Here is a 144,179-nt window from a genome sequence, read left to right on the forward strand (position 1 = left end):
GATAGGAACCTCCTGGTTACACCAGCCCACAGGGTATTATGGTGTCCGTCCGTCGTGTAGGGAGGGGCTGGGAGGGGAGGGGAGGGGCTGGGTGGGGGTGGGAGGGGTGGGGATGGAGGGGCTGGGTGGGGTGGGGAGGGGCTGGGTGGGGAGGGAGGGGAGGGGCTGGCTGGCTGGGGAGGGTGGGGCTGGGTGGGGAGGGGCTGGGTGGGGAGGGGCTGGTCACCCCGTGGTGCCCTTATAAAACTCAACGTGTAACCTACTCACGCCGGCTTGTGCCCGCCCTCACAGTCGGGCATATTTGCGGAATACACCACGCCGCCGTTGACCCTGCAGGCCATTGACCGAGCAACCCAACGTTGCTACCAGCTCCCTCCGCAGGAATGTGTTGAAGCGAGCCCACGCGGTACATCACCAATGTCGTGGATGAGGACCTGGAAAGGAAAACATCGAATGTCTATCATGAAACCCCGACAAAGTCGATGTACAACTAAAATATGGGGGGACAAAACGCCGTGTTTGGTCAGTGTTCAACATTTAATTAGAGTGAAGATGTTACAGGAAAGAGCAATGGACATAATTCAAAAAGCGACGTTGATTGGGGAACTAAATAATGAACACTTAATAAAATAAAGTCAAATCGCAGGGTCAGCACCCGGCACGTTACTTTCCAGGATTCATCGTAAAAAGAGAATGCTTTGTTCTTTCATAGGAAACAATACAATGACACGTGGCCATACCTGTCAACCTTTTCTCAGTGCCCTGCCTTATTACAGACCAATTGAGATCTTATTGGTCACCCCGTGCCCTTATAAATCTCAACGTTCACCCTACAAAGTTCCATCACAAGACCGAAACACAAACAAATAGACACCACGAGTACACTCAGCACGACATACCTGTCAACCCCTTATCAGTGCCTACCTTATTACAGAGTAATTCAGATCTTATTGGTCACCCCGTGCCCTATAAATCTCAACGTTCACCCAACAAAGTCCCATCACAAGAGAGAAACACAAACAAATAGACACATTTTTCTGTTGTTGCCCCTGTTGAAACGGATGTACGCCGTATGGACCTGAAAACTCAATTTCCCTGTACAAGAATAGGTGGTAAATCTCATGGGTTAACACGGTGTGCGTGGCTGCTGTTGGCGAAGAGTCAACACTCAATCGCAATATTAAGCCCATTTTCCAATACTGTACTGTATATATGTCGAGAAATGTAATGATTCATACTATTGTACACCAACATACAGAGGCACAAGACTACTGCTGTTACAGGAGTCAACACTCAACAAACTTCAGCAAACTTACAGCTATTATTTCGAACATGCAGGTTAAACGTAAGAGTATTTAGAATACGTTATAATGGTAATAAACATACACTCGGTTAATGAGTCTGTCTCACTTATTGTCTTCCTATTTCTGTCTTTCGATGTCACCATGCCTCTGTGTCTCCACCTGTCAGTATAACTGTGTCTGTTTTTGTTTATTTCAGTCTCTCTGTACGATAGTTGTGTTCATTTATGGGTCTGTTTCTGTTCGTGTATCGATGTCTGTGTGTGTCTCTCCTGCATCTTTCTGTATCTGCCTCTAAGCCCCCTCTTTCGTCTGATCTCGCCCAATTTTTGTACAGGCATGGTAAGCCGTGATATAATAAAATCCAATTTTCATTTATATCGTGTCTAAATGTGATCACATCTCCAGAAGCTGTACCCAGGCAGAGGTAAAAATAAAGTTCTAGAGGCTGGACTCGAACAGAAGCAGGCAGTCGACAGCACGGATGGCTGAATCCCATTTATTTGTAAAAAATACACCTTATCATCTCAAAATCCATTAAAGTTTGACCTTAAAAAGGTACACTGGCAAACCTGTTATGTTAAGTGTGGGTATTTATTTGACTTCACGGTAATGTAAAATCAGCTCGTGTGCAAGTGGCACCAGGTGGAATTATTGCATTGTAGGATGGTGAGAGGTGGTGGCAGCTTGGGGAGGCTTTAATACAGCAGTGGATTCACCATGGCTGATGATGAATGTGAAGTATTTGAATTGACGGCGGAACTTCTTGACGGGTAACACACTTTTATTAAATCTTGACGTATCACAATACAACGGGTGGTCTCTATCTTTTGGACTATACACTCCACTTAACTCGTGTAGACTCTATGCCTCTAGCTACACACAACACACTTGACTCGTGTAGACCCTATGCCTCTGGCTACGCACAACACACTTGACTCGTGTAGACCCTATGCCTCTGGCTACACACAACGCACTTGACTCGTGTAGACCCTATGCCTCTGGCTACACACAATGCATTCGGCTCGTGTAGACTCTATGCCTATGGCTACACACAATACACTCGCCTCTGGGTTACACAGAGTCCCGGTCCCGTTAGGACAGCGGGACTAGGTACCGCAGGGCCCTAGGTCTTCATCCCCGTCTTCATTCTTCGCTGGTTACATACTGCCCTTACGCCTGTGTGCATCCCCTTTTATAGCCCCTGCTCACGAGAGACGGAGCTGATGCGGACGTCGATGTGAGCATCGCTCCTTAGTGAACCAATCACGACGCACTCTCTCTACGATCCGTTTTCCCCAGCGCGTGTTAACACTACTCCACCAATCACACCGCGCTGCCACCCGGTCACTCCCTCTCAGCGCGTCACCGGCCCACAGCCAATCATTACCCCGTAACCCACGACCCCGCGCTGACCCCTGATCCTCCACCGTCAGCGCGTGTCACCACATACACAGCCAATCATTACGCGCTGGCATACGATCCCTAATCCCAGCGCGTATCACCACTACATCACCCCCTCCCACATAGCTTGCAGCCGGCCCGGCTGTTAACCAACAACACAACCTAACGTCAACGCAGTAATAACGAAACTCCACCCCCCAGTGTGCCCCGTAACGCAACAACAACAACACAACACTTAAATAAGAAGCAATATACAGCCCGACGAACAACACAATAAAAGCGAACACCCGAAAACGAACGCGCCAAGTGTCTCTGTGACTAAACGCAGTGACGAGGCGCTCCGGCTGCCTCGACTCCTCACGTGGTAGGTCATAAAAAGTAGCGCGACCTAGCGCGAGTCCGTCTGGCCGGTCCGTCGTATGGGACGGGACGCTGGCGACCGTCCGGCGGCTCCGGCTGCTCTAGACGGCGCGGATCGGGCCCGGAAGGACCGGCCCCGCCGCGAAGATCCGGCCGCCGGTGGTCGGCAGTTGTCAGTTCCGAGACACCTGGGAGCGGATCAGGCGGAGACATGTGAGGATCAGGCAAAGACATTTCCCCCTTAGGGTCGTCGGTCACGTCACATGCTCGGCCCTCACGACACAAGGGGAGGCCATATGGAGGCGAGAACGGTTTCAGTCGGGAGGGGTGGACGTACCAACGGCGTTTTCCCCATTTTATCTGAACGCACTGGGGGCGTGCAACCCGCACGACCTCCACGGGTCCCCGCCATGGCTTCAACAATTTAGGCGTCGTAGCCAAAGGTGCCTGAGGGCAATGCAGCCAGGCCCTGTCACCTGGTTCCCAGTTGTGCACGGACACCTTCCGTGCACGCAACCGCTCGTTTGCAATTTGGCGAGCCCGCGAATTAAGCCGTGCGGCCTCCCTTGCCTCTGTCAGCTTATGAATATTAAATTTAATATGCTCTGCCAATTTCGAATTAGTTTGCGATGCGGGCAGGCCCAGCTGCGTTTCCATGGGCGGGTCGGCTTCCCGACCGTACATCAGATAAAACGGGGAAAACCCCGTAGCTGCATGGGGGGCCATTCTATACGCGGCGAGGACCCCAGGGACCTGCAGGTCCCAATCAACATGTGCCTCACACACCTGCTGGCACAGCATAGAAGTCAATGTCCTGTGGAGCCTTTCCACCATCCCGTCCGTCTGCGGGTGGTACGGGGAGGTACGCACCTTCTTAGTACCCAACAGGTCGCACACCTCTTGCAGTAATTTACTCGAAAAATGTTTCCCTTGGTCAGTCAGCAAGCGTTCGGGAGCCCCCTTGTCCAGGACGTAGCCCTGGACAAAGGCGTCCGTCACAGCCGCCGCCGACTGGTTGGCGAGTGGCCACGCCATAGGCCACCGGGTAAAATATTCGACCCCCACCAAAAGGCCCCAGAATATCGAGTGCAACGAGCTCGTTAGTGCGCGAGACCTGAATAGATTGCAGCGGTGGATTAGCTGCCACGGGCGGTGGTTTTCGTCTGGCGCACTCAACACAACCCTTCAGAATATTCACCACGTCACTCCCCATTCCCGGCCAATAATAGTCACGCTGAAACAGGGCAAGCGTTTTGTTAACTCCAAAATGCAAGAGGCGTTTCGTGTGCGGCCAAGACAACCTTCCCCCTCACAGCAGAAGGCACCACAATCGCGTGCCGCCGGGACAAACTGTCCCATCTCATTAATAGGCCTTGCTTAAGTACGTAGGAGCCAGTTCGTTCATGGTCACCTTCGGAACCCCCCGTCCTGCGGCGCAATGCTAGCAGGGAGCTGTCCGCCATTTGGAGACGGCCCCACTCACTCAGCGACAGTGAGAGCAGCGAGTCCTGACCCCCTGGGGTAGCGGGAACATCCCCAATTGGTGTGCCCGCGGTCGCAACCAACGCCTCCATACCTTCCGTAACTGGCGGTTTACAGCGCGCCGATCCCGATAAGCACGCACATTTGTGACAAGGCAACAACCGCGACAGGGCATCGGCATTTGTGTGTCGCAACCCCTTACGGTATGTAGTCGTGAACTGATAGTCCTGGAGGACTTCCAACCACCGCGACAATTGGCCCGAGGGCTGGGCGACCCGCAATGAATACTGGAGCGCCGCGTGGTCCGTCCGGACCGTAAAGTGACGACCATAGAGATATGGTCTGAACTGTTGTACGAAAAAAACAATGGCAAGCAGCTCGCGACGGGTGACGCAGTAGCGCTGCTCTGCCGGCGACAACACCCTGCTACCATAGGCGACCACCCGTTCGACCCCTCCAACGACTTGGGACAGCACCCCCCCAATGCCCGTGTTGCTAGCATCCGTGTCAAGCAGGAAGGGACTCGCAAAGTCAGGATAGCGCAAGGGTGGGGCCCCTACCAAGGCGTCCCGGAGGGAGCTGAATGCAGCCTCCTCCTCCGGTCCCCATCGGAACTTCACTCCTTTCGCCGTTAGAGCGTGCAAGGGTTTAGCAATGGTGGCGAAGTGCTCAACGAATCGGCGATAATAAGAAGCAAAACCAATGAAACTGCGCACGTCCGAAACTGACGTGGGCGTCGGCCACGAACTGACACAGTCCGTCTTCGCAGGATCGGTAGAAATCCCTGAAGAGTCGACAATGTGACCCAAGTATCTAACAGATTTACGAAAAAGGTGGCATTTGGCCGGTTTAAACTTTAATTTAGCCGATCGCATTCGCAAGAACACCCCTCTCAATCGCTGTAGGTGTTCTTCAAACGTTTTACTGAAAACAATGACATCGTCAAGGTAAATCAGGCACGTATCCCATTGCAAGCCCGACAAAACCAACTCCATTAGGCGCTGAAACGTCGCAGGAGAGGAGTGAAGTCCCATGGGTAACCGGTTAAACTGAAACAGGCCCCCTGGAGTCCGAAATGCAGTCTTAGGCTTAGACTCTTCGTCGAGTGGCAACTGCCAGAATCCGGATAATAAATCAAGAGTCGAAAAGTATCGCGCACCAGACAATGCGTCGAGGGACTCGTCCATCCTGGGGAGCGGATACGCGTCGGCCACAGAGATCTTATTCAGGCGACGGAAATCGACGCAAAATCGCAAGGACCCGTCCTGCTTTTTAACGAGCACAATAGGTGCTCCCCAAGGACTGAAAGAAGGCGAAATAATGTTGGCTTCTAGCATATCGTTAACGGCCGACTGAACATGTTCCTTCTCAGCAGGACTCAGTCGGAAGGGATTTAGCCTGACCGGTGCCGCATCGCCCGTTTCAATGTGGTGGCGTAGCAGGTCCGTGCACCCAATGTCATACTTATGTTTACTGAAGACATCCGAAAATTCAATCAGCAACCCGCGCAGCGCACCCAACTGTACCGCTGACAAATCGTCAGAGCCCGCGCACAGCGAATCGACCCATTCGAGGTCCTCCTTCGGTTTTACGTTTTGCGTGGGGCTCGGATCAGCCTGCGCAACCAGCCGCTCTTCCGCAGGGACCCGCGCCGCGTGAGCTAGCACGGTGCCCTGCTGAATGACGGCCGGCCGCGACCCAGCGTTTAAAACCATCACAAACGGATCCCTGTCAGCCCCAACCAAAGTGTGAGCCACCGACAAATCGAGACCTCCAACAGCCCTATTAGAAGGACCCAAAAGCATGCCTTGTTCCGAGGCCTCCCTCACCCATGGTTTCCGCAACCGGAGGGGAATTAACATTTGTGAACCCGGGGGCACGTGCACGGTCTGTGTCGCTAACGCTTGTATCGTAGCGCACGTCGTCCGAATTTCAGTAGGGCTCGTCAAAAATGAAATACGGCGACCCGATGGTAGTTCAATGCAACGCTGATCAATGAGAATTTTGATGGGCATTTTTGCCAAAAAATCAGTGCCCAATAGACAAGGAACCGCCAGGGAGGACGAAACGAAAACGGGTCCCGACAATTTGATATCTCCAATGCAAATGGACGCCCTAATCTGACCGATAATGCCCAACGATCCCCCGTTAGCGGCGTAAAATGGCACATCCACCGGAAGCAGCGGACGACATTGTACAGGGAGAATGTTATAAATGAGGTCCGATATAATAGTCGCCGATGCCCCCGTGTCCACTAACACCCTGACCTCGACCCCATCAATAGATCCCGTAACGACGGATGAACCCGCTGAGGCAGCCACTATTCTGTGCCCCAACTCCGACCATTTAATGTCTCCCCGGTCCCGGCCGAACCCCCCTCGCCGAACCGAATCCCCGAACCCTACTCGGCTCTCCTCCGCCGCAACGCGACGGCCCATGCGTGTCGAGTATGCGGGCCGAGCATGTGAGGTGCCGCGACTTGCCGGGGTTTGCAGGGATGACTTGGGGCCTTGGTCGTCGTCCAGCCGAGGTCCCATGGCGCGCTGACGTGGGGCGCGGCAACCGGAGGCCACATGGCCCCGGAGGCCGCAGTTATAACACGTGATGACAGTCGTCGGAGATCTCGGTTGCTCCAGCTTGCGGGCCGATCGCAGAGGCGAACGACCCCCCGACCTCCAGTCCCCCGGTCGTCCCGCGATGAACGCCTCCTCTCGTGGGCTGACGACCTGGGGCACGGTGACTACCGGGCCCGGAGCTGAGGCCACGGCAGCGTTGCAGACGACCCCCTGTTTACGTTGAAGGACCTCGTGCGCTTGTATGCTCGTAGCGACCCGTAATGAAGAAATATCGGTCTCGTCGGCCGTGTTGATGGGGACCCCCAGGTCCTGCGCCAACTTGAGCAGTTGCTCCAAAACCATCGCATCTTGGCCCTCCTCGTCCATACGAGGGAACGCGGCGTCGGCGAGAGCCAGCAACGCCGTGCGATAGGCGAGCACGGTCTCCGTGTCCGCCTTCCGTCTTGCATAAAAATGATGGCGACACGCCGAGGGAGGACCATAGACCCTGGCCATGAGAGCCAGCGCATCCTTGAGCGTGGAGCGGTCCGACCTGCGTGCGGACGTGAAGGCCGCGAGCGCGTTGTCGTCCAGCATGGCAGGCAGTGCCCGCAGTGCCGTAGCGTCGGACCAGGCGGACATCTCCTGATGCGCCAAAAACCTGCGCTGAAATTGGCCCCAGTCCCCGCCTTCCGCCTTGAAGGCTGACAACGTGGGAAGGCGCTGTTGAAAGATGAAGTCGTCCTCCTCCTCGTGCTTCCTCTCCGCCGCCCCGTCGGTGTGTAAGATGGCGGCCCCAGTGGCGGGTGTTTGATGGCGGCCCGCAGCGCGCGTTGGTGACGTAAGCGGGCGCGCTTGGAGAACCGCCGCCACGTGGTGATGGCCGTTCCCGCCAAAAGTCGGCGCAGATGAAATGGCGGGAATCGCCAAGTCATTTTGGCGGGAATCTGCGGGGCGACCCTGTAGAACGTCCGCCGCCGTCCCCGCTCCTCCCGACGAGCTGATCTCCGCCAGGATGGACGCGGCGGCGAGCAGCAGCTCCGCCAGACGGGAGTGCGCCTCGCGGAGCACGGCGTCGGTCCCCCGTCGCTCGTCCGGCGCCGTCGGCGGATCCTGCAGCGTGGGCAATTCCTCGTCCTCACCCCCCGATGCCAGCTGGCCCGAGTCGTCGAGGTTGTCCCCGCGGTCAATCCCGTGGGTCCGACGGGTCTTCCTTGTATCCATGCTTGGAAGACCGTTTCACTTCTGACGCCAGTTGAAGTATTTGAATTGACGGCGGAACTTCTTGACGGGTAACACACTTTTATTAAATCTTGACGTATCACAATACAACGGGTGGTCTCTATCTTTTGGACTATACACTCCACTTAACTCGTGTAGACTCTATGCCTCTAGCTACACACAACACACTTGACTCGTGTAGACCCTATGCCTCTGGCTACGCACAACACACTTGACTCGTGTAGACCCTATGCCTCTGGCTACACACAACGCACTTGACTCGTGTAGACCCTATGCCTCTGGCTACACACAATGCATTCGGCTCGTGTAGACTCTATGCCTATGGCTACACACAATACACTCGCCTCTGGGTTACACAGAGTCCCGGTCCCGTTAGGACAGCGGGACTAGGTACCGCAGGGCCCTAGGTCTTCATCCCCGTCTTCATTCTTCGCTGGTTACATACTGCCCTTACGCCTGTGTGCATCCCCTTTTATAGCCCCTGCTCACGAGAGACGGAGCTGATGCGGACGTCGATGTGAGCATCGCTCCTTAGTGAACCAATCACGACGCACTCTCTCTACGATCCGTTTTCCCCAGCGCGTGTTAACACTACTCCACCAATCACACCGCGCTGCCACCCGGTCACTCCCTCTCAGCGCGTCACCGGCCCACAGCCAATCATTACCCCGTAACCCACGACCCCGCGCTGACCCCTGATCCTCCACCGTCAGCGCGTGTCACCACATACACAGCCAATCATTACGCGCTGGCATACGATCCCTAATCCCAGCGCATATCACCACTACAAATGGATACCTATGTCCTACATCCTCCAACTACAAGCTATGGCTGCAGGGTTTTGGTAGTACATGTTGTTTATGCCATTTATGATGAAAATTCCGTCACAGTTCCTATGATCACTGTTTCATTGCTTTCATGGCTTTTTTTTGGTGATTTCGAAAAGTGTATTGGTTTGGCCATGTTTGTTTGTTGTAGTACAGAGTTAGACTGATGGCCTTAATCTAAGTTGTCTTGTGGTTGTTGTTGGTTGTTTGACTTGCATCCCACTGGGATTTTTGCACACAGCGTTGGTGTACGGTGATTTTTTTCTGCAATATTTTGCTGTCTTTTCTTGGATTTTCTGTTTGCACTTAGTCACATATTCACTTTAAGATGTTTTTTGTTCATGTTTTTGTTTTATTGTTTGTTGCGGTTGCACCCGATTCAAGAGCCGAATGGCTCACAGGGCTATACCTAATAAATGAACTTGAAACTTGAACCAAATTTGAGTGAATTATTGCCATTCCTATGGGTTCAACTAAGGTCGAGTAAGCTGTGGCCACATGTGGGACCACTGGACTGTTGAATTGGGTGGCATGGGGCAGCTGTACACGGACCCATTAATGAGGCACGAGCCAACGAGGGGTGAACGGTTTATTGAAAGCAGATATCGTTCCAGAAACGTAATCGTATAATGCATATGATTGCGACGAGCACGGCACATTTTGTACCAATATTGGCTTGAAATGTAACGACAATAATAATTGCACGTAAATCTCTGCGGTGAAATATAATCTTCAATGACTGCATCTGATTTAGTTGGGAATACTTACCGGTGCTTTCTAGTGTTTTTTTTTCAATGATATTGCTGCTGGCTGTTGATTTTTAGTGTCCTTTTTGGTGGCCAATTTCCATGTAATCCTAAACAGTGCTTGCAAAAGAAATTGCACAACATTGCACTTTGTCCCGCAATTGAATTCGTGGATGCTTTCTTTGTTTTGAGTTGAAGCAGATTTCTCAATGTTCCAAAGTGTTTCTTTTTTGTAGCAACCGTGGTACGTACGGGGTTGTCGCCTATTACGATATAGGCTGAGTTTGTACTTTTCTCCTGGTTTCCAATTATACATTTTTGTTCGAATGAGCAATGTTTATTTGATTAATATTTAGGAAAATTGATAGGGCAGATGACAAAACGTGCTTACAAAAAAGTATGCTATTTACAACCAGGATAAAAATGCAGATGTACCTAATTTGTGTAATACAGCACGACTCCAATTATCCACGTTGATATTTGGGGGCCATATCGCAGATCCCATAATCTGCGGCACACCAATCTTGATTTGAAGCTTTCGTGACTGCAGGAATCCATACTCCTTGGTTTATTCGGTAAAGTCATAAAAAGAAAACAAATCACGACGTTTCGATCGCAACACAAGCGAACTTCATCAGGTGGGACAACCACAGCAAGACAATTCTGCGGCACACCGTGGTGGTTGGTCCCATAATCTGCGAAAAGTGTCTGGTACCGACGCGGTGTGACGCGGATTCCCGGATAAATACTGGAAGCAATCCAGATATTCGATATTTTTATGGATTTCAGGATCAACGGTCCCACCCCCAAGATTACAAAAGCCGAAAACGGCGAGTTATTCGTGAATTACATGACTTTGTGGATTATTGGAGGGTGCATTTTTGGAGATCTGCCGTACACTACAGTAATGTGATTCTGATTTAGGATGCAGGAAGTTTACAATCTACTTAGGATTCAAAATAGATCGGCAATGCATGAGAATAGAACTTCTCGTTTAATCCCCAAGAGTGTAATCATCTCGCACACATTGCTGCTAATTGGAAGCGGGATATGTATTTTTTAAGCATCCTCATTTTTATATCACCATGGACAATTTTCACGGCGAGACACTCGTTCCTGGGCCAAACTGCCGCAGGGCAACGCGTGGCATGCGGATCAGATCACAGAGTGAGCAAGGACGCGTGCACTACTAGCTCGTGTATAAATATATACTATTAGGTTTTTCGGTAAAAATAATAGAAATAATGTCAAATTAGTGTTATTTAGTTATTTAATTAATTACAATTTTCTTTGCCTACGTGACTTTACCGAAAGAACCAAGAAGATGAATCCCTGCAGTCACGAAAGCTTTAAATCGAAATATAAATATATATTTTTAATTTTGGTGAGTGACGGGACATCAATCAGCCGCACGGGGAAATGTTTAAAGGCGAATCGCATCAGCGAATTGCCTCAGTGCAGAATTGCGCATGACGTCAGTGGGTTCGCCCGTATCCATGGCAACTCGACCCCCCGCCCACCAACCGCTCCTTCTCTGCCCCCACCCACCCACCAACCCGCGCGCGCGCGCCCCGCCCATGGCTTGCCGCGCTGACGTCACCGGAACGTGCCCCCGCCCCCCGCCGCCCCCCTCGCCCCACCGATGACGCAAACGCGTCGCCTAGCAACCGCCTCCCCGCTCCCGGCGCGCGCGCGACCGCCGCCGTTGGATTTCGCAGAGCGGATCGGACGTCTTCGACGAACGCCATTGCCCGGCGCGCGTCACGTGACCGACCCCCCCCCCCCCACCACCATTGGCCGTGATTGGATGAGGGCTCTCGCCAGCCAATCCAATGGGAAGGGGGTCGCGCTCGGCCGTGTCGATGCGATGTAGGGATTTGAAACTCGGGGGGCGGGGCGCGGGGGTTGAGGGGTGGGGCTTGGGTGGAAGTTCCCCCCCCCCCCCGCAGCCGGCCCCCACCCCCCAGCCACCACCGCGGCTCCGGCGCTACTTTCGGCCATCTTGATCGTCGGGCGAGAGCGAAGCGGAGAAAATAAACAAATTAAAGCGACGGAGAATCCGATTGGAATCCACCGTCAGAACGCGCCATCCGTCATGGAGGACAAGGAGGATCAAGTGTACAAGGCCAAATTGGCCGAACAGGCCGAGCGCTACGACGGTACGTGGTTGTTTTAAGTGATTACAAATTCGAGTGAAAATGAGAGGGCGAAGCGCCGTCTCTTTCGCGGCCGGGGGGGCGACTCGCCGAGCGAGCGAGAGAGTCGCCCCCCCGGCTGCGAGACAAATCGCGTCTCCTTCCACGGGACGCAAATAGGTCGCACGTACATGGCTACCTCTTTGTGCCGTCCAGAGACGGCCCCCCACCCCATCTGCGTTGATTATCGTTTCGTTAAACGCGTGTCGGGATGTTGGTGATGACATGTTTTTGATGGGTTCGCGTGGCTTTCGTGGGCCTCGCGTTCATTAGAAAAGGCGTTGGGGTGGCAGGGATCGTGGAGCACTTTGGCCGCATCACCGCCTCATTGCTGCTCGAGTCTTTCTAACCGCATGGAGGGGAGTGGTGGTGGCGGTTGTGGTGGCGGTGGTGTGGTGGAGTGGTGTGGTGGAGTGGTGTGGTGTGGTGGAGTGGGGTGGTGGTGGTGGAGTGGTGTGGTGGTGGTGGAGTGGTGGTGGTGTGTGGTGGGGGGGCCCCTTTAGGGAAGCGTTGAAGATGAAATGAAATAAATAACGATCGGTCAATGGTGTCCGTAAAAAAACCGCACTAAATATATATTTTTTACACTGAATAAGTCGTCGTACGTGTCCCCAATAGGGGGGGGGGTTGGGGGGGTGTGGGATTCCGTGGATTGTGCGTTGACAGGCGTTGATGGAGATGCGTGCGATCTGGAAGTTGGGGACGGTGTTTGTGTGTCCGGTGGAGGCGACTCTTATTAAAACTAACATATCGCCAATGCCGTTATTGTTTTAATGAAATGGTTGTCACTTAATCTTATATTACATATTGAGGGGGGTTCCCCACCCCCCGTTTCCCTCGCCTGTGTCGGTAGCCGCATGCCCTTCCCCGTGCGTGCTGATATGAGAAACGTGCAGAATGCCACCCACAAAAGACGGCCATACAATACAGTACCTTAATTTAACTTCCATTATAATTACACTTAACATTGAACGTACTTTTGTCACTCTTTTGGAGAGAGAGAGAGGTGGGGGGGGGGGGTTATTTGACCACGCTGGTGAAGGCATTGGGAGCATAGAAGCACAGCACAACGATGGATTGTGCTGCACTTTCCAGCTGCTGATGGCCAGCAGGGAGCCACACCGCAGCCAATAGCACCGATTATACACGGTGGTCAACAGATCCGGGCGATTTCCGTGTGATTTGGCCACAGGCATATCATTTTACACACACAATAGATACTGTATAGTGACATTAATTGGAGCCATGTGTGAGCCCTTTGAGACAGAGGTCTCTTTTTTGTGCAATACCTGGAATGCAAAGAAAAGTAGGGTGCAAAGACCGCCCAAGATTCATTTCCAGAAGCCGGTTCAATTAAACGGCGTAAGAGAATTGTTCTTGTATGAACAAATAATAATGGGTTTTACCCTTTCTGGCAATAAAACAGGATGTGTTAAGACGTTCAAACACCAAATAGAAACCTTTTGCAAGGAATCAATTAGTGCATTAACCACGCACGAAACTTGTGAACATGCAAACAAAAATGCATTGTATTTGAAACTGATTGGCCTACACCAGAGACAGTCTTCTTTAGGGCCTAGTCCCAAAAAGAGAAGAATGTCCCATTTCGAATTGTCCTTATTTTACACTTGATACTCGCGTGAAACTAGGTATTTTTTACACTGATCTTACGCAATCGGCTACAACCCTCCCTCCAACCCAACCGGACCACCTGAAACAATAGGTCAACGGTTGTTACATGAGGTGCCGTTCCCATTTGTCCACGTCATGAATTCACAAAGTAAGAAGAACAATCATGTTTGCAAAGAACTAAATCTCTGCCTATGAGAAATAACCCAGAATTCGCCTGATATAGACAGATCTCAGAAGCTAAGCAAGTTTGAACATGGATGATAGTGCTTAAAGGGGTGACCCAACAATACCTTAACAGGTGTTATTGGAAGAAAAAAAATCCTTTTATCCGAAGATTCTATTTTTCCGATTTGGGGAGGTCTTAATCCAGAATCGTATTGACAAAAGGGTCATACATGTGCATATACTAAAGCACCGCTTGCCATGCTGCGTTTTTACTCTGTCATGCATTGTCTGATACTTTAACAATGGCTCATACTCGGGCCATAACGGATCTTGGAGAGGGAAATTGCCGGACTTTTTTGACAGCTGCTTGACCTGGAAGAAGGAAGGAGGAGAGGGGGATGGCGAGGTGTGATGGCATCAGCAGAAATGGCAGACACCTGGATACAACGGTTGTGCTTAGGACTGTGTAACGCCGCGTGTTATCTTAAGCAGTGCATTGTACTCGTGTGCTCATAACAGCTTTACTTAGAGTAGCGTGGCACAATACTAATGTAATAGTTGATAGTCCTTCGTCAATTCACCACTGCTGGGTGAAGGCCTCCCCCACGCCGAGTTGGTCATGTGGGTTATTTGACCAGGGCAGATTGGTGATGATTGGGCCCATGACCGTTTCTGATATCACTCGCCACTGATGTCAGCGGTGGTCGGGAATCAAACTAATTTTCCGGGGTTCATAGCACGCACCACTGCTGCCTCTTCATTACCGTGCACTGTAGTGTGTAATATCGTGCTAGTAGAGGTGAGCATTGCCTGGAGACACAGCCTTTTTGAATATAAAATAGGAGTCCTCAATAATACAATAGCTGTAATGGAATGTGAAGTCACGCTTTCTGTAATCACGTATTACACAGAGCATGCATGCGTATACTCTGTGTAATTATACCACAAGTATCTGTATAATACTGTACAGTACATAGTGTTTCATTACTTAATAAGACACGTGTGCATGCAATATTATTCCCAGCAAGAGTAGAAATTAGCTTGCAGAATGTGTTGTGCCTGTATTTACTGCCGATGAATTGTCATTTGTGTGCATGTCACCGTGTGAGCAACACTGTATTGCAGTTCATTTAAAAAATATATTACTGTGTTTGTAATCAATGACCCTGCGGCGATTTAGCTGGGCACCGTAGGAATGGGCATCAATTGGCTGCATGGTTCTGGCTCTCAAGCCTTCTCTGGTTTTTGCTTTACCGCATCCACTGTGCACACTGCTGGTGTGCATGGCAACCGTGATGCCGAAGCGTTGTTGCCCCTCACTACCCTGATGCCCTCCCTGCCAGCCTCGCGCCCACCTCGCCTCCTTAGGTTCTGATTTGCGGTGCTTCATGACGTGCTCTCTTTATTTGCCAGGACAGTCTCGCCGAGTCTCGGGACCATTTTATTTAGGAGAATTCTGAATTGGGACGTTTGATCAATAGAATTGATCAAACATCAAACATCATGGAGTACCTGGAGAAAAATCTTTGTATCAGAAAGAGTAACAACTCAAAGCGCAATATAGAGATATATATTAGAATCCATTTATGTACTGCCATCTCCATGCCACCTCGCAGACCTGCCATATACTTATCTTGAACTTGCATCTGCAACCTTCTAAGTCTGCTTAATCTTTTTTCGACTGCCCTGGCCATCTACATGTCTACTTTCAAAACGTGATTCCTACCAATCTGTTCAATATATCTGCTCAAAAACCTTTCTTCCATTGCATTTTACCTCCTTGCCTTATCGCGTCCCCCCCCCCCACCTTCCAAGGCCGGTGCCTCTGTTTTGCTGTGCATCTCCCGTGCCATTTCCTTAAATTTAGTATTTTGAATGCAATTGCTTGACAAGTTCTAGGAAGCAGAGTGACTGGGCCCCCAGGGTCAAGGGGGGAAACTCATTAGAGTAATTGGTCGTGCCTCCCAAGATGTGCAAGGACGCGTCGACGACCATGCTCAACGCGGCGGTGGGGGGGGGGCATGCACGCGTGCGCCATGCTGGTTGGTACGAGTGTGTGGCACAACCAAGTGACCAAGCCAGCACCATGTGCCTCAGTCATTGTGGTGTGGAGAATAATACTTTAACCATTGTTATTTGTCAGGTATCTAATATTGTTGGTGTGTAATCACTTGATAAAAGCAAGGTAATAAATAGGTTACAATTTGTGCTATTGATGCAGTTTTGAAGAGCGGGTCAATTTAAACATTTTCATTGCTCACTTTTGGTAAATATATGCTGATGAATTCAAATATGGCATTCTTTAATAGTGTTTACTCTGGCTATGCATTGCTGCCAAGCTGTGACACTTATTTGTCAATGTTAGATTTTATGAGTGTACTTGACCCACACAATACGAATGTGTGATTGGCAGATACGTGACATATTATTCTTTGAGAATATTAGGTACATTAAAGTGTCTGAGCAATTGAGAGGAAGAGAGACAGCATTGCTAAAGCCACATGATAAACAATTCATTTGGTTCAGGCTCCCAAAAAAAAATCTCAGTCATATCGGAGCGAGTTAAAATCCCAAGCAAAAGGAAATATATACCCACTGTTTCCTGTGTACTGCAGTATCAAATGGCATCTTGTGTACACTGCATGTTTACATGGAAGGAAGATTGCTTTTTGTCAGAAAGAAAAATAAGGTAGCTGCAGGGGCGTCGTGCCGATTGGAGGCGGGGGTTGGGTTGTGGGAATTCCCAAAGGGGACTCCATTTGCAATGCTACCTATGTGATGTGTAAAATGCAATGTGTCGCGTACAGAATTGTGGACTCGTGTAGGCCACTGCAGAAAATGGAGGCATTTGTAGATGTTGCCGTGCGTTCACTCGTGGCCATTTTCCCCGTCTGCCTTTCAAGAGCTTGGAGGCGCTTTTAGTCCGGCACACGTAAGGAGACGTCTCGCTGCAAACGAGCGCTGACAGCGCAAACGTCCCTTGAGAAACGACGTATGGCGGTGTAGTCAACTGGCCTGGTGTCGGTTCCCACAGAGATGGTGGAGAGCATGAAGAAGGTTGCGGCGCTGGACGTGGAGTTGTCGGTGGAGGAGCGGAACCTGCTGTCGGTGGCCTACAAGAACGTGATCGGGGCGCGGCGTGCGTCCTGGCGCATCATCTCGTCCATCGAGCAGAAGGAGGAGAGCAAGGGTGGCGAGGAGAAGCTCAAGCTCATCCGCGAGTACCGGCAGATGGTGAGCTGAACCATGCGTAGTGGATTGGGGGTGTTGGCTTCGGCCAGGATGTGGGACCACGCTCATTGGTGGCAGTCAAATTTTGTTCGACAGTCATAGTAAAAATAGATGCCGCTTGAAGCTATTTGAAAAAACAATAAAAAGGTCGTGTACATGTGCAAAGATAATTATACGTGATGAGATAAAAATGTAAATGTATGGCAATTAAGTAAACATTTTGAATGTTAGCACGATATTTTTCTGTAAACCTGTCTCTTTTTTTGGCCGCTTGCAGCTTTAGAAATTTAATGCACTTTCAAGGTCATTTTTGCCATTTGCCATCCCGAGGATCATGACGACATGTGGCTTGTGCGATTTTGGTCTCTTTTTCGCATCGGTGCAGCACTACACAAATGTCTAAATTACAGGTCTTTTGTGCCCACGCAGGTGGAGAAAGAGTTGAAGTCAATTTGCGGGGACATCCTGGACGTTCTAGATAAGCACCTTATCCCCACCGCCTCCACTGGCGAGTCCAAAGTCTTCTACTACAAAATGTGAGCCTCGCCCAGTTTTTACCTCGAGCGCAGTGAAGGACTGTAAAGTGTTAAATTCCTTTGTAGAAGTTCATTTCATCTACGAAGTGCCACACAGCTATGGAGAAATTGCTTAATTTAGCTAAATGTGTACATCATTTTGTTCCTACCCCTCCTCATGAACATTGCCTTACAACAGAAGTGTACAATAGGTTGACCCACTTCGAGCAATGGTCCATCTTTTAAACAGAGATTGAGAGTAGGGAGAGGTTAACTGGATGAGACTGTTGGTGCGCTGAGAAAAACTGGGGTATCGTAGGCGAGTTGCCAAGCTTTATCAGACGTATTAACAGTTTTCCATTGGTGGATAAAGGAGAGCAGACCGTTTCCAGCCTTCATGGGTGCGTGACAGTGTAAAGAGCCATCTACAACGACACAGCAGTCGATGTCTTTGCCATCGCTTTGTTCCAAAGAAACACCATTGTTTAAATTGTCAGCGTGTTATATTTTGTAATTAATTATAAGGGCAATGTTGATGAAGACTACAGTATTTTTTTTGGTTTATCTGGGGTTGTGCCTCTGTCCAAGCGATCCCTTAATTTTCTTGTTTAATTTTTTTTACACCTTGCTGTTTATGTAGGAAGGGCGACTATCACCGGTATCTGGCAGAGTTCACCACGGCCAACGACCGGAAGGAGGCGGCGGAAAACAGCCTGGTGGCGTACAAGGCGGCGAGTGACATCGCCACCACCGAGCTGCCGCCCACGCATCCCATCCGCCTTGGCCTCGCGCTCAACTTCTCGGTCTTCTACTACGAGATCCTCAACTCGCCCGACCGCGCCTGCAGGTTACCTGGCCACGCGCCCACCTAAGTTGTGCGGCGTTATTTCCCGTTGATGCTTTTAGGCAAGGCTCACTGGAGCGGAGCAAGCGCATGTGTGAGTGCAACAGTCGAAGCCGGCAGATAAAAATGTTGTCCCGTGGATATTTCAAACCATTTACATTGTACAGCTAGGCGGAATAAAAGAGGGGGGGCAGTGGCGGGCACAGTGGTTACCACGCCGCACTATGAACCTGGTCCCGAGTTTGATTGTTGGCCTTGGTGGACATTGTTGGCAAGTGATATCTGTACCGATCCTGGGCACCCGATGTGATCAATCTGCACTGACCAGTAGGGTAAAGTTTGGTTAAACAATCACTATGACCAACACAGTGTGGGGAGACCTTCATTTTGCATTGGATTGACAATAAGATTAAAGATGTTTTATTTTAAGTAAAGGAAATGTACCATTATTGGGGATCATCAGTATAATCTAGCTCTATAACTCTACTATCATTGGTGCCTCGTGGTATGAAATGTCCTACTTTTACACATTGATGTAGGCACCAACTGTCACCTGTTCTTTTTTTTACATTGTTGGGTCTATTTTTAAATTGGTCGAGCTCATGTATAGCCTGGTGAGACTGAGCTTAGAAATACTCCGCATTATAATAAAACATTCTTTGTCCAGCTAGAGAAAAAAAAAAGACCTATACGTGTACAAAAGTTCACCGTAACGATTTTGTGTGACAATAGAAGCTGAGGCCCCATGAAGGTCAGGTCAAGGGGTCAGATTGCATGTGCGCCTGCGTGCTGAGCTCGTTTGTTAAGACGTGGCGTGGCCCTGCGCTCGTGTGCAGACTGGCCAAGGCGGCGTTTGACGATGCCATCGCTGAGTTGGACACGTTGAGCGAGGAGAGCTACAAGGACTCGACGCTCATCATGCAGCTGCTGAGGGACAACCTGACACTGTGGACGTCCGACATGCAGGGCGATGGTAAGTGGCAAGCCCAATGTCGGTCTCCGTCTGTCCTTTCCAGTTACTCCGCGTCGACGGCCACGTCACTACCTCTGAAGTGTCCGCTTTGATTTTGTAGTGCAATGTCGCACGTCCGACTCGCTGGGTACTGAGGTATAGGTATTCGAAAACGTCAAGACGTTAACTTCTACAGGAAATGACACGTTACACCACGCACAAAAAGGTTACTGGACAAAAATAGAGCACAAACTGCTTTAAACGAGGGAGAATTATTTAATGTACTTTAGTAGAAGTAGCAAATAGCCACACGGTGTAAGACTATATTAATGTAACAAAGTCAGATTTGTGAAGAGCCATATAAAATGATCGCCACACGTTGTATGAATGCGGGTGGTTAATCGCTCACGTGCGGCTATGTAATGTGCTGTTTTGTTGTCGTGTTTTTCTAATGTTTAAAATTGCAACAAATAACCTAAGGCGAGAGGGGGGACGTTTCCATGAATGTTTCGCACAATGTGGAGCGCGCTCCATTGCACTCGCGCACCATCAAGTTGCTGAAGACGAATGGATATCGATGCGTGCACACTGGTTGGCGCTCTGAATTGTGACACTGATGTGCGTTTGCCGTTAGACGGCTCAGGACGGTGTACATTTCGGCATACAAGAGGCTAACGCCCCTCGCATGTGCCTGCCATTCTCTTCCGTCGTAAACCACTGCCCAAAAAGAGGTTGTTGATCGGCAGCAGTGGAGGTGCCGCACACCGCCTTCACAAACGCCATCAATTAGATGAAATAAACTGGACGTAAAATATATTTTTTTGCTTTTATTTTTGTTACATTCACACGTACACGAGAAGCAGATTCCTCTTTGTTTTTGCGCTTATGTGCGTACATTCTTCACATGCACGCACTCAATTTGATGCTTTGGTCTCCAACCACCAGACCTGCGTTTGGTGCAGCGTGACCTTCGGAGAATGAGGATTCTAAGCGGGTTTCACTGTACCTGCATGCTCAGATGTTCAAGTATGCATACCCAGGAACAGCTAGTGCTGCATAGAGTTGATTATAGTCAACAGTTAATGGTGGTGCCAGTGTTTTGTTATGAGATCACAATAAATATGTCTTAGAACAGATTGCATCCTTTGCTTAGATTGCTGTAATAGAAATAATGAGCAAACTTACACTGCCAATTTGGTTCCTTTTAAAAAACATTACTTTTTCTAAGGATTCCATCCATTAATTTTAATTGAAGTGTATGCCGCTGATCATGATTTAACAGGTAGTCTCTACAATGGCATGCATTGGCAAAATGAGCCTATTTCAGTAAAACATGCTCCCTCAACATTGCAAAGTGAGGCACTTTTTTTGTCGACAAGTTGAGTGATCCAACACACCAGTTGTGTACTGTGTGCTCTCTAATTCCTCTTCCCTAATTGAAAATTTCCAGCCACTGCAAGCTTAGAGAGGCTCAGACTCACAATTTGCCCTCAATGCTTCCCAGATTCCTAAACTGGATCTTATCTTTTAACGGAGCCTTTTTGGTGTAAAATTTTCAAACCACTGGATCTAGGTCAGCCTGCATCTAATCTCCACCGTCGCCACCTTCGCTACAAATGTAATGCTCCTCCACCCGACTGTCGCCAGAACACCTTGTGGCCTCCACGATTTACGCATCGCCGCACGTGCACCCTGTTGCTCGCGTTTTTTTCGGAGTTTAGTCATTTGACGTTACTTGGCCATCAGGCCAGGCGTTGGTGGCACATTCCTGTATTCCAGCATTGTGGAAGCTAGGGCTGATTGGTCACAAATGATGAGAAACTCTTTTCCCGTGGGCATCCTGGTTTGCCAGGAGAAGGCAGTACAGGAAAGTGCAGACTAATATTATCTGTCCCTTGCTGTATGGGACAGTTATGATGTTCTCTGAAGAAGGGCCATTACCCAACATGTCATCTATCATAATATTGCTTTGAATTCAGTGTTTATAAATGTGTTTTTGTTAACAGCTGTAAACACACTGCCACCAATTAATATGTATGGGATAGCATGTTACCTCTCACGTGGGGGTTTTCTCCAGGTGCTCCAGTTTCCTCCGACATGTATAAACACTCATTATTTGCCTAAAAACATTTAAAGGACAGCATAGCTTGGACATAGTTGGTGCAGGCTCACCACCCGACTGCCTTTCCAGCTTGTCTGGTTCCTCAGCGTTTGTGAAATGCAATTAGCATGCATGATGCTATATGAAATAAGCAATTAATGACATGCGTACTTGCGTATTACAGCATCGCGAGTCGCCGACTCTGGGTTTTACCATTCAAGGGTGTTGTGACGTGTTCAGGCACGAGTAATACACGTGACTGATGCGAACTTGTGGCTGGTCCTTGTGTGCCCTTCCCTGCACTTTCTCCCACAGCGGAGGAGGATTCGAAGGAGGAGACCTTGCAAGATGTGGAAAATGAAGCCAACTGAGCCCCAGATTTACCCACAGCCCACACAGCTCTCGCTCTCTCTCGAGCCAGCAGACACCGTGCTGCCTCCCACTCACAGCCGCCTCCACCCGCGAGGGAGGTGGGGGTTCAATGGTGGGCACGCTGTGAATCAAAACACAAAACAAAGTGGAAGGAAATCCCTGGCTCTTCTCTGTTCATGAAGGGCTCATTGCATTCATTTCTCACTTTCTAAGCCCCCCCCCCGACCCTCACCCCTAAAACCCTCAACCCAAAACGTTCACCCCCTCAATTGCGCATATTGCTCGAAGCTGTGCGCTAGCGACTGGCGGTTGCCGCAGTTTTAAAAAACGGCGTGCACTTTTTAGTTTGCCGAAGGGTGGCGGCGTAGCGAGCCCGAGCATCTCGGCGGTTTTCGTGCCATACCACCGCTCGATGGCCGCACGAACCGTAATGTTGCGAAAAAGCAGTAGGATTTTTAGTAGGTTCTGATCGCTAAAGCACATCGGCAAAGTAACATGAATTGTCAATGGCTGATCACTTAGATGCGAGTCGGTAAGCAGTTGAGGGAATACCCAAACCCCACACTGTTTGCTTACTGTTGTTTGCCAAATTTTGAAGAGTGTAGTGTGAAGAGATGTTTTGGCTAACTGGAATTGCTCACGCAAAGCTTTCTCTGATTCTCTTTTGCTCAGTTTTTTTTCTCTCTTTTTTGCATTTAGTCGCTATCGTAGCTTGTTAGGGCTCTTAGTGCTGCAGGGTTTCGTGGAAAACCAGGCGTAATTGATCTTTGTGGCACCTGACCGCATCAGACGCAAGATGTTTTACAACTTTTGGCTGGCTGAGACAACGGAGCAAGGGGGCAGATATATACCGGCTTAAAACAATTGGGGGGGGGGGGGGGGGGGGTGGGGGAACAAATTGGTTCAAAAGTAAGGTTTAATTCCAAAATTGGGTAAATTCAGTGGTTTGGGTTGCAACGGCTCCAGCATGATTGAACATGTCGCTATGCCTGCACAAATACGCAGTGTGTGCAACATTTTTAACCCGTCCCGTGACACAAGTACGTGGGTACAGTTGCTAAGCTTTAGGCTGTGCAGTGCTGTCGCCAGCGATCCGTATATGTCTGCGCAGTGGAAATAACTTGTACTTGAATCTTGGGTGTGATGTTTTAGGCGCTAGCTGTTTAATCACATTTTTACGAAGATTCTGTGAACTTGCTGATATTAAATATTAATCCTGTGGTCTTTGTGTTTGTGTTGCTGTCGTAGCATGTAAGTTCACTGGCGAATGAGCTTTCGTTCTGGTTATTATTGTAATCTGTTTGTGTTCATTTAATGCTCTTGTGTAACCTGAATGTCATATTAAACCTTTGGATGACTGAAATAATTGTGGATTTACTATTACTGTGGTGTTACTGGTGTCTGATTGTAAAGGTAAAGTGTTGGCATTTCCAGCAACTAATTGAAACATTTTATTTAACACATTTGTTTGTCTTACTGCAAGTTATTCTATCATGCGTAAGATTGATAATCCATTTGCAAATATTGCAGACAAGTTTAGACCATGTGCAGTCAAATATATACAGTATTTCACATGACCTCTCCATAAGTCCTTTAAACTTTTTTTAAAAATCATTTACATACCATGCAGTACACTGCTGTGATTTTGTATCATGATAGTCAAACTGACAATGTATTTTCAATTTTCAGATGGAATTTCTCCAAACTGCAAATTAAAACAATGTCTTTTTGTTAAGTTGTTAGCGATGAGGCTGAGATACATCAACCCTTCTGCACTTGAGAACTTGGGTTTAATATTAAGTGGCCAAAAACTGGATTTGAACCCAGATTAACAGCGGTGAGCTTCGACAGCTGAGCCAGAAGATGTATTTGAATGGAATTTTAGATTACTTGACGTGTTTATTATTCCCATTTCCCCGTATTTTTTATGTCCGTATTCTTCCACCAGGTGGCGGTAGCTGACCAATATTGCAACTTGCCTTATTTTATAACTGTAAAAAAGCGGCACATTCTTACAGTTGATAGAGTTAGTGTAATCGCCAGGCAAGCGTAGTTTCTCTGCGGCTGTAGAAAACTCAACCACATTTTTAATTAGCAACCTTTCAAACGTGTGTTCTTTTTAGAATTAACGTTATTAGCTTTCTTAACTGCCTGCGTCTGACGCCCGGTTGGCTTGCTGACAACAGCTCTGAATGGCAGTGCCGCAGAAGCCACACATTACGTAACTGCTATCGTCATTCCTGAACCCTGCTACATATGGTAAGGACAAGCTAACATCGAAGACGACTGACCAAAGCATAGGAAAGTAAAACCAGACAAACGTGATAGGGGTTTGAAACGGACAAATTTGGTCGAAGAAAACGTGTTTCTGTAGCTGTCTCTCCGAAGCAGATGTCTCGGAATGCGATAATCACTTCCAAGTGGCTATGCTCACCTTGTTAATAGCCGCTGGGTGGACAACATTGCCGCTTCAACTCCCAGCAAGTAGAAGCACACTCGTAGCTTCTGGCAGAGCGATGTCACGTCAAGACAAAATGACACCACGGGCTTTAGTGTAAAACAATTGCGTCGAAAAAAAATTTTTGTTGCTCCGATAATCTCGTACGTTGGTAATTATTGCAAAAAAATCGTGTTGTAATAATGACTGTAATGATAGCAAAACAATTGCAGGCGGGGCGTCAACTCGTCTCCACCAGCTCCGTTTAAAGTTGTAGCTAATTCTTGTTTTGCCACTGCCAAAAGGTGGCGGTACAGAAATTTCTTCTTGAAATCTCCCTCTGTGGGATATCCCAAGTGGAATTTTTATTTTACCGGTTACTCCAGTTTCCTCCCACATGAAGGCAAAACACCCCTTCATGGAATGGGACTAAACATTCCAGAGGAAGTAGCAGCACCACTCTCCTGAAAAAAAGGTCTCTAGACGCATTGAGGCTATCCCGGATAGATATACGATATATTTAGATAAGTGCGTTTATTGACAACCTGATAAGAGTCCATTGAAACCGGGACCTACACGAATGCAATATCGCCTGAACACACCACAATATGTAACGCCAATTTTGCTAAAGCATTAAGAACATTAATGCCATGGGTGGGGGAGTGTTGGCCATTATATATGTTTTCGAACAACAACAAAAACTAAAAGACCCCCACGCATATTCGCTTCGACTTTTTGTGTTCTTCTAACTAAAAGAATATCACAACTACGCACACAACTCGTGCCATTTGTTGTTGTTGGATGTCCACACAATCTGCGAGGAGGAATTTTTTGGCCAAGCCACCACCGTTTGACCTCAGGCCGCTCAATTAATCATTCGCGCCACGGCTTCATTTCAAACCAGGGCTGGTCCTGGGCTGAATAACAACAACAACAGCTTAACACTGCGGCCTTAAAAGGAAAATATATAATTGTCGACGTTTCGGGCAATTAACCTTCTGCAGTGACCGTTCAAAAACTTGGCAGGGCCCTACCTGAACAAAAAAAAAAGTCTTTGGACTCTCAACAATGAAATCTGACTGTTGATGAGACTCAGTGAGGTCGAAACGAGTCCCAGGTTTGCTTGCTTAAAAACAATACAAATGCCGTCTGATAACAGTGGTCCAGAACAGCAGGTGACTGATGGACTGGAGACATAACGGAGTGATCTGATCGTGTTGCCGGTTTACACCGTGACACGGTGATTTTCCAACATTAAAACCCCCCAAATAAAACACATTAATATCCCGTCTGGCCCCGTGTCCCCTGGAGTGAGTGGAAACCACATTGCGAGCACAGAGATAATTCATAATACAAAGGGAATTTGGGGGGGGATTAGATCACGTCAATATAAATGTGTCGTTAAACCCGCCACCACCCGACACAGCCATTGAGTAAGGTTTGTCACGTAAACAAAACGTGCCAATTCGTTACACGTACAGCAACATCCATAACATTTACAATCTGATCCACAACATTTACAATCTGATTATAAATGTTGTGGGTTTGCTCTCCAACACCACGGTGTTGTATATATTTATATATTTACGCGATCTAACCCAACAACAACAACCTGTATTATGGATGATATTGGTCGCGAAAGCCTGACTCACTATTCATGTGAGTTAAACTGTTGTGTGTCTCTCTCTGTGTCTCTGTGTGTGTCTCTCTCTGTGTGTCTCTGTGTTGTCTTTCTCCGCTTGTGTGTCTGTGTCTCTGTGTGTGTCTCTCTCTGTGTATCTCTGTGTGTGTCTCTCTCTGCTTGCGTGTCTCTCTGTGTGTCTATGTTGTCTCTCTTTGTGTGTCTGTGTGTCTATGTTGTGTCTCTCTCTGTGTCTCTGTGTGTGTCTCTCTGCTTGTGTCTGTCTGTGTGTCTCTGTTGTGTGTCTGTCTGTGTGTCTCTGTTGTGTGTCTCTGTCTGTGTGTCTCTGTGTGTGTCTCTCTCTCTGTGTCTCTGTGTTGTCTCTCTCTGCTTGTGTCTGTGTGTCTCTGTTGTGTCTCTCTCTGCTTGTGTGTTTCTCTCTCTGTGTCTCTGTGTGTGTCTCTCTCTGTGTCTGTGTTGTCTTTCTCTGCTTGTGTGTCTGTGTGTGTGTCTCCGTGCCTGTGTTTTGTCTCTCTCTCAAATTTAGTTCGACCTGATGACGGTTGCTTGTGTTGCAATCGAAACGTCGTACGCTATTATTTAATTCATTTTCTTTCTACGTGACTTCACCGAAAGCACCGCAAGGTAAGTCCTGCAGTCACGAAAGCTTCAAACCAAGAGAGAGAATTGTGATAATTGTTTTTTTCTACCCTTTCATCTGGCAACAAATCCGACACCTTTTTTGTTTACAAGGAGTCATGTTTACATTGACCACAATACCTGCGGTCAGAATGCAAACAAAAAACATAACTCTGATAATGATATGCACTGTCCTTGAAATTGATTGATCCACACCGAGACAGCTTTCCTTAGAGCCTAGTCTCACATGGTGTTGGACCAGATGATGCCAAAAGGCGCACGAATTGAGAATTGTCCCAAGAGGTCTTGGGCTCCACGCTCCGCGAATCTTCCACTCCGACCCGCGTTTATCCGCCAGCTCCCGAGGTCCGTTCGCGCAAGTCGGAGCGAACGGATATCATCATCAGCATCATCAGCATCGCCACCACCACCATCATAATCAGCAGAACAGTGATCGATCATCATCGGGAGATAACCAAGCAACATTGGCGGCTCGTCCTCGGATAAGAAAGAAAGGGGAGGAAAGAAAGGGGGGCTCCTGACAATGCCTGGCTGAGACGGAGAGCTGCGTCTCTGTGTCGGCTGTTGCTGCTGCTGCTGTGCAGGACACGTACACAGACACACACACACGTACACACCACCACCACCATCACACAGACACACCACACACCACCACCACCACACGTACATAGACACACACGTACACACACCACCACCACACACGTACACAGACACACCACCACCACACGTACACAGACACACACGTACACACACCACCACCACACACGTACACAGACACACCACCACCACACACGTACACAGACACACACACACCACCACCACCACACGTACACAGACACACACGTACACACAGACACACACCACCACCACACACACACCACCACCACACGCACACCACCACACGTACACAGACACACACACCACCACCACCACACGTCCACGGACACACACACACCACCACCACCACACGCACACCACCACACGTACACAGACACACACACCACCACCACACACGTACACAGACACACACACACCACCACCACCACACGTACACAGACACACACGTACACACAGACACACACCACCACCACACACACACCACCACCACACGCACACCACCACACGTACACAGACACACACACCACCACCACCACACGTCCACGGACACACACACACCACCACCACCACACGCACACCACCACACGTACACAGACACACACACCACCACCACACACGTACACAGACACACACACACACCACCACCACCACACGTACACAGACACACACGTACACACAGACACACACCACCACCACACACACACCACCACCACACGCACACCACCACACGTACACAGACACACACACCACCACCACCACACGTCCACGGACACACACCGCCACACACACACACCACCACACACACCACCACCACACGTACATAGACACACACACACCACACACACCACCACACGTACACAGACACACACACCACCACCACACGTACACAGACACACACCACCATACGTACACAGACACACACACACCACACGTCCACAGACACACACACACCACCACCACCACACACACCACCACCACACGTACACACGTACACACACCACCACACACACCACCACATACACACCACCACACACACACCACCACCACACACACCACCACACACAGACCACCACACACATACACACACCACCACACACCACCACCACACGTACACACACGTACACACAACCACCACACACTATACGAACACGCACACACACACAGACATTCGAACGCACGTCTTCATTTTTGCTTTCGTTTCGCCTGCCGGGCGAGCAGAGGAGAGGGCTGCTGATTGTGGCTGGGAGCGAGCGAGAGGTTCGTGGGGGGTGGTGGTCACGCCGAGGATTGCTCCATCGAGTGTGGGGGTGCCGAGGAGCTGAGTGGACAGCCTCCTTCGATCTTGCCCGTGAGGACGGGAGGACAGGAGAGGGCTTCATAATCTTCGTCATCATCATCAGCAGCAGCAGCATCAGCAGCAGCATCGTCATCATCATCAGCCCCGTCTGTACGCAAGGCGCACCGAAGCCCTGGAGGTGATTCTTTGGATGCTGCTCCGCTGGTCCGGATAGATGGAGTCTGTTCACTGACCGGTAGGTGTGTCCGCCACACACACACCACACACACACCACACGCACATACAGCACACACACAGAACACACAGCACACACCACACCCACAACACACACACCCACACACATACCACACACACACACTACACACACACAGCACACACACACGCCACACACACCCAACACACACCCCACACACACAGCACACACCACACACACACATACACCACACATACACCACACAGCACACACACAGCACACCACACACAAATGCACACATACCACACACACAGCACAAACACAGCACACACACACACATACCACACACACATACCACACACGCACACCACACACACCACACACACATACACCACACACACACCACACACACATACACAGCACGCACACACACACCACACACACATACACCACACACACACCACAGCACACACACACACCACACACACAGCACACACACACATACCACACACACATAACACACTAACACACACTACACACATACACCACACACACACACAGCACACACATACCACACACACATACACACACACATACACACACATACCACACACACATATCACACTCACATACACACACACCACACACACAACACACACACATACACCACACACACCACACACATACACAGCACACCACACACACACACCACACACACACACCACACACACAGCACACCACACACCACACACACATACAGCACACACACATACACCACGCACACATACACCACAACACACATACATACAACACATACACATACCACACAGCACACACACCACATACAGCACACACACCACATACAGCACACACCACACACACAGCACACACACACCACACACACACCACACACACACAGCACGCACACCAACACAAAACACACCACACACACACAACACACACACACATACCACACACACCGCACACACACAGCACACACACAACACACACACACACACCACACACACATACCACACACACATACCACACACACCGCACACACACAGCACACCACAAACACACATACCACACCACACACACACACACCACACGGCACACCACACACATACACACCACACACATACCACACACACAGCACACACACCACACACAGCATACACACACCACACACACACACCACACATAGACACCACACACACTTAGATGATGGTGTATCTTGCGTTGAACAGGATCCCAATTGTTCAGATGCAGTGCTCTGGTCAATAACATCTGGTAGCCCGGCAGCATTTACTACAACAAAGCCTGACTCTGCTGATAACCAGACCCAGACGGTCGCACACCGGTCCGGAGTTTTGATTACTTAAAGCAAATGCTACTGGATGACACCTGAGATGAGCAAGGTTGGCTACGTACGGCGCGAAAGAAGTTCAACGTGCATACATGGCATTGGTCCCGAGGGTCAAGGGGCCGATGAACTAAAACACGTGTTGTGTTTGCATGTGCAGAGACATGCCATGCGCTCTGTGCATGTGTGCCTTTACAGTAACACGTGTGTGTCACTTCTTCCGAGCTATAAGCCGTCATTCTGATGATGTTGACCGAATCGCATAAACGTTGTATTCATAATAGAGTTTTTTTTAGGTTAGATCGCGTAAATTTCTAAATGTGTCGTTAAACCCGCCACCACCCGACACCACCCGACACAGCCAACTAGTAAGGGTTGTCACGAAAACAGAACGTGGCCAATTCGTCACTCGTACAGCACTACACCGGTTGTGTTGGAGAACCAAGCCACAACATTTACAATCTGAGTACGACATTTCGCCAGTAATTACAACTAGCTTCATCAGGCGACAGCCAGACATTGCATTGTTGGGACCCTCCTTGCGAAGGAGTCTCGTATGGAACGTCGAACTTCTTTCGCACCGTACGTGGCCAACCGTGGGGTGGGGGTGCGGGGGAAGGACAATGAACGGAACGCACAAAAAAACAACAACAACAAACCCCGAGTTTTGAGACTTGGCGAGGCTTTTCTGGTGTAAATAGATCGCTTTGCATTGTACGTTTATTTTGATTCCGTTGCACGGATTATTTTTTTGTTTATAGAGAACGAGTACACAGGGTTCTCCTTAAGGAAAGCTGCGGGGCTATTTAACGGCCGTTGGCTACGTACGGTGCGAAAGAAGTTCCACATACGTATACTGTACATAAAATGCAAATGTAAAAAATTGAAAAAAATTTAGGCATAGGTGCACGTAAGCTCTCGAGGTACTGGATGGCGTGTTAGTCGTAACAGTGACAGAAACACACGCACATCGAAATACAGCAACGTCTCTACTTACAAACACTCGACTTACGATAATGCAGAGATACGAACAAACCTGTCCGTATGTCCAGTTGCTTGTTCGAAACCGAGAGTCGTAAGTTCAACCGCCGCGCAACAGATGCCGGTGGTGGCATCTACATCTGCAGAACGTGAAAACCCAGTGACATCTACATCTACCGGAGATTATACAACTTTGAAAGCCATTCCCCGTGTTTAGTGTACACGCCGTACAAGACATTTCGACTCGACGGGAGGGAAGTTGGGACTTACGAACAAATCGACTTACGAACAGATCCTCTGGAACCTAACTGGTTCGTGAGTATCAGAGTCCCCGTAAAGGAGGGGAGTGGAGGCGCTGCGGTGTCGCATTCTGCCCTCTGAACGAACCTGGTCAATTCAAGTCCTCGGCCACAGCTTATAGCAGTGGACGAGTGACAGATATCTGAACCGGTCCTGACCCGCTCACCTTTAGCAGGCCACACTGACCAGCATGGCGAACTATGATCGGCCTCGAACACGCAAGCTGTGGGGTATAGCCACAAGTTAAACGTTATTTGTGTTTTGAGTTGATCTTCTTTGAATGCAAAACATACCGTGACATCTTGTACAACGTAAGCATGTTGTGCTGAAGGCTAAAAGTTGTAGATTTTGGGGAGAAATTATTGATGTAATGTGGTCTACATGCAGGTGCTAGGTAGATTGTTACATCGCATGATCACGAGTGATGGCAATGGCTTGGGAAGGCTATCATCCAGCAGTGGATTTACCATGGGCGAAGGTGATTTATGATATTCAGGATTAAGTGGTGTTAATCGATCTTCCACAAAAAGTTTGCAAACTATGAAGAAAACACAATGTTTTTGAACGTTAACAGAATATTACTGGCCCCCTGGCTGAAGACTATGGTTTACATAAAAAAAACTAAGAATTCCTTTATACAGTACAGTGTATCCAGGAAAGCTTCACTAAGTTGGTGCTATTTTTGCATGCAGGCAGGTCCTGCATTGGAATGTTTCGCCAATTCCATTGAGTCAGGGGGGCATGTGGGAGGACATCTGAGTGCCCGGAGAGAACCGCACACCTATGAGACGGCTTGGCACCCTGAGCTCCACGGAGATTGATGCAACGCAAACTCATGAATTACTCTCCGAATGGAAACCGTCGTTGTATTGCCGCCATCGACTGACCACTGCTGCACAGCATAGCCCAAACCTGTAGCACCTGGCATTCCCAGGGAGTCTCGCATTCAAATACAAACCAGGGTCTTCAAAGTGATTTTTGTGTTTAGTTTGTTGTCCTTCCCCCGCACCTCCAATTAGCACGGTTGGCTACGTACGAAAGAAGTTCAACATGCATATATGCGTCTCTGTTGAGCTTTTGAGACCACATGAGACGGGGTGCGTTTAAATTAAAATTAGAAAAAGATTGGAAGCGCACCGCACAAAATTAATTCGCCCTGGAAGAGAGAGAGAGAGAGAGAACGACTCTGAGGCATGAGGAACCACGGACAATGTGCGTATATTGAACTTCTTTCGCACCGTACGTAGCCAAACGTGCTAATTGGAGGTGCGGGAAGGCAGCAGCTCGGTGGCGACCTAACGCCAACCCCCCCCCTCCAAGCTCTGCAGTCCCCATTATATAGTAAAGTGTTTTCAGGCCAATTAATGAGTATACTCTTTGGTTCTCTCGGTAAAGTCACGTAGTTAGAAATAAAATAAACTACGTGACTTTACCGAAAGAACCAAAGAGTATGGATTCCTGCAGTCACGAAAGCTTCGAATCAAGATCAATTAATGAGTGCTTGCATGTGGGAGGTAACTGGAGCACCCAGAGAAAACCCACTTGTGCGAGGGGGCAACACTCTATCCTCGGATGTGCCATCTCGACGGCACCCAGAGAGTTGCGCAGCATTTGTGTGATTCACCAACCCTCGCTGCGTCCACCGTGCTGGATTAGTACGGGCGTGCGCCACGCGAAATGAGGCAGTGTGGGCTCGACAAAACCTACCCGCGTTATCTCGTGTCACAGGATCAATGCGCCCCTGTAATGGCTTGCCTCGTTTCGGCGCTGTACAAGTTGTCATTGTTATTACCGACATCAATTTGGAACCCAGTTACAACTGCACAGTCATAGCGTTGGCGTCACAACCCTTTTATAAACGGACTGCACTTCCAATGCGCGTTATCGCTGTCGTTTTATGTTCGCACAAAATATTGAGTTTTCAAAAATCCGATTGTAGATTTACATTCGGCAAACCTTGAGAACCTCCCAATGTAAACGCTCGTAGGCCCAGGTTCAACAACAAAAAGCTTGACAATATTTATTCCTGAAATGTAAGTAACGTTACAATTTAGAAGCAAAAATAAAGTTGGATTTCAAATTAAGAGAGTTATTTGCATAGAAATGCCCCTTCCCCTTCTTTGTTTCCGATATTCCAAAGCGCCATAGCGAGTCAAACCCAGAATTAACTGTAAACGAAACACGTGGACATTGTTCATTGCCCAGCAGCGATCTCCTTCAACATTTCAAGGTCTTTGCACGGCCTCGAGAAGCGCTGCCACACCACACCGGACCCCGTGCTGCCAGCCAGCCAGGCACACAGGTAGCCAAACCACGCTTGCCACCTCGGGCACCCACGGCACCTGGCACCAGGCACCAGTTTACCTGGCACAAGTTTACCTGGCACAAGTCCCGGCTGAACTTCACTCGCGCGCCTAGATTTCTCTACTGGCGGCGACCCATATATCGTAAACTCGAGTTTCTCATATCGACACGACGATTGGGTATCGCTCCTGTTGAGTTTCAGATTTTGGGTCGGAATGCCTCCTCGTTGATGTGAAGTTCAAGCGCGACTTGCTCCGCCAGGCGAGGACGCAAGCGATCAAGGATCGTCTCGTTTTTGCAAGAGCGATCTGGGTCGTTGGTCGTGTGCGGAATATACGGACGTGCAGCGGTCTCCTGCGGTGTTTCAATTTGAAAGCAAAAATAAAGCTTCGTGACCCATTCCCCCCGTCATAACCACCGCCAAATCGACCGATTTGTAGCAATAGGCTGCTGACCTTAAGGCCCCTTTAGAGCATACTGATATTCAAAGCGGCTAATATCGCTGTATAACAAAAAACAATTACAAGAACAAAAACAAAAAACCACTCCAAATTTTTTTTACTGACCCAATTTTGACTTCAAAAATTGTTGCGAGGCAAAGGGGGTTTTGGTAATGTCGGCAGCCAACCTCTTAATTCGGTACGGCTTGGCGAGCGCGTGTAGCGAGATGCTGGCAGACAAGAGACGGCTGTGGTGTCATTTTAACCTCCGCGGCAATGAATGCGTTCGCATCCTACAAATGCGACCGCGCGTCGCCAGAGCAGCAGTCGCGAGTCCCGAGGAGTCCGGCAGAAAACCTCCGAGCGATGGCGAGAGCCTCCCACGGAGTCAAACTACGCACGGCGTTGGACGTGGCCCTCGCACCCACAATGACCGCTCAGATTTGTGTCGGTCCTTTAACCAGGCACGGACATCACAATTGTCTCTGTCGTTTCGATTTAAAGCTTTCGTGACTGCAGGGATTCATCTTCTTGGTTCTTTCGGTAAAGTCACGTAGAATGGAAATAATAAAATAATAATAATAAAATATAATATAATAATTCTCACGACGTTTCGGCCACAACGCAAGCAGCCGTCCTCAAGTGGAGAACAGGTCTGTCGAGAAGACAGTCACAGCATTCAGACTCTGTCTTCTCGACAGACCTGTTCTCCACCTGAGTACGGCTGCTTGCGTTGTGGCCGAAACGTCGTGAGAATTATTTTATTATGTTTTATTTTTATTATTTTATTATTTCCATTCTACGTGACTTTACCGAAAGAACCAAGAAAATGTCTCTGTCGTGTTTCGCGACATCCACCGCTGACATTTCCAGCCATTTGTGTGCGCCTTTCCCTTCGACAAGTCAATGCCCTCGGCTTAAACACAGACGACTAATGTTTGGCTCGCCGACGGATAGACACGCTGCTGTAGGCTCTGTCGGTGACTCTTGGTTAGATTTCTTGAGGGTTGGCTATCGAAGCGGCTCGATGAGTGAAGTAGCTATCGAGTGTGCTGGCAGAGCAAGTGCACAGAGTGAGCGGCTGAGAGGACAGGGGGGTCACCATGCGTCGTAGATGCCGAGGTGCCAGGCTATGAAGATGGGAGAATTTGGACAGGGGTTGGGGAGGGAGGAGTTGGAACCCCATTTAATTCCTTGCTGTAGGGCCCATGTGAATCACGTTACACCAGCGGGGTATGCGAGAGCACGCACAGCTGCCTGATGCTTGTTCTCGAATAAAGTCGACTGTAGATTTGAAGCTTTCGTGACTGCAAGGATTCATATTCTTAGGTTTTTTTTCTTTCGGTAAAGTCACGTAGGTAAAAAAAAAATTTATTAATAAAAAGTAAAATAAAAAAATATATTTTATTTTACTTTTATTAATTTTAATTTTTTTACCTACGTGACTTTACCGAAAAAAAAAACCTAAGAATATAAAGTCGACTGCTCTAATCGTACACCCGACCTACACCCGGAGCCGTCGCACGTACAGATTTCACATCACGTGTTATTACAGTTCCACCAGCTCCGATGTTAATCTCACAGAATCGCTGCCAGGCTTTGCATGCCAATTGTTAGCGGTGCTTCTTTATCTCCCGGGCACACCAGACACGGCGTTTCCCAGATTATTTGAGCTACGTTTCAGTTTTCTGGCCTTTCTAGCTACAACATTATTGCAATTGACATCACTCACTCCTTAAACAATCATGACCAACTGTATATACGATTGTGAATGCTGGTACATTAAAACATGTACGTGATCAAGTTAACTCTATCTCTTGTAATGACAATAGTAAGTATAGCGCGGTGTGTCATTGCGAAATTAAATATTTGAGGAGGAACTGGTGATAATCGTGAGTGATAGGGATTTGATGCGAATGTAAACTCTCACTTTGGCCAAAGGCCCATGGCACTGTGGCTTCAGCAGTTACTGTAGAGAAGAAAATCAGAGCTTAATTTTTGTTTGCCGGGTCTGTCTGGGTCAATGTCTGGGAAAATATATTCAGACCCAACACACCCAACACACAGTACCTCTCACTGTGGCTGTGGCTACTATTCATGTGCCTATTCCAGTCTACCAGGAACCCACAATGTCCAATGTGAAAGTAAAGCCTCTGACGAGGTTCGTAATGATGTCACCAACCCGTAATTGGCATCAGATTTAAGGTAGCTTTCAGCTGATGATGAGACTTGTGTTTGTGCATTGTTCGCTGAGAACCCGGGTTTAAATCCGGATCTCAGCCACCCGCGATTAAAATCTGAGTCTCAAGTGTAAGCGAGTTGATGGTATCAGACCGGTTATCAGTGACTGCATCAAAACACACATTACCTTAAATTTGGTTTGTCACGTAAAATTTTGCTACGTTTCCAGCTCCGAGAATTGAAAAAAATTATGTAATTTTTGCTATGCGACAATCTCATAGCAGAGCGTGTTAGAAGGTGCGCCCCCTACTGTGTAAAGGATAAAAAGGCGAGTTGAAGGCAATTTTCAGATGTCCGATGTATTTATGTCAGTGTTCACTAATTTACAGGAGGGGGCCACTTTTTGCCGATAAGACATCAATGTTGCGGGGTCGCCGCACATTTGAAACCATTGGGGTTCGACAGCACGACGACGATGATGGTGGTGGGGTGTTTTCACATTTGTGTGTTGTCAGTGCGGCATGTCAGGGGCCGCACGAAAGGCCACCAGGGACCGCCAGTGGCCCCCGGCCTTGCAATGAAGAACACTGATGTATGTTGAACTTCTTTGGTACCGTACGTAGCCGACCGCGCTAACCAGAGGTACGGGGGAAGGACAACAAACTAAACACAAAAAGCAGTCATAACGAAATTCGTTTTCAATTTGAAATCTATATGAAAAATGGGCACACCGTTCTGTCAGATCTCCAAACGGTTCCTTTACCTCACCCCGTGGTGCTTCTATGGTACAATCGTCATATATTGTAGCGGGTGGCGGGGGGGAAGAGAGCCGTGTTTAATATTGTTTTTTCACAAGGTCACATCTTGCGAACTTTGATTTAGCGGCGTGATAGATTTCACGCTCGGCTTGTCGGGAATGCATTTGTGTGTCAAAGACCTCCTTGTGCTTGTCATTGCCGTGTGTGTGTGTATTTACATGACTCGCCCATTAACGGCCGCCTTTCAACAGGGACAATGAATAACGTTTTTGGTCGCGGCCCTTCAGGCTGGAGAAAAAGATTGGCCTCTTTTTTAAAATTTTAATCTTGCAATTGTAAGGCATTGAAAAAGGTGAAATGCTTGGAATTTGTTTTTGTTAACTTGTGCACCACTGGCAAGGAAATTCCACGATTTGTGTACCTCATGTATGTATGTACTGTACCTTGTCATGTAACGTAATAATAGTATGTATACTGGGTGGCCCAAAAGTCAGAACACATAGGGTAATTACATCTATTTTAATACTGGCAATAAAACACTTTAATTGTGTATTCTTTAAATTAACATTGTATCTATTATTATTAATGTATATGTATCTTCTTCCTGTGGGGTCTCCTCAAATCCATATTACGTGTGTGTTTATGTAATGATGTAAATATATGTAACAGTGTACATCCAGTTGTATAGTAGTGCAGCGGTTAGCGCGCCTTTTTACGAACTTGGTGACCCGAGTTCTATTCCCACTCACAAGCCAACACCAGTGACGATTATTTGAACCATTCATGGACCTCCCTAGGTCGACTCAACCTCAAATAAGTACCTGGTGTGGTATGCAATACATTGCCACTGGGGAGACAAAGGCGGCCAGGAGTTTGGCCACCCACCTCCTCGTGTACCGTGCCGGCCTTCATAGGTGCTCGCAAACAGCACTTGTCCCAACAGTCTGTTTAGGCCATACAGCAGCTCCACTTTACGAAACAAAGCCACTGCAATCTGGGACGAAAGCTGAGAGAGAGAGGGAGAGACACCGAGAGGGCTGGTGTCCAAACTATGCCCTCATGCTCCTCTCCATTTGAGATGAGAGGTATACATGTCTTATTGCATGCATTAGTCACTGAATAAAACGGTGGAAACATGGACACTGACAAATGAGATAGACATTTATTTTTAACAGTACACAGACCATGATAAAATACAATTCTCACGACGTTTTAATTATTATTTTATTATTTCCCTTCTACGTGACCTTACCGAAAGAACCAAGAAGATGAATCGGCTACCTGTACCCGGCCGGGTACGGGTACCCGTTTGCGACCCTGGTGCGGCCGGGTACGGGTACGTGTAGGCCGTGAGTCACTGGTGAGTAACTGCTTGTCACTCATTTCCCAACGTCTTGTCTCTTCTCACAATTCAAGTTCCTAGAATCAACCCACCCGCGCCTGCAACATGGCTTCATCCCAGAGGTCGCAATCAGGTACCCGATACCCGTACCCAGCCGGGTACCCAGCCGGGTACGGGTAGGGTACGGGTATGGTCGGGTATGGGTACGGGTACCCATTTGCGACCTTGGTGCGGCCGGGTACGGGTACGGGTAAGGAATCAAAACCCGTTTGCGACCTCTGACGGGAGCTTGGTTTGACCATAGTTCACGCTGGGCATTGCGGGGGTTGGAGTGGAGGGTCTCGTTTATTTAAACTGAGAAAGTCGTCGCTGCTCATTACCAGTCAATTGGCAGGTGTTAAGAATTATTCGTCGCTTGATATACAAAAAATGGAAAATTGTCATTTCGTTTTTCACCCTGTCGTTGTACAAATTACTTAAATGCAGTACTTTGACATGTCAGACCGAGCCGAGGGAGTTCATTCAAAGGAACCGTCAATTTAACTATTTTAATACGTGTGGCGTTACCGTCAAAGCACGCTGCAGTCAGCGCGTGACTTTTTTGAATAATGAACCAAAAGCCTCGAACTTTGGTCTGTGTTTGTTTTAACGTTTTTGTATTGAGCCCAAAATATAGTTTTTTTTTGCCTTTCAGCCCAATGTTTTATGATAATCATTAACGTATCTGGGCTCGCTGGTCGAGTCCTCGGATGGGTTTTGAATTCGGCAGGACGTTTGTTTCAAAACGAGTCGGAAAAATTCCAACGCTCGTGGGAGATGGAGCGATGAATTCCGGCTCGCACGTGGACGTTCGTCAGATCGTTGCGTCCCGGATGCCACGGCAGAGGGCTTTTGGGAGGGCCTTCACCCAACCGTGGATTGATCAAGGCTGATGATGATGACCAACATGGTGAAGTATAGTCAAATAACCCCCACGGCCTCCACGGCGTAGTGTAGGTCCTCAGCCAGCGGTGGAGTTTGCAGACGGGCCGTGTACATGTGCATGCACTAGATATATTTACAAATGCAATATTCGAACGTTTTAGGCAATCGCCCTAATCCAGAGAAGAGAGACAGCGGGCAGCCAGACTGACTGGCTCGGTGGCACTTTCATGAATGCTCAAAGTGGTGCTCTAATTTGAAATGGGGGAGGGGGGAGGCCGTCATCCTTGCAAATTTACATCTCAAGCAAATGACCGTCGCAAACCACGCACGCGAACGTTTAAAAAACAACAACAACAAAAATGGTGCGAAACGCAGCGCGGAGACGCGAGGGGACAAAGGCGACCGACGGAAAAAACGCAGCACGACCCACGCAGGGAGCGCCTGGACATGAGCCGAAAGTCTCGGGGATAATGATGATGACAATAATACCACTACGTTGATTATGAATAATACTAATGGTGGCACGAATAATGGTTACAATTTATACAGCGGGATAGCATTTTTTTGCGAGATGAATAGCAGCGGTGGTGTTGTCGGAGTGAGCAACACTTTTGTAAAGCTGCTGCCGCCGCTGCAGTCGTTACAGTCGATCGATGATTGATGCTTTGGAGCACAAACGCAAAGAGAGCGTTTTGTGCTTTAGCGAAGAGACATTTCCTCGTACAGTGAGTTACGCCTGGAGCCGCACGGGGAGGATGGAGACGGTGGTGCTGGTTGCTGGTTGTACGTTAGTTGCGATTGTAGCAGTTATGTCTCGTGGTGAGATGGATGGTGGTGGTGATGATGAGTGGGATCGTGGTGGTGGTGACAGTGATGACGGTGGGTGCCTTGTCGCGTGATGATGGTGGTAGTGGTGGTGGCGTTGATGGTATTGGTGATGGGTGGTGGTAGTGATTATGATGGTGGCGGTAGCAATGATGGTGATGTTGAAATGTTGATATTGGCGATGGTGGTGCTGATGGTGATTGTGGCAATGTTGGTGGCAGAGATAATGGTAGTGGGAATTTATATCGTGGCAATGGTGGTAGTGCTCATGATGGCAAGTTGATTTGTGATGGTTATTTTGCATATAGTGGTCGTGATTGTATAGTTGTGATGGGATTCGTGTTTATGGTGGTTGTAGTTATGGTGGTAGTAGTAGTGATGATGGCGGTGTTAGTGATGGTGGTAGTAGTCGTGTGTATAGTGGAGATGGTGGTATTCTACATAGAGGCTATGATAGGAAACCTGGGATTAAAGATATCTCTTTCTTGGAAATGACTTTTGCAGAACAGACATTTGTCCACCCCAGTGTTGACGCTCGTTACGCCCTCCCCTATTAAAGTTCCGCTCTTTACAACACAAAATAAACCAATCAAAGCGCATGCCTCTCGCTTCGCGATGGGAAGGCAATTTTCCCAAAGAACAAATTGGGCCACTTTTTTGTGTTCGCTACAGATTTCACCCGGCCGAACAAATACCGCCCGCCACCCAGCCACCGTGGCGTTTGTCAACGGCGGGATTCAAGGACAAATCATTTTCCGTGGTCCATGGACGGATGGGTTTTTTTTTCAGAGTCTGTCTTTGTGCGATAACGGCGTGGAGATTTCCGCCCCTCCTACGAGTAATGCACACACACACATTTATAGATACGGTCGACAAATGAACGAGATCGAAAACTTTTAGGGGCTGCGATCGGGTTCGCTATGCGGTTAAGTTGCAACAGTTTTGGTTTTAGCGAGGGGGCAGGAGGGCAACGGGGAAGAGAATGGATACGAAAGAAGGGTCAGCAGACGCATTTCTAATCCTTTTTTTTTCAATCTTGAGGATTGTTTTACCTAAAACGCTCGCTCACGTTAAATTAGTATTGTTTTGTAAACATATTTACGATAACGTTGTGCATCCCTTTTCATTGAATGGAAGGCTGACGTTGCAGGAAATGTCTCTGATTATTCAGCATAGACGGATGGCAGACAACTCCAACACGCTCGTCAACAACCCAGTGGCCCTTCAAAGAAAAACAAATATCATATCTGACGTTTCGGGAAATGGTCCTTCTGCATATCACAGGTGGCAGATGGCAGAAAATTGGACTTATTCGAAGATACATTGCTGAAAAGTTTAAATGATGAAATCATTTAGGGTTTCGATGTCATTTAACTGCTTATATGTTGACCTTTCGCACACCGTACGTGGCCAACCGTGCTAATTGGAGGTGCTTGATGAATCCCCCCCCCCTCACCTGCTATCCCAGAAATCGTGGCTGTTTGACCTTTGACTTATTCCCAGCCTCTGCAACGTTCTTACCCACCCCTACGGGACATCTGTGAAAGATATTTTTGTAGCTCATCGGATTCCTCCAGTGTAAATACATATTCTGATTCGCTCTCTTTCCTCACTCCTGTCTCATCTGCGTGTCCTCTCTACCCCAAGAGCTTTATAGCTTATCGGATTCCTCCAGTATAAATATTCTGATTCTCTCTCGCTCCTCACTCTCGTCTGCTTGTCCTCTCTGCCCCCCCCCCCCCCCCCACAGCAAAAACCCTTTGTCGCTATCGCCTCATTTTCTCTTCTCCTTTGAAGAAAATTATAATAAGTAAAGGAGTCCATATCTGTGTGTGTGTAAGTCGATGTGTTTGTGTGTGTGGGTCGATGTTTGTGTGTGTGTGTCTAAGTCGATGTGTCTGTGTCTTTTTCTCCCGGGCAACGCCGGGTACTTCCCGCTAGTAAGTAAATAATATAAAAAGGCCCCGAGACTTGCACGGCGTCGTGAGACGTGGCCACGTTGAACTTCGCTCTAAATGAGAAACACAGCCGCGCATCAAACCTCCTTCATCATGGTAACATCTGGTAAAAAAAAGAAAGCCAAGTTTTTTTGTGTTTTTTTTAAAACAACAATCCCCGTAAGTTGTAAAGTAAAAGTGCATACGTTTAAAGACGCACAGGGTGGGGAACTTTTCTATTTTATTTCAAATTTTTACCAGGTAAGGCCCACTGAGCTAAATTGTTTTTTCGTCAGAAGCGACCTGGCTCTCACAAATTATAGCTCAACGAGGTGGGTTATCACACGGAAATGTATAGCAGCCAAATACTCTATAAACACACGTTGATTTTAAATGTGGAGGGAAACACCAGGGGACCCGGAGAAAAATCCACGCGTCCACGAGGAGAACGTACAAACTCCAAATATACAGCAGCAGGCGTCGGGGTCGTGATGGAACCCACGACCTCACGACCTCCTGTATACCTGCCGAGGTAGTCAACATCTCCTAGCCACCGTAGCGTGCATTTCGTCGCAACAGGAATTTACAGCCACATTAATAAAAAAAAGTGTCCCTGAAATGAAATTGTCGTGAATGACGAGTGATGAGACAATTACGATCGTGATGAATTTGATGATGATGATGATTGGCAAACGATGCTGATGACGAATTGGCGTGGTGATGTTGATTGATGGGGCGATGGTAATGATGCAGATGACGATGATCTCATCGTAATCGATTGGGTGATGATTATCTTAATGATGGTGATGACGATGATGAGCTTAATTAACTCTGGCCAGGATTTGAACTTATCACACGTGCAATCTTGAGGGATCCCATCTCAGCCACTCGTGCACAGCAACACAAAGAGGGCTCTAATCACAGAGAGAGATGAGGCAGGGGAACGGACATCGGGGACTCGAACTTGAAATTCCAGACTCACGTCTATCCCAGGGCAGCTCCACTGTACGAGACAAAGCCACTGCTATCTCGGACGAAAGCTTGAGAGAGAGAGAGGGAGACACCGAGAGGGCTGGTGTCTAAACTATGCCCTCATGCTCCTCTCCATTACAGATGAGGTGTAGATGTCTCATAGCAGGCCATTAGCCACTGCATAAAACGACGGAATCATGGACACTGACAAATAATATGGACATTTTTGTTTTTAAGGTATACAGCAGCAACACAGGGAGATGCACGCTGGGAGTGACACTGAGAGCACGTGGGTCACAGAACAAACGCAAACCCGAGACATTTTTGCTGTAATTGAAAGATGGAATTCGGCTTTGGGCGGGATAGAAATCGCTAAAAGGGATGATGGCTGATGGAGAAGGCCGGTGATGGAATAGGAATCACAAATAATTCCAGCTTCGTCTGTCCCATCCGCCTGTCCATCCCTCTGGGTGTCATTTCGTTCATCCGTTTATCTTTCCTGTTAGGTTCACCGATTTATCATTGTGTCTCTCCTATCCCTCTTGTATGGCAATTCATCCACCCATCGGTCCCGCTGTTCATTTTCCCGTTTGTCCATCCATCATTTAATCTGGCCATGGCTCCCGTGATGATGGTGAAGTGGGGGGGGGGGGCTTCAGACAGACACATCCCCCACCCCCGTCCCTGCAGGGAGCACGTGCGTGTCTGGGAGATCTGGAGGGAGAGAGAGAGAACCACGGCATCTGCTGCGGGTTTAACTCATGCGCACACGCAGACCACCATCATCATCGCCACCATCATCATCATTATCATCATCATTATCGCCATCATCATCATCGTCATCGCCACCATCATCATCATCGCCACCATCATCATCATCACTACCATCATCATCATTATCGCCATCATCATCATCATTATCGCCATCATCATCATCGCCACCATCATCATTATCGCCATCATCATCGCCACCATTATCACCATCATCATCTTCATCATTGTCGCCATCATCATCATCACCACCACCATTATTACTGCCATTCTCACCACCATCACCACAATCATCATCATCGCCACCATTATCACCACAATCATCACCACCCCGCGCCTCCGATTAGCACGGTTGGCTACGTACGGTGCGAAAGAAGTTCAACTTACATGCATCATTATACCCCCTTTCTGTTGATCGAAGAACAATTAACCAGCGCCTATGAAGGCCAGCATTGCACATGAGGATGAGATGTCGTGGACTCTACTCGTGATGCTGCTGGTTTACTTGGGGGGGGGGGCAATTTACTTCAATTGATAATCACATTAATAAACAATGAGAACCTCAGTACATAAATAAAAACATCCATTGAGGATGATTCTAAGGGTGATGATGGATAGCGCTGATCACGATAATGACGACGATGAGGGTGGTAACGCTGATGAGTGATGATTATGACGACGACGACGATGGCTGATACGGAGTGATAATGATGAAAACAGACTCTGACGCTGGTGTCGATTTGGCCGATTTGACCTTGACCTGGATTTGAACCCGTGGGGGTTCACGGCTACCCCCCCTCCCCCCGAGGGCTGTCCGCCACTCCGTGCTGCGTGGATGTTTTCGCTTTGAATATTTAATTTGGTCGGAGAGCATATCTCTCATGGGGCCGTAATCACTTTCAATTATTAATCCGCTCGGCTACATCGATGACGGCCGCCTCCCTCTGCGGGTCCAACAAACAACAACAACATTCACCGCACAACAACAACAACCAACACCCAGCAGCCGACAAATAACAACAACAACCACCACACATCAACAACCAACCCACAGCAACCGATAAATAACAACAACATTCACCACACAACAACAGCCAACACGCAGCAACCGACAAATAACAACAACATTCACCACACAACAACAGCCAACACGCAGCAGCCGACAAATAACAACAACATCCACCACACATCAACAACCAACACGCAGCAACCGACAAACAACAACAACAAACACCACACATCAACAACCAACACGCAGCAGCCGACAAATAATAACAACCAACACACATCAACAACCAACACGCAGCAACCGACAAACAACAACAACCACTACACGTCAACAACCAACACGCAGCAACCGACAAACAACAACAACCACCACACAACAACCAACACGCAACAACCGACAAATAACAACAACATCCACCACACAACAACAAACAACCAACACGCAGCAACCGACAACTCACAATAGCAACAACAAAAACAACCAACACATCAGCAACAACAGCAACACACAACAACACACAACAACAGCACATAGCAGTTACCACCATCAACAACAACAACATCAATTCATAAATAACATCACACAACAACGATAACAACATACCACCACCACCACCACACGAAAACACCACAAGACAGCGTTACCAACAACAATTCATAAACAACAACAACAACCGCCATTCGCCACTAAGTGGCGGTGACGTCACCACGACGCTTGTGCCAGGCCATGTGCACCTTGAGGCCACATCACACACCAACACCACCATCACCACCAAACAGCATCATGGCACACGGAGACATTTCCCTTTTTGATGTCTCGAAACAGCGATCATCTCACGGATTCGCCCCTCTCCCCTGCGATTCTCCCCCACCCACCCCACCACTCCCCTACCACCTCCATTTGATACAAATTGGCATTGACGAGGGGGGGGGGGGGAGGTTGTTTGTGATTCGATTTTTGGCAAACGACGATCACTTTGCGGTCTGGAATCTCGTCTCCTCCGCGTGTGGCCACGCTCTGCGTCCTTGATTTTCGTCCATTGCCCGTCTCGCGCGTTCTTCACGTTTGAGGCTCGCGTGGCACAGTGTCCTCCAGCAGGTCGTCGTCCGCTTCGCTGGCAACACGTCGCACAAAGAACGTCGCACGAGGAACTCGGTGGAGCATCAACTCAGCCTTTGTGCAATTTGCAACAACAACAACAAGTGCTTATTACAGAAGCCGTTTTCTCGTGATCGTGCTCTCTTTGATTATTATTTGCCTACGATGCCAAATTCTGTTTCTATTAGCCCGCCAGGGCTCCAAAGCCGGCGTCGAGTAGAAATGCGGTCCAGTGCACGCTCACAACTACAAACATCTCGAAAAGCCACGAATAATCACGAACGATTCCTGCTCTCACGGATTGTCGTGAGCGTCGGAATAAATTTGTAATCGATTTTATCAACGCATGCTCAGCCATGCCACTAACACAGTTGTGGGGCGACATGGAACCACCCCCCCCCCCCCCCCCATGGATGAAGAACCACAGTGAGGAAAGTTCCACGCTTCTAAAACTTGCATTTTCAGACGAACTTTCACGCACGGCTAATAACGTATTACTCTGTATTCCTTGTCAAAGCGGCTGGGCGGCTCGGCTGGTGGGAGTGAGCGGCTCGTAATTGTCGGAAGGCTGAGAGTTCGATCCCCGGTCGGGGGTCGATTCTGCTCCATGACAACTCCGGGGTCAAACAAAAAACAACCCCGACGAGTTTGGAGATTGCGCGTCTCTCTCTCTCTCCCCGTGGTTGCGTGGATTTTTTTTTATCCGTGTCTTCCGGGTTTTCCCCTCCACGTTTAGAATCAACGTGAATAATAATTCACGCTGATAAAGCGCGCTTCACCCAGACGTCGCACGGCTCTGCACAGATCCTAAAGCAAGCACCTCCATAACTAACGCAATTCCAAAACCTAATATAAGCACGCAGGCTCATAATTTAACCACGGATACGATTACCCCCCATCCCACGCTCCCAAAACACATCACAAAATTAATAGTGCGAAAAGGCCTTCAAGGAAAAACATTTTGTTAATGCGGAATTTAAATAAACCAAGGGACTCAGTGCAGATGGAATATCGGATGGGGAGTGAATTCCACAGCTTGGGGATGGGGGGGGGCAACACGGGAAACGGCCCCCCGAGGTGACCCATTGACCTCGGCACACACAACAACAGTAGCCCACACTCAGACGACCCAGCAACTCGCGTCGGGACATGTGGGTGGGTGGAGGGTGTAAGATTAGTTGGCCGCTTTAAATTTCCACGCGATAATGCCACTTCGTTGAGCTATCATTTGTGGCCTGGTCGCTCCTGACAAGGAGCTGTATCGCTCAGTGCGCCTTACTTGTTAAAATAAAAATAGTTTATAGTTTAGTTTAGAGGATTACTTTGTGTGGTTGTCTTATCGATAGACTCACCCCCACCGTAGGAACGTGGAATCTTCACAACTGGCTCAGGGCTGTATTGGATGAGCAAGAAATGGCAATTTGATTTGTAACAGTAAGTCAACCAATGAGGACTGCAATGCAGATATAACCTATTTGTCCACCTTTGCTGATAGGGGAGAAATTTCGATTTAAAGCTTTTGTGACTGCAGGGATTCATCTTCTTGGTTCTTTCAGTAAAGTCACGTAGAAGGGAAATAATAAAAAAATATAAATAAAACATTATTATTTTACTATGTTTAATTGTTATTATTTTATTATTTCCCTTCTACGTGACTTTACCGAAAGAACCAAGAAGAGGGGAGAAATTCTCATGAAATGCCACGGCTGCCGTAGGACGTACTGAGGCGAACTCTGAACCGCGCCGGGATGGTGACGATGCATTCACTGTCGTGTCCTTGTCACGCCAACGACTTGCTCCATACGAATTCCTCTTTTTCTAGAGCTACGGATCATCAGCCGTGGATTGCTGCGATGTGGCAGTACTACGAAACCCGCAGGGTAGAGGATTCGCCGTAACCGAATCGCCCGTTTAGCAAGATATCGACGAACCGGGATTTTCGTAGATAATAATTTTATTTTATATATATTTTTTATCTATATTTAACTTCCTGATAAATGTGAAAAAGAACTGCAATGAGCAAAGTTGTAAGTAATGACTGTGAGGTTCCCCAATTTGTGGAACTTTCCCAGTGTATAAAACTTGCGTACATGAGTGGCCCCACGTACTTTGTTTGATGCTCTAGAAGGGCTCGAAAGCTGCAATGAGGCACACATACAGTGGAGTCTGTGCTGATGACGAAGACAAAATCAGAAAAAGTTAATTCCTTTTAATCGTCGGCCCCCAAAATATGATGGCCTGGAGGTTGATTGATTTCACTCATACAGTAGAGCCAGCCAAAAGTTACAAATTGTCTTTAGTCTCGTGCCAAACACTTACAAATTCACACGATCCCCATCATCTGTAAACCGAGTAATTTGCCCCAAACGGAGTGTGACTCTAACGCCGATATAAAGCGGAGCGGAGTTTTGCTACTGCGTATTTTCGAGCCCGTGCTGTTGTTGCGCTGGGACGGAGCGATAGCGCAGCGGGTTACCACACCGCTGCACCGTTATCCCAGCCACCTGAGTTCAATTCCCAGCCACGGCTAACATCGGTGGCGAGCGATACGTGAACCGGTTCCTGAGTGCCGTCCCTCACCAGGCCACGCTGACCGGTGATAATGGCTTAAAATTTGACTGCGAGCAACTTCTCATTTCCCAACACGGAAACTGTTGCCCCTATTACGCTACCGTTGTCGTTGTGGGAAATGTTTAAAAGAAAAGCCGCAGGAGAACGGCTGTGGCCATGCAACCCAAAGTTCATGGACAGGAGCGTAAACCACGTAGTCTATAACACGTTTTATTTTTTGGGGTTAGATCGCATAAATATAGTGTGTCGTTAAAGCCACCGCCGCCACCCGACACAGCCAATCAGTGAGGGTTGTCACGTTAACGAAACGTGCAATTTAGTTACTAGTTCTGCACACCAAGTGTGTATGACAGTAAACCCACAATTCGAGGATTGTAGTTGTCTGCGTTCCTTCAACGGAAGAGGAGGAGGAACAGAGCAACTCCACGACTTCTCTCCTAAAGCCCTCTCGTCGTGGACGTCATGATCTCGACGTTGGTGGCATTGAGCTCCTGGGCTTTTTGTTGCCGTACGCAAGAACAAAATAGAGCGAGGGTCGTGTGCTGCGATTCACGCAATTTGGTGAAGTGTGGCCAAACAAAGCCCGTGAGCGACGTGGCACTGGAAAGCCCTTTGTCCAGCAGCGGATTGACACAGGAGTGACGGAAGCAGTTATTTGTAGCTTATTCAAGGTTTGCGGTTTTCGTGACTGCAAGGAACCATACTCTTTGGTTCTTTCGGTAAAGTGACTTAGGTGAAAAATAAAATGAAAATAGATTAATTAAATCACGACGGTTTCGATTGCAACACAAGCAATCATCATCAACCAAGAAAAGCAAGAACATTTTCTTGCTGTGGTTGTCACACCTGATGACGATTGCTTGTGTTGACATCGAAACGTCGTGATTTAATTTATTCATTTTTATTTCAGTTTTTCCACCTACGTGACTTTACCGAAAGAACCAAAGAGTATGTTTTTTGTAGCTATTATCGCACGCTTGAGTCTGGGGGGGGGGGGGGGTCAAACGGGGCACGCGCACCCCGGCTAATTGGCGGTTAAGATCAGGCATCCGTCTCATTTGTAGACGGTCTTTTTTTTTGTTACCATAAAAAAAAATCCCCGCCGATGCGGTCGCCGATGTGGGGATGCGGTTGCGTAGCGCGTGGCGCGTTCGATTGCTCACACCTCGCCCGCCGACAGTGGAAATGTTTGTGGGGTTTTTTTTTTACAAAGAAATTTTTTTGGAATGAAACCCAACCCCCTCCCCCAAAATATTGAATGCGCCACAGACGGAGTTTATCGTCTTATCAATGGCCACGTGTCAGTGTGGGTCAGCATGGTCATTTTTTTTTATTTGTTGGGACCACTTCGAACTGAGGACGGAGTCACCAAGATCACCGTACGTGTGGCGCTAATGCCTAGGACGCGTAAAAAGCCTCTGGAATTGGCAAAAACAAAACGCGCCACGTTCTTTTTAGGACTGCATGAGGACAGAAAATATAATGGCGGCCTAAATATTTCAACGGCCCTCTTTTTTTGCTCCAGTGTAAATAAACATATTAATATTGACTCCGAATTGGCATTCACCAAAACCTTAAAGTAGAAAAAATAAATACTTCAATTATGTGTCCATCAACTGCCGGGGTGAAGTCATCCCCAACGCCGTGTCAATCACGTGGTTTCTTTTGACCATACTTCGCCACGCTTGCTTGGCAGTGGTGGTGTTGGGGGTGGCGGTGCTGGGCAGTGCCGGGCAGTGTTGGACTCGTACAAATGCCACTCGCCACTGATGTTAGCCATCCTCTCCACTTAGAATTCGAGTCGCTAGCTCATTCATTCTAGGACGGTGGAGGGGTGGCAGAGAGAGAGAGAGATTGACTTGCTTTGAGCGCAATGGGGGGGATTTCCTTAATTGTTAACCCACTGTATTTCCTGTAAGCCATGGGGCAATAACCAAAGCTGTTGAGGGTTTCATTAAGAGGTTCGCGATTGGTTTATGGTTTCAGAGATCATATGCTTCGCTTGTGCTTGCGCAGAGTGTTGCCCACGCAGTTCCTTATTTTTCACACACACACACACACATGTATATATTTTAAAGCAATCTACGTAAAATATATTGAAATGCGAAGCCCAAAAATGATTGTTATCTTTTTTAAATAGGTGACGTTTGAACACGTGACGCTGCTCGTCTGTTCACGGAGAACGGCTGCATCGCGATTTGCGGCCACGGAACGACGCTGTGAATTTATCGATTTTAAAAAAGTTAGTTTTTTTACTCCCACGTCAGAAGCGTCGAATTGCGCGTGAAAAAATGATACACTTCCGTTTATACAATGTTTTTATCGTTATTTTCCTTCTGTGCATCGCACGTTTACGTAACATATTAAATCCTGTCAATAATGATTGTATGTTACTTGATTTCGAGGTGCTGCAATGCACCACCATGTGTAACAAAAAATATAAACAAAGGAATCGGGCAGTTCCGTGATTTTGAATGTACATTTATGACACTTTATAAGATATGACCGATTGCTCGTATCATCACGCAGTAGCTTTCTTAAATGAGCGTTCTAGCAGGTGCCACGGTGACGAGATGTTAACTACCTCGCCTGATATACAGTAGGTCATAGGTTCGATCCCGACCCTGACGCCTGTATACTTTGGAGTTTGCATGTTCTCCCCGTGGTCGCATGGATTTGTCTCCGGGTTCTCTGGTTCTTCTCTCCACTTTTAGAATCAACGTCACGCGTTTAGAGTATTTGGCTGCTGTACATTTCCACGTGAAAAGCCACTTTGTTGAGCTATCATTTGTGGCCAGGTTGCTTCTGAAAACAAGATATATAGCTCAGTGGGCCTTACCTGGTGAAATAAAAAATAATTCATGGTTTTTCGTATGTCGACCAATTAGCACTGCAATTCATATACAAATAATACAATTTGTCCACCTTTCTTGTCGAGGGAGAGACGCTCAATAAAATACCACGGTCGTCGGACGGATGCTGGGATGGTGACGGTAAATTCATTTTTGTGGACATTAAACCCTGGAGATATTTTATGAAGGGCAATCTGTTACCCGTGGCTCTCCACAGGAAGGGGGCATAGAGTCAAGGATGCACTGTAGGGGGAAAAAAAATAAAAGAACAACAGGAAAGGGAACAGAGAAAGAGAAATAATGTGAAAGTAGCGGAAAAGGATGGAAAAGGGATGGAGAAACAGGAACTCTGGGTCAGGAAAGATGAGGATAGGGAGGAAGAGGCTCCACTAGGGCCTCCACGCTGCATGGAACGATGTCTGTTATCACAGCGGGTGGCGTTGAGAGGGCAGGGATTTAGAGTGGGGTGGTCACACAGAAGTCAGGCGATTTGCGGGAGGCTTGAGCTGATTTACTGATATAGATAACATATATTTCCTTAAACCGTTGACGATTGCCCTCGAAATGACACCCCAGGCGGAGCGTGCCGTTCGGATGATTGTGAAATGTTGACCGTGGAGTTCTCGTTTTGTGGAACTGCCCAGTTCTTGAATGGACTCGTGACCCCAAAGTGACAATTCATCTACTCACGATGAGAGTGAATCATCCACATGCCTCATCTTAAACTTCTATAGTGTATGCCTGTTGAATTTCTTTCGCACCGTACGTAGCCAACCGTGCTCATCGGAGGTGCGGGAGAAGGACAACAAAAGCAGTTCTAAAGAAATGAGTTTTCAATCGAGATTGAGAAAGTGCATAGCTCCAGTGGCTTCCTGACATCGGAAGGCAGAGCGAGCCATGACAATCACATAAAGCCACACTGCAGAACGAATACTACTACTAATTATAGTGGGCAGCCTGTTTGTCAACCCATTACTGGATTGACGTTTCTCGCCACAAGATGTCAGTCGTGGAGGCTGCCCGCCTGTACTTCAGCATGCTTGGTCAGCGCGTGTTGGTGAATGGGGAGTCCCAGCACTTGATTTGGATGTTGAAATCTACTCATGGGGCTAGTCGTGGCTGGGATTGAAACTCGGGTTGTCGTGGTTCATAGCGTAGCGTGTGTAAACCACTGGCTCTATATCCCCGCAGACAACATGCCACTCGAAGGCGCAGTCTGCCTGTGTACTGATAATAACCGGCTGTGAATGATCACGAATAGACTGTGAATTCTAAAGTGGTTACACACGCGCAGTGTTTACTTGGTTGTGAGTTTCTTTTTAATTGATGATTATGTAGGGGTGTCAGGGGAAGGATTCCCACCAATAGGAGGGTTAGTGGGAGGGGTGATCGAGGAGATATAAGGGGAGAACGGGCGGGAAGAAGGGGCCTTTGGCGGGAACGAGATTGGGACGGCTGGGGACAGGTGTGGATGGGAGAAAATTATTAAAAGACGAAACCCCTGCAATCTTGTGTCGGCTCTCCTTTATAATTATATAAAAAAAACGGCGCCTTTTAACAGAAAAACACATTAATCGGGAATCCCAGCACAACCTTGCGATGGCCGTCAGCTCCCAAGAACCGACGCTCTATGGATTTATTTCGCCTTCGCAATGAGTGACCGGAGTGCGAGTTATGCAGCAATACTTGTATAAGGGGGTGGGGGGATGGGGGGCAGCTTTTTCTGAAGGCTAGTGCTGTCAAAAAAACAGAACAACAGAAAACTGTGGAGGTTAGTATAAAAAAAATTAGCTTTGCTGCTGAACAATTGATATTTAAAGGAGGCTCTCTTGCAGAACTGGCTTGGCCCAGCTTGTTTGCGTTTTTTTGCAGTTCCCCCCCCCTTCTTATCGTTATCTGCAACGCCCCCCCCCTTCTCGGTATCTGCCACGCGCTGGGCCCAGAGCCAACGCCGCCCCACGCTTTCACCCTCGCGCCGCCCTGCAGATCTCTGACCGCATGGCCTTCCTGACGAACGAGGTTGTGGCTTGGTCTGACCCCCAACTCACCCTCGGAGCTGGCGGATTGAATGACGCACGCACGCACGCAGTGATCGACGCATATTGGTCATCAATACTGAGTCGGGTTGTATATTGGAAGGTCATTGTTGGGTTTTCCTCCCTTCCAATTGCGGTATTTTTCCACTTATGCCGGGTAGGCCTCATGCTGTCAAAGAGTCGGAGAAATTTCTATTTGGACTTCTCGCCTAGCTGTGTAACATTGCCCCGTGCTAGAGAATGCCCTCCAGAAGTCGACTTCACAGAACTACTTCTGAGGTCCTTGCAATTGCCCCTAATCCTAATGACTAGCAGTTGTGCCGTCGGTGTTGTGTATCGAGACTTCGTGCCTATTCAGAACTCTCACAGAGTAGTCCATCGCGCCAGTGTCAACTCTGCCTTGTCGATTATCATGACCACCATCATCACTGCCAACCATCACACCACCATCATTCGCACAATGATTGATAGCGCGATGAAGTTGACGGGAATAATAATTTTCACAGCGGCAATACTGATGATGGTATATTATGCGAATACAGGGTGCTTCAAAAAGATGTTTACACTTCCGAGAATTTGCAACAACAAAACAAGGAATGTGGCTCTGGGCTCTGGAGACCACCTGGAGAAGATTCCAGGCTTGTGTTGACAATGATGGCGAACAAGTGGAGACTCTTTGAAGCTACTAACATACATTTGCTATCATCTTCTTAGTTCTTTCGGTAAAGTCACGTAGAAGGGAAGTAATAAAATAATAAAAATAAAACATAATAAAATAATTATTTATTAATGTTTTATTATTTATTAAATAATTATTTTTCCATGTTTTCTTTTTATTATTTTATTACTTCCCTTCTACGTGACTTTACCGAAAGAACCAAGAAGATGATTCCCTGCAGTCACGAAAGCTTTAAATCGAAATTTGCTATCTTATTACAGTGTTATCCGTTGTTTTCCATTAAAAACGATAGTCCCATATAAGTGTTAAAAAAAATTTTAAGCACCCTGTAATAATATTGTAGCATAAATTAGTACACAGCCTATATTCTTGGTTCTTTCGGTAAAGTCACGTAGAAGGGAAATAATACGTGACTTTACCGAAAGAACCAAGAATATGAATCCCTGCAGTCACGAAAGCTTTAAATCGAAATTTGGTACACAGCCTCTTTCAACGTCTGGCCACCATGGAATAGTAGGCCAAAAGCACAATCTAGAAGGGGGGTTCTCTGGAGCCCCCTCCTAGGACACCAGTGCCATGAGCGAGCAACATCAGAGCTGCGCCTTGACCATTGCAATGATTGACAAAGCAGTTTGCGAGTTGATGGTGATGATTGTGGATTGCAGTGCGTGCGGTGACAACCTTGCGATGGAAACCAGAGCCATCATTTGCTGCATTGCCTGCAGACATAGGCTCGGGTTCACTGAAATTGATCAAACGTCGCCCGTCGCAGCTTCCCCGCGGCCGTGTTAGCCAACGCGTGACGGGGGCGATGGGTTATTGGCGGCTCTGCCATCATTCAAACTCTGTCTTCTCGACAGACCTGAGGACGGCTGCTTGCGTTGTGGCCGAAACGTCGTGAGAATTATTTTATTATGTTTTATTTGTATTATTTTATTATTTACATTCTACGTGACTTTACCGAAAGAACCAACAAGAGGCTCTGCCATCGTCGTGATGCGTCCGTCCGCGGCGTTGCCGTTCGCAGACGCGTCGCCTGCGTCTCGCAGTGGTCTCACCTGGCGCGAGTCAATGTTGATCTACTCCTGTGTCATTGCCACCTGCGTCGGTGAGTGTCACCTGGGTAGCAGTGAAGGAAGTGGGTGGTGGGGGGGGGATGTGGTCGGGGTCATACAGTGAAATGAAGAAAGCTCGGACAAAATCAAATGTGACCTTTTTGCCTGTATCACTGTGATGAAATTATGAGAATAGGCTTCAGCCTTTCTGGTAATACAACAGGAGGTGTAAAAATGTTCTAACACCAAATAGGCACCTACTGCAAGGCATCAAGCCTGCATTTACCATACATACTTGTGGCCAAAACATGCAAAAGCAAATGTGCTCGGATAATATACGCATTGTATTTTAAACCGATTGGCCTATACCAGGGGTCGGCAACCAAAATAACAAGAAGAGCCATTTCTTTCCAATTCGGTACAAAATTCAGTATTTCAAGAGCCGCAATGCATCTGAGTACATACGTACTCATCGTCAAGAAGCAGCCCGTAAAGAGCCGCATGCGGCTCCGGAGCCGTAGGTTGCCGACCCCTGGCCTATACCATGGCCTAGTCTCACCGGTGTTAGACCAGAGAACGCCAAAAGGCGAACATCAAAAATAAAAAAAGAGAGTTTGAGTCGCAGACCTGGCAGAGGCCGAACATTAACGTTGGTGGAGGAGGTGGAAGCGATGGAGATGATAAGGTTCGGTGGAGATGCAGCTGCAAGCATTGGTCAAATTCATCTCGCGTTTTGGATCGTATTCGAATTTCACCACGCTTATTTCTGGTTAAATGGACAGTTACGATTACAGAGTAAATGTTGACTCCGCGTGTGTGCGTGCCCGCCCGTATGCGTGCAATTTAACTGCACAGACGCGTGCATTTGCGAACCACTGACGCACAGCTGAGTCGCTGTGACACAGGTGAGGCTCGCTGACACACAGGTGACTCTCACCGATGCACGGGTGACACTGCAACGCAGGTCACACCAACACACAGTTCCACACACTGACACCACGCAGGTGACACTGACACAACTGTCACCTTGACACCCCCCCCCCATCCCGCAGGTGACACTGACACAACTGTCACCTTGACACACCTGTGTACCCCCCCATCCCGCAGGTGTGCCGGCTGCGCCATGCGGGGCTCGTCGCGCCACAAGCTGCTCGTGGCGTGTGGCCTTGCGGCCGCCTCGGCGCTGCTCGTGCTCTACCTGGGCCAGCAGGCCCTCGAGTGCCAGGCCCGGGGGGGGCCCGGCGAGGCCAGGGGGCCTGAGGACCCCCGCTGGCTCGGCTGGGACGAGCTAGCGGGCAAGGAGAACACGAGGAGCAGTGATGCAATGGGGGTGCACAGGTACATACGTACGTGGTGGCGGTGATGGGGGGGGGGGGCGGCGTTGGTGAGGGGCGCCGTGGTGGCGAGATGTTAACTACCTCGCCTGGTATGCAGGAGGTCGTGGGTTCTATCCCGACACCAGAGGTCGCAAACGGGTTTTGATTCCTTACCCGTACCCGTACCCGGCCGGGTACGGGTAGGGTACGGGTATCGGGTACCTGATTGCGACCTCTGGGATGAAGCCATGTTGCAGGCGCGGGTGGGTTGATTCTCGGAACTTGAATTGTGAGAAGAGACAAGACGTTGGGAAATGAGTGACAAACAGTTACTCACCAGTGACTCACGGCCTGCCCGTACCCGGCCGCACCAGGGTCGCAAACGGGTACCCGTACCCGTACCCGGCCGGGTACGGGTAGCCGGGTATCGGGTAGGGTACGGGTATCCGGTACCCGGTTGCGACCTCTGCCCGACACTGACGCCTGCTGTATATTTGGAGTTTGCGTGTCTCTTTTACCATCATCATCACGGTGGCTTGGAGATGTTAACTACCTCGCTTGGTATACAGGAGTTTGTGGGTTCTATCCCGACCCTGACGCCTGCTGTATATTTGGAGTTTGCGTGTCTCTTTTACCATCATCATCACGGTGGCTTGGAGATGTTAACTACCTCGCCTGGTGTACAGGAGGTCGTGGGTTCTATCCCGACACTGACGGCTGCTTTATATTTGGAGTTTGCGTGTCTCTTTCACCATCATCACGGTGGCTTGGAGATGTTAACTACCTCGCTTGGTATACAGGAGGTCGTGGGTTCTATCCCGACCCTGGCGCCTGCTGTATATTTGGAGTCCACGTGTTTCTCTTCGATTCTCCCCGTGGTCGTGTGGATTTTTCTCCGGGTCGTCCGGTTTTTCCCACCACATTTAGAGTCAACATGCTTTTAAATTTCCACGCGATGACCCACTTCGTTGGGCTATCGTTTGTGGCCAGGTCGCTTCTGACAAAATAAGCTAATAGCTCAGCGGGCCTTACCTGGTAAAAAAAAATAGTTTAAAATAGTTTAGAGTATGACGGTGAGGGTGGTGGTGAGAGCGAGGGTGCTGGTGGTGCTGGTGAGGGTGGTGGTGCTGGTGAGGGTGGTGGTGCTGATCAGGGTGAGAGTGGAAGTGTCGTGGTTTGCGCACTGCGCTACAAATCCGGCGACCCGAGTTCAATTCCAGCAAATGGTCAATATCAGTGATGAATGTCTGAACCGTTGCTGGGCCTCCCCTAAGTCGACTCAACCTTAAATGTGAACCCGGTGCAGTGTAAGCATCAGCACTGGGGAGACAAAGGCGGCCGGGTATGGTGTTGGCCACTCACCTCCTCATGTGTGGTGTCAGCCTTGATTGGTGCTCCTTAACTGCACTTGCCCCCAGAGCATGTTAAAGGCTATACGGGGGATCTTTGTTTTTGGCGGTAACGGTGGTGGTGACATTGATAGTGATTCTGATGATGCTGTCCGTGAGTAGTTGAATTGATGGTGGTCATAGCGCTGGTGGCCATAGTGGTGGTCATTTTCGTGATAGTCACGATGGTGGTCATGGTGGTCCTGTTGTGGTCATTGTGGTTGTAGTAGTGAGGGTGGTGCTGGTGAGCATGGGAGCGCTGGTGGTCGTGGTGATGGTTTTGGTCACCATGGTGGTGGTTGTAAGGGTGGCAGCGGTGGTGCTGACTGATAATGATGGCTGTGAGTAAATTCAATGATGTCTGCGCTGGTGGTTATTTCGGTGAAGATCACGGTGGCGGTGGAGGCAGTGGTGATGGTGGTGAGTTGGAACTTGTATAGGAGACTCCCTGGGAATAGGCGGTGTTCTCGGTTGGCAGCTGGTCAGTCGATGGCGGTACGGCATTGTTCTCTGCTCTGACACTGGTGAGACGAGGCCCTATAGAAGGCCGTCTCTGGCTAGACCAATCAGTTTCAAAGACAATGCAAATATCATCAGACAATGTTTGTTTGCACGTTTGCCACAAGTACCGTGTGTGGTTAATGCAGACGTGATTCCTTGCCGAAGGTTTCCGTTTGGTGTTTGAACATCTTAACATCTCCTGTTTTATTGCCAGAAAGTGTTAAACCTATTCTTATTGTTGATAATTTGATACCGGCAAAAAAAGGTGTCCCACGTTGTATCCACAGCATGTAAACGCGTGTCGAACTTCCTTCGCACCGTACGTGAAATAGCCCCAACAGACAGTGAAGTTCTCCTGAGCGAATGATCCCCGCTCGGCATGCGCCGAGATTCGGGACGCGGTGGGGGCGCGACCGACGTTGCGGCCCCGTTCCTTGTGGGTGCAGGCGGCAGGGCCTCGTGGTGTTTGACCCGGTGAGGAGGGAGTTCCGCTACAACGAGTCCATCCCCATCATCTTCATCGGGGGCTTCCCACGCAGTGGCACCACGCTCATGCGGGTCATGCTGGACGCACACTCACAGGTGAGGAGGCGGTGGTGGTGGTGGCGATGATGGCGCGCTAACCCACACGGCGACGCACGGTACACTCAGCATCGTGTGCACCCGGCAGGGTGCCCCTGGCACGATGCACCCTGCCCAGAGGTCGCAAACGGGTTTTGATTCCTTACCCGAACCCGTACCCGGCCGCACCAGGGTCGCAAACGGGTACCCGTACCGAACCGGGTAGGGGACGGGTACCCGTACCCGTACCCGTACCCGATACCCGGCCGGGTACGGGTTGCCGGGTATCGGGTAGGGTACGGGTATCGGGTACCCGATTACGACATCTGGGATGAAGCCATGTTGCAGGCGTCGTGAGAATTGTTTTATTATGTTTTATTTTTATTATTTTATTACTTCCCTTCTACGTGACTTTACCGAAAGAAACAAGAAGATGAATCCCTGCAGTCACGAAAGCTTTAAATCGAAAAAAAAAAGAGACAAGACGTTGGGAAATGAGTGACAAACAGTTACTCACCAGTGACTCACGGCCTACCCGTACCCGTACCCGGCCGGACCAGGGTCGCAAACGGGTACTCGTACCCGTACCCGGCCGGGTATGGGTAGCCGGGTATCGGGTAGGGTACGGGTATCGGGTACCCGATTGCGACCTCTAACCCTGCCCCTGGCAAGATGCACCCTGCCCCTGGCAAGATGCACCCAGCACCACGTATTTGGCACACTGCACCAAGCAGCATGCACCATTTATCGAGTATCCAGCACCAGCGCCCTGAAAACAGCACTCGGCACTCGGCTTCCCACGCCTCTTCCTGCCTGGGTAGGTACCGCGAGCGGTCGGGAGACGTAGCACCATGCACCCAGCGCCCAGCGTCCCGCACTCGGAGCCCTAAGCCCAGCACTCGGCACCTTACACCACCCAGCGCCCAGCATCTTGCAGGGATCGCTTTGCACTCATCACCCAGCACCCTGCACAATTCACTGTGCGGCACATTGCAACCGGCGCTGCAACGAACTCGGTACCCAACCTTGTACACCGCACCCAGCGTGCCGCCGCTCCCCCGTGGCTCTCCCTGGCGCCGCGGGCAGGAGAGACGCAGGTGGAGCCCCAGGGGGTGATGCCCTGCAGGTGGAGCCCAGACACACTGCGGCACGGCGCCCCCTGCCCCTCGCTCGTGCCCAGCACTCTCTCCCTCTCTCTCCTCCGCCGCTCTCCCGTGTCCCTCCGCTCCCCCCCCTCCCTCCGACCCCGGGCAAGGTGCGCTGCGGGGAGGAGACGCGGGTGGTGCCGCGCGTGCTGGGCATGCACCAGATGTGGATGAAGTCGGAGAAGGAGCGCGTGCGCCTGGCCGAGGCCGGCGTGACGGACGCCGTGCTGGACGACGCGGTGCGCGCCTTCGTGCTCGAGATCGTGGCCAAGCACGGCGAGCCGGCGCAGCGGCTCTGCAACAAGGTGGGTCGGGCCGTAGGGCGGAGGAGACCCCCCCCCCCCCCACGGCCGGGTTCGGATAATCGTCACCGGTGTTTGGCGAGCGCCTCACGAAGGGGGTGGGTGGCCAGCACCGCGCCCGGCCGCCTTTGCCTCCCCGGTGGCGACGTATCGCTCACCGCACCGGGTACTCGCTCGAGGCTGAGTCGACCTAGAGGAAGCGCCCAGGACCAGGTTCAGACATTCGTCACCGGCGTCGGTGGCCGTGAGCGCGAATCGAACTCGGGCCGCCAGGTTCGAAGCGTGGCGCGCTAAACCGCCACTGTGCCCCCCCCCCCCCCCGTGCCGCCCCTCGCCCGCCCGCGCAGGACCCGTTCGCGCTCAAGTCGCTGTCGTACCTGGCGACACTCTTCCCCGAGAGCCGCTTCCTGCTGATGCTGCGCGACGGGCGCGCCTCGGTGCACTCGATGATCTCGCGCCACGTCACCGTGTCGGGCTTTGACCTCTCCAGCTACCGCGACTGCCTCTCCAAGTGGAGCCGCGCCGTCGAGGGCATGCATGCGCAGTGCCTGGCCGTGGGGCCGCGCCGCTGCATGGCCGTGCGCTACGAGACGCTGGCGCTGCGGCCCGAGGCGACTATGCGAGAGGCGCTGGCCTTCCTCGGCCTGCCCTGGGAGGCGGCCGTGCTGCACCACGAGGACATGATCGGCAAGGCGGGCGGCGTGTCGCTCTCCAAGTGAGGGGCCGGCCGCGTCGCGCGCTGGTGGCGGTGGCGGTGGCGGTGGCAGCATCGGTCGTCGTGGTAGTTGTGGCGGCCGTGGGATTTCGCCATATTACTGACACCCCAACGGTTGTCAACCCACACGGCCTTTCAGGGGGAGAGCAGGCTGCTGCATGGATACCGCGTGGCAGAAATAAAAAATGCGCACATTGTGGCGATAAAGCACATTAATGCACAACTTCAAACGGATGCCTTACTGGCACCGGGTTGACTCGACTAGGCGTGGACACGTGGTCTGTGTTGTTCCCTTCGTGACCTTGTCGTTAGGGGGGGGCGGGTTGTTTGACCATCCTTCACCATGGGGTCTGGGGGGGCACGTCGGTGTACACAGTGGTGGCGCGAGGTAGAATAAAACCAAGCAAAAGCTGAGCGCCCTAAGCAGCTCAAGAGGCCCGTATTTGCGTCACAATTCTGAGTTGATCAATTATAAGCCTATCAAATATCAGCGCGAGTGTTGTGGTTCGTGCTCTGTGCTATAAACTCAAAGGTCCACCTTTGATTCCTGCTTACGGCCAACACCAGTGACGGATAACTGAACTAGTTCTGGGCCTTAAATGAGTACCCTGTGCGGTGTGTAAAAACTTCAGCACTAGGGCAGTAAAGGTGGTGGCTGGGCATGATCCTGGTCTGGCCACCTTACCCCCTCGTGTGCCGTTCCAGCCGTCATAGCTGCTCGTTCACAGTGGTAATCTTCGCCTTTGTTGTGCACGTGTCTGTGGTTTTTGTGTGTGTGTGTATGTTTGTTTGTTTCCTCTGAGAACCTCAGGAATTCATGCGGCACACCCCAGGTCTCAAAACAAGGGGTTCAAATGTATTGCCGTGCATGTGTGAGCGTGCATTCAGAACACGACTTCAAGACTTGCACACGCGTGTACAGCGGTGTGTCCAAGAGGAGGTGCATGCTGGGGGGGATTGCGTAAGGGGACAATTGCTTAAGGGGACAATTGCCTAAGGCGACCTAGGGTAGGCCGAGGACTGTAGGGTGTCACGGTGGCTAGGAGATGTTAACTACCTCGCCTGGTATACAGGAGGTCATGGGTTCAATCACGACCCTGACGCCTGCTGTATATTTGGAGATTGCATGTGTCTCTCTTCCCGTGGTCTCGTGGATTTTTCTCCGGGTCCTCCGGTTTTCCCTTCCACATTTAGAAGCATGCGTTTAGACTATTTGGCTGATACAAATTTCCACGTGATAAGCCACTTCGTAGAGCTATCATTTGTGGCCAGGTCACTTCTGAAAAAGAGCGATGCAGCTCAGTGAGGCCTTTCCTGGTAAACAATTAAATAGTTTGGTTTAGTTTACTGGTTCAAATATCACTCGCCACTGACCTTATCTGTGGCCGGGAATCAGGGTTGCCAACTGTTCCCCAGACCAAACCTGGATGTATTTCTCAGTCGGAAAAAACACCGTCACGAAACCTGTGCAGCAATACCACACCAACAGATATTGGTACAAACGCAATCCTGCCACCCGAACACAGATGCCCAACCGAGGCAGGTTGCGACCCCGCAGGGAAGAGCGGAGTGAGGGAGGAGAGGTAGGAGAGCCCGTGGATGGGAGGAGAGTGAGATGAGAGGGAAAGATAGACTGAGGTGAATCCATAGCAGTCGTGGATCCAAGGGGCGGGGACCGGGAGGGGGGGGCGATGGGGGAGATTGCCCATACCCCCTTTGTCGGCCCGAAATTTTCTATTTCATTGATATTTGTCAGCGAAAAAACATTGCATTTTTATTTAGTTTGTTTAAAATTAGCCACGGGCACGTCCTTTGGATGTGACCATCCGTCCTATCGGCCAGCCAGCCAGCCAGCGAAACCTTTCTAGAACATAAAATGAGGTTTGAAATTTCAGGACTGCATACCACTACTCCCCCCCCCCCCCTTTGCCCCCCCAGTCTCGGAAGTTTCTATGTCCAGCTTCGGTCCCTTGCGGACCTCTCGGTTGATCCGGCATTGGATTGGAAACCAACGGAAGGATCCGGCAGAATTGGCACGGTGTTTCGGCAGAACGCCTTACAGAGCCTTAACGGGAGGTGTTTGTGCTTACAGAGCCGGTGTTTGTGCTTGCCGTCTCCCCCGTGTGTCTCGCGGCAGGGTCGAGCGCTCCACCGACCAAGTGGTGAAGCCGGTGAACCTGGAGGCGCTGGCGCGGTGGGTGGGACAAATCCCGCATGACGTCGTGCGCGACATGGCTGAGGTCGCCCCCATGCTCGACCGCCTCGGCTACGATCCCCGGGCCAACCCGCCCCGCTACGGCACGCCGGAGAGCAGGGTGGTGGACAACACGCGCAAGGTGGGGAGGAATTCCCGCTCAACTCGCCCGCCCGCCCGCTAGCTTGCCTGCCCGCCCGCCTGCCCACCCGCCGCTGCCAAGAGTGCCCTTGGGGCGCGCGGCCCTGCGACGTGCGCTTCGGGTTGTGTGCCACGGCCGTTGCTTTGACGCCACGGTACAAGCCGAAAGCGCGTGGGCGGGCAGACGCAGCGCAACCACGCGGCGGGGATCTCTCGGGATATAGATGGCGACGGCTTTCGGGAAGCTTTCATCCGGCAGTGGATTGACCATGGCTGATTGTGATGATGATTGGGAGTATTACCGTGCCCCCACCTATTGAACAGCAGGGCCCATCCCGCCCAATATCGTACCCATGTGCTGAGTCCCCTCCATTCATAGGTAGCTACAGATGTCACTTGGGAGTTCATTTCCGAGTGATATCTGAACCGTTCCCGTGATTCCCCCACCCCCCCCCCCCCCGTCTTCACCAACCCGTGCCGACCAGCATGGTGAAGTATGGTCAACTTCCCCCCCCCCCATAACCGACAAAGCAAGCACAGGGAAACCTGCATACAGCAGCGGATTGCCAAAGGGCCGTGGAATATAAGTTCCTCTGGTCGCCTGCGTGTAAATTTTCTAAACGCCTACATTTCGCGTGATGTATAATTCACGCAATGCCCCCTCTGACATTTGGCGGTACCTTTGCCGTAAGCTGTGGACTTTAAATCCACATGTTGCCTCTGCCGCGAGGATTATTTACAATTTTTATTTTCAGCGTGACAGCCCTCGCCGAGAGTGACTTACTTGTGGAGTTACCTTGTCCCTGTCGTGCAATTCCCCCACTGCCCCCACCACCCCCCACACACCACGCAAATATTTCCAGTCCTTTTCTAATGTAATTTTTTTTCCACCGTTTAATTCTAATTGTTCTCTCGGCGTTGTGCACTCAGATAAAGTAGCGATTCGCAACTGTCGCAAAGCAGTGCATCGGCTCCACGTGTTACAGAATGGTTCGTGAAAGTAGATTTCACAGAACTCCTTCTGAGATCTTTTCAAGTGACCTCTTTTTTGCTTGTACATGGGATGGGTGCAATTTTTTTAAATGTCCTGCTCACAACCAAATACTCATCGTTAGACAGTCAAACCGATCATTTCCACTTCTAAATGATCAGAGTTGGAATGTAGCCAAACGAAGTGCAAAAGCACGTGTAATGTCAAATGGATTTTTATATTTTTTGTGCGCGTAGTCATTAGGTGTTCAGGCTGACACTACCAACTCACCACTCTTGAGAATCCGGTTCAATCTCGGAGCAGTGGAAACCTGGATTCAAAGCCAGGATGACGGCGGTGCGGGCTCAGTGCTCCGATCCCCGGACCACCGAGTCACGCCTACATCTTCAGTTCTTATTCACAGATCGGAGAAGAAATAACCTTCGCGCGCAATGTTGCAAAAGTTTTGCACCGCAATTCTGTGCCAATGTCTCCACGTGGTCAGTAATAGTGATGTGTGACACCTATTGCAAGACATCAAGTTTGCATTAACCACACATGCTTGTGGTAAGACATGCAAACAAACATGCTTTGACAAATGCACACATCGTCTTTGAAACGGATTGGCCTACAGGAACTTATTTTTGGACGAGTCAACCTATGGGTGGCCCAGAGAAGATAGATTCTCAGAAACAGATCGCCACTGAATGGTGTTGTAGTATGTAGTAAGTATATGGGAGGCTTGACGACAGGATCGGAGGCACACTTGTTTATTACACCAACACAGTAATTACAGGTCACTTGGCTACAGGGATTCACGACAGCTAACCCCTCTAACCTAAGCCAATTCCTCCACTACGGGGCTAGGGGAGGCTATCTGTCCCAGCCTGGTTAAGCTGGGACCCCGGCACCCTGAGTCACCAGACCAGCTTAGTCTGGGCTCTCGGGGCCACGCCACCGGCTTGCCCTGGTCGGCCCTTATAAGGACAGCGAGCCAGGGGAGCTCTGGGGCCTATTCTAGCAGGTCTTCCTTCTTCTCTGGTTAAAGCTGAGTCCCCGACCTCGAGCCCTCGAGCTCATCACCTTTTATAGGACTCGCTCCCGAGGGGGGGCCCGTGGGGGATACACATGCGGACGTCGGTGCGAGCGCCACCCTTGTGTACGGCCGTAACCCCGCCCCTTGTGTTTGTTGGCCATCCGTGGCCATGCATAATCACACCTCAACATTCGTAGCCATGCGCAATTACACCTCTACATCACCCCCCCCTGTACAGCTCGCAGCCGTCCCTGGCTGCAAAAAAAATCAGAATAAAGGTGCATCCCTCACGAAAACCCCGTGTGTGTGCCTCGCGTAATTTTTAACAAGAACAAGAGAACCTTAACAAGAACAACAACAGGAAGAGAGAGAGAGAGAGAGAAAAAAAATAACCCGACGCACCCCCCCCGAATAAATACCCCAAAACCAACATATATACACACACTCCGGACGCCACCCCTCCCATTGTCCGCAAGGCCCCCCAACGGCCGACCTCACAATAGTCTGCGCGTTTTGGCGCGCGTTCTCGCGGCGGGCCCGTCACAAGGGCCCGTCCTGGCACGCTCATTGACGGTTGTTGACGGTCCGGGTGCAAGAGAGTCAGGCGTCGCTGCCGAGTGACCCCCGACCCCTCCGGGAGGGGTTGGTGGGTGTGGACCCGTCACTCCTGTTGCGCCTGGGGACGGAACAGTTGATGTCGGGTTAGGCGAGTGCAGCGACGTCGGGGAGTCGGCGGAACCCTCACACGTTTGGCCATGCGTGTGTGTGTGTGAACCACGGGGCGGCGCGATGAATGCTTTCAACCTTGAGGGGTGCACATACCACCTGCGCCTCCCCCATTTGACGCGAACACATTGCGGCCGCAAGACCTGTACGACCTCCACTGGCCCCCGCCACGGCCGTACCAATTTTGACGAGGTTGCCAGCGGCACCTGGGGACAGTGCAACCACGCCTTGTCCCCTGGTTTCCATTTGATCACCTGTACCCGCCCCAACCGAAGCCTCTCGTTCGCCCTCTGGCGGAGTTCAGAATTTTGCACGGCCGCTTCCCGCGCCTCAGACAATTTGCTGATGTTAAATTTAACGTGTTCGGACAAGTTAGACTTCGCCTGGGGCGCCGAGAGCTTCAGCTGGGTCGTCACAGGGGGGTTAGCCTCGCGCCCATACATCAAAAAGAAAGGGGAAAATCCGGTGGCCGCATGGGGAGCCATTCTGTAGGCCTGCAACACACCGGCTATACGAAGGTCCCAATCCGTCTGGGATACTGACACCTGCTGGGACAGCATAGACGTGATGGTCCGATGCAGCCGTTCCACCATCCCGTCAGTTTGTGGGTGATACGGAGAGGTCCGAACCTTCTCCGTACCCAAGAGGTCGCACACCTCGCGTAGGAGTTTACCAGAAAAATTCCTACCCTGGTCAGTAAGCAGCCGTTCCGGAGCACCCTTGTCGAGGACATAGCCCTGGACAAAGGCTTCCGCGATGGCTGCTGCCGACTGGTTGGCCAGGGGCCAGGCCATAGGCCATCTCGTGAAGTACTCGACCCCCGTTAATAAATACCTATTGCCCCTGGGCGTAGCGGGAAATGGGCCGAGTATGTCCAGAGCGACGAGCTCGTTAACCCGGGAAACCTTTATGGACTGCAGCGGAGGGTTGGACCCCCTAGCAGGTGGCTTCCTCTGCGCGCATTGCGTGCACGACCCCAGGAGATCCCCCACGTCCTTTGCCATGCCCGGCCAGAAGAAATCGAGCTGGAGTGTGGCAAAGGTCTTGTGAACCCCCAAGTGCAGAAGCCGCTCATGAACAGCCCATACCACCTTACCCCTTAATGCTGCAGGCACCACGAGCCGCTGGCGGCGGGTTTTTCCATCCCAGTGCATTAAAAGACCCTGGAACAACCCCCACGAGTCAACGTTCGCCACCCCCTGACCAGCCCCCCCGACGCGACGGCGCAGAGCGAGGAGGGAGGTGTCCTCCATTTGGAGGCGTCCCCAGTCCGCGACCGACAACCCCAGCAACGAATCCCTCCCTTCTTGCTCGATAGGACCCGAAGCCGAAGGCGCATCGGCAGCGGCCACGAGGACCGAATCGGTGGTGACGTTCGGGGGCCTACAACGCCCCGAACCCAAGAGGCACGCGCACTCCGAAGTGGGTGGCAATCGTGACAGGGCGTCAGCGTTCGTGTGGCGGACACCCTTACGATATGTGGTGACAAAGTCATAGTCTTGGAGGATCTCCAACCATCGAGACAACTGGCCCGATGGTTGTTGAACCCGCAGGGCGTACTGTAGGGCCGCATGATCTGTACGGACGGTGAACCGCCGACCGTACAGATACGGGCGGTACTGCTGAATGAAATAAACAATCGCCAATAATTCCCGACGGGTAACGCAGTACCGCTGTTCGGCTGGAGACAGTACCCGACTACCGTAAGCCACCACATGCTCTACGCCCCCAATGAGCTGGGACAGCACGCCCCCGATGCCCGTGTTACTTGCATCTGTATCGAGCAAGAAGGGTTGTGAAAAATCGGGGTAATTCAACGGCGGAGCCCCCACCAAAGCATTCCGGAGGGCGCGAAAAGCAGCCTCCTCCTCCGGCCCCCAATGAAACCTGACTCCCTTGGACGTCAAGGCATGCAATGGTTTCGCAATCGTAGCGAAGTCAGCCACAAACCGTCGATAATACGACGCGAACCCAATGAAACTCCTGACCTCTCCCACCGAGGTGGGAGTCGGCCAGGAGCTGACGCATTCCGTTTTGGCGGAATCAGTGGATATCCCCGAGCGCCCAACAATGTGACCCAAATACCGCACCGATTCGCGGAGTAAATGGCACTTTTGCGGTTTAAATTTCAAATTGGCAGCCCGCATCTTGAGAAAAACAGCACGCAACCTCTGGAGGTGTTCCTCGAAGGATTTGCTAAAGACGATGACATCGTCTAAGTAAATCAAACACGAATCCCATTGCAAGCCTGCCAAGACCAATTCCATTAACCGCTGAAAAGTTGCCGGCGCAGAATGTAAACCCATCGGCAAGCGGTTAAATTGGAAGAGACCTTGCGGTGTACGAAAAGCAGTCTTAGGTTTTGATTCGTCATCCAGAGGAAGCTGCCAGAATCCAGATAGCAAATCGAGGGTGGAAAAGAATCGCGCCCCCGCCAAGGCATCGAGCGACTCATCCATTCGAGGAAGCGGGTACGCATCTGCCACAGAGATTTTGTTCAGACGCCGAAAGTCGACACAAAACCGCAGTGAGCCGTCGTGTTTTTTCACCGAAACGATCGGCGCGCCCCACGGGCTGTTGGAAGGGGAAATGATATCGGCGGCTAGCATGTCATCAACAGCTGATTTGACATGATCCTTTTCGGCGGGACTCAACCGAAAGGGATTTTGGCGGATTGGCGCGCTGTCACCCGTGTCAATATGGTGTCGCAGCAATTTAGTACAACCAATATCAAATTTGTGTTGACTAAAAACGTCAGCAAATTCGCTCAGAAGAACTCGCAGCTGCGCGCGCTGCGAGTCGGACAGGTCCACTGAACCCGCGCAAAGCGCATCCAGCCATCCGTCATCACAGTCCGAATGCGGTCACGACGGAGGATCGGTGGATACCTGACCCACGAGTGGTTCCTCATAGGGTACCGGCGTTGCGTGTGCAAGCACGGTCCCGTGAGGAACCACGGCCGTTCGCGATCCTACATTAAGGACTGCAATGAAGGGGTCCCCATCCCCTCTCACCATGGTCTGAGCCGCGAGCAAATCGGGTCCATTGACCCCGGCCCGAGATGGTCCCAACAAGACGCCCCGATCCGCAACCCCTTCATTAAACGGCCGACGCAACCTAAGAGGGACGAGCATCTGAGCCCCCGGAGGTACGCGCACAGTTTTTGTCACGAGCGCCTGCACGGTGGCAAACGCCCGACGCTCCGTGGTGGGGGAAGACAAAAATGTAACGCGTCGGCCCGATGGGAGCTCAATGCACCCCTGGTCAATCAGGATACGGATGGGCATTTTGGCCAAGAAATCCGTCCCCAACAGGCACGGAACCGCGAGTGAGGAGGAAACCAAAACAGGCCCGGATAATTTAATGTCTCCAATGCAGATAGTGGCGCGGATTTGCCCAATAATGCCCAGCGAGCCCCCGTTAGCAGCATAGCATGGCACGTCAACAGGGAGCAAGGGACGACTTTGAACGGGAAGGATGTTATTAATCAAATCAGATATAATGGTCGCCGATGCCCCTGTCAATTAAAATCCGCACCTCTACCCCATCAATATGACCGACCACAACCGATGATCCCGCCGACGCAGCAACGACACGATGGGCGAGCTCCGACCACTGACCCGGTTGGAGCGCTCGCCGCATTACAGAACAATCGCGCGCGACGGACGGGGAATTTGGAGCCCTGTTTAGTTGAGCGCGTGAGTGTGTGTCGGATGTGTGCGTGGGCCAAACGTGTGAGGTGCCGCGACTCGCCGTATTTCTCTGCTGGAGCTTGGGAGGAGACGGCGTGGCGTCCTGACGAGGTGTCGCCCCGCGCTGACGGGGAGCCCGGCATCCTGATGCAACGTGGCCTTGCAGGCCACAGTTGTAGCAGCGTGTGAGCGCCCCAGATGTCCTGGGCTGCTCCTGGCGGCTCGGTCCATTCCTAGCCTGTGGTGCCACCGATCTCCATTCCCCTCGCCGCTCCACCCCGCAGACCTCCTCCGATGGGAGGGCGGTGGCCGCCATGGCATGGCCGGCCGCCCCCTTTGCCGCCTTTCGACGTAGGGACCGCAAGCCCCCGTGGATGTGGCGCGCGACCAGCAGGGACGACATCTCCGCGTCGTCTTGAGCCAGGACGTTGACGTCCAGCTCATCAGCGAGTAGCAGCAGCTTTTCAGCCACCATGGCATCCACTCCTTCCTCGTCCATCCTTGGAAAAGCAGCCTTCGCCAGGGCCAGGAGAGCCGTCCGGAAGGCCAGGGGCGATTCGTTGGCGCCCCGACGCCGATCGTGGAACAGCTGCCTGCAGTCCGAAGGCGGCCCATAGACGGCTGACAGCAGCTGCAACGCCAGGTGTAGAGTGGCGCGCTTTTCCCTAGGCGCCGAGGTAAGGGTAGCCAGGGCGTCGTTGTCCAGCATCGCCGGCAGCGCGCGTAGAGCCTCGGCGTCCGTCCAGTTCGCCATCTTTTGATGAGCGATGAACCGCCTCTTGAAGCCGCCCCAGTCTCCGTCTGCGCCTACGAATTCTTTTAGAAGGCGGCAGACGCTGCTGCAAGGCGACGTCCGTGGCTGCAGATCGCTCTCCGTCGCTCCCCGCCGATGATACAGTGTGGGCGGGCTGTGAGCATGGCATCGCCGGTCGCTCTGATGTTGACACGCTGGCCGGTGTTGATGATGTCACGGCCTGTGCTTGGCGCTCAGCAGTCACGTGATGCGGGCCGGCCCCGCCCTCCGCTCGCACTGTAGTGATGGCGGGAAATTTAACCGCGAGCCGCGTCGGGGTGGCGGGAAACGTCGCCGCGCGTCGGCTGCCGTCGTCGACCCGCGCTGCCCCTCCAGCCCCTAGCCGCGTGATCTCCTCCAACGCGGCGGCCGCGGCGTAGAGCAGTTCCGCCAGGCGGGAGTGGGCCAGCCGGAGTCCTTCGGCTGACGCATCCCCCCCCTCTTGTCGTAGCGGCGCGGGCGTACTCGGCCCCGGCTGCTCCGATCCGACCCCGGCCATCTCTGGTGTTGATTCGGCCGCGGCGTCTTCCATCTCCGACTCCCTGGTACGTGTCGTCCCTCGTGTGTCCATCGTTGGACGTTTTACTTCTGACACCAGATGTAGTAAGTATATGGGAGGCTTGACGACAGGATCGGAGGCACACTTGTTTATTACACCAACACAGTAATTACAGGTCACTTGGCTACAGGGATTCACGACAGCTAAGCCCTCTAACCTAAGCCAATTCCTCCACTACGGGACTAGGGGAGGCTATCTGTCCCAGCCTGGTTAAGCTGGGACCCCGGCACCCTGAGTCACCAGACCAGCTTAGTCTGGGCTCTCGGGGCCACGCCACCGGCTTGCCCTGGTCGGCCCTTATAAGGACAGCGAGCCAGGGGAGCTCTGGGGCCTATTCTAGCAGGTCTTCCTTCTTCTCTGGTTAAAGCTGAGTCCCCGACCTCGAGCCCTCGAGCTCATCACCTTTTATAGGACTCGCCCCCGAGGGGGGGCCCGTGGGGGATACACATGCGGACGTCGGTGCGAGCGCCACCCTTGTGTACGGCCGTAACCCCGCCCCTTGTGTTTGTTGGCCATCCGTGGCCATGCATAATCACACCTCAACATTCGTAGCCATGCGCAATTACACCTCTACAGTGTTGTGCACGACGGTTAAGAAGATAACCTTGGGTGGAGGAGAGATGTGGCGATGGTGATGGGGGGGGGGATTGATTGAAGATGAGAGGAGATGTGGAGAGACGGGCACGAGCCCTGGGGAGGGAGGGAGGGAAGAGAGTGGAATGGGCGCTTTGGTGGGAGCCGCTTTGTCCTGACAGCCATGAGCAAAGAGAGCTGCAGGCTTGTGCTGCTGGTTAGAGAAAGTAATCAAGGTGTCAGCCCTTGTGTTGCATTGCGACACGTGTGCGTGTGTGTGTGAGTGTACGTGTACGGTAGTGTAGCGGTTAGCGCTATGCTGCGCTACGATCCCTCCGAGCCGAGTTCGATTTCCGCTCACGGCCAACGCCAGTGACGATTATCTGAACCGGTCCTGGGCTTCCTCTAGGTCGACTCGGCCTCAAATGGCAGCACTTGCCCCAACAGTCTGTTAATGCGATACGGAGGATCTTTGTCTTTTTTGCGTGTGTACATACCGGGGTATGTACATTCCTGTGTCTCGTTATGTGTGTACAATAGAATAAAAAATAGTTTATAGTTAAATGCGGGGAATGGGGAACGGTGGCGCAGGAGTTAGCGCACCGCGCCACAAACCCAGAAACCTGACTTTCGATTCCCGCTCAGTGACCAAGTGATCCTGGGCCTTCCCTAGATCAACTCGGCCTAAAATAAGTGTCTGGTGTGGTGTGTAAACATCAGCACTGTGGAAACAAAGGTCACCACCGGACATGGGGCTGACCGCCCACCCCCCCTCGTTCGTTGTACGATGCCAGTTCGCTAACAGCGCTTGCGCCAAGGCTGTATGGGGGGGGGGGGGTTATCTTTAATTTGTTTTTGTACATATATGTTCATATATATTTAACTGTGTGTGTGTGTGGTTGTACATGCGTGTACATACCTGTGGTATGCATTCCGGGCACAGTGCTTAGCCACATCACCCCTCTCACGAGCAATGCAATCTGTCAATAGGTGCTCGCAAACGTCTGTTGAAGGCTATGGTTGGGGGTGTTTCAGTCTTTTGTGGTGTGTGTGTGTGGTATAGGTGTGCTTGTGTGTGGGTGTGCTTGCGATGTTAAGATCGCTACATGGGGCACTTTGCTTCGAGTGGCTCAGCTCACCGACACAAACCCTGCACCTTATTGCTACCAGATGCTTTCTTTCCAGAGAAGGGGAAAGGGGGGGTGAAAACTAAACCTCTTTCTGCAGCATTTTCCCAATAAAAAAAATCTCTCGCTTACACTGGATCTGGCAGACAGCCCAAATTACTGGCTATTTTTAAAACGGTTTTATTTTATTTTACAAATTATCGTTTAGTTTATTTCCGTCCACGCCAGGATTTATTGAATAAATCTAAATAAATGCATTCGGCCCCATCCAACGCTGTATAAACATCGTCCCCGCACTCCACGGGGCTTTGGCCGGCCTGCATCTCTTTCAAGAGAATCAAAGTTTTTACGGTTTAGTGGGCAGTACTGCGGAAAGGGATCGGATTTTTTTTTTAAAGAAGCTAAATTTTTTCTTAACAAATCCTAATACGGCAGTTATTTTGGCGCAACGTTGTAATTGAACCATCACTTAAGCCCCCTCCGCCCCCCCCTCTCTTTGCGTTTCCGTGGCTGCGGTTTCATGGAGCGGGCGAGTTTGACTCTCGGGATTTGGGGGAAGGGGGGGGGAGACATTTTCAAGAAGCTGACCGCTCGCCTGTTCGCTCGCTCAGCCCCCCCTCCTCCGCCTCACCACGCGCCAATTTCCGCCGCAGTTCCCCGTCCGCCGGTGCGCGTGTTTTCCAAGTGTGGCCCAATGTGCTCAGTCGCTCGCTCGCTCGCACACAGAGGCCCAGGAATGCTGCAGGGTTCATCTCCGTTGGTGGTCCTCTGTGCCAGCGGTGAAAATTCCACTGTTGTTATGGGCGAGGGGATAGGCTGGGCTATTTTGTTCCCATCCCACCAAAGTGGCGTTCTTTTTTTATTACGGAACCCGGAGGCGTGAGGATGGTCACGGTGTTGGTTGTAGCGAGGCGAGACTGGCCGAAATTTGAACCCACGATTAGAATTTAAACCCATGGCGAGGGTGGGGGGCACAGTAGTTATCTGAGCCCCCCCCCCAACCCACCTTGACCAGCATGGTGAAGTATGGTCAAAGAAACCCCCGCGACTAGCATGGCGTGGAGAGACCTCAATCCAGAAATGGATTAACAATGAACTGCGATTTAATTTAATAAAAACATATACTGTACGGCCCATATGTTGATACATTTTCGTGTAAATAAGTAGAATGTGAAAACGTGCAAGTGGGTCGCTTCTTTGCCAAGTCAAGGGTGCAAATCAAAAAAACAATTTCTCCTTTAAAGTGTTCGCCTGTGATATTTCACTCGGCATTCGGTGGCCAAATGCTTTGAACGCAACACCGAGCATGCTGATGTGTGAAGTGGCTGACAGAAAGAATGATGCTCATACTCCCGAGGAGTGCAATGGAAACAATATGAACCACGAGGACTTATTTGGCCGATCGATGCCATCTGCTGCCACCTGGTGTCGGTTGAAAATTCGAAAACAGCACGGCGCGAATATTAAATCCGCGAATATGAATACTTAGATCTTGGGATAAAATAGGGTGAGTGGACATGAACATTTATTACGTTAAAACAATATACACTGTACGTATATATTAAGGAATTTGTGTAGTATTATTGTGTTATTTAACTTAGCTTCAATAGCGACGAACATCAACATATTTAAAAGTGAAAATATGAATGAATAAATACGTGAATATTATTACGTGAGTATTATTTAAACTCACCTTGAATGATGCCGCTTCCTTTTGGGGGGCCATGGTTAACACAGTACGTACACAATTCCTAAAAAACTGTAAAGGATAAGCACTCGCGTGTCTGCTATTTTATTTTTATTTGACCAGGTCCCACTGAGCTATACAGTAGTTCTTTCTCAGAAGTGACCTGGCCACACACGATAGCCCAATGAAGCGGGTTATCGTAATGGGGAAAAATGTATAGCAGTAGCCACATGCTCTAAACGCGTGATGTCGATTCTAAATTTGGAGGGGAAAAATCGGAGGAGGACCCAGAGAAAAATCCACGCAACCACGGGAGGGGGGGGGAGTGGACACGCAAACTGAACCCCGTGGCAGACAAAGGCAGACCCAGAGGGAGAGCGGCATCACGTGGGGGGGGGGGGGGGGGGCAACTTTCGAGCTCTGGTACGCACACTGATTAAAATAGCGCGACAAAAAGAAATTTGTATGTGTACGTATGCTGAGCTTTTTTCGCACCGTACGTAGCCAACCGTTGCTAATCGGAGGTGCGGCGGGGGAAGGACAACAATCAAATGACAAAAAGCATTTCTGAAGAAGTGCAAAAATCGTCGTGGATGCGCGAATCCGCGATGGAAACCTCGGCGAATGTGAACGGTTTGCGGGAAACTCCGAATGAGCGCCCCCTCTATCGTCATGAACAAATGCTCCTGCCGTGTGTTCCATTCAATTTTGCGATGCCTTCAGAGGTCCTCGAATGATGATGACTCATTGCACTTGAGTGAAACTGTCACCATCTCCACTCAATCTGACTGACATCATCCCTCGATAAAACTCCAGCCATTGGAGTTGGCATCAACAACATTAAGCTCCACCCGTCTCACGATGTGCGTGTGAGGTCCGTTTTTCCAAACCACTGTTGGATGAAGGCATTCCCATGCCGTGTGCCTCTTAGAGGTTATTCTACCGTATACTTCAAGATACAGGGTCAGTACAGGTTGGTGAAGGAAGGCACCCAAGCCTGGGCCCACAATTGCTCGCCACAATTACAGAACTAAATTACCGCACTATACCTTCATAATTGGATGAGAGACGGTTCGCACGTGATGTTTTGTAAGCTCGGGGAAGTGCACTGAACGTACACAGAGTCTAAAACCAGCAAACAAAGACAAAGATCTCACGTTTAGCCTCAAACAGGTTGTTGAGCCGAGTGCTGTTAGTGAACGCCAATGAAGGCCAGCGCAGCACATGAGAGGGTCACGTGGTCAGCACCATGTCTGGCCGCCTCTGTCTCCCCATTTCAGGCTGAGTTGCCCTAGTGGAGGCCAAGGTGCGGTTCAGATATTGTCTGTGAGCGGCACTCAAAACTCAGTTCGCTAATCACTACGCTACCGCTACCCGCACACACGCACAGACACATGTACGACGCATTCATTATTGAAATTGTCCAAACATCCCAATGTATAGCAGGACCCTCCTGAAGCCTAACTTTGAGACCCAGTGAAGATTCCCAGGGTAAATAAATGTCTTTAGTAGCACAATGTTATTATGATCATTGTTTGACCACACTGCGGTGTTGGTTGCTAGCGGGGTATTGCATGCGCAGTGTGTTTGTTGTTAACCGAGATGTCTCTCTCCCGTACGTTTGGCGCGTGCAGATCAAACAGAGAAATGCAACGGCCGTGCCCTGAAGAAGGACACGGACCACGTGGTCTTGTCCCAGTGCCCAAGGAGGGACTGAGAATGGAAGTAGCTGCTGCCCGACCAATCTCTACGGACGCTCGCTGCCGCTGCTGCTGCTGCCCGCTGCCAACATGATCACTCACCCGCCGTGGATAAATGTGTTGACAGCAACCCACGTATAACACCAGAGACGGTACCAAACCAACTCGCATTCGTTATTAATAATGCAAAGGTCTGCTGAGAGAGAGAGAGAGACAGCGAGTGAGAGCGTATATCCAGAACACCGTGAAATTGTACGGGATTTGTCTTTTTTGTTTTGTTTTTTTTCTATTATGCACGTGGCAAGTCGCCCGCGCGTCATTTCTGACTGTTGGAGCAGTGTCGCCTTGAAGCCTCCATTCCTCCTTCCCACCCCAGGGGCCGGACTCACTGTCCGTGCCCACCGGGCGCTGCTGACCCGTGGGACCAATGTGCGACAGGGGCCCCCCACCTCGCGATGATAGAATCGTCTTTAAATAGATGTGAACCTTTTCGGCCAAAGCGACGACGTCACATGCCACGTGTCAGTGCGCGTGAGACGTCATCTCACGACGGCACGTCATACGCAGTGTGGCGTCCTCTCGTTGCCCAGGGTCTCGGTCTCTCATTGACCCTCAACCCCACGACCACCCCGAATCCCACCCCCGCACCTCCGATTAGCACGGTTGGCTACGTACGGTGCGAAAGAAAGTCAACATACATACACACACATACACCCTGAATCCCACCCCCACGACCTCCCCGACTCTCACCCCGACCCCCAGCCCCGACCAGCTCCTAATTCCACCTGTGTGGTGTTGGACACAGGGTCAGCGACGTCCGCTGTGATTTGTGCAAATATACGTAGCGAGACGTGCTTGGAGGAGAGTTGGATGTGGTTGTGAATCGCTGCTTTCTGTCGGCCAATACCCTAATGGCACTCGGAGGGAGTCGCCTTTATTTGACCTGAAAAGAGCGCACCTGTCCTGGTGAGTTCAACCGAACAAGTAGATTGCCTTGCCCCGACCAAAATTCCTGCCTTCATTTACATTTAAACCCTTTTTATACCTCTGACTGTAAGCCCAGCTTTAGCCCCAAGCGTAGCGTTATACTGTAGCTCTAACCGTATCCCTTGGGTATAGATGCCAAATCCCAACTGTTGACAGTCACCGATGTGGGCGGTGACAGTGGTGACATAGCCGAGCGGTATTGCATTTCGCCACTTGTTGCGGGGACTCGCGGTTCGAATTCCAGCGGCCGCCCTGGTTATTACTGCGTGTGTAACGACCCCACCAATACTACGCGCCGTCGGCTTCGCTCGGTGGACGCTCAAGATCCCCCTGATGTCATTCGCAAGAGTCGACCATTGTTGTGCCGCCGGTGTCAGGGTCCAAATTAGCAAAATTGGAAAAAAAACAATTCGTAAATTACTCAACCATCGCCGCCTACTGACAGACTAATGCCCCAGGTCACTCTTGAAAATGAGACTCATCGTGGTCTCTTGAGTTTCTCACCCGGTTAAACCAAAACGATTGTGGTCGAGCATTCTCAATACCATTTAAAAATGAAATGTGCCAAAAACGGACGAACATGATGAAATCAGCTCGTGCCCAGGCACAATACTCGACTGACAGTTACATCGCAGGAGAGTGAGAGACCGCAGCAGCTGATGGAGGCCTTCATCCAGCGTTGGTTCGATGAACATAATTGTAAGACCCTGTCGGCAAAGATTTCGGAATGGGAGTCAATGCCCTTCACCAAATGAACACGCAACTAAAATGAAACACGGCCCACGCACTTATTGCTCCGAGTTCTTGGGCTCTACGACACAAGTTTAGCGCTTGGTGATATTTTTTTATTTTTTATGACTAAAATCACGGCGAGACACCGGTGATGCTCCATTGGCAGCTAAAGATGCCCACGCAGAGGAGCTGCGAATCTTAAGTGAAGAGCTTTGTTTTCTTGTGGTCAGTTCATCAAAATGTGTAAATGATGAGAAAAATCGCATCATAACAGGACATCAGTGCAGGGCCGGGAAACCACGATGCACTTCTTAAGGAACTGCTGATGGTTTTAGCATAATGCACACAGTTGCTTTTAAACATGTTTTTGCACGTTTTTTTCTCTTGCGGGTCGTTGAATCACCGTAAGATCACGTGGGTGACAGATGATGAGAAAATCCCATCGTGACAAAAAAAATTATTCAGGCTAGAAAACGACGATGCACTTCTTCAGGAACTGCTAACGACTTTAGCATAATTCACGATGGTGCTTTTTACATGTTTTGTTTGCGGGTCGGTAAACCGCCGTAAGGTCGTGTGGGTGAAAGAGCTCACCCTGCAAGGTGGCATTCACAAGGCAGTACAGCAAGTAGTATTTAATTTTTTTTCGTGGACGAAGTTTGAGTGGTTGTTTTCTTCCCAATATGCCGTGGATTTCTCCAGGAACTTGGGTTTCCACGCGTATGCACAAACACTTAAAAACATTACCTGACCAAAAATCGCAAAACTTGCGACCCTCCTGAAAAAATCTCCAAATTCACCGACCTATTTTATTCTTATTTTTGTTGTTATCTACCACACACCACCTATAGTGTGAGGTGGACATTAAATAAGCCTTAATATAAAAGTGTCGTTAACTCACCACCACCACCCGACAGCCAAATAGTACGGTTTGTCAAGCAAACAAAACGTGGCAATCATTTGCTGCTTCAGCACACCGATGTGTTAAAAGGTAAACCGACAACATTTACATTTTGAGTACTGTGACGTATTACATCCCGCTTCCTCACACACACACAAAACCTTTATCTAGAATAATATTGGTCGCGAAAGCCTGGTACGCTGTAATCCGCAACCCCAAAATGTCAAATATGTCAATTACGGCGGTTTCCGCGACACACACACACGAACCTCTTTCAGATGCCTCTTACCTGGTCAAATAAGTTAATGTGATAATTTGAGCGCTTATTCGTACACGTGTTTACAAAGAGTGATGGGATTTCATTGAATGAAATCCAATTTTACTTGGGTCACCCACTCACTCACGCACTCACCTCACTCACCCATCCAACCAGTCACTCACCCATCCACCCACTCACTCACCCATCCAACCAGTCACTTACCCACCCACTCACTCACCCATCCACCCACTCTCACCCACTCACTCCACTCATCCACCCATGAGTATTTATTGACAATGAAACTGCAAAACATCGCTCAGTCACTCACCCACTCACTTGTAATGACATGATGACACCTGCTGGCTGGGAAAGGGAAGCACGGGTACGGGCACGGTTAAGGGAACATCCAATCAGAGAGGGAGCGGTATCTGGGGCAAAGGGAACAGGAGCGGTTGGCCAAGATTCTCCGGGATCCTTCTCGAAGGTTCCACGAGAGGGCGTGGCCGGAGGCGGGGCCTAGCCACGCCTGGGGGATATAAGGGGGAGCGGACACGGGGCTCGTGTGTGGATTCTTGGGTCCTGGCTGCGTCGCTGCTCGCCGACATCTCTCTCCGTCGTCCGGCCACGTGGAAGATCTCCTGCGGGGTTTCCATCGCCATCCTCGTCACGCTGCCAGCCAGCGGCTTAGCCGAGCGAGGGCGGTGGGACCACGCCGAGTGATCGGCTGTGTGTGTAGCCAGTAGAGACGTTAATATCTAAGTAAGACTGATAAGGTTGGCCTGTGTTGTGCCCAGTGTGAGAAATAAAAGTACCCTCTACACGACGTGTTGCGGAAGTCGCTCATTACACACTCACCAACTCACCCACCCTCAGGTTAAGAACCAGGCTACAGTCTACATTATAGACTGCCAGTACACTAACTCCGATTAAGAACCTGGCCACAGTCTACATTCGTGTTTATTATTTTTATTCACTTGATTTTTTATATGATTTTTATATCTACGTCACTTTACCGAAAGAACCAAAGAATTAGGGAGCAGGGAGCTGTGGCACTGCGTTGATTGTGAGCTGCGGAAGGCGCTTTGATCTTTGAAAGTTGGTTAAAATGTCGTATATATTTTTTTAAGGATTGTCGTTTAGAAGAAAAAACTTAATGCACTCTGACCATAGGATGGGACTGGTTGGTTGGTTGGTATCGGCTGCCTCTTAGGTACACACCAAGCCCGCTGTGTCCCGGGCTGTCCCAGCATCGTTGCTGGAAACATTACAAGCATTTCAAGTCACACAGTCTTGGGGAGGCGCTCGAGTGTTCTCATTCTCACCATTGGAACCTCATTTGCCAATAAAAAATATGATAATTGTTTTTTTTACCCTTCTATCTGGCAACAAAACTGACACATTTTGGCGTCATCTGGTCCAACTCAAGTGAGACTAGGCTCTAAGGAAAGCTGTCTCGGGTGTGGACCAATCAACTTCAAGGACAGTGCATACATTATCAGAGTTATGTTTTGTTTTGTTTGCATTATGGCTGCAGGTATTGTGGTCTATGCAAACATGACTCCTTGTAAAAAAAGGTGTCAGTTTTGTTGCCAGATAGAAGGGTAAAAAAACCAATTATCATGTTCTCATTCCGTCGGCTCCTCTAAGCTCCACGCATAGCTTGAGCGAATATATTGACAGCCGCTCTTGTCAAACCATCGCTGGATGAGGAGCCTCGCCACAGCACCCAGGATCGTGGTTGGTTTATATGACCATAGGGGTCGTCCATAAATGACGTCACGCGATAAATTTCGATTTAAAGCTTTCGTGACTGCAGGGATTCGTCTTATTGGTTCTTTCGGTAAAGTCACGTAGAAGGGAAGTAATAAAATAATAAAAATAAAACATAATAAAATACAATTATCATGACGTTTCGGCCACAACGCAAGCAGCCGTCCTCAGGTGAAGAACAGGTCTCGGAAAGACAGCGTCTGACAGCCCTAAGAAGACGTCACGCGATTTTAGACGATTTTTGACCCCCCCCGCACGTCACACGGCGTCACAAAAAGTCAGAACCCCGCCCTCAAATATGACGTCACAAAGCTCTGCCCCCCCCCCCAAAACTTGCTTCAAATCGCTTTAAACTATTGTCATTGTAGTGCGTATTTAATGTGGCGCTGCACTCTGATGTTGTAGGAGAAAACATTTATAAAAAAGTCTATTTAATTAAGTAGAACGTGTTGTCTATATTCATTTAAAGTTGCGCATTTTGATGTGACGTCACATTTCTCAACCCCCCCCCCCCCCTCGTCACACATCGTCACAAATGTCTGACCCTCCCCCCCCTAAGTGCATGACGTCATTTATGGACGGCCCCTTACTTCACCTTGCGGGTTGGTGAAGACGGGGGGCGGGGGGCATAGATATTGTGACGAGAGCGGCATGAACGGGTCTGCACTGCCCTCTGCTGACCGCATCATTTGAGGTTGCAATTGGAGCAATGTTTATTCATACAAGAAACTTGGGGGGGGGGGAGATTCTTCTACTAATAAACCCACGCGATTCGCTCCACCTCTTTAAACCGGTTGATTGTTTGCGTCGACGCAAACCCCATTGCACCCGAAGTATATCCCACAAATATCTGCACCCCTACGCGAAGAAGATGAATCCCTGCAGTCAGCATCTTGTACGTCATCAGTTTTTCCTCCCGATTCTGGTACGGTGACGTACAAGACGTACGTAACTTCAGGTCGGAAGACGTACCGAGGCTCCCACAATGCCATGCGGGAGGGAGTGTGGCACAGTTTGGCGCCAGCTGCTGTCATGTCGTTACCGTTCTCTGCAGCGAGTACAATGTCTTTAAAAACAGCGGTGCAATGCCTCTCGAAATAAAATGAACGCTAACCACTTGCGTGCTCAGATATTCAGCGGTGAACGGGACGCCACCCTGCAACTTGCAGACGTTTCAAAACGGGAAAGGGTTATAAATCGACACTTTCGTTTGAACAGAGATGTTCCTTTGCAAAAGGACTCTTGACCACAATGGGTTCTCACCCGGCTATAATAAGGAACAAAGCCACGGTGATCATTACCACACGAGGCAGTAACATTCTATACAAATTTAGAAAAACCACACAGCACATACTGCTCACTTTGACAGGTTCTTGCAAGTTTATTTACAGTGATACATTCAAACCAATAACACCTTGACATAAAAAAAACAAGTCATTGTACATATTAAAGTCAATAAACTTGGCAACATCCTTACAAATGCCAAATATTATTGCAATCGGGGTAGCCTGTTTGCCTGTCTTTCAAGGCACTGGCAATGGATTCAGGAAATGCGTTGAAATGTAGTGAAGCTCCAATGTATGGTGAACCCTGCAAGGAAACTGGTGATTACAGCATCTTACCTGGAGCGTTTCCAGCAATGGGTAACCTTACCTTTCCTTCGTTAGCGACTGCGGTAAAGACCGTATAATTAAAGCTCTGCGCAAATCCATTGCGTTACCGTTGTTGCTACACCTGGCCCAATGCAATTTAATGGCAACTTGGGCAACATTTAATGGTTGGGAGGGGGAAAAAAGTTGAAAACTTAACATGCTAACATTAAAACCGTTTGTCTACTAGTGCACAGTTAAATCTGCAGGCCCTTTTTAAAATCCTGTAAAAGTACTCATCGGTACAGTTTGACATGCTAGCTTATCCACTAGATGATTTTATTCCTGGCTGCATGGCAGATGTTTCCTTTTCCCCCAGAGCGATAATCGTTGTCGTGATGTGCCTGCACCTACAAAGGTCGTTTTTTCACGAGCAAAGCAGCTTGCCACTGGGGTTAACGTCAACTTGACATCTTTTGAACGCAGAATTAACTCGTCCCCTAATGCTCTGCTACTGATGGATCACGTGTGCACCTTTAGTGCACGCGTGAGCGTTGAAGAGGTCGGAATTGGCATGGTGCCAAAAAAAATAATCTCGTAAAAATCTCCCGGTAAAAGTAGACCGGCCATTATTTCACGTGGTAATTTAAAATTCCACTTTTTTAAATTTGTAAACACAATTTTAGTATTGCAGTGAATTAAGCAAATCCTTGAGCAAAAAATGCTCCAAGTTGGCAGTATGGGGCATCAAGTACGCGGTGATATACTTAATGCTGTTAAGAGCCACTCTCACCTGCCATCACAATGTCAAGCTTCACATTAAACGCGTCAAACGGTGACCCGTAATAGTAGTTAATGGAGTCTTGCGTAAATCCTATTTACTTACTAAGAACCTCACCCTTTTTAAGGAGTGTTGTGCTTTGTAAAAAAAAAAAAACACATTTACAAATTGCACTTGCATGTTTGAAATGTTGTACAACCGATAATGATGCAAAGAGATGATGGAGGAAAAGAGAAAAAAACATCTTGGTAACACCGTCGCAAACAACAATAATGCAGTCTCTGTACAAATTGCCTTGGTTTTGAGTCCCCCCCAAACTCTGGCACCTGGGTGCCCATAGTTTTCCACCTTGTGTGCTCCCCCTCGCACGGTTCGATCGTCCGTTAGCTCAAGATGTCGTTGACGTACACACTCCTGGGTCGGCCGTCATGCGGCAGCAAAAGATCCTCCTCCGTGGCCGTGCCTGTCCCGGGGGGGGGGGGGGCATTGGGAACATTTGGAGAGAAGTGCGGTTTCAGTTAATGTACAGTTTGTTCTCCTGTAACGAGTGTCGTTTTCATAAACAAATGCAATATGTGATGAATGTGCATGCGAATTGGATATAACGCGATTTGAGTGAACAGAGAACTACGTCGCAGGAGTCGGAATATAAGCAGTCGTGTATGGCTGCCTCGGCGTAGCATCGCGCAAGGGCAGGATGCTGCTGGATGCTTCCCGATGCTACCCACGCACCTCGGTTTTTGCTCAGCCTGCATAACGCATCTCACGTCTCATCGTGTACTGCTTTACCCTCGATTATAAATTGTAACGTGGTGTTCTTTCAGGAATGCAACTACCGTGTTACAGGAGAACGGCACCTTTTCTACACGCGCTCACATGCGTGTATGCGCAAGGTTTAATGGGTTTGTGAAGGCATGTGGTGGATGTTTGTGCGATTGTCGGATGGGTTCCATGCTGGCACTTGTCTTGAGCGAGGGAGTGATTTGAAACCTAATAAATCAGAACACGTTCGTAGCCGTGTAACAGCTCCGTCACCCAAGGTGGTGTCGCTTTTACACGGCGAGACGTGGAAACAAAGCAACGAGCAGGGAATAAACACGGTGCAATTTGGATGTGTGCAGTGGCTAAATAAGATCGCATTTCTGTGCACAGAAATTAATGGTGGGCATATTTTTTGTTGTTCAATACAGGCATGTAATGATTCTACTCCCTAGCCATTCAATGATTTGGAGTTGATTTTCATGCAAGGATCCATTATGTCTTGATCACGTTATATGTATATATTGGATTTTTTTCATTGTTTTGTTCACGCCATGATAATTATTTATACATGAGATTAGCAATATGCATTATACATCCTAAATAATAGATTCCTAAGATGCATGATTCAAGGCACGTTACCGTGAGCATATGAATCGACTTAAATAAATGAATCTACATCGCTGCACATCTGGTACAACATATGAGTGTTTTATTTGGCATTCAGGCTTTTTTTGTGTTTTAGATATGCAGATGCATTGAGACGTGCCTTGTTTGACAATTTAGGTTTCTTAAGTGTGCATTGCTCCCCTTTCAATTTTGTCAGATCTCGGTGGCATAGCACGATCAGCACGGGGCCCTTGTACAGGGGACAACCTGGGAGCTCTCCCTCTAAGCTCCCCCTTTTGTAGCCCGGCGCCTGAGCCCGCACCCCCCTCCCCTCCACACCTTTTCGGCCTGCGGGCCCCAGGGAGCAGTTGTTACCGCCTACTACAACAACAACTCGCTCGCTACGCCACTGTCCGTGTATCCACACCTGTGCGGGAGCACGCGAGGGCGTACACATGCGCGTGTATGCGTGTACAACTTTTATCGCACACGTACGTAGCCAACCGTGCCGGACGGAAGTGCGGGGGGGGGAAGCCAACGAACGAAACAGGAAAAAGCAGTTCTAATGAAGAAGTTGGTTTTCAATCCTACGTGGAGGGGGATGTGGGGAGGTGTGCACGGCCCCCCTCCACTTGCGCATACTCACCGCTGACGATCATCTCCGCTCGCTCCCGGTCCTGCTCGATGACGGTGGCCGTCTTGAGGAAGCAGGCGCCCCCGAAAGCGCACACGAAGGCGCAGATGAGCAGCGCGTACTCCAGGCTCAAGAACCGCCACAGGTACGAATCTCGATCTCCCTTGATTGAGTCCGAGATCTGGTAAAAACGCATGCACAGAAACGGTGGCTATTTCCATGTAGCACCAGCAAAGCCTCAAGTATTGACCATTACACCATTATCTAAAATGGCTGACAATGTTATGGTTTTCCTGGAAGATAATTTCTTTCATTAGCTATGATCTAACCACTGCTGGTTGAAGGCCTCCCCACACCGTAGCTTTCTCATGGTCTCGCGACGCACTGATCCACCCGGCTTCTGCACAGAAGCTGATGTCATTCTTCCATTCTCTGTGGTTCATGTCCCTTTTGGGTGTTAACTCTCCTTGCGTTGCCACTCCATGATTAGTCTTCACTACCGGCCATTACCCAATCTTAAGACACCTCTCCGCCCCAAGCCCACGTTCTTTTCCCAACAGTCAACATGATGTCTTTAACATACGCAAATTAAATGCGTCCACAACACAGCACAACACTTTTGCTTGGTAAATTGAAATTCTTCATTGTCATTAGAACTTATAGGAAAAAAATAATAAAGTGCGCAACTTTGAATAACATTGCATCCATTCCTGGGTTTGAACTTCCACGAAGCTCCTGGTCCACCCTAAACCGCAACCACTGCACAAACCATGGCAGATGCCTGATACACAAATGGAAAATTTAAAACTGAGCAGTGTGCACGACTGTAGTCGTCCAGAACAGACCGAACAACGACGCAATGCCTGATGATGCACAAATACAAAGACATCACATCGATGCGCTCCCGCTGCTCCAGACGCAGTTATCTGGCTTGTCCACCCGAATGTGAAATTGTAGTTGTTTCTCTGTCTCTACGTCGTCATCCATACGAAAGAAGAACACAATTTAAATAAACGTGGGGAACTAACCTGCAGTGTCCATCCCCCCAACATGCATGCTGGAGGGGGTGTGCGGTGTGGTGCGAGTGGAAGGTGTCTCGTGTGTGTTGCCCACACCTTGCCGATGAGGTACGGGGAGAAGGCATCTCCGAGGAGGTGGGACATGAGGATCTGCACGGACTCGGCCGTGGAGCGTCTTGTCGGTATCACCACGTACTGCACGCGCGGCGGAGGCGGGGGGGAGGAATACGCCGTGAATAGCTTGCAGCGCACGCACTGCCGTGGGTCCGTTGCAGTATGCTGCCGTGCACCACAACCGCGACGTCTGTTGGTCCAAAAATCTCTACACCTGCCGGGCGAGGTGGCTTACTCGCCTAACTTTGGGTGGCATGGCGGTTTGTGGACCGTGTAGATTTGTGAAAAGAACTTTTTTATATTGCTGCTTGTTCGTTCTTGTCAGTTTATATTGCTGCTTGTCAGCTCTCGACAACCAAATCTCCCTGAAGCGGTCCAATTTTGTCAGATCTCAGACGCTAAGCTAGATTTAGTCTGGTTACTACCTATATTGGGAAACTGGTGCTGAATGCCAGGTATTGTAGGCTCGGGTTGAGAGGTGGCCTGGAGATGCCATGATGTCAAATGGTACGTGAACCCATCTGTGCGTGTGGACCTTTGCGTGTCATCACCTTGCATGTGTGTGGGGTTTCTTCGATACTTTGATTCCCTCCCGCACGCAAAAGATTCACGAATGAAATTGACTGGACATTCCATTTTAGGGCCCTCCCAAAAAAGAATCTCGAGACTCGGTGACTCTATTGGATAAATTCAATTACTATCAGCAACACTCAAAACGGAGCACTATTTATTTACTCGCAAGCAGGTGTAAACCATATATTTGGAAATGATTGTCAAATTGATGATTTTCCTCACAGTAGAAACACTCAGAATCTCACAAGAAGATATAAATGAAAAATAGTGAATTTAATGTTCCGATGTATTTGTGGCCGTGTAAATTAACTCTTGAAACCTTTTCACCAGCACATTCATGGCGCCGACGACATGTAAGGGAAGGACTCACCAGCAGGATGTCTGCCACGATGGCCCAGTTGAGGCACAGCAGCGTCTCCCCGCAGAAAATGAAAAACTGGAAAAGATTGCATGAGCCGGGTGTTGGGTGAAAAAAAAATAGCAAGTAATCTTAGCAAGCTAAAACGATTTGGCGATGCTGCGTTGGCAGTGGTGTACATAGTTGACAAACAGAAAAAGCGACATTTGTCAATAGCAGTCCCTTTAAAATATTAAAAAAATTATAGGCTTTGGTCATGAGGCAGCCAGGAGATTGGAGCACAGCAATAGATTGAAATCGAACTCTGTAACTGTAAATGTCCCTTGTTTTAAATTAAAGCGCACCATATGCTATGAAAAAGGACCATTGTGCAAAACGTATCCGATTATAATAATAAACTCAGCTTTCTAAGTGAAATTTACACAAGGCCTAAAAGCGCTTGCATAAAGCTTAAGTTATGGAGAAAGCCTGTACTAATAAACAGGTGAGTTTAAAGAAGCGATTTAAAAAAATGTAACACCGATTCCCTAATGGACAGAGGAAGGGGAATTCCAGACTGCAAAAATCTCCGTCTCCCATCGAACAATGTCTGCTCTCTGAAATAACGAGTAGACCAGAATCGGCGGTGTTATTGACAAATGTAAATTTAGTTGTTGTTCGTCACAGAAAGGGGCCGCGACAAATTCAAGTGGCGCTCTGGAGTGCGTGGTGCGTACATATGTGACGGTCGTGTTGCTTTCAGCCGTGACGAGCGACAGGAAGAGGAACGGGGCGGAGCTCAGCAGCCCGAAGGCGCACACGAGCGGGTCGGCGCGTGCGTTGTACTTCTTGTAGCGACGGGCGATCTCGGCGCCCACTCCCACACCGATAAAGCCCGACACGCACGTCAGGATTCCAAAAATCAGGCTGACCCTGCGGGCGGGTGGGGCGACGGACAAAAGACGGGGCAGTGTAAACGAGTCTACAATGCAGCCGCAATGACGCAAGGTGCAAAGTGTTTCGGTGAAACAACTTTATCTTGGCAAGCTGTTGTGGACATGTGGCCATTCGGTCCCAACAGCAATTTGATGAAATGTCACCGTTTGATTTTGATTCAAGGTAAGTTAGATTTTAGTTCTGGTTTGTAATGTTGATCATTTGTTTTCTTTTTTTATCCATTCCGTCTCGTTAGTACAGTTTTTTTGTTCTCCTGGCCCATTCGTCTAAACATAAGATTACCATATAATTTGTAATAAAGAATCTTAAACAATCAATGTTCACACCGTGACTCTACGCGGGTGTCGCGAGTGTAATTAGGAGGCACACTCTAAACGAGCTCGCCAGATCAATAGTCTAACATGATGAACTGTGTGCTGTGTGAGTGTGCGTGCACACGCATGTCGCTCACTGGCTGTATCCTTCACAGGGCTCCGTGACGCAGGGTCTGAGCCGGCCCTGCACCACCTCGGCCAAGGACAGGAACTCGGGCGACCAGAGGGCGAGCGCGCCCGTCACGAACGACACGCTCGTGAATCCCAGCGACGACCACAGTAAGCTCTGGCTGTGGTGGAAACGAAACGGGGGGTTTGGGTGAAGATCCGCAGAACACCGGAAATGCAGGTGGAGTTTCTGGCTGCCCGAGCAACGATACAATTGGTCACTTTACAAAGATTATGTGTGGGATGCTTCTTTCGTATGGTTGATGTAGATGCAGAGCAACAACTTAAATTTCACATGCAGGTGGTCAAGCCAGATAACCGCATCAGGAGCAGCGGAGTATTCCTGTGATGTATCCTTTTTAGTTGCGGATTGGGCATTGCGTTGTTATATGTTGTTACAGTCTGTTCTGGATGACCACAGTCGCACATTGGAACAATTTTTCATATTCCATTTGTTCATCGGGTATCTGCATTCGTCATGGTTTGCAGTGGATGCGGTTTAGGGTAGACAATGAGCTTCCAATGTTAGGTCCTTAACAAACAAAGTGTTTGTGCTGTTGTAGCTGAACCGTCAAATTGTATACAGCAGGGATTTTTAATATATATTTTCCAGCAAGCCACAAAAAAATTAGCGTGTGCTGGTAAGCCACTTGACATCATGTCACATGTACAAACTGTGACATCGCATGGCCTCTGTCAATGTCTGGAACAGGTGATCACTAAATGCATACCTCCTTGTCTCTCTGATCTCTCTCCCTTTATCCCACTAATCTGTATTGATGTCTTAGGAGCCATGTCTCTTTGTGGATTAGTTCAAGAGCACATCTGACCTGCAGGCCCCCAGATGAAGAACCCTGGCTTAAAGGTAGATGCAACCCAAAAATAAAAACAGAGTTCCTGTTGATATATTTACCAGGACTGTTCCATGGCTGAATGATAGTGTTAACGATCGTGAAATAAAACATTTGAAGTAGCCAGGCACACCACATAGCACTCAAATGCTACCCTGCTGTAATGTTACTGCCATACATTTTATACATCAATGTCACTAAAGTGCTTTAGCAGCATTCGTATGTGCACCTGAAAGTCATCTTATACACTATGCCTTAAATTTGTGTTGGCCAGCCTGGAAAACACCGCTTTACTTATTCTTCTACAAGATAAGCGCGATTAGCTTTTTTAGTTGCATATTTCTATAATGCAGTAATTCTCTACCTGTTGTGGTCCACGTTCCACAAGTGGGCCCCCCAAGGCCATGGAAAGTGGTCCGTGGAAATGTTGCAGATGATAATTTTTTTTCTTCTCAGAAAACAAACACATTTTTTCCAGTGTGGTGGACCACAAATATTCGTTTAGGGTTGACAGTGCTCTACAGATGAAAAAAAGTTGGGAACCACTACTTTTAATCAGTCTAATGCCATTAATTATTTCAAAATATATTTCTGCACCCAAATGTTGGTTAAATTCGAAAGCGTTCTGAAAGTTCAAAGCAGCAGGGCATACCGTTACATATAAAACAATTTTACAATCTACTGTATAACCACGCAATTTATGTACCCTTGGTGGAATCGGCGAAATGGTACACATGACCGTAACTTTGTACGGCTTCACGAGTACGAACGAAACACCGGGCTTGACAAAATGAAATCTCATGACAAAAGCAGAAATCCAGGTGGACCCAGAGTCTTCATTTGCCGCCGCTTATTCACATCCCAGCATAAGCTGCCGCCTTCTGGTGCCTTCAGATGAATGAGAAACAGGCGCAAGGCAAAGCGGCGCATGCATGAAAAGGCGGCGCACCCCCCTTACTTGCGTGCCAGGGACTTGAGGTCGGTGAGCCAGCTGGTTCTTGACAGATGTACGCCCGTTTCCTGCTCGATGGCGCCCCTCGGGGGCTCGGGAACCACGAAAAAGATGAGCAGCACCGCCAACACGCCCAGAACTGGGGTCACCTGGTATATAGGCAGACAGGCAAGGACCCAGCAGGGCAAATGACATAGTCCAAATGTGATCAATTGCACACATTTAATTGTGAAATCACAGGGCAACATTGCAGGCTGCTGCTGCAATCAATTCACGCCGCGCGGGGACGGTTGCCACCAGGGGGTTCCCCCTGCCGCACGATGTACTGTCATGCTCTTCTGGTCTTCCGAAGAAATGAATTAGTAAACTGCAACTAATTCGGAATGCAGCGGTACGTGTTCTGATGAAAACCAGAGAGCACTTGCATAACACCCATATTACGATCCTTACACTGGCTGCCAGTCAGTCAAATAATTTATTTTAAAAAAATTATTCCTTTGGTTTTTAAGGCGTTGTATGGTTTGCCACCTGTATACATGTCTTCCATGCTTTTACGATATGAACCGACAAGATCCCTCAGATCCTCTTAGTCGTCCCAAAGGTCAGGGACCAAACCCACATCTGGAAATGCGGAAATTCGTTATTATGGAATCAAAATTGGTACAGGGAAGAGCGATTTATTGAAAGATCCTCTGCTGTTGCCTCCTCGGTGTGGAACTCTATATCCCTATGCGCATCCGCAACATCAAATGCATTTAGGCCTTTAGATGTTTTTTGAAAGTCAATCTGTTTGGTCAGGCTTTCGAGCAGCCCTGAGCTTAGCACCGTACCTCTAAGTTGTTGTCTAAATCAGGTGGGGTGCCTGTCCAAGAGAGATGGACTGAAATGTTAACGACATGGAAGATGGAGGCGAGGACTGTAAAGTGGTGGAGGAAAATTGATAGCTAGAAGGTTAAGACGGCACAGAAGAGTTTACATTGCATGAACTGGCTACACGCTGGAGTGGAAGGATGATGTTTTCTTGTGCTTGTACATGCATGGAATTTTGCGCAAGAACTCATTTATGATTTATGTTAATTCATGGCATGACATTTTTTGCCTCGATAAAAAACCTGCACAAACAAAATGAAAGAAAATACGAGGCAAATGGTAAAAAGGAGAGAAATTACAACCCTGAATCGTGAATTCATTGGTTAGGAGATTAATCTTAACATGCCTTATTTGATATCTTGATATATTTTCACTTCCATTTGGGTTTCCATTGAACTCATTCTCCTTGTAGGAATATATTTCTTCTACTTATTCATACGTTTTTAATGATTTTTTTTTACAAACTTCAATATATATGTTGACCTTGAGTGGGATATATTTTGTTAATTATATATTTTTACAAATACAATATTCCAAACCATTTTTACTCGTATAACAAGTAGAGGATTTATATTTATTAATTTCAAAGCCAGTGAATGATTATACTATTTTGAGCAACTGTTACCAGATTTCTCTCTATAATAACACGATGTAACACGATTTTTGTTCCTGGGTAATAAGTGTTATTTTCTAATTGCTTATGCCTCAAGTATAGGAAATGGATCTTATTTCCAACAAACTTTGCGTTTGTGACCAGGACTTTACGTGAAGGAATGACACAAATGTACACGTTTTCTCATTGACAATAGGTACATTTCTAAATATCACTGTCCTGGTCACAAAAGCAAAGTTTGTGGGGAATAACAGCCATTTTCTGTACTTTTGAGGCATAAGCAATTATAAAATAACACTTTCTACAAAAAAATAAATGTTTTTGTTACACAGTGTATAATTGCACATGGGGAAAAAAGTTTGCCCACATTCTGCCTTCCCAGCTTGCCTTTTAAACAGTGAACAGTAAAGTCCCCCAAAGTGTTAAATAGTTTTCAACTCTTATCCTATTTGTCCTAAGAAGAAGGACCATTGCCCAAAACGTCACCTATTTCATATTGTTCCTTTTTAAGGCAGTGTTATTGACGAATGTGTACAGTTTTTCTTTTGCACCACTGTCAACACAGTATGCTCAAATAATTAATTAGTCTTTGAATTTCGATTTAAAGCTTTCGTGACTGCAGGGATTCATCTTCTTGGTTCTTTCGGTAAAGTCACGTAGAAGGGAAATAATAAAATAATAAAAATAAAACATAATAAAATAATTCTCACGACGTTTTAGTCTTTGAATGTTTTTTTTGTACACACTGACAATGTTGCTCATCCAAGTGTGTGCATAGGACAGTGTAACTGTGTTTGCAAGCATGGCGCTATTTTAAACGGTACCGCGTTTTATGGAAACGATGAAAATCTCTCACCCTCAGTCCCCACTGCCAATTGCCCGTCAATTGCGCCAAGTTTGCACCGAGAATATAGCCCAGCCCGCTGAAAAAGAAAACGGCACGTGATTATAATTCCATAACAGCAAAGTTATACAATTCCATAAGGCAAAGGCTTTTACTTAATTGCGCTTTCTCTGTCACTGGACCCATTGCCTGGAGCTTTCTGCCAAAGAAGCTTACGGACAAAAACGTGTCTCTCAAAATTCAAACGAGACCCTAAAAGACGAATGAAGGATTTACGGCCAAAGGAGGGTACGCGCCCGAAAGAACTTCCACCACTGAGATGCAGCGGCAAAATCCCCTCCTGTGCGGGTGCTAGATTAATTTATGCGTCACAGAACTCTGAAATGGTGACTTGCTTCGAGAGGCCTTCGCCCCCAGCGTGTGGATTGAATTGATGATAATATCGACGACACTTAATTTTGGTGAAAAATAATAGCTGGAGCATAAAAAAAAAAGTATTTTGGGGAAAGACAGATTGGGAGAGCGACAAAGTTGGCATGCATCACGAGTCAGAAGAAGCTGTGAACAGGACTAGGGAGGGGATCAATCTTGCCTGCCCACGGGGATTGCGAAGTAAAAGATGGAGAGCATGCGGGTACGCTTGTCGCGCGTGTAGAGGTCGGCGATGATTGTCGGAGCGATGGTGGAGTAGCTCGCCTCGCCTATGCCCACCAGTCCCCGCATCAGGAGGAATGCCCAGAAGTTCTTTAGGAACAAACGCACACAACAAAGAACACAGGCTACACAACTGGAATGCACAAATACACTACGGTCAGACAATCGTGATGCTTGTTAAAATAGGAGCTGTGGGCATATTATTTGCATCAATCCTAAATTTAACATTCGTATTTTTTATGGATAACATTTCACTGACATACCACTTCTAAATTTATACTCGTGCAGCTTCACGTGTAAAAATGCATACATATACATATAAACATAAATGTTCTGACATGCTAGGCAATCGCTGGCATTCACAAACTGTCAACCGTGACTACTGTGACGAAGGTCGGTAACGTTAATGACCCAGCTTCTTGCAGAGTTTAGTTTTCCACCTTGTACGTATGGGTTTTCTCACCGAGACTTTTCTTACGTTGTGGGTGCATTACAAAAGCAACCGACCTCTTCAGGTTACGCCGTCTCATCGTACGTTCCACCTCGCAACCTTCGGTCTGCCTCAAGTGGCCTCATCAAAGAGGCCGTCGCTCGAACGGCGGTTCTCTGTCGCGACCCCAGTCGTCTGGAATTCACTCCCTCTCTCACTGCGCTCGTCGGCGCTGGGTGTCATCCTTTTGTCAGAATCTGAGGAGCTTCATCTCTCAAATGTCTTCTCCCATGCCTTCTGAATGTCCTTTTGACGTGAAATGTGTGCGTGTTATAGATGTATGAGTGAATGCATGAATGTTGTTACATTATCTGAGCTCTAGTTGTTTTAATGAGCCACCCGCTCGACTCCCCCTCCTGATTACCCTGGGGGTAATATCTTGCAAGCCATGTCCATCGGTTCAAAGTTCAAAGTTAATTTATTAGTTATAGCCCTGTGAGCCATTCGGCTCTTGAATCGGGTGCAACCGCAACAAACAAAAAACAAAAACATGAACAAAAAACATCTTAAAGTGACTATGTGCAAACAGAAAATCCAAGAAAAGACAGTGGGGGGCCATCTTGTTGCAAGAGTGCTCACCTCCTTTGGAATGAAGGAGCTTCCCAGCGTGGTGACGGACCACACCGTGATCCCTACCGACATGATCAACTTCCGATTGAAACGATCGCCCAAATAACCGAAGATCGGTGCCAGCAACATGTAGCTGCAGATGAACACTGCAAACGAGTAAAAAGTGGCATGTGACTGCTACAAAATATCTGCTACACTAAAATGTACAATAAAATGTCAACAATGATACATGTCAATCGGCACACATACCAACCACTTTATCTACTCGATCATGAACTTCAGCCAAACTGTGATAACTGTTGTTGACAATGGCATTGCACGAGTCTGCTGTTAACCTTTGACGAGCTCCATTGCAGTACAATACAGTACTGCGCCTTTGTGTGAAAGGAAATACCTGTATAAAGGAAACCACATGCCATGCAAAACTGCAGTTGGTGCATTATTTAAAAATGTAAAACAATATTACTAGCTCGTGTTGAGCCATTACACACATTGCATTAACATATAAGGCATCCATTAACTAATTATATTTACTCGTTTAAGCTAGGTCGATATAAAAAACTACATGCATATACCCTTGGAATTGTGAACATTTGTATTGTGAGTTTCCACCCGATAAACCTCCATCAGACCCGCCATGGCATTGGCGACACCACATCAGATCCAGATTTGAGTCCCAGGTGTACGCCATCTTGTTACGTGTTGTTGAAGAAAACTCAAACACTATGAGACCTCCTTTACCAGTGGCAAAATATAGTAGTAGGTTTTTACCCTTAAAACTGGTACAAAACTGACACCTTTATACAAGGCATCATGTTTGCAATAACCACAACACAAGTAGTCAAAATGCAAACCAAAAAAGAAACAACTCTGATGATAATGATATGCACTGTCCTTGAAGTTGATTGGTCCACACCCGAGACAGCTTTCTTTAGAGCCTAGTCTCCATTGGTGTTGGACCAGATGACACCAAAAGGCATACAACTCAAAAACAGTGCACTATCAGAGTATTGAGAGCTCGGGGTAAGCATTTACACTATTAGACCTCCTTTACCAGTGGCAAAATATAGTAGGTTTTTACCCTTTAAACTGGTACAAAACTGACACCTTTATACAAGGCATCATGTTTTCAATAACCACAACACAAGTAGTCAAAATGCAAACAAAAAAGAAACAACTCTGATGATGATAATGATATGCACTGTCCTTGAAGTTGATTGGTCCACACCCGAGACAGCTTTCTTTAAAGCCTAGTCTCCATTGGTGTTGGACCAGATGACACCAAAAGGCGTACAACTCAAAAACAGTGCACTATCAGAGTATTGAGAGCTCGGGGTAAGCATTTACACTATATTTTGCCACTGGTAAAGGAGGTCTCATAGTGTAAATGCTTACCCCGAGCTCTCAATACTCTGATAGTGCACTGTTTTTGAATTGTATGCCTTTTGGTGTCATCTGGTCCAACACCAATGGAGACTAGGCTCTAAAGAAAAGCTGTCTCGGGTGTGGACCAATCAACTTCAAGGACAGTGCATATCATTATCATCATCAGAGTTGTTTCTTTTTTGGTTTGCATTTTGACTACTTGTGTTGTGGTTATTGCAAACATGATGCCTTGTATAAAGGTGTCAGTTTTGTACCAGTTTAAAGGGTAACACCCTACTACTAAAACTCAAACAGTTGTTGGTAGAAACACAAATTAAGGATGTATGGAATGTGGTGCCAAAGTTTCAAGCACGCAGTTAAAAACTATTTGATTTTTTTCCCCCAAAAAAATTAATAACACGTGTATGGACATGCCCATATTATTCCACTTCGTGCAATTTTTTCTCACAAGCGAGTTTGAACATGTAAGATTATTCAGTGCACCGTTCTCACCTGTAGTGAGTAATCCGGACATGGTGTTGTTGATGGAGAAGTAGTTTTGAATCTGCACAAGGATTCCTGTGCACAGGGAGCGCAATTCACACAGACTCATCACCACAAGCAGAGTACAACAGTCAAATCAAAATCAAGGAACGTTTCATTTTGCAAATGTAGGCATTTCAAATTAATGTAATTAACAAATGCTCCTGATGAACATCCCATATCCAGAGGCAAGTCACGTGAGTTTGAACCACGTAAAGCCATTTTAGGAGGAACGTTATAGTTAACCGCTGAAGAGCTTGCACATACATTTACAGTGAAAAATGTTCTAGCTCATGACATTTGACATTTTCCAAGGAAAAGGCACAGGTGTCAATAATTAAGTAAGCTGCCATGGTGCCAGCGAAATGTAAGCAAAGTGGCACTGCGAAATTTATCCTGCAAAACAAACCTTAGTTCATAGAATCTAGCGGTATGGTAATTTACACACATGAAACGAAGCATTCTATTTTCTAAATATATTGTACAATAAAGTAGAGTACACGGTAGTTATAATAGTTAGTGGCATCGACAGCTTTGGCCATGATCATTCTTGTTAATGTTAGATAAAGCCCTTTGTAAATTGACTGCTGGATGAGGGCCTTTCCATATCGCATTAATCATGGGGGTTGTTAGACCATATTTCACCACGCTGGTCCTTGTGAGTTGGTGGATGGGTCGGGTCCCTGGAGGGTTTCACAGATCACCACATTTGCCTACACCAAGTGACGTTCGACAGGGTTGACATGCAACCAGGGTCAACGGTCAAATTCAAACTGTTTCGTGGCCTGGGTCGATAGTAGTGCACATGCGTGACATCGCGCTCGCTGAATTTGTATTTACCACTGCCATATAACAAAATAAAGGCACTATGCTAACGTTGCAGTCAATGGCCCTTGTTCAAAAATGCCAATGTTTATATATATAAAACCTCTTCAGAGTGCATGTGTAACCTCTTAAGTCAGAAGGCCCAATCACTGAAGCAATGGTATATTATATTACGTCTTTGTAAGTTAATGATGGGTCTTTGATTCTACGGATGCAGATTCTACATAGTCTGGTGGGTTGCATAAAACATTTCTATGTTTTGCCCCAATATCACTTTAAATAGCAAACCTAAGAGCATGTGTAAAGTACATGCACAATCCTTTTCTAAATCCATTGCTGGAGGAAGGGCCTCCTCATCCAGTGTGTCAACTGTGTTTGTTACTTTCTCCTTCCAAATTCGTAACTCCGAGTTAACGGTAACGTGAAGCCTTGGCTAATGAAGGACGGACCTGACCAAATTCCTGACCAGGTGGAGCCATTACGGAACGCCGAAGCTTTGCGTAGAGAAGCTGAGATTTTGGGTCACCTAGGCACTAGGTTGGGCTTCAGCGGGGCCCCTGACAACACACAAATAGTGGAAAACACTCACCACCATCATCATCGTACTGCTGTCAAACCACACGATGGATTCAAATGCGTGGCGGCCCCCCACACGGACGATGTCTTATCTGCGAAATTGCCCCCCCCCTCTACACCCAACTCCTCCTCCGTTAGAAACACCGCACCACGAGGTGATGCACACAGACAGCACGAATGGGAGGGTGAGTTGGCAAGGATAGACGATGGATCACCGGGACACCGAAGCATAAGCGAGTTCGCGCTGCAAAAAACGAGACACGTGGACACCAAGGGGACAGGGGGACCTACGGGCACCGCCAATTGAACCACGGACAACCTGGGGTACAGGGTGGGAAGGCAACCAGGGAGACACAGAGGGGGTGAACACGGAGAGCTACCGGCTCGTGTCCAGGGCATGCCGAGAGGAACACGGGTGGGTGGGTAGGGGGGTTACACAACAGGGGTTGTTACAAGTGGACACCGAGAAACAACCGTGGTACGTAGAGTAATCGTTGAAGGTCGAAGGGCACAAGGATACCAGGAAAAACCAGACCACCAGGGGGTTGTTGAGGAACACCGCGAGACTTTGGGAGACCAACAAGAAACTCGGACACACACAAAGAAGGGACGGCCAAGGAACACCACGGTATAAGGATGACAGCCAAGGCGTGGGGGGGGGAGCAACAGCGGATAAACACGGGACGCAGCCAGGACACCCAGCACCGTCCAGCAACACCAACGAGCCTGACCACGAGAGACCCCGTGAGGCACGCGAGTACACACGAGAGGGAACCTGGTTAGAGGCGCCACAAAAAAACAACAAACAACAGAGACCCGCAGGACCCCACCACCACCATCACCACCGACCCCACGCCAGACAAACGATGCTCCCTCGCTCCCTCTCTCTCAACAGCCTCGCACCGGCCACCGTGAAGCGGTCCATGTAGTTGAGCAGGTTGACGTAGAAGAGGATGATCACCACGGCGAGCGAGCGGTGCCTGGACACCCCCGTCACGGTGTGAACATCCCGGGGGAGCGAGGCCTCGAGCGGCTCGCCGCCTCCACCTCCGCCGCCTCCGTCCACCGTTTCCGGGCACCGCATCCAGGCAAGGTCGGGGCTTTGGCGGCCTCCGCTCAGCCGCTGTCGTTCGTACTCCCCTCCTCGTCCTCCATCGCCCTCCACCTCCTCGTCGCCCACGTCGTCCGCCGCCTTCATCGTAGGCCTGCTGGTGTCCCTGCCGCTCATGAGCGCCGATGTTTGTCGCGGTGGTGGTGATGATGATGGAGAGAGAGGAAGGAGCGATCCGCGCTGGAGGTGGCAGTCATGTGAGGGGGGGTGAGGGGGTGGGGGCTGAGGGGGGGGCACGTAATGCGGCTGTTGTTGTTGCTGCTGCTGTGGGATTTCGATGGACTTGGCCCTGCCACGTGAATGTGGAATTCGTACGGACTGGTGGCTCACGGGTGGTACATCAGTGGGTGGGGGTGGGAGGGCAACGGTTGGGGTTTGTCAAATGACCCGCTGTTTAATTTGGTGATGTGGTTTTTTTCAGAGGTGTGAGATGACGATTGGACTTCTGTTTTCGTGGTGAGTTGAGACACGGGATGGGGTCATTTTTGTTGTTCCGCTTGCAAATGGAGAAGCTGTACAATGATTGAGCCACGCACCGACAACAACAAAAAACGAATTCCCCACTTTTGCAAGTGCGACCTGACCCATAAAGCGGAGACACGCGCTTTTGATTGATTACTGGATATCGGTGGGAAAAGAGCTTTATAGCTAATCGGATTCCTTCCAGTATAAACGCATATTCTGAATTGGTGATACAGTGTTGTTGATGGCAATGGTGGACAATCACAAATAACAAAAAAATGCAATACTGGACAGTGCATTCGTCAATAACACTGCCTTTAAAAAATATAAAGTATATGATAGGCGACGTTTTGGGCAATGGCCTTTCACAACCATCAGGCCAGAGATGGGGTGATTAGAGCAAACGGAGGCCTATTTGTGATCTCTCTTACCTCTCTGGCCTCTCTATTTACTATAAATAAGGGGCATTGCCCAAAACGTTGCTAATTATATGCAGTACTCTCATTTTAAGGTAGTGTTGCTGACGAATGCGTTTTTTATTGAGTGATTTGGTTGGTTGTGATTGCTCGCCAGAGAAAACCTTGTGACGAGAGGCTTAATTCTAAAAGTATTCTTTGAAAACTAATTATTAACGACTATTAACTTGGTGGGACGTTTTAAACAAGAATTAAACTAACATTGTTTTATTTAAAGTTGTTTGCCTCTCCCCTTCTATTTCGAGAACCGAAGCAAGCACAAGTAAGAGGGTAACCACAACAATCAGCACAAAAAAGAAAATCAGCAAAATATATAAAATTCCCCTTTGAAAATTGCAAGATTGTTATCATGAGGTCGTCACCTGACGTGGAGATTGGGATAAACATTTGATGGAGTCATTGTTCATTTGCGATTGTTTATTGATGAAGGTATGCATTACATATTTTTCGTGTGAAAATACAGTGCTAATTATTGATGTACAGAACTGAAGTATCCATGTCCGTCATTTTCACTTTTTAACTTCGACAACCACAGGAAGGCTGCAACATCATTTGACAGAGTAAAGAACCATTTGATAGAGAAAATTAAATATTTTTCTGAAAACGTACTGCTGAAAGAATGATGATCTTTAAGCGTGTGAGCCCCTCTGTTCATCGGAGCCTTCCTGGTGCCAAAGATGGCACCAAAGCTAGTAATACATTAAGACAAAATTCTATCTTCATTTAAGCATTTTAATCAAACATTCCATCCGCCCATGTGCCTTCTAGGGCCTGGTTTCCCCAAAACTCTGGACCGGCTTCAACTTGCCTAGTCTCATCAGCAGGATGTGGTTTGAGCAGAAGCAGTGGCAGTACCGTGAACAAACAAAGTGGTAGAGCTCACTCCAGGGTCAATTCGGGGTCAACCAACATCAACAGCGGCCACTGTTACTGCCACTCAGCCATTGCATCCCTTCGCTGTTTGTTGTATTCCATTCATTTCACCGCAGGTTTAGACATGTAGCAGCAGAATTTACTGTCAAGCAGAGTAGTAAACGTCTTCTTCCCGTAGATGTGTGGCGTCTACGCCGTGCGAACGAGAGAGAGAGCAAACGGAGACGCAGATTGACTGGGGGAGGCTATTTCTGCTGGATTGGAAAGTGCACTTGAGCTACACGCGAGTTGGAACATCTGATGTGGATTTATATTCCACAACTGTCATTGAACTATTTTCCAGAGAAAAGGAAATACTTTGCAAAAAAAAAACGGAGTGCTAAATAAATTATATTTGCGAGCACTCGACTGATATTGTAGATGCATGGAGTCGACTTTATATAACTATTGCATTTGCTGCATACATGTTCTATTTAGCACTGACCTTTTGAAGAAAACCCCAAAATATTCCAGGGGATGCTATTATCTATTCTGACGTAAATGAGAAACATGGATTCGGACAAATAATTGGAATACAGACTGAAAAGTGCACAAAGACGCACGGAGAGATGCATTCTTTGAATTCGATTTGGAGACAGGAAGACTAAGGCATGGGTCTGGTAATAAATACAAATAAGAACCATCGGAGTGACTACTGTACTAAGGAAAGTGCGCTTGAGCAGGACACGTTATGGTGAGGAAGAATGATGGCTGAGACTGGTGATAGAATTCCAAAAGGAGGGAACCCACCCAAAATTACAACCAACGCGGATATATATACGAATAGCGATTTCAGACACGTTTATATGCGGGAGTCTGTTGGATTGTTGGCATCGCAAAATCACGAGGGACCGGAATCGTTATTTCAACTCGAGAAATCTGATGAGCTATGAAGCTCGTTTTCACAGATGTCCAGTAGAATGTTGAGGGCTTAGGGAAGCCTTCACCCACAGCAGTTGACAATGGCTGACAATGATGATTCGCAGTGCCAATTCCAGAACAGCATCATTCTGACTCAAATCGTTTTTCAAAATACTGTAGCAGTTTTGAAATATAAACTTGGAACTTAATTTGCTGTTCACACATGCGAAAATACTTGGTGCAGTGCATACAGCCATCTAATACACGGTGATCATTTATAGATTTCCCACTCAAATAATATGGATACAAATCGGTATAGTGCAAACTTGTTACGTCAAAGCTTCAACACGTCTCCCACACGTCTCAATATACATATTAAATGATTCAACACTCTCCTCTAAGATTTTAAGTAATTGATTTTACAACATCCAATCGCCTGTTGAGAAGAAGGTCGTTATGAATCAGCGTGGTATCTACACATAGATCAAAATACAAAAAACATCATTAGCGTCGTTGTGGAATATGTAAGATATTAAAAAAATACACATAATATGCCTTTCAATATCTGTCCCGCCACGTAAAACAATGATAATTGTTTACAAATCCCAACGGCTACGTGGCTTTCAGCGGGTGGATGTCAGCAGCATTGGTTCAATACAAGACAACCCGGGGACGGGTTGAAATATTCAGTGTCTCACCAGCGATCGGACTGGTTTAAATCCAATGGTGGGGAATTAAACTCCCAGGTGTCAATAGAAAAGGATAAGATTATGGTTCGCAAGTCCATGGTGTACGGCGTGAATAGCTCTCGCCTCTGCCCTTGAGAGCGAGCTCCACACGGTGGCGCTGACACTTGCAACAAACCCGCTCAACCAAAGGCGAAAACCCAGAATCTAGAGAGTGCCGAGTTAAAACCGGTTGTAACCGCGAACCGGTTTTGAGAAAATCAAACCGGTTTGAATTAGGCTTGCAACGCGAAAAGCAATTTCCTCCAAACTACCCTCGCGATTAATTGTCAACGATTGATCGCGATTAGATAGATAGACCAATGGACGTAAAAAAAAATTCTGCTGTATATAAAATAATATACCCTTTGGGTCTTTCGGTAAAGTCACGTAGATGGAAAAATAAAAGTTAATGTAGCGGCCTCTAGTGGCAATTGGAGATCATGTAATCATGATACAAGTTTTTGGGTTATACTCTTTAGTTTTTTCGGTAAAGTCACGTAGCTGACCAACTCAATTTAGTTGTTTTATTTTATTTTGCAATCACGAAAACTTCAAATCTTTTTGGGTTATGTCGCGTAAATATAAATGTGTCGTTAAACCCGCCACCACCCGACACAGCCAATTCGGGTGGTGGTGGTGGGTTTAACGACACATTTAAATTCACGCGATCAAACCCAACGACATCTACGACGAATAATATCGGTCGCGAAAGCCTACATGCTAATCGCGTAACCAGTTATAATAAAGTTACACGAAAATAAATCGATTCTAACTCGCATGATCCCAAGCATGTACCGCGAGCTTCACTAATCGACGTTATTAAACATCGCTGGATGGATGAACGAACGAACGGGAGGATGAATGTTCCCACCCCCCCCCCATATACCCAGCTATGGTGTACCCGCAGATGTGAGCCGTGTCAGGCCCCCACACACACACACACACCCCACACACTTTTCCGCGTGTTTCTAAATTTAAAAGGACCGCCAGGGAAACGTCGCCCACGCAGAATTCGCGTCCAGGCACTGGACCGCCTCGAGCTTGCAACATGCGAGCAGGCAGACAAGTTATATAGAAGAAGATTAAGAAAAAGGGGCGATCTTGGCTTGTTGGACACGTTTTACCATTTGTGTAGAACTTTGGGGAAAAGTTTAGTGCTTGGGTCTAAAATTTGATTTAAAGCTTTCGTGACTGCAGGGAATTCATATTCTTGGTTCTTTCGGTAAAGTCACGTAGAAGGGAAATAATAAAATATTAAGATAAAAAATTAAAATTCTCACGACGTTTCGACTGCAACACAAGCAATCATCATCAGGTGTGAAATCCACAGAAAGATAAAAAAAAAAACCTTTATTTTAAATAAGGGATATGCTTGTTTGGAACGTCGCTTGTATATATTTTCGATTTCGGGCAATGCCACTGCTAAATGTGCTCTGTTAGCTGGCTGACAACCCCAGAGGCTCGGAGCGGTGGCACGGTGGTTAAGCGCACTGCGCTAAATAAAGTGAATGAACATCTGAAAACCGCTCCTGCTCCCCAACTGCGGCCAGCCGACACCGACCAGCGTGGTGAAGTATGTCCCCGCGACAAAATGCAAGCAAGCAGAGAACCACGGCGTGGAGAGAAGACCAACAAAACCACAAAATTAACGCCATCAGCTAGCAGTGGATTGACGAAACGCGCCGGGGTCTGTTGGCGTTCATCTCGCGAGGGTGGAGCACGGAACGCCAAGCGATTTGGTTACAATCCGGCGTGTGTAAGGAACTGTATATACTGTTGGAAGGAATGGCATGGAGATTGGACCCATGCCAATATGATGAATTCCTCCGTGACCCCCACCCCTCCCTCTCTCTCCCTATTCACGTATGGGTTTACGTACAACTATTCACCGTTCCCCCGGCTATTCGATATTGAAGAATAGATCGGTTCATTTAAATGCTTCGTTTGTGCGTTTCGTTTGCATTGGGGGTTCCCCCGCCCCCCAATCCGTGCAAGTCTCATTTCGTCGTAGTTTGTAGCCTAAAAAAATCGTAACTCACGAAGTCAAAAATTTGCCGTAAAAAATAAATCCCAACTGCTTCGATGCCCCTCATTGATCGCCTCTTAATCGATTAGTCCAATCATCGTTCGTCAGCATCATAGCACATGCATCGTGAAGAGTTGCTAAGCCCCATGAAGTTTACACGCCGGCTTACACAGGCGACGTGCCCCCTATCAAGCGAGCAGTGTACCCAGCTGCTGCAGACTCGGCGAGCACGCGGAGCGCACGTGGATGCCGACGTGCGTGCGTGTGCGTGTCTTTGTGTGCGTGCGTGTCGTTGTGTGTGTGTCGTTGTGTGCGTGTCTTTGTGTGCGTGCGTGTGTCTGTGTGTGCGTGCGTGTCTTTGTGTGCGTGCGTGTCTTTGTGTGCGTGCGTGTGTCTGTGTGTCTTTGTGCGTGCGTGTCTTTGTGTGCGTGCGTGTCTTTGTGTGCGTGCGTGTGCGTGCGTGTCTTTGTGTGCGTGCGTGTCTGTGTGTGCGTGTCTTTGTGTGTGTGCGTGTCTGTGTGTGCGTGTCTTTGTGTGTGTGCGTGTCTTTGTGTGCGTGCGTGTGCGTGTCTTTGTGTGCGTGTCTGTGTGTGTATTTGTGTGCGTGTCCTTGTGTATGCATGTCTTTGTGTGTGTGCGTGTCTTTGTGTGCGTGCGTGTCTTTGTGTGCGTGTCTTTGTGTGTATTTGTGTGCGTCTCCTTGTGTGTGCATGTCTTTGTGTGTGTGCGTGTCTTTGTGTGCGTGCGTGTCTTTGTGTGCGTGCGTGTCTTTGTGTGTGCATGTCTTTGTGTGTACGTGTGCGTGCGTATGTGTTCATGTACGTGCGTGTCTTTGTGTGTGCGTGTCTTTATGTGTGCGTGTGTGTACGTGTGCGCGTCTTTGTGTGCTTGTGTGTACGTGTGCGAGTGTTTTTGTGTGTACGTGCGCGTCTTTGAGTGGGCACGTGCATATGTGCGCGTTTGCAAGTGTACAATTTGAGTATACCTAGCCTGGCACAATTGCTGTCGTGACGTCACGGCCACGTGGCGGCGACTAGCGCACGTGTGTGTGTGCGCACGTGTGTGTGTGTACAGATTGTACGTGTGCGCGTGTGTGTGTGCGCGCACGTGTGTGTACAGCTTGTGTGTGTATAGCTTGTACGTGTGCGCGTGTGTGTACAGCTTGTGCGTGTGTGTGCGCACGTGTGTGTGTGCGCACGTGTGTGTGTGTACAGCTTGTACGTGTGCACGCGCGTGTGTGTGCGCGCACGTGTGTGTGTGTGCGCGTGTGCACAGCTTGTGCATGCGTGTGTATGTGCGCACGTGTGTGTGTACAGCTTGTGTGCGCGCACGTGTGTGTGCGCACACGCACGTGTGTACGTGTGTGTGTGTGTGTGTGCGCGCACATGTGTGTGTACAGCTTGTGTGTGTGTGTGTGTACAGCTTGTGCGTGCGTGTCTTTTTTTCCCTTCCCGGCGCGCCGTTGCGGGCGAAAGGCACGCGGCGCAGTGTGGATGGTTATGGGGGTGGGGGGGTGGTGGTTGGGGCTTAGTGGGGGGGGGCTGAGTGTGGGGGGGGGAGACTGGGTGTGGGGGGGACTGAGTGTGGGGGGGACTGAGTGTGGGGGGGGGGTGTAGGGGGGAGACTGGGTGTGGGGGGAGACTGAGTGTGGGGGGGACTGAGTGTGGGGGGGGTGTAGGGGGGAGACTGGGTGTGGGGGGAGACTGGGTGTGGGGGGGGACTGAGTGTGGGGGGGGGGAGACTGGGTGTGGGGGGGGGGTTTGGTTGTGTGGGGGGGAGACTGGGTGTGGGGGGGGCTGTGATGCAGCCGGGTCCCACTTCACCTTCCATTACCTCCTCCTCCCCCCACCACCTCCCCGTGACCCCTGCCCCCATGCGGATGGCGGGGGGGGGGTGCACCGCGTGGTTCTGCCTCCGGTCCCATTGGCTACAACTCGCCCCGACCATCACGTCACCGCGTGCCAACAACGCGTCACGTTGTCTGGGGATCGGTGGGGAGGGGAAGCTGCTGGAGTTGGGGGGGGGGCTAGAAGACGGTGGGGGGAGGGGGGTAGATGGAGGACGGGAGGGAGTGATGGAGGGAAGCAGCAGAGCTCATTGTCTGGCTAGGTTAGAAGAGAGAGGGGTGGTTGTGAGCGGTGGGGGGTGGGCTGTGGAGATGTGACAGCCGTCACGAGGGGAATGGAGGGGAGTCGTGTCTGTGTGTGGGGGGGGGGCAGTGATGCAGGCTGGGTTGGCTGGGCCTGGCTGGGGGTGTGGGTGGGCGGGTTGGTTGGTAAGAGAGGGGAGAGACTGAGATTGGGGCGGAGGATCGGGAGACAAGTGGTCGGGGTTGGGGTAGAGCCGAAAGCCGTAAGACGGAATCCCGGAATGGATCATCCCGTTGGCGTCACGCCCGATGATGTCGGTGGAGGAGGGAGGGAGGGGTGGGTGGGGTGGTGGTTAGTGGCCGTGCCACGTGCACGCGAACACGTGAAACGCCGTGGCAGAAGCAGCGGCAGCAACAACAACAGCAGCGGCGGCCGAGGAAGCTACCGCAGTCCCGATGTCTGTCTGCTGTCGGGCGATTCGATGAATGAGACGATTTTTCAATTAAGAGTCGTCGCTTGGAAGACTGTAGCGGCCACTCGTGGCTGGGCTGCACGTGGTCACAAGAAATGGTTTTTACATTAACACGATGAATGGGGATTTGTTTGGGGTTTTTTTTTGGAACATCGATGCGTAACCAAACGCGCGGTTCGATTTTCGAGCGGATTTTTTTGTTCGTCAATGTTCTGGTGAATGATGCGGCCGCTAGTGGCTGCAGATGTGTGCACCACAGTGAACGCAGCGCATTGATTAACATGATTTACTTTCACTTGAAACATGTTTACGGTGACCAGTCGCAGGCTGGTGGCTTTAAATGTGTCTTTAAATAATTGTCTTTAAATAAGTCGTGGCTATATTTACATTTATCCACTCGTCACGCGATTCCCCACGTCCAATTGATAAAAGTTGTGGCAGTGGATTCTAAAACGTATCGAGAGTATACACCATTGGAACCTCCTTTGCCAGTAGCAAAATATGATAATTGTTTTTTACCCTTTTATCTGGCAACAAAACTGACACCTTTTTTTACAAGAAGTCATGATTGCATTGACCACAATACCTGCAGTCGGAATGCAAACAAAAAACATAACTGATAATGTATGCACTGTCTTTGAGTTGTGCGCCTTTTGGCGTCATCTGGTCCAACACCATGTGAGACTAGGCTCTAAAGAAAGCTGTCTCGGGTATGGACCAATCAATTTCAAGGACAGTGCGTACATTATCAGAGTTGTGTTTTTTTTGCATTACGACTGCAGGTATTGTGGTCAATGCAAATATGACTCCTTGTAAAAAAGGTGCCAGTTTTGTCGCCTAATAAAAGGGTTAAAAAATCCATTATCATATCGAGAGTTTGTTCATAATTCATAAGAACCAGGCGAGGGGTTTTCTTCAACACCAAACATAACATTTACATCACTTTAAAAAGTTCACCAGTGTCGTAGGGGTGCCAGCGAGTCGGGTTTGCCATCTGTCAAGAGCTTGACACGCCGAGAGGGGAATCGTGGTGGCGCGCATTGGTTAGGGACACCAGCCATGAACCTGAAACACTTGAGTTCGATTCCCAGCCACGGCTAACATCGGTCACGGAGTGACATCAAAACCCGCTCCCGTTCCTCATCTGCATCGCCCAGCGTGGTGAAATATGGTGAAATATAGCATCTACGACCAAAACGGCTGTACATGCACACAAACTAGGACGGTTGTACCGTTGGTAAGAATCCACCACCGTGCAAAACGACTCGGTTCCTTAAGGCAGTAGTAAATAAGCCTTGCACCAAGGCATCGCCCTCAATAATGAGTAACTCGGCAGAGGTAACGTTACGCTCTCAACGCGCACCAGACCGCTTCTACGCGCGCGCGTGTCCGGACTTGTTTTTTGGCAACACGCGGGGCCAAGTAGGCGTTAGCTCTTTGCTCATGGCTGATTCAGTTCTACAGAAAGTATATAATTAATAATAACAACAATTTACAGTCATGGTATCAATGCGATAGTGGATGAAGCCACCACCCCCCCACACTCCACCCCCACCACGTTTTGTTGGTTATTTGATCATACTTCACGCTGGTTTAGTGCTGCGTGTCGTCCCAGAGTCAGTTCAGATGTCACTTTGCCGAAGCGGTGGTCGGGTTTGCTGGGTTTCATAGCGCAGCGTGCTACAGCTACTGTCGGAGCACTCGACAGCTCCACATCCCGTTATAATCCTCACAATAATAATAATACTACTCTATGAGACATCTCCGTTACCAGTGGCAAAATATAGTAATAGGTTTTTACCCTTTCAACTGGTACAAAAAACTGACACCTTTATACAAGGCATCATGTTTGCAATAACCACAACACAAGCAGTCAAAATGTAAACAAAAAGAAACAACTCTGATGATGATAATGATATGCACTGTTCTTGAAGTTGATTGGTCCACACCCGAGACAGCTTTTCTTAGAGCCTAGTCTCCATTGGTGTTGGACCAGATGACGCCAAAAGGCGTACAACTCAAAGACAGCACACTATCAGAGTATTGAGAGCTCGGGTTAAGCATTTACACTATGACCTCCTTTACCAGTGGCAAAATATAGTAATAGGTTTTTACCCTTTCAACTGGTACAAAAACTGACACCTTTATACAAGGCATCATGTTTGCAATAACCACAACACAAGCAGTCAAAATGTAAACAAAAAGAAACAACTCTGATGATGATAATGATATGCACTGTCCTTGAAGTTGATTGGTCCACACCCGAGACAGCTTTTCTTAGAGCCTAGTCTCCATTGGTGTTGGACCAGATGACGCCAAAAGGCGTACAACTCAAAGACAGCACACTATCAGAGTATTGAGAGCTCGGGTTAAGCATTTACACTATGACCTCCTTTACCAGTGGCAAAATATAGTAATAGGTTTTTACCCTTTCAACTGGTACAAAAACTGACACCTTTATACAAGGCATCATGTTTGCAATAACCACAACACAAGCAGTCAAAATGTAAACAAAAAGAAACAACTCTGATGAGTCAACACCAATGGAGACTAGGCTCTGAGAAAAGCTGTCTCGGGTGTGGACCAATCAACTTCAAGGACAGTGCATATCATTATCATCATCAGAGTTGTTACTTTTTGTTTGCATTTTGACTGCTTGTGTTGTGGTTATTGCAAACATGATGCCTTGTATAAAGGTGTCAGTTTTTGTACCAGTTGAAAGGGTAAACACCTATTACTATAATAATAATACTGTCATGCAATATGCCATGAGCTTATCCAGGAAACCCTGACGAGATGGCCAGGTGACGGCAGTCCGACAAATGATCGATGCTATCGGTCCGTATAGCTTAGAATGTCACCCGCACCATTCAATGTGTGCGTGGTGACGCCAAAGCACTCGTCGTCAATGAAAGTGGCCCAGAATTCAGACGTGGCAGGGACCGTCTTGAAAACTCAGCACGCGACTCGGCGAGGCTCGTCTGGGTAAATACTGCCACACGAATTGGGGGCAAACATGCCACAGTTAGCAGGATTCTGTTGCTGAAAGTAACATTGAGATGCGTGAGACTCAAGATTTTCCGGAGTAAATAAAGAACATCATCATCATCTTGGGTCTTTTGGTAAAGTCACGGAGATAGGTTCAAATAACCTCTTCAAAGAACATATCTACGTCATCAGGATATGACGATTGCTCGTGTTGCGATCGAAACGTAGTCTTTTTTTGTTATTTTGTTAATTTCTTTGAACCTATCTACGTGACTTTACCGAAAGACCCAAGCATATTAATTCCCGCAGTCACGAAAGCTTTTATTCAACATCATCAGCATGCGGTAGTAGCAGTCAACGTGACACTTTTTTACTGATTGGTGGTGGAGAGTTACGACACATTTATAAATAACGCCATCTAAACCCAAAAACGTTGATTATGATTATGAGCAGTATTATTATTGTCATCTGCTGGCGATGATGCGATGCGGAGGTGATCGATCCGGTTGCTCTTCATCACCCTTCACTTCAACACAATCCCGTTTCCGGGGTTTGCGAACCGCCACGTGGAACCGACTCGCACGTGCGATTATCGTGGCCACGGTGGCAAATCTCGCAATAGTGGCACGTGGGGGGGGGGGGGGGGGGTGAGCGACGTGGGGCCGAGCACATGGCGAGATCTGCAGGGGGTTGTGTTGATAGCAGAGGGAGGGATGATGCGAGGGAGGGATGCAGAGACGCAGGGTGGATATTGTAAGGAGGGGGAGGAGGAGATAGTTGGATCGAGGAAGAGATGGATGGAGACAGAGAGGAGGGAGAGCCGGGGGGGGGAGATGTACGTAGTAGGACCGGTTGGGGGTGAGGGGGTGAGTTTCGTGTTTGCTTTTGTTGGGTTGAGAAGGGTGGGGAGTTGCGTGCAGTCGAGGAGGGGGAGGGGAGGAGGCTCGAGGCGGGGCTGAACCCAGACTGGATCCGCGTGCGCGCTCAGTCACCGAGTGAGTGAGGAGTGCGTAGCTGTGGTGGTGGTGGTGGCGGTGTGTGTGCGTGCGTACATTGCACCCGGAGACACGGCCACACAGAGACACCGACAGGGAGCCCTCCCTCCCCTTCCTGCTCGCACCTCCCTGCCGCCGCCGCCGGCACAAAAACGGTGGCTTGCTCGCTCTGCTTTGTCCCTCGCAACCCCCCCACACCCTGTCCTCCCATCGCCACGTCTCTCCTTGCGCTCTCCGCTTCGCTCGTTCGTCAGCAGCGCCTCGTCACATTCTCGCCTCTACCCACCCCGTCTGCCCCGGGGCTAGTTACGCACGGGGAAACATCCCCATCGCATCGTTCATCCTCCACGTCCACGCGCGCCGCCAGTGTTGTGGTTGTGTGCTTGGTGAGCGCCACAGCTCCATTCATCCTCCTCCTTCCACCGTCTCGGCTCCCAGACGCGAGATGGGAATCGAGACACTCCTCGAAGCAGCGCGCTACGTGGAGTGGCAAGCGCAGCGGCGATCCAGAGGTGAGCGACGTGGTGGCTATGGCTTGACCACCGCTCACACTCACGCAACGCTCACACTCACGCACCGCTCATCCGACGCATGCACTCACTGAACGGCACACGCGACAACACGTTCCACCCCGCACGCCAACTTACTCACCCAAGACAAAAGCAAAGATCCCCCGTGTAGCCTCCTAAAGGCTGTTGGAGCAATCGTGAAGAAAAACCCGGTGCCAGCACACGAGGGGCGGTTTGCGTAACCGGCACCACGCTCTGCCTCCATTGTCTCAACACCGCTGACGTTTACGCACAGTACTACGTACTCATTCAAGGCCGAGTCGACCTTAGGGAGGCCCGGGACAGGTTGAGATGTTCGTCGCCGATGTTAGCCGCTGAGCGGGTCTCGAACTCGGGTCGCAGGGGTTCGCTGCGCAGTGCGCTAACCCCGTAGGTAAACTCACACCCGCAGAATGCCGGCAGGGCAAAAAGACACAATGCCCTACAAAGCATGGGTGACCACACGTGGTCTCGTGACGCCATGCGGTATTGTTGCCCACATCCCACGGATGAAGGCACATTGTCACCGTGTCGGCCATGGGGAGGATTGTTTGACTATACTTCTCCACGCTGGTCAATGCGGGTGGTCGGAAGGGGATTTGTTTGGGCGGATGGGGGGGGCGCAGTACAGACAGCCGTGGCCGGGAATCGAACTTGGGATGTCTGGGTTCATAACGCGTTGCACCAGTCGCCGCACGACAGCTCCTCGCACGCACCTGCGATGATCTGTGTATCGTGTGCACGCAGTGTCGGTGACACAAAGGAAATGATGAATTCACCGTTACACCACTGCGTTTTGAGTCACTCTGGTATCACGACACCGCGGGAACGCACGCAAACACTCGTCCAAGCCGCGTACAGGCACACACCCACGCGCACGCACACACACAGAGACACACACACACAGAGACACGCACACACAGAAACACTCACACACACACACAGAAACACGCACACATCCACGCACACACACAGAGACACGCGTACAGGCACACACGCGCCCACGCGCGCATGCGCACGCACACACGCACACAGAGACACACACAGAGACACACGCGCACACACACACAGAGACACACACGCACACAGAGACACGCACACACACACAGAGACACGCGTACAGACACGTCGCGGCCCACAACACGCAGCAGTGACACCCCCTTTTCCGAGCCGTGTCACCGACGCCAGCGGACAGCTTTATATATCCGCACCGCGGGAACACACGATCTGGAAACCAAAACGCAGCAAGCGACCGCTACGATGCGTGTCCCAGGCTCAAGTGCGGCAAAGTCTTCGTGGCACACTGTGTCCCGTGCAACTTCAAACGTGCTAACGATGGCACCCCCCCCCCCCCCTGCCAACCTTCCTCCTCCATCACCATCAACTCCACACTCTTCCCTACCCCCCCACTCATAGCGATCACTCAGTGGGGGGGCTATGAGGAAGTGCACGGGACACGAGTGCGCAAGTCTGAATTTGACGTCCGTTCGCTCGCGTGATTAAATTGTTCGCTCGATATTTTTTGCGGAACGCCGCTGTTACACGGACCGGCTCTAGAGCCACGGTGGATTCTTAAACGTAGTTAAAAAGGCACTGACCACTCGAGTTAAAAACAAGGTACGCCCATCCAAAATACGGTGAACCCAATGTCCCTGCGAAGGCTACCGCGGTATTGCAAGGGCAAAACTTCGGCGCGGAGGTGGGGGGTGGTGGTGGTGGTGGACGTGTGGTGCCAAACGAATTCCACCGGAATAGGCTTCCGGACCTGTCCCCTGCTGACATGAAGCCCCTTGTTGACGCCGATCTGCCCTGGTGAGCGCTGTGCTCAAATAGCACCGGGCCCATCCTCGTTTGAGAAGCGTGACCTGGCTCACCGGGATTACGAAAAACTGGGGCCGAAAACAAAAGTACCGTCCAGCAGCAAAGGGGCCCAAGAAAAATAAAACCCCATTCCAAGCAGGACGTGGAGTCGTCGTTCGCTGGTGGGGGTGCTTATGACCGGTACACAAAGACAAAAGAACCCCCCCGTGTAGCCTTTAATAGACTGTTGGGGCAAGTGCTGTTAGCGAGCACCTATGAAAGGCCGGCACGGCACACGAGGGGGTGAGTGGCCATCACCACGCTGGGCCGCCTTTGTCTCCCAAAATTGGAGACGTTTCAACGTCACACCAGGTGGTGCTGGTTTGAGGCTGAGTCGACCTAGGGGAGGCCCGGCACGGGCTCAAATATTCGACACCGATGTTGGTCGTGAGCGGGACTCCAAACTCGGTGTCGCCGGATTCGTAGCACAGTGCGGCGCTAACCACTGCACCACCGCTCCCCTTGAGCAGTGTACGCGACCCCAGTACACACACACACGTGGACCTCCTGTCACGCGGTTCTATAATTGGCCGGTGGGGTCTTCTTGTTGCTGCTGTTACTCTTCTTCTTGTTGTTGTGTCAACAAATACGCTAGCCATCGTTTCGCCACGTGACTTCTTTTGTCTATGTTTGTGGTGTACGGCAGATTCCGTAACGTGTTCTAGTGTACGACCGACAGAGCGGAGTTGTGAACGTGTTGGCTGTTTGGGGTGCGTGTGTGTACATAGGTGCTCGCTAACAGCACTTGCCATGACAGCCTCTGTGCATGGGATGCACGGGTGGATATTTGCACGTGGAGTGGGAGGGTCAACGGTTCAGCGCACTGCGCTACGAACCCGGCGACCCGAGTTCGATTCCCCGCTCGCGACCAACATCGGTGTCAAATAATCCTCCCCTAGGTCGACTCGGCCTTATATGAGTAGAGTGCCTGGTGCAGTGTACAAACATCGGAATTGGGAAGACAAAGGCGGCCAAGTGCTTGCCCCCACCCCCCCCCAGCTGGTGTCGGCCTTTAAAGATGATGTGCTCGCTGACACCAAATATACGGGACATCTTTTTGTGCGCGCGCACGTGTGTTCGCGCGTGTGTTCACGCGCGTGTTCACACGTGTGTGTTCGCGCGTGTGCACATGTGGCTAAGCGCACTGCGCTACCAACTCGTCGGCCCCTTCTTGGATCGCTTCCCCGGCGACGCACAATCACCCGCATTGTCCACCGGCCGACCACCGGGACCGCATTTGAACCTGGCTCGCTCTCAAAACGCGAGTGGCGCGGATGGTTTTGTGGCGGTAGCGCTGTTACTGCTCGCTGTTAAAAGCCCCCCATAGCCTTATGAGTGGTTAGCAAACAGGGGCGGGCTGGCTGGCTGCCTGGTGGATGGGTGGGTGGGGAGTGACAAAGGCGGCTGGCTGCCCTTGGCGGGGCGTGGTAGGCAGACCCCGCGCCAAGCTACTGCCACGTGGTCGCTACCACCACCACCGCCACGCATCTCGAGCAGACCACGCGAGCATCAAAGGGCTTTGTGTTTTGATTTTGTGTCTTGAGTTTCTGTGCCGCTGGGTGGGTGCGCCCGATCTGTTGAAGGGGACTTGCTTGCCTGTGCTTCTGTGGCCCCATTGTCCGAAACGTCGCCTATTATACACTTTGTACTTTTAAAGGCGGTGTTCTCGATTCGTTTTTTTACTTAAAGGGGGCTCAAGCCGTGCATCGATTCTGATAAAAATTCGCGTGGGAACACTCTGTGGGTGTTCGTCGATTAATAATCATCGATTAATAATGCCTTTTGAGGACGCTAATATCGACAAGCAGCGCCAGTGACAACAAGCGGCGCAACAAAGACACTCATCGATTCTCGAATTTGAATCGGGGAGTTCAATCGCGGCAGCGGAATTACCGGAGTGAATCATTACCACCACCACCTCCCTCCGTCTCACCCCCGACTCGCCATGACGTGTCACCTCGCGACGTAGGGACAGTGGTTCATGGTGTCGTGGTGGTGGTGATGATGGTGATGGTGCGTGTGCGGTGGTGATGATGGTGATGGTGCGTGTGCGGTGGTGATGATGGTGATGGTGCGTGTGCGGTGGTGCGACATTGGTGGTGGTAACACGTGAATGGTGGTTAAGGTGTACATGTGTGGGTGGTGTTGACACGTGGGTAAACATCGCCACTGGGGAGACAAAGGCGGCCGGGGGTGGTGCTTGTCACCCCACCGTGTCGTGTGACGTGCCGGCCTTCATAGGGTGCTACTCGCTAACAGCTATACGGGGGAGGGCTGTCTTTGCCACGTGTGCGATTGCGTTGCGTGTGTAAGTGTTGACACGTGGTTTTACTGGTGATCGTGGAAGTAGTTGGTGGTTGTTGGGTGGTTGTGACACGTGTGTGGATTGGTGGTAATGGTGTTGGGCGGATAGTTTGTGTCACGTGGGTGGGTGGTTGGTAGTGGCAGGGTTGTTGGGGGGGGGGATGACACGCACGTGGGATGGTGGTGATGGTAGTTGCGACACGTGCGTAGTTTGGTAATAATGATAATAAGTCACGGTGACACGTGTCAAGGTTCTGGCTGTCTCGCACGCACACCGCTCACGCGATAGCCTCCTGCTGTCGAGGTCGTCACGGTCAAGTGGCCCCCCAGCAAACAATCTCGAAACTGCGCACTTCCTTAAAGAATGGGGTCGTCCATGGGGGGGCATTAGATACCCTCTTCGTTGTTGTTGTTGTCGTTCTCAGAATATTAATTTACACAGCAGTGTGAGCTAGGCCGATAAAAACGTTCCACAAGTGCTGTACTTAGTAGGGTGGCTTGTACGAGTCTCATCTCTCTCTCTAATCCTCACGGCTAACACCAGTGGCGAGTATCCGAACGGGTTCTGGGCCTCCCCTAGCTCGACTCGGCCTCAAATGAGTACCTGCTGCGCTACTAGGGAGACAAAGGCGGCCGGGCGTGGTTGCTGGCCCCACCCCCCACTACCCTCGTGCACTGTGCCGGCCTTCATAGGTGTTCCAGCTGACAGCACTTGCCCGCAACAATCTGTTGAGGCTATAATTAGGGGGGGGGGGCTTTGTCTTTGTCTCTAATTCTCCACGTGTCCTCCACGCGCGTCGTTTCGAGAGATTTGAGAGCCGAACTCTCGTAGTTTGGGGCCCAGTCTTCTTTGTTTTTCTCTACTCCTCCCCCCCCGTGTATTCTTACTGGCGCTGTTTGAAGATCACTCAAGTATTTTCATGAACAAACAAAGCAACATTTTCTTTGACATAATCTTAGTCATACCTCGTTAACGTTTCAAGCGCTGATTTCACCTTGCTGCCCAAACTATGATTATCTCATCATGGATGCTACATTAATTAACGCTCTATATTACAAAACTTTAATAGTTTATTGGGGTATTTTAACCCCTTGCAAGCGTAAAGCACGTTGAGTCGCACGTGACAATGGAAATCGATATTACACTGGTCAACAAAAAACATTTTTTTCTGGCCTGGACTTTTGCAGCTGTTTTAGACTAATTTCAGGGTGCTGATTCCAAATCTGATCTCAGATTTGCCCTATCACATCTCATTTTTATGCTATCGGCATACCCCATTTTCATTGATTTTACCCGAAATTAACTCTGTCACTTATGATTGCAAGTTGTTGCAAGTCAGGGACTGCTTTAGTGTTAAAATATGGTGCTGTATTTTTAGGATAGTGTGTTTATAATATCATTTTATGTAGATATCCACATTTATTTAATATTTTTCTTCTGCAGTTTTTATTGAAAATGCAATATTTGATACCTCAAAAACCTGATGTGATAGACAAAAACTGATGCCAGATTTGGAATCAGCACCCCAAAATTACATTAAACCCGTTGGAATACCTTATGCCAGAAAAAGTGTGTTGACCAGTGAATTATGCAGTGATATCCCAGATCATCGGTGTGTTCGGCTGTGGTCTAATTGTTATCTGTACATATACTCAGCACTCCCCTCCCCCACCACCTACCCGTCTAAATAATCTGTGACGACTACGCGATGTGAGTTTGCTTACGTTGAAACCCATTAGACATGTCCAGACGTTGCTTGCTGGGGCAATTTATATTAATCCAATAAATGTGCTGCTGATGGACAATAATTGAACACGTCCTTATCTGTGTGTGCGTGTGATTACAAGACGAACTTTCCCCGCGGTATGTTAAAGCAAGCGTGTGTATGTTTGTGCATAATAAGACGTTTTTGGTTCATGTTTGTGACCAGATTTTGTCCAACTCCATTTGAGGCCCCTAGGTACAACTTTGGGGGGGAGTGGCGGGAGGGGGGTGGCGGTCGGGGGTGCGTCTAACTTTCCGGCACATCTTATAATCCGGAGATTAAGGGCGGGTGGGTGTGGGTGGTGGGTTTTTTTTCTGCGTCGAATCTTATTAATGAACATCAAATTCGATGGATGAATTATCTTTAGGGGCTCAGGGAAGATGTCTCACCGCGCGGTGCCCCCAAATGTCTCTGATTGGCTGAAGTCGCCAAGGCCGGGGGCCACCGTGAGCCAATGGGAGACGCGCAGATCCCCTTAGCGACAGACGGCCCCGCCCCCCTGCACGCGCCCACGGCTGACTCGACCGACTTGACTCTCCTACTCTCCACGTTGGAGGAATTGCACGGAGAGAGTGTGTGTCTGCGTGTGTGTATGTGTGTGTCTGTCTGTGTGTGTCTGTGTGTATGTGTGTCTGTGTGTGTGTCTGTGTGTGTCTGTGTGTCTGTCTGTGTGTGTCTGTGTGTATGTGTGTCTGTGTGTGTCTGTGTGTCTCTGTGTGTGTATGTCTGTGTGTGTATGTGTCTGTGTTTGTGTGTGTGTCTATGTGTGTGTCTGTGTGTGTTTGTGTGTGTGTCTGTGTTTGTGTGTCTGTGTGTGTGTCTGTGTGTGTCTCTGTGTGTGTCTGTGTGTGTATGTCTGTGTGTCTGTGTGTGTGTACGTGTGTGTGTCTGTCTGTGCGTGCGTGCGCGCGAACACACACACGCACGTGCTCGCGAGCACGTGCGTGTGTGTGGTGCACGTGCTAGTATGGGGGGGGGGGGTGCATGGGAGAGGCCCTCTTTGTTTTATTTAGCCCGAGTACAGCCGCAGCTATGCGCCCACTGTGCCACGCACGTGTTCACTGCATCCACCACCACCAACAACAACCACCACCACCAACAACAACCACCACCACCACTCGCCCTCCCCAGCCCTGTGTCTGCTCTCAACCCTGGTGGGGTCGATGTTGGTGGTGGTGGGGGCAGGGTGATGAGAGAAGGGGGGCGGGAGAGACGGAGGCCCCAGAGACAGGAGGGAGGGAGAGGCGGGAGAAAGGGCGGCATGTGGATAGATGGAGGGAGAAGGGAGAGAGGGGGGAGAGAGTCTGCAGACGGGGGCATGTGAGGTTTGTGGGAAGGTGGGGGGAGGAGGTGTCTCGGGAAAAGGAGACGCGATGGATGAGACGGAGATCTGCAGGGCGGGAGGAGGGAGAGGTCAGGTCGCAGGGCGTCTCGTCTGTGACTGCCTTGCCCCGTCTGTGTCTACCCCGTCTGTGACTGCCCCGCCTGTGACTGCCTTGCCCCGCCTGTGACTGCCTTGCCCCGTCTGTGACTGCCTTGCCCCGTCTGTGACTGCCTTGCCCCGTCTGTGACTGCCTTGCAACAATCTCATGATCGCGTCGACCGCTTTGCCCCTTGGTGCGCGTGAACGCGGCAGCCAAAGTGCCGCTTCACCGCCTTGAGTCGTGAGACGCGGATGGATGGAGGTGGTGGGGGAGGGTGGTGGTGGTGGGGGGAGGGGGGAGGGATGGAGGTGGTGGGGGGAGGGAGGTGGTGGGGAAGGGGGGAGGGAGGGAGGGATGGAGGTGGTGGGGGGATGGAGGTGGTGGGGGAGGGAGGGGGAGAGGGAGGGATGGAGGTGGTGGGGGAGGGAGGTGGTGGGGAAGGGGGGAGGGAGGGAGGGATGGAGGTGGTGGGGGGATGGAGGTGGTGGGGGAGGGAGGGGGAGAGGGAGGGATGGAGGTGGTGGGGGAGGGAGGGGGAGGGATGGAGGTGGGTGGCGGGGAAGGAGCAGATGTTAGGAGCCACGCCGGGATATCCGTCAATGGTGTGGAGTGGCTGGCGTGATATCACGAGCGATCAACTCCTCTTGTCAACGGATACATATCGATTACAGCCCTTTGTCAATCCACTGCTGGATGAAGTCACGGGGGAATTTATTGACCATACTTCACCACGCTGGTGAGGATGGATGTTCAGGACCAGGAATTGAACTACAGGGACCCTCTGCCACACACACGTGCCACACACACGTACTGTACATGCAAAACACATACACAGTACATGCGCGCGCGCACACGTGCACACACGCACACACACGCACACACGTGCACGATGCAGTGTAACAACGAAGACAATGATCTTCTGTTTCGCCGTACGGACCTTTGGGGCAGCACGTGCTCTTAGCCAGCCACCGATGAAGGCCGGAACGGCACACTAAAAGGGTTGCCCCGCCTTTATCTTCCCAGTACTAGGAGCTGCGCCCCAGGTACTCATTTCAGGCTGAGTCGACCTAGAGGGGAGGCCCCAGGACCGGTTCAAATATTGGTCGTGAGTGGGAACTGAAACTCGAGGTCGCCGCACATTCACATCGCAGAGAGCGGCGTTCGAGTGAGTGGTTGGCGTGAGTTCGATCCCGCGCACGAACAACACAAGTGCCGGGTCTCTCCAAGGTCTACTCGGCCTCAAATGAGTACCTGGTTCGGTGTGTAAACAAAGACGGCCGGGCGTGGTACTGATCACCCAACACCCTCGTGGTGCCGTGCCGGCCTTCGTAGGCGCTCGCGAACAGCAGCACTTGACCCCAAGAGTCTTGTTTTCATTTCACCTTTATTTAACCAGGTAAAAAAAAAACCTCGAGTTTAAAAACCTCTTTTGCAAAAAAATAAACAAACGCACAATACGACATAGTACAATACAAAACATTAAAAACAATTACAATGGTCAATGTCATTTTTTAAAATCAAACGGCGATGCACTCTTCACCAGTTTTAAAATCGTCTGTAATTCATTCCAGGGCAAATGAGCGTGATAGGAAAATAATTGTTTCCCTATTTGAGTCCTTGCCCTAGGAACTGTTGAAGAGAGCACTGGCTAAGAACGAAGGCTGTTGAGGCTATACGGGGGATCCAGTGGCGTATGTTATCAAGGGGCCCGAAATAAAAAAAAACATGAAAAAAATACACACATTTTTTACTTGGATAGTAAAGTCATTGTATTTTTTCATTTGCTATACAGCCAGATAATGCGACAAATCGCTAACCTTAAACACCCAGTCGTTCGTAAAAGTTGAAGGCGGTATAGTACTATAGTGATAGAGCAAGTGCAGAATCACTGAACCGAAATTGATAGCTTGAAAGCATTTAGCGCCAGGCCCTTGGAAGTGCGGGGCCTGTAGCATGTGCTATTTTTGCTACTCGGATAATCCAGCACTGGGGGGGGGGGGGGACCTTTGGCTTTGTGTACACATCAACAAGACCAGTGTTCTTCATTACAAGGCCTGGGGGTGGGGGGGGGGGGCAATGGCGGTGCCTGGTGGCCTTTAATGCGGCCCCTTACAACACGCAAATGTGAAAACACCTCCCATCAGCATGGGAGGTGTGCCGCTGTCAAACCCCGAATGAATGGGTGTCAAATGTGTGGCGGCCCCGTACACTGGTGATGTCTTATCGGCGAAAGTGCCCCCCACTTCTGAAAATGAGTGAAGAACACTGACATACACACACGTGCACCCACGCCACTACACACGCTGCACACGCCAGACTTTCGTGGGCTGTGCGTGAGCCGCCACGTGCATTTAAGTGGCATCCACCACGTGGCGAGGCCGTCCCATCCTGATTGAACCTCGAACGGGCCGTGAGGGTGTGTGGCGATAATATATCGATTCTGATAGCGGATGATTAATCATAATTATAACCTATATTGTATAACAGCGCCTTTCATGTTGAAGCATCTCAAAGCGCCGTAGAGAAACAATACAACTTACATTTCGATTTAAAGCTTTCGTGACTGCAGGGATTCATCTTCTTGGTTCTTTCGGTAAAGTCACGTAGAATGGAAATAATAAAATAATAAAAATAAAATAATTCTCACGACGTTTCGGCCACAACGCAAGCAGCCGTCCTCAGGTGAAGACCAGGTCTGTCTATTATATAAAATGATTTTATTATATTATAATGTTTTATTTTTATTATTTTATTATTTCCATTCTACGTGACTTTACCGAAAGAACCAAGAAGATGAATACAACTTACACTCAAGGGTATAGGTACAATCTAAGCGAAATAGCGGATAAGAACAATATCAATGTGTTGTTGGACGAGCGCACATATGAAGAAGGCCGATGGGGAGGCCCAGGACCGGTTCAGATAGTCGCCACTGGTGTTGATGGCCGTGAGCGGGGAATCGAACTCGGGTCGCCGACATTTCAGTAAAATGAAGAACTTTGATGAAAGCGAATACTAATAATTGGAGAGAAATCCAATCAGACAACTACATAGTGTTTTAACAATCTTAAGTTTGCGGGAGAAAGCCTGTAGTGAGTTATAAGAGGGTGATTTGAAAAGTGAAATAGACTCAGAATCTTGATTTGAAGCTTTCGTGACTGCAGGAATCCATACTCTTTGGTTCTTTCGGTAAAGTCACGTAGGTAGAAAATAAAACAATGCTTTCCCACCTGATGATGGACGCTTGTGTTGCGCCCGAAACGTCGTGATTTATTTTATTTGATATCTACGTGACTTTACTGAAAGAATCAAAGAGTATAGACTCAGAACCTCGAATAGATTTAGCAAGGGGATTCCACAATCGTGCGTCGATTCACGTTGGTAGGGAATCTTTTTCTCTCTCCCAGATTCAGAGACGTTGCCTGCAATGGGTTCACGCGATCCACACATCCAGCTACCAGAGGCTGTTGCATTTGCGGCAGTTGTTATAGACGATCGATAGTTTATGGAATGATGCTCGGCGCAAATCGTTGTGCCGCTAATTGGTAGGTGAATCGTGTGTGTGTGTGCATCCGTGTATTAATGGGGAGCGGTGGCGCAATTGGTTGGTGCACTGCCTTACGATCCCAGCGACCTGAGTTGTGATCCCGGGCCATGCCTGACATCGCTGGTGGCAAGTGACGGTATCTGAACCCATCCTGGCCTAGCGATGAATCTGATCATCATCAGTGATGAGTCCTAATAACGACGAAACCGGGTCTAAGTTTATTGATCTCTCACCGCTACCTGTCAATCGGTCACATTTGCTCAAAATGTATTTTGATGGTCACCCCAAGGACGAGAGGACTTGGGGTGTGTCACTGCGCTGCGAACCTGGCGACCCGGGTTCGATTCCCACTCACAGCAAACACCAGTGACGATTATCTGAACCGGTCCCGGGCCTCTCCTAGGTCGACTCAGCCTCAAATGAGTACCTGGTGCGGTGTGTAAACATCGCCACTGGGGAGACAAAGGGGGCCGGGCGTGGTGCTGGCCACCCACCCCCTCGTGTGCCGTGCCGGCCTTTATAGGTGCTCGCTAACAGCACTTGCCCCTACAGTCTGTGAAGGCTATAGGGGGACCTTTGTCTTTGTTGACGCGTGGGGGAGCGGTGGAGCGGTGGCGCGGTGGTTGGGGCCACTGCGACACGAACCCGGCGACCCGCTCTCGATTCGCCGCTCACGGCCACCGACACCAGTGACGACTTATCCGAACCGGTCACGCACCTCCCTCCATCCCGTTCGACCTTCTTCATCGGTGCGCGGTCGCCCGACAGCACTTGGTACCCAAAAGTCGTCGGCTCAAGGCTACACGGCCGGGGGGGGATCTTTATATTTGTTGGCGCACGTGGTCACCTCCTGCTCCTCCCCGTGCCTTTGTCTCTTGCGTGTCAAGCCTCGCTGCTGCTGCTGCTTCTCAAGCTAACGGATTGAGCAGCTGCCCGATGGACGCTATAACATCGCGAGACTCGGCTAACCGTACAACAAACAGCGCGTTCCTCTACAGCGGCAAAGCCGGGCAGAGCAGAGCCTCCGTCTATCGAGCGTCACCTATTGTTTCGGTGTGTTTGTCTCTGTGTATGTATATATGTACGCGAAGCTTCTTTCGCGCCGTACGTGACCAACCGTGTCAATCGGAGGCGTGCGTGCGACGTTTACTGTAGGAGGGACAAAACCCTTTGAGAGGGGAGTCCAACCCTGGGGAATTGAGCGATGGAATAAATGAGATCGGGTGCGAGGTGCTCGCTAGGTGGTGATGTGGGGGGGGGGGGTGTTAGGATGGTTGGAGATGGTGACTGCGTTGGAGAGGCCCGCATCCCAACAATGATGATTATAAAACACCCGCAAAACTCTAAACAAACCCGCATGGTTGGGACGGACACGTGGTCCAGTCGGCGTGGCCTTTAAACCCCCCCCCCCCACCCCCATACAGGCGTGAGAGCCCGCCCGCAATAAAACAATAGGGGTCATGTGTTCAGTTCACCACGCTGTGGACAGGGAAATGTGCAAGCGAGCCAATGGGTTGTGCTCTGGCTTCTCTTAACCACGTGCTTTTTAAAAGTGCCAAGTCCTCGATCATATTTTTTTAAATCAGTTTTTTTGCTCAGTTCACCACGCTGTGGACAGGGAAATGTGCAAGCGAGCCAATGGGTTGTTATCTGGCTTCTCTTAACCACGTGCTTTTTAAAAGTGCCAAGTCCTCAATCGTATTTTTAAAAATCAGTTTTTTTGGTCAGTTCACGACGCTGTGGACAGGGAAATGTGCAAACGAGCCAAGGGGGTTGTGCTCTGGCTTCTCTTAACCACGTGCTTTTAAAAGTCCCAAGTCCTCGATCGTATTTTTTTGGATAGCGGTGGGGGGGGGGGGAGAGGTGGTGGTCTCCAACACCATTGCCCGTGGTTTAATTCGTCTTCGAGGGATGTAAAGAACTTGCAGGGTCTGCGCCTTCATACCGCGCCCTCGTGAAGAGAAACTCGACGTTCAGGCTCGACCTGCGTCAGAGGAACGCGTTTGCTCGCCGCCGTGCTCCCTCGCTCTCGTATCGTATCGGTGACAATGTTTGAGTGACGTCGTTCTGGACGGTGGTGAGGAAGAGCGGCGAGCGACGAACCCACAACGAATAACTTTTTGCGTGGACGGCTCTCACCCCCCATGTTCATTTTAGCCAGGATAGCCTCGGTGTGTCCCGAGACTCGTTTACCGAGAAGGTCGGAGGTGGGGGGGGGGGGGTCCTGCTACGTACACCGGGTGATGAAAAAAAAACAAGAGGTTTTTTGTTTTACCCTTTCCTGCAAAAAACCAGGAGGTATTAAGATGTTCAAATTCCAAAATAGAAACATTTTGCGAGGAATCAATTCACGCGCTAACCACACACAGTAATGTGTGGTGAACATGCAAACGTGCCAGAAAGGGTAAAAACTTTATTTTTGTTCATACTTTCGATACTGGCAAAAAAAGGTCCCATTACGAGGGGTGCCGAGGGGTTTACCATTTCTGAGCTCAGCCCCCCCGGAATCCCTCCACCCCTCCTCCTCCTCGCACCCCGCCGCACCATCTCTCCACGCACCCTCGGTTGTGAAGAGTGACCCGATTAGCCATTATGTGCCCTGGCTACCTTACGGCGCATGCGTCGTTCCCTTGTTGAACCAAAACTGCCCGCGTGGCCTCACGTGCACGTGTTGGGGGTGTGGGGCCTCTTATGGGGAGCGGTGGCGCAGTGATTAGCGCGCTTGCGCTACGAACCCGGCGGCCAGAGTTTGAGACAACAGATAGCCGAGCCGGTTCTGGGCCTCCCCTGAGTTGGCTCGGCCTTAAAATGTGTACATCGTGCGGTGCGTAAAAACATCAGCACTGGAGGGGGGAGAGACAAATACGGCCGGGCGTGGGGCTGACCACACCTCCTCCCTCGTGCCGGCCTTAATAGGTGCTCGCTGACAGCGCGCACGCTGATTGTGTTTTGTGTGCGGGTATGGGTACACGTGTGTGGCACGTGTGTGCTTGTGTAGGCGTTCACGCGTGGTTTGTTTACGTGATTGGGGAGACAAAGGCGGCTGGGCGAGCTGCTGGCCGCACACTCCCTCCTGTGCAGTGCCGGCCTTCGTAGGTGCTCCTCGCTCAGAGCACTTGCCCCAAACAGTCTGTTAAGGCTACACGGGGGAGCTTTGTCTTTGCGTGACTCGGTGAGTCGTATGACGCCCCCCACGCGTTTCTGCCACTGCGTTGTAAATCTCTCAATCCCTCCCTCCTCCTCCTCCCCCCCGGTGGTGTTTATTAAACAGGGTGGTGGCCATCAACCGAAAGCCACCACTCGGACACAAAGACAAAGGTCCCCCCCTACCCACCGTGTAGCCTTTAAACAGATGGTTTGGGCAAGTGCCTCGCTGTTCCCGATGTTTCACGCACCGCACCTGCGACTCGGTTTAACGCCGTGAGCGGGAATTGAAGTCGGGACTTGCCCCAAAAATGTTTGGGACAAGTCGCCGACCGGGACACACCCGGCTGAAATGAAGCCCTTTATGTGCCACATTCGCCCAACTCCTCTCAGCCTGTGCCCATGCATTGGCTTCTCCAGCCAAACAGAAGCTTCTTGGGCATGCGGCGACCGGGCGTGTGGGTTACGCGACCCTGCCAAACACAGCCTCGGCTGCGGTAGGAGCCCCACTGATGAGACTGTTTTAAAAAAAAAAGTCTTTAAGATCGCTCATTCCACAGCTTTGATCAAACCCAGGGTGGATTGTAAGCTGGTCAGCCCGAAGGTTTGAAGCCACATCCGCATGTCTTTCTCGAAAACGGGTCCACGTTCACGCAAAGCGCGGAGAAGAGATGGGCGAGATTGTGGCCTAAAAGACCGGATGATGTTCTGTTATTGTTGTTGTTGTTGCGTGGAGCTACGAAGCCCCAGCGGCTTGCACGCAGCGTTACGCAGGATAACGCCGCTTAACCGCTTTTGAGTGAGACCTCTCAAGCCTCCCAAGCCCGAGACCGAGCCGCACTAGCGAGGTACAGGAAATCCTCCACCCTCTCCGCAACCACACCATTACTCATTGGTGCGGGGGGGGGGGGTGATGACAGAGTACCCCAGCAGGTACCTTATCGGCCCCACCTATTTGTGGAAATCTCCCCCGCTGTTCAGCAGCAGAGACACGCACGCACACGTGCACGCAAGCACGTAAACACACACAGGTACACAAAGGCACCACCCCCTTCCACCCCTCCCCTATGGCCTTATCAGACTGTTAGGGCAAGTGCTATTAGTGAGCACTTGTGCATACCGTCACTGGCTTCATTCACCGACACATTTTTTGGGGGTTTTGGGGAAGCTGGTGGACTGGAAGCGTAGACGTGACCCATAGCCGGAGTTTTAGCGGGAGGTAAACTCGACGTGGTGTGCTGGGTGCGGAAATATATTCCAGGGCCAACGACCCCACGCAGCCGAAATTAAGCCCTTGCGTAAAACGCATAGCCTCACGAAGGACCCATAGACTAACACTGGACCCATAGACTAATTCAGGACCTATAGACTAACACTGGACCCATAGACTAACACTGGACCCATAAACTACTACAGGACCCATAGACTAGCACAGGTACCCATAGACTAATATAGGGCTCATAGATTTGCAAAGGATCAGGGCTCAATTGCTCACCGAGTATCTAGACTTGAAATCGGCGGCACCTGATTCGTAACCACATCCGTCGCGATGTGTATCCTGGACGTGGCGTGCCGGGTGTGGAAATCTTTTCCGAGGCACAGCGACCCAAACAAATGCGACCGAAGCATAAATGTTTCCATGATCGTGTTCAGCGACAACGGCGAACACCTACGCAGCAGTGTTGATAAAAAAAACGTCGTCATCTATTATTTTTCTACCCACGTGACTTTACCGAAAGACCCAAATAGTATGGATTCCTGCAGTCACGAAAAGCTTTGAATCAAGAGTGTTAATATTATTACGACTACGCCGACGATGTAATTATGATGATGAGGTTGCCTAAATCGGTTGGAACTGCCCAACTGCCCAAGTCATTGGGGCACAATTTTCACGTTTTTGTTTAGTTCATTAAACACAGAACGCCATCGTTCTCCCACCTCTCTCTTTCACACGCGCGGTGATAGATACGGGGATGGTGGTCTCTGTGGGATGTTCTGCGTCCTCCGTGTTTAAAGACGTTGAGATGCCACTCGGTGGGATTGGGGTGGGGGCGTCTCGGCTCCGTTAGCTCACCCCGAGAGGTACAAATACGAACTTTCTTGGGGGAAAACGAACAAAACCTAACACCCCCCTGTCCCCCTGTCAAAGCGATTGTTATTATTTTCCGTGAGAAGTTCCGTCTGACTGCTGTTTGCTAAGAAACGTCGAGGACTATGGTGACACGGGAACGCTGTGTGTTTTCACACGACAACAGCGGGGCTCTTGTAAATAGAAGGGGGGCGGTGGTGGACAAAGCAGGGCCGATGCGTGTGAGCGTGTGAGTGTGAGAGAGTGTGTGAGAGTGCGTGTGTGAGAATGCGTGTGAGTGTGAGTGAGAGCGCGTGTGAGTGAGCGAGAGCGCGTGTGAGTGTGTTAGTGTGCATGTGAGTGTGTGAGAGTGTGAGTGTGTGATAGCCCGTGAGAGTGTGTGACAGTGCGTGTGTGAGAGTGTGTGAGAGAGTGTGAGAGTGTGGCAGTGTGTGAGAGTGTGAGAGTGTGTGAGAGAGTGTGTGTGTGAGAGTGTCAGTGTGTGAGAGTGTGTGAGAGTGAGTGTGTAAGTGTGAGTGAGCGTGTGAGTGTGTGATTGGGTGAGAGTACGTGTGTGTGTGAGTGTGTGTGAGAGTGCGCGTGAGTGTGTGAATGTGTAGCGGTTAGCGCGCTGCGCTATGAACCTGGCGACCCGGGTTCGATTCCCGCTCACGGCCAACACCAGTGACGATTATCTGAACCGGCCCCGGGCCTCCCCTAGGTCGACTCAGCCTCAAATGAGTACCTGGTGCGGTGTGTAAACATTGCCACTAGGGAGACAAAGGCGGTCGGGCGTGGTGCTGGCCACCCACCCCCTCGTGTACCGTTCCGGCCTTCATAGGTGCTCGCTAACAGCACTTGCCCCTATAGTCTGTTAAGGCTATACAGTGGATCTTTGTCTTTATCTTTGTGAGCGCGCGTGAGTGTGCAAAAACACATCACGGCTGCTCTGAACATCGCGGCAGATGTGTGCCAGCGATCGCAGTGTTCACAACGCGCCAGGAACGATTGAGCAAGAGGTTCCTCACGTGCCGTGGTCCCTCGGGGACTGCGATCCCCATCGCCACTGCGCCTCCTCCACTCCCTCTCTCGTCCCCACAGAGCCAGAGAGACACTCGTGTCTTGCCCGTTTGCGTGCGCGAGCGAAAACGAGGCGCTTCGCGATGCGTGTGGCTAAAAATCAACTTCTTACAAACCTTCTTAGGTTTTTTCGGTAAAGTCACGTAGGTAAAAAATTTTTAATTAATAAAAGTAAAAAAAATCACGACGTTTCGGAGGCAACACAAGCTTCCGTCTTCAGGTTTTTTTTTTGCTTGATACAGCAAGCGTGCTGTGACGGTTCCACCTGAAGACGGAAGCTTGTGTTGCCTCCGAAACGTCGTGATTTTTATTTTATTTTACTTTGATTAATTTTAATTTTTTACCTACGTGACTTTACCGAAAAAACCTAAGCAGAGAAATACTTGCAGTCACGAAAGCTTCAAATCTAGAATTCTTACAAACCGTGCCGGCGTAACATTCGATTGTTTTGGACCGGTGCATGTTGCTGTTGATTGATTTCACGCGAGCACCCTGAAGCCGCTCTCGTTGGCGATATATCCACCACAATGGCCAAACAAGAATCAATTCTTGAGTCAAACCGTGACCCGCAATTGTTTAAGTTGCCTATTAAACACTCCACTCCTCGCGCCCAATCCTGCTGCACTCCGACTCCCATGCACTGGAGATGTACATTATCGTCTCAAATATTCAGAGTGGTGAATATTTGAGACGTTCACGCGAGACTACCCGTGAAACCGTCCAGTAGCTCGCGGGCCCAACCTTGCCACAAACACTAATATCGCCGATCAACTCTCACCATACGAACCAAGACTAAGTGCCCCCTCCCCCCCTGCCCCTCGCCTCCCATTTTCACTTTCTTCCCCTTTCCTTTCTGCATTAATCGGTCACAGCCTCCTCTCGGCGGCGAGGCCACGTTTTGGTAAGCGTGCGATGCCGGCATGCGGTTGGAACCGTTGGACCAACAGCTGGGCCAACACTGGGCCAACATTGAACATTGCAAGTTTACCGGGGTTAAATTTCGATTTAAAGCTTTCGTGACTGCAGGGATTCATCTTCTTGGTTCTTTCGGTAAAGTCACGTAGAAGGGAAGTAATAAAATAATAAAAATAAAACATAATAAAATAATTCTCACGACGTTTCGGCCACAACGCAAGCAGCTGTCCTCAGGCATTCTTCACCTGAGGACGGCTGCTTGCGTTGTGGCCGAAACGTCGTGAGAATTATTTTATTACGTTTTATTTTTATTATTTTACTACTTCCCTTCTACGTGACTTTACCAAAAGAACCAAGAAGATTTACCTGGGTTGGTGTGCGGTGCAGATGGACCTGAGGGACGGCACCCGCACGCACGCACGTACACGTAACAAGACAAAGATCCTCCATAAAGCCTGAACAGACTGTCGGGGCAAGTGCTGTTAGCGAGCACTTACGAAGGCCGGCACGGCACACGCGGGGAATGGGGGGGGGGGGGTCAACACCACGCCCGGGTGCCTTTATTTCCCGAGTGGCGACGTTGACACACACCACACCAGCATTCGAGGCTGAGTCGACCTAGGGAAGGCCCATGACCGGTTCAGATAATCGGGTCGTCGGGTTTGTAGCGCAGCGTAGCGCTAAGTGCTACACTACCGCTGCCCAGACATTACTGGGCCATGCAAATACTCCGTGGCCCAGGATGCTCGGACCCACGCTGGATTTGGATCATGACCAGCGCAGGATTAGGATCCCCAATAAGGCTTAGGAGCTGTAGGAATAACTGGCATACTTTAGACGCTGGCGAGTGCAGGATTCGAATACCGTTTCGGGTCAGATTTAGGCCAAAAAAAAAGTAACCGTTCTATTTAAGAAATATGTAAATATTTGTTGATGCTATACCGCTGCTGCTGCTGCTGCATTAGCTCTGGTGTGTACAAGCACAAATACCAAAAACTGTACAAAAAAGGTTTTTTTTCGCTCCGTTTATGGCAGTGTGTTAAGTTTGAAAAAATAAAACGTATAGAAATGTTTTTGTGTGAATAGCTTGCAGTCAGTTGACGGCAGCGGTATTCAGGGAAGCGTTTGGGATGTGAGTAATCATCACGAGTCTCTCCTCTTTACTGCATCCTGTATAACGGTAATAATAATAATACGCGCAAGATGCGATTTTCTAAGAAAAAACAAATCCAGATACAAAAATTCTCCAGACACCACCTTTTGCGTGGCATCATCACTCTTCTTCGTATCCAGCCCGCGCGCACTTTCCGCACCTGATGATTGGTACAATTCGTGCGAAACAATGGCACGTGTGTCACAGTGGCGAGGGGGGTGTGGGGGTGGTGGCAGGGACTTTGGAGACGCGGAATAAATCCGCGTGCCGTTTTTTTTTCTCTCAATGATTTCCAGCGCCGCCACCGCCACCGCAGCGGATTACAATGCATCGCACCGGATTGGGGTCACACGTGCGTTCGTTTGGCGGGCGCGGCGGTTGCAAGGCCTCCTGGGTTTCTTGTCGTAGGTGGGACAAAAGCACGGAGAGGAAAGGACGCGGGGGGTTGATTGACCCTTCGTGGGCGGGCGGGCGGGCGGGGAGGAACGCGTGTCGATTGCAGCGTCACCTTTATCGGAGGCTTCGTCTTCTCCCGAGGCTCACATCGAGAGCGGCGCAAACGTCGCAACGCTCGTCATCGGCACGGCTTGCCGCGTGCGCAATAACAGGGACAAGTTGGAATTTAATTATCGGAGCGCTGCCCTGCCAAAAAGGCAATTTCTGGCTTAGGGATAAATGAGTGTGCGTGTTTTAACGAGGGGTGCGCACGTGAAGCGAAAAAAAAAATCCTAAAAGTCCGGGGGGCCGGTAAACAACAAATCGGGTTTCAGTCATGCAGAACAAATACTGTACCGGGGGGAGAATGCGCGAAGTTCCGCAAGCCAAGACGAAAACACGGCGCGCGTTTACGCAGCGGCTACGGTGAAGGCGCAGCCCTGCAATTGCCCGCTCGCGCCACTACCACCTGCTGCAAATGTTGTCGAAACTGGCTGTAGCATCGTGATACGTGTTTGAAGGCGGTGTACTGGGAGAGATCCCCCCCCCCTACCCCCCCCGAGGCTATTTAAATCCTTATATTAAGTTCACTTGCTTGCTTGCTTGCGCACTTACGACCGTGCAAATCTTCCGGTCGTTTTTTAACCCACTTCCCGTGATCCAATCGAGCTGACATTTTGCACACATACTCGTTGTGCGTGACAATTTATTTTCGTGAAATTTTCCCCCCAAAATTTTACACTTTTTAGGAATTTTTTTAAATATTTAATTACCAATTGCTTAATGGTGGCAGGCAATCATCTGACCCATAGGTGGCAGCCATCTCAAGCCAGAGGACGAGAGGACTCTAGCCGCCACGCATGTAAAGGATTTATAGTTAAAAACTTTGTTTTTACGGGTTAATTTTTTTCACTCTTTCTCTCTGTTCCACACGTGGTCACACTTTACCCCACGGCTCACGGGGACCCTGCCGATCGGCTGTGGCGAACCCGTTTATCGTGCTGGCCGGATGGAGGAGGCGGTGGCGGGGGGAACGGAGGGGTGGGGGCAGGGAGCTTGACAAAAACTTTGTGCGGTTTCGTCCGTTGACCACCACACCGGGAATCAAATTGTTTCGGCGACCTCTGGGTTGTAAGTCCAGTGCGCTGACCGTTACACCACTGTGGCAGCGTCCGGGTGGTGTACGCGCTTGTGTGTGTGTGTTCATGTGTGTGTGTGTTCATGCGTGTGTGTGTTCATGTGTGTGTGTGTTCATGTGTGTGGGTTCATGTGTGTGTGGGTTCATGTGTGTGTGTGTTCATGTGTGTGTGTGTTCATGTGTGTGTGTTCATGTGTGTGTGTGTTCATGTGTGTGTGTTCATGTATGTGTGTGTTCACGTGTGTGTGTGTTCATGTGTGTGTGTTCATGTGTGTTTATGTGTGTGTGTTCATGTGTGTGTGTTCATGGAATATAAGGTCGACTCGACCTCAGATGCGTTCCTGGTGCGGTGTGTAAAAACATCGCCACTGGGGAGACAAAGGCGGCCGGGCGTGGTGCTGGCCACCCACCCACCCCCCTCGGCTGCCGTGCCGGCCTCCATAGGTGCTCGCTAACAGCACTTGCCCAGAAGGTCTGTTTAGGCTATATACAGGGAGAGCTTTATCTTTGTTACGAAGTAAAAACTCCCGCATCAGAAACTGCAGATTTTCTAGGTACACAACACAAAACTAGCTGCTGTACTGCGTTGGTTCAGACGTGCGCGCGCGCGCGTTCTACTTTCCTGCAGATCTGCGAAATGTGGAATTTCTTTTGGCTCCAAACTGCGTGGCAGCACGAGGCCATGGCAGGAATGCTCTCTTTCTCTGCGCGCGCGCGCGCTCACGGAAAACTCACTCGCTCATCAATTCCCGCACGCGCGCGCAGTTTTGGCTTTTAACACACAAAGCAATCGCTGTGCAAAAAAAAAAACCCCATCTGCTGCAAATGTTGTCGAAACTGGCTGTCTGACAGATTATCCACGAACCTGCAGCATCGTGACACGTGCTTGATGAGGCTGCCAGAAAACAAAACGCGTACCGGATTCTCGCCGGATTATAAGACGCTCCGGACAGTAAAGACGCATGGCCAAACTTTTGCACCGGTGTCGATAAAGTTATACAAATCCGGTCACATGCACGCGCACACACACGTACATCCACTAGATTACAAGACGCACCTCCAACTTATATATTTTTTGCGTCTCAAAATGCAGGGGGAAAGCGTGCAATAACATCTGGAGAATGCGCTATCTATTAAGTAGATATATATTTTTAAAGTAGAACATTTCACTCAAGATTATTTCGACCATCATGTCCAGACCCACGTTGGCGTGTTTACGTACGTTCTGTGTCTGTGCTTTTCGTGTGTGACGAAGACCACTGCCCAAAAGGTTCAGGTCATCTACCACCTGCCCCAGCTCGCCGGCCCTTCCCCTCGGCTTGTCCCAGGGTTTACGAGCCACGGCTTGAGGGTAGAATGGTTGAGGTGGCTTCTCGTTTTTTTTTACGAGACACCGTCACTGCTTGCGGTTCAAGATTTAACACCTAGGACGATATATTCTATGGGTGTCCCTATAACAGTATGGGCCCTATGTAATTCTAGGGTCTGTTGATCTTAGTGTAATTATCTCTTAAGTCTACGGATCTTCATCGAAATACATGGGTATCTGCTTAAGCCTATTAGGGTCTGTGTAAGTCTATGGGTCTCTGTGTAAGTCAATGGGTCTCCGTGTCTTATTATTCCTGAGTTCTCTGCCCGAGGGCAGGGCCATGGCTCAAGTTCCCCGCCCTCCCCCCCCATCCGTTTCGAGCCCGTCGCTCGCAACACCACACAACACCACACTCCACGCTCAGGTTTCCTCGTGCCCATCCGTGGCAGTGTTGTTTTGGTGACACCATCACCGGATGCAGACTAAATTTATATTAATTCGTAAAGAACGATGAATCAAACTGTGGCAACCGCACAAACCGAGAGCACATGTTAACGGTTAAACTCTGTAATCTGGGAAGCCGATTGCGAAACGCAAGAAATTCAGTTAGAGAAAAAAAATCCCATTCTGACATCTTGCCTCGTGACCGTGTTTACGTGGTTCGGCAAACTCCGCATCGTTCAACACATTCGACTCGTGATGTTTAATAATTTACAGCCCCCTTAGAGTCAATCCACTGTTGGATGAAGGCCTCCCCATGCCCTTTGTCAGTCTTGGGGTATTGTTTGACCGTACGCGACCACGGCGGTAAATGCTGGCCGTCGGAGTGGGTGGGAGCCTGGTACTGGTTCAGATGTGGGGGCCGTTGGCCCCCGGGGTCCCTCCCGCCTGCATCCCCTATTTCGTTTACGTTACCCCACCTCCCTATTACCCGCTACGGTTTCGCCGGCATTCGAACGCGACGCCCCTACTGTTACAGCCTCGCGCCGCGCTCCCACGCTGCGAGCATACGTGCGCACATCATCGTCAATCAAACGCCGTGCTCGCAGTATAGCCCTGTGCGGCACGTTCCCAATGCGCATCCGTATCCGACACGTAACGAACGTACGCACACACACACCGCTTCGTGCACTCCAACTCCACACGGACTACTCAAGTTACGATCGCGCACCTGTATCACACACGGAGTGAGCACACACGACACCCACTCTCGCACCGCGCTGCGCAGCGCTCCCCCGAGGCGAGCCGCAGCACTACAGGATCACTGCGTACACACGCGCACCCACACGCTCACACTGCACGACAAGATCACGCGAGACCACGCTTCGCTATTAATGATTTATTATATGTTACCTGCGAATTGATGTTGAATCAGTGAGTCGACGAGGCTGGCCTATTCCACCCAAACCTGTACCTATTCCCTATTTATCGGCTTACGCTACCCTACTTCACCTCCCCACTTACTGTTTGGTGCTCGCGGAGGTTCGCTGCTCTCTGCGCTAACAGCGCACCTCGATGCGTCGCACGGACGTCCGGGTCGCTGGCTGGAGCTGCTGCTGATCCGCTGGCCTGGAGAGAAGAGAGCTATTTCCCCTCTGCGCCCCTCTATTTATCCTCCCTACCTCAAAGGGGATGCTGCGCTAAACAATGGGCTCGCGATCCTCTGGCACGCGCACGGCGATTCTGGGCGCTGTTGATATGCTAATCAGTGTGCTGCGTGCAAGGCGTAAATCCTAATTAATCCCTTACCCTCCCTAACAATGGGGCCTGCGCGCTCAAGCGCAATTATCCCAACCCTCCATGACTATGCGCAACAGCCCCTGTGATCCCGCTATTCATGCTGTCCCGTGCCTCCCCTGCTTGCCCCGTCGACTCGTGGGGGTGTGTGTGGGGGGAAATGCGCCTCAACCGCGGTGGCCGAATGCCCCACGCCGCGACCACACCATATTAAGGCCGGCCGCAGCGCCGCGGTGCCACGTAGCACGGGGGAGGTCATCCAATTCCCTGATCGCCGGAAACCGTGAGAATTAATCCCGATAAGGGTCTCTCGGATAAAAACCGGTCGGCCAGGCGACCTCCCCTCGGAGCTCTATGGGGGGGGGGGGGGGGGGGGGGGGAAATGAGTGCGGGTGTGTTCATGTGAGGTGAGGTGAGGGGGACGCGGGGTCGGCTCCGTTGCTTGGTGGTGGCGAGGTCGGGGATTTGGTGCCTGCCAAACGGCTTCGCGGCGGCGGCATCACATAGACATCACTCGTCACTGGCGTTAGCCGTGGCCAGATATCTGGACGCTGGGCGGCGGGTTCAGAGTGCGGCGTTGCTGCTGCTGCTCCACCCCTTGAGACAGATTGCGTCTGCAACTGGCTTGGGTTTCCCCCTGACCGGTTTCAGTGGAGTCATCGTCATTAGCCAAGATCGATCAACTGTGAATGAAGGCCCCCTCAAAATGTCACAAACTTTCACGGTCCTGTGATGCAACAATCTGTCCGGCCCCTGCAATAGAAGGTGATCTCATCGCTCTATATCCTCTCAGGCACGTTCCCTCCCGGCCACGATGGACGCGAATGATTGCGGTGCACGATTTGACTCGTGTATCGCGAGCTAAAAAAAAAAATCGATGGATTGGTGAATTGTTTCACCGCTGGTGCTCGCAAACAGCACTTGCCCTGACAGTCTGTGAAACGAAATAATTGATCGCAATCTGTGCGTGTGCGTGCGCGTGCAGAGCGCACGGCGTGGGCCGAGAGTGTCATCACGTGGCCGGGAGAGCAGCCCCAGCACCTGCACGGCGCTCGCGGCGATGCGGACTCGTACCACGGCGAGTCTCCGGCCCCACCACCGCCACCGCCGCCGCCGCCGCCGCCTCCGCACTCCCGGCCGCTGCCACCCGCCACCGCCGCTCCCCCCCTCGCCCCCGCGCCCCCCACGGACAGTGCCCCCGCACCGCCGGCCCCCCCCGTCCCCGCCGCCCTTCGACCCCCCGCCCCGCGAGGCCGCCACGCGCGGAGCGGCCCGCCGAGTGACGCTCCCTCAGCCGCCGCGGGTCCCGGCGGCCCCGGCTCGTGGAGGCCCCCGCGCTGCTCCCCCTCCACGTCCCCCGGCGTCTCGTCCGCGTCGCCCTCGATCTCGTCCTCTTCCTCGGCGGCGTCGCCGTCGTCGCCGTCGTCGGCGTCGCCCAACTCCGGGCCGTCGTCGCCGACCCACGCGGGGCCGTGCCGGGGCACGCGCAGCCCCAAGGGGTCGCCCGCGCCGCCGCTCTCCCCCGACTCCTCCAAGCCGGATGACCTCAAGAAACGGTGAGCGGCGCGTGCCGTGGGTACGCGTGCAGGGGGCCCACGGGCTCGAAGGGGCCTCTGTGCGATGGGCCAATGAAGAGGAGGGACATTAAGACAGGGGTGGCAGCCGCCCTCCGTCATCGACGGAGCGATGCTCACGACTTTTGAGCGGAGCATCTGGCAGTCGAAGCACGTGGCGGCTTGGTTCAAGCAGAGGTCACGTGCAGGCTGAGCAACGGGCAGTTACCCTGAGTGCGTTAATCTGTGACACGTGCACCTATCCCGTGGCCACCTGCCAACGAGACCTTCACCACTTCACGTGGTCTCAAAGTGCACCTATCCAGTCAAAAGCTGATTGCCACGTGTTATCTGCACCTGGCTTTGGAGTTCCTCTCGACCAACTCAGCCTCAAATAAGCGTCCGGTGCGAGTGTCACAATGGACATCGGGTATTGGGGAGATTGCAACAGCAGGCAGGTGGAATTAGGCGTTGCATTTCTGGTCACTTCACTCAATGATGTGCTGTGCCACCCTCAATGGGCGCTGTGCCGTCCTTAATGGGAGCTTGCTAAATGTAATTTCCCCACAGATGCTTGTCTCTAGTAGGTATCGCTAAACACCGGCGATTCGCAACCCTTGATATTTGACACATTCACGAAGCCGCAGCGTGGCATGGGCCCACACACAAAAACAACAAGGATGTGCTCATCATTTAAAATGCGTAAAATCCCTACGTTTCTTGACCGAGTTTCGATCAACGTGCACTTTCTTCAATCGATGAGACTTGCAGGTTGTTTTATTTGGAGTTTCTATCATTCGTAATGTTTTATAATTGGCCAGAACGTTTTGCCAATTTCCACCGTTGCCCATTAAAGCAGCACATAGTGACCCACCCCAGCTTAATCATTATCATCATTATTATTCAGTGACGTTGTGGGGGGGGGGGGCTGTTGGCAGGGGGGGGGGCTGTGTGGGTTATATTCGATTGACGGGGATATTTAAATTCCCCTTACGGATGAAAGGAGGAGCCGAGAAGAACGAGGAGCCATTCGAGCCTCGTGCCTGTCGCACTAATGATTGACGTCAGTCAGATTATCTCTTAATCAGAGTTCAACCACCGCTCCCTGGGAGTGGGGGGGGGGGGTCAGGGGGAGTATCCGCCTCCCCCTCCATCCAGGTGTCAGCTAGGGCTGAACGATTTGGGGAAAATATCTAATTGCGATTTTTCTGAGATATTGCGATTGCTATTTGATTTGCGATAAAAAAAATTAAAGTCAAACTTCAGTTCAATATTCACTGTTTAATAGATTTTAAACATGTGATGAAGCATTACCACATGATACCAGAAAAATATGAACTGCTCTATATATTCTCATGCAAGGATGAGAACTTAAAAGATATGAATTGCTTCCAACATGTATTTATTAAAATGTTTTGATTGAAATAGAACAATCAAACATAGAACAATCAAACATAGAACAATTGTTAAGTTAAATAAATAAAGTTATAATAAGAAAAAATAAAACAATTCCAGTAAGAAAGTAATAGGACTTTTCAAATCGCAAAAAATCGCAGCCTTTGCGATTTGCTAATCGCGTTGGTTAAAATTGCGATTTCGATTTGAAATCGATTAATCGTGTAGCCCTAGTGACAGCTGCCTACCGTATGGATCAGTTTGGCATGTATTTAAAAAATAATTAATTACATTTCAATGGATCCGTTCGGATCTCTCGCAGGGCAGTGCTGCCTTCAGTGTTAAAGAGTGGCACGTGGAAGTGGATATCACGGAGCTACGTCTGAAGTCCCTTTAAGTGACCTCTGGTCCACACAAAAGAGGGCAGCACTTTCCCACTCGCCCAGTCCCTGAGAATAATGTTCACCGCACGACGGTCAAACCCATCTTTAGAATTCTCAGGGCCGGAATTTAGCATAATTCATCGCAGCACCAGATTTGTTGCGATGGCTATTGCGTGCGCCTGCACTGACAATCATCAACTCGACGCATTTGAGAACCCGGTTGAATCACAGATGGCCAGAGCTTGGATTCGAACCCAGGATGCCGACGCTGGCGGCTCGGTGCTCCGACCTCTGAGCCACCTGTGCACCTTTGGAGTGTGCGTTTTAACAGGGGCACCGCGCTCTTGCCGTGGGGTTTATGCTGCCTAGCGGTGAAAATAACTCCAAACGAGAAATTCCCACGCGCCTGATCGGGCCCTGTCCATTGTGACCACGAGCCAGCAGCCTGGCGCCGTTTGCAGGCAGTGCGGAGCGGCGGTGCAGAGAGCGCGTGGCAACCACGATAAGCAAACGTCGTTCGTCCCGCGGACGGCGCGCTGAGGTCACGCCGCTCGCGGTTAAACGCGCACCGTTTCGCGTGGGATATTCGTCATGCAAGCGAATCGTGGCGGGGGGCGGACAAAGCGCGCGCGTGCCGCGAGTTCCCGCGTGGGTGGCGGATGGCGTTTGACCGTGATGCATCCTGTCCCCAAGGCGTCGCGTCCCCCCCCCGGTGCGGCAGGAGCCGCGTGTTCCTGTCCCTGCCGTCCTCTGACGCTGCTCCGTGGGTTTGTCCGCCCTCGTGTGTGTTTGTTGTTATTGTTGTTACAGCGCCGGCACGCGGGAGGCGCACAACAAGCTGGAGAAGCACAGGTGAGCGGAGCGGGGGGGAAGGGGGGGGTAGCGCACACCTGCGTCGGCGGGTTGCCGCCTTTAGCGGTGGGCACGAGCCACGAATGGCAAAAGCTTCCTCTTCTTCTTGTCGTACGGCTGCTGATGTGGACGCTCCACCCAGGTGTACAAGCTCGGGTAACCGCGTCATCAGGAGCAGCGGAGTAGCGTATCCGCTGCGACGGTGTCGCCTTCGGATTTGTGGATCCATCAGGGCGTTGCGTCGTTGTACCGTTTGCGCTCCTTGTTCCGGATGACCGCAGTCGCACACCGCTGGAGAGTTTGTAATTTGTACATGGCAAAAAAACCTCGCAATTCGTCGACAACAACGGCCCTGAAGAGAATAACGCGTGCAGTGCAATAGGCGACATGTTGGGGAAGTGGCTCTCGTTCGTGCACGGAGAGGGACAGCTGTTGTGGAAGGGCCATTCTTTGAAACATCGCCTAATTATCTTTTTTATATTTCTTCCTCACTTCGGGCAGTGGCTGTCAAAAAAGGCCCACTTCCCGAAATAAGGGCAGTTTCCACAAAAATCTTCCCGGCACGCAATAAAAGTCCCGTTTTTATTTGTCAGTTGCGTAACAATTCGCCAACCGGGACGGCATTGCGAGATGTCTTCTTCATCTCCCGACCGATACATTCCAGTCATTTGTACTTGAGAGGTGTGGCAACCTTAGTGGGGCCGATAGTCACGACCGCCTTACCGAGCTCCGTCGATGACTCGCGGAGGTGCGAGCCCGCTATGGGAAGACGGCGCTGCCAGGTTTGTGCTTTTTGACAAAACCGATCACCTGCCATGGTCCGACCTGGCCTTGACTCCGGGCCACAGCTAACATCGGCGGCAAGCGATTATATCTGAACCGGACGCGGAAGAAGCGTCCTTCGCCAACGCGCACCGAAGCAGCTTGGCGAAGTGCGATCAAAACAACGCCGTTGGCGCACATGGAATGGGGGGGGGGGGGGGGGGGGGGCTTCGTCCAGCATTGGACTGGATTGACAAAGGGGCTTTAAAAAAAAGTTCATAAATAATCCTCACCGGCTGGTGAGGATGCCCTTAGCTGTTGGTATGGGTGGGGGGCGGGGCTGATGGGGGGAAATGCGGGCTGCCGTACGCAATAGTTATTGATACGTCTGGAAGCCCAAAATGTCATGTTCTATGAGCCGATTGACATCCAGACCACTCGACGTCACGAGTGAAATGCGCTATTACCCTGCGAGTCGCGTGTGATGGCTTAAACGTGGACAGCAACGTCACATGCCTGCCCTACCTGAATGAAAAAAAGAAATCGAGGCCATTTATAATTCTGCAGCGGTTAAAGCCTGCGTTCAGAATCGTGCCCTGTGACCAAATCACCCTGATTTGCGCCCAATCTCATTGGACCTTGGAAACTAAGCAGGGTTGAGCCCGGTCAATACTTGGGATTGATGTTGACAAGGGCTTGCCAGGTGTTGTAGGGTGTGGGCTGCGAGGTGTGGCCAGGAGATGGCATTGTTTGGTGGGGTTTCCTCTAGCTTCCCCCCCCCCTGGCTTACTCAAACAAGAATCCAAACTCTCGTTCGTGGAACTGGCAAAAACATCCCAATGTGGTAGGCCCCCTTCCTAAATTCTCTTGAGACTCATTCCTGATTGGATATATAACAATAATAACACCAACAGCGAGCATAACAATTTCCTGGAAATGTCTGTGCAGCTATTTCTTAGCCGCCGACGCAAAAGCGACAACAAAGAGGAATCCTCAAAAACATTGGCGGGCCGTTATTAACGCAGGCAGGACCCTCCTGAAAATGAGTCTTGGGACTCAGTCGAGGCTTTCCCGAGTGTCCGAGACTGTTTACATATTTGTTTAAGGTTCAAATTGACACTGTTAAGTCGTTTGCCCTCGGCGACCTGAGTGTTTAACAGCGAGCTGGGTCTAGCCAGACCGCTCCTGTCCACAGCGGTCTGCTCTGCCCACTCCCACCAGCCGGGCCGTCAAAATAACGCTGCCTCTGTACACTTGGATGGTTTATTCATGAGACCACATACTGGGCGTGGGAACGATCGAGGTGCGGGCTTTGTTCGTTTAACTTTTTCAACATCGTAACATGGAAGAAAATGTTTTACTCTAAAAATCAAGTCGATTACACTGGTCAACACACTTTTTCTGGCATAAGGTATTCCAAATCTGGCATCAGTTTTTGTCTATCACATCAGGTTTTTGAGATATCAAATATTGCATTTTCAATAAAAACTGTAGAAGAAAAATATTAAATAAATGTGGATATCTACATCAAATTATATTATAAACACACTATCCTAAAAATACAGCACCATATTATAACATTAAAGCATTCACTGACTCGCAACAACTTGCAATCATAAGTGACAGAGTTAATTTCGGGTAAAATCAATGAAAATGGGGTATGCCGATAGCATAAAAATGAGATGTGATAGAGAAATTAGTCTAAAACAGCTGCAAAAGTCCAGGCCAGAATTTTTTTTTTTTCTTGACCAGTGTTATCGGTTTACTGACCGTCACCGACCTGCACTGACCAGAGTAGCGAAGTATGGTCAAACAAGCTCCGTGACTGACACGCCTTGGTAAGGCGTTCATCCAGAAGTGGACTGACGGACGGCCGCACGAATTTAACATAGATTGTGTATGTAATTGGGTTGTTGCATGACCAATGCCGTCTTAACGTCTGCCGACATGACATCACGAGGGGAGGCAAGCACACCGCAACTTTTGTTATGCAGCCGATCGGAAAATGGAACTTCAGATCCTTGGTGCAAACGACGGACGTGCTCCCGTGTGTGTGTGTGCGCGTGCGTGGATATCTGCAGGCGGGCTCAGCTAAAGGAGAGCTTCGAGGCACTCAAAAGGAACGTGCCCAACATGGGCACCAAGAAGACGTCCAACCTGGACATCCTGCGCGGCTCGCTCAAGTACATACAGGTGGGCATCGGCTCGCAGCAGCCCCCTCGCGTCCGCACAGCGCCCCAAAACCCCAGATCCACACGTATCCGCATCTCCGCATCTCCACGTTCCCACATCCCCACATCTCGACATCCTCGCAATCCCCCCCCCGTGGTGCCCTGGCCCCTCCGGTGAACCGCGACTAACTCCCGGTGCAATTGCACGGCCTGCACACGCTCGGTTGCTACTCAACTGATGCCGCCCACGCATCGACACAACCCTGTTTTGGAGGTCCGGAGGGCAGACGTGTCGACGGAGTTTGACGGGTTGTCGCGTCCTTGTTACGGCTCTCGTGAGTTGGCTGGGTGTGGTTGTCGAGATTCTACAGCCGTGAGCGGTTAAAAGACCGCCTGTGTTTGCGGCTGTCTGGAGTCTCTCTGCTGTTGCGATTGTTCGGCCGTGTCGGAGCTGTCAGGGACTCTGCGATTGTGCGATTGTTGTTGTTGTTGGGAGTTGAGCATCTGTGCGGATACGGAGCATTGTGCGTGCGTGCGCGCGCGCTTTTGGGAATCTCGCCCCTGTTGCAGTTGCTCCAAGTGTCATCAGCCGTTTGCTGTTATTTGGGCATCAGTTGATTGCGGGTGTTAGCCGTCCCGTGGTACCTGCTGTTTGCAATTGAAAGAAGACACCCGTGTTGCGAGCCGTTGGTGGGCTACGTGTTTACTGCGGCTGCAGGGGTGATAGCTGCGTGCGGTTATTAGGAACCTCGCTCCGCCGGGCGGTGCTGGCCGCTCACACCTGTAATGCAGCACTGCGGAGGTGGAGGATTGGTGGATCGCGCACAAATGTTGTGTAACTATTCCCGTGGGCGTCGAGGGTTGGAGCCCCGTACCCCGGCTCGCCAGGCAAGGAGCGGTACAGCAAAATGCAGACCTCCACCCGTTCCACCTGTGTGGGATACAGTGTTGCAGCCTCGCTCGCGTAAACACTCATTAATTGTCCGATAGTAACAACCTTGATCTGTTCGTAGACCACAGAGCTTGGCGGGGGGGGGAGCTTGTGACGCCGGCTCACCGCCTGTCCGCTCGTCCGCGATTCCTGCCGACCTCTCTCCTCGAGGGCGAGCAGGTCCAGCGCGGTTGAAACCATGATACGATATTGTTCCTCGTGAACGATAAAAAAAATTGCAGGTCTTGCACGGCGGCCGGAAGCCTTGTTTTGTTTGCGGTCGTCAGGGTTCTCGCCCATGTCGAGCGGTGTGCACGTGGGTGTCCGGCGTCCGCTGTCGGGGAACGCGATCGTTCTGAGTCACGTGGCTGTGCGGTTAAAGCCCAAGCCTCTGCGGTTATTGGGAATGTCGCCGATTCGGGCTGCTGCTCGCGATCGTTGGGACCGCTGATGCAACGCAAGCAATCGCCTCCTGCGTGGGCCAAGTGGCAATGACGACATTGATGGTGGTGGTGATGATGGGGGTGGTGGTAATGATACTGGGCGTCACCGGCCAATTAACGGCGTGTGTGTTGCAAGCGGTGCGTGGGGTGCCACATTCACGATCACCCAGCTTACACCACCACCCCCCCGCGATGATGATAATGACG

General features: G+C 50.0%; 4 protein-coding genes across 5 annotated transcripts in view; 3 read left to right on the forward strand and 1 right to left on the reverse strand.

Moving 5' to 3' along the window:
* Window positions 1-11,882: 11,882 nt before the first annotated feature.
* On the forward strand, window positions 11,883-23,290 carry YWHAE (tyrosine 3-monooxygenase/tryptophan 5-monooxygenase activation protein epsilon). The gene is made up of 6 exons (XM_061561200.1): window positions 11,883-12,076; window positions 16,944-17,143; window positions 17,570-17,676; window positions 18,296-18,502; window positions 19,336-19,472; window positions 21,868-23,290. The coding sequence occupies exons 1-6, from the start codon at window positions 12,013-12,015 to the stop codon at window positions 21,921-21,923; spliced, it is 771 nt and encodes a 256-aa protein (XP_061417184.1). The 5' UTR covers window positions 11,883-12,012; the 3' UTR covers window positions 21,924-23,290.
* A 4,678-nt stretch (window positions 23,291-27,968) lies between these two features.
* LOC133348415 (protein-tyrosine sulfotransferase 1-like) lies at window positions 27,969-80,467 on the forward strand. 2 transcript variants are annotated; one of them, XM_061561209.1, is made up of 7 exons: window positions 27,969-28,796; window positions 56,259-56,489; window positions 58,803-58,938; window positions 60,173-60,367; window positions 60,712-61,079; window positions 63,217-63,415; window positions 76,212-80,467. In XM_061561209.1, exons 2-7 carry the CDS (start codon window positions 56,275-56,277, stop codon window positions 76,242-76,244), a joined length of 1,146 nt encoding a protein of 381 aa, XP_061417193.1. In that variant the 5' UTR covers window positions 27,969-28,796; window positions 56,259-56,274; the 3' UTR covers window positions 76,245-80,467. The 2 variants fall into 2 exon arrangements, with proteins under 2 accessions (XP_061417193.1, XP_061417192.1); XM_061561208.1 differs by having other exon boundaries at window positions 27,969-28,792.
* A 1,816-nt stretch (window positions 80,468-82,283) lies between these two features.
* On the reverse strand, window positions 82,284-99,257 carry SPNS1 (SPNS lysolipid transporter 1, lysophospholipid). The gene is made up of 12 exons (XM_061561207.1): window positions 98,837-99,257; window positions 96,503-96,568; window positions 94,634-94,770; window positions 93,503-93,654; window positions 92,923-92,989; window positions 90,590-90,732; window positions 88,750-88,902; window positions 88,079-88,274; window positions 87,375-87,440; window positions 86,414-86,512; window positions 85,311-85,479; window positions 82,284-83,759 (listed from the first exon to the last, which is right to left on the reverse strand). The coding sequence occupies exons 1-12, from the start codon at window positions 99,159-99,161 to the stop codon at window positions 83,680-83,682; spliced, it is 1,653 nt and encodes a 550-aa protein (XP_061417191.1). The 5' UTR covers window positions 99,162-99,257; the 3' UTR covers window positions 82,284-83,679.
* An 11,742-nt stretch (window positions 99,258-110,999) lies between these two features.
* LOC133348409 (max-binding protein MNT-like) overlaps window positions 111,000-144,179 on the forward strand; it is a 56,513-nt gene continuing 23,333 nt past the window's right edge. The window contains exons 1-4 of the mRNA XM_061561201.1: window positions 111,000-111,566; window positions 136,468-137,038; window positions 139,624-139,665; window positions 142,509-142,620. Of these exons, the coding sequence (XP_061417185.1) occupies window positions 111,500-111,566; window positions 136,468-137,038; window positions 139,624-139,665; window positions 142,509-142,620 (792 nt within the window). The 5' untranslated portion in view covers window positions 111,000-111,499. The remainder of the gene's footprint in view (window positions 111,567-136,467; window positions 137,039-139,623; window positions 139,666-142,508; window positions 142,621-144,179) is intronic.

This window comes from Lethenteron reissneri, chromosome 27, assembly GCF_015708825.2.
Source record: "Lethenteron reissneri isolate LAM-NWPU_2019-01 chromosome 27, ASM1570882v1, whole genome shotgun sequence".
NCBI lineage: Eukaryota > Metazoa > Chordata > Hyperoartia > Petromyzontiformes > Petromyzontidae > Lethenteron > Lethenteron reissneri.

Coding starts and splice junctions, on each gene's coding strand:
- YWHAE (XM_061561200.1), top strand. CDS start 12,013: ATGGAGGACAAGGAGGATCAAGTGTACAAGGCCAAATTGGCCGAACAG. Junction 18,503..19,335: donor TCGCCCGACCGCGCCTGCAG/GTTACCTGGCCA, acceptor GCTCGTGTGCAG/ACTGGCCAAGGCGGCGTTTG. Junction 19,473..21,867: donor GTCCGACATGCAGGGCGATG/GTAAGTGGCAAG, acceptor TTTCTCCCACAG/CGGAGGAGGATTCGAAGGAG.
- LOC133348415 (XM_061561209.1), top strand. CDS start 56,275: ATGCGGGGCTCGTCGCGCCACAAGCTGCTCGTGGCGTGTGGCCTTGCG. Junction 60,368..60,711: donor CGCAGCGGCTCTGCAACAAG/GTGGGTCGGGCC, acceptor CCGCCCGCGCAG/GACCCGTTCGCGCTCAAGTC. Junction 63,416..76,211: donor TGGTGGACAACACGCGCAAG/GTGGGGAGGAAT, acceptor TGGCGCGTGCAG/ATCAAACAGAGAAATGCAAC.
- SPNS1 (XM_061561207.1), bottom strand. CDS start 99,161: ATGAGCGGCAGGGACACCAGCAGGCCTACGATGAAGGCGGCGGACGAC. Junction 96,569..98,836: donor GGACCGCTTCACGGTGGCCG/GTGCGAGGCTGT, acceptor CCCTGTGCACAG/GAATCCTTGTGCAGATTCAA. Junction 88,903..90,589: donor CTCAAGTCCCTGGCACGCAA/GTAAGGGGGGTG, acceptor TTTCCACCACAG/CCAGAGCTTACTGTGGTCGT.